This window comes from Alexandromys fortis, unplaced genomic scaffold, assembly GCF_014885135.2.
Source record: "Alexandromys fortis isolate MF-2015 unplaced genomic scaffold, M_Fortis_MF-2015_v1.1 scaffold_22, whole genome shotgun sequence".
NCBI lineage: Eukaryota > Metazoa > Chordata > Mammalia > Rodentia > Cricetidae > Alexandromys > Alexandromys fortis.
Genome location: NW_026067900.1, coordinates 6,451,244 through 6,595,422, shown reverse-complemented (window position 1 = coordinate 6,595,422; position 144,179 = coordinate 6,451,244). Strand labels below are relative to the sequence as shown.

The 144,179-nt window shown below is 45.2% G+C and overlaps 1 protein-coding gene across 1 annotated transcript; it reads right to left on the bottom strand.

The window, feature by feature from the left end:
- Window positions 1–33,061: 33,061 nt before the first annotated feature.
- Window positions 33,062–123,238, bottom strand: Nedd4 (NEDD4 E3 ubiquitin protein ligase). Its single transcript, XM_050125603.1, is given in 31 exon segments — window positions 33,062–35,812; window positions 36,266–36,338; window positions 39,427–39,523; window positions 40,549–40,656; window positions 41,427–41,486; window positions 42,106–42,166; window positions 42,437–42,510; window positions 42,793–42,888; window positions 45,722–45,792; window positions 45,880–46,001; window positions 47,498–47,727; window positions 50,640–50,705; window positions 51,690–51,748; window positions 51,840–51,894; window positions 52,147–52,227; window positions 54,224–54,364; window positions 54,366–54,425; window positions 56,108–56,227; window positions 58,334–58,399; window positions 61,709–61,873; window positions 61,964–62,081; window positions 63,942–64,108; window positions 69,308–69,410; window positions 71,311–71,372; window positions 72,631–72,681; window positions 100,338–100,391; window positions 109,498–109,536; window positions 109,633–109,711; window positions 114,598–114,671; window positions 115,589–115,754; window positions 123,083–123,238. Coding segments are annotated over 31 exon segments (2,865 nt in total). The 5' UTR covers window positions 123,127–123,238; the 3' UTR covers window positions 33,062–35,709.
- Between the last annotated feature and the right edge of the window lie 20,941 nt (window positions 123,239–144,179).

Genomic DNA, 144,179 nt, shown 5'->3' with positions numbered 1-144,179 from the left:
AGCAGAGAGTTTAAGATTAATCTTTGTTCCCTATATTAAGAAAAAAAAACATGTATTCCATTCTTTTTAAACTCTGTGTGTGTGTGTGTGTGTAAGTTCAGGGACCACAGAGGTCAAAAGAGGCCACCAGATTATCCCAGTTTGGTTCCATGCACCCTTGCTGGAGAGCTCACAACCACCTGCAGCCCTACTTCCAAAGGGTTCAATAGCCTATTCTTGTTTCTGTAATCATACACACACACACACACACACACACACACACACACACACACACACACACACATTAAAAATAAGGGCCAGACTGATAGCTCAGTGGTTAAGAGCATTGGCTGCTCTTCTAGAGGACCTGGGTTTGATTCTCAGCACCCACGTGACGACTCACAATGATCTGCTGTCAATTACCTTGGGTGGGTTACTCAGTCTAGGGGTTGTAACCCGCCTGGCAGTCAGTTATTCCAGGGTCACAGAGAGTTGCTATCTGGAAGAGAATGGGCTAGAAAAGAAGGAGGAGGCCATGCTAAGTTTGTCACAGCCTCCATTTATTAGAGTCCTGGTTGCTGCTTATATAGCCCCTGGATGAGGGCTTGGGGGGCAGGGGCACGGATCTCGCCGCATGGTCCCGGTCACGTAGGCCAGGAGGTTAAGTTCGGTCAGGTCATGTAGGCCAAGGAGTCACTGAGTTGCCACACCTAGTTCCCTGGATAGCTGGAATGTGAGGCAGGTTCCAGCTAACAGATAGTTCTCCATTAACAGCTAAATTGGGTGTGGGGCAGGTTCTGTCAATAGAACGATTCTTAACATAATTATGGGTGTGGGGTTCTCTGCAGATTCCCCAGGGTGATGGTTCCTGTAATAGTTTTTAGGAGGGAAAGGGCTCCTGACAATCTGTAACTCTAGGAACCCAGTGCCTTTTTCAGGACTTCAAAGATACCAGACACCTTTGTGGCACACTGAAATATGTACAGGCAAAACATTGATATACAGGGCTGAAGAGATGGCTCAGTGGTTAAGAGCATTGTCTGCTCTTCCAAAGGTCCTGAGTTCAATTCCCAGCAACCACATGGTGGCTCACAACCATCTGTAATAAGGTCTGGTGCCCTCTTCTGGCCTTCGGCATACACACAGATAGACTATTGTATACATAATAAGTAATAAATAAATATTTAAAAAAAACATTGATATACATAAAAATAAAATTAAGTTAAAATGTTAAGTGCTAGGTGGCTTAGCAGTTAAGAGCACTGCCTGCTCTTGCAGAGTTACTGAGTTCAACTCCCAGCAATCACATGGTGGCTCACAACCATCTGTAATGGGATCTGATGCCTTGTTTTGGCATGTAGGTGTACATGAAGACAGAGTATTCATATACATACATAAATAAATCTCTAAAAAATTTAAAGTCAGGTAATGGTGACCCACGCCTTTAATTCCAGAACTCAAGAGGCAGAGGTAGGTGGATCTCTATGAGTTCGAGGTCAAACCTGTCTACAAGAGCTAGTTCCAGGACAGGCTTCAAAGCTACAGTAACATTCTTTCTCAAAAAAAAAAAAAAAAATTAAAAACCAAATAAATAAAAAGAAAATAAGCAGGGTGGTAGTGGTACCTTTAATCCCAGCACTTGAGAATCAGAGGCAGGTGGATCTCTAGTCTACAGAACAACCAGGCTTATATAGAAAAACCCTGTCTCAAAATAAACAAACAAATAAACAAGCCAAAAAAAAAGAAAAAGAAAAAAAGAAATCTCAAGAAAATCCTTGTTACTTCTGCACAAATGGGTGCATATCACTGTATTTATATTACATACATAACATGTAATATATATAATATACATACATTTATAATTTTTATTCTTCTTCCTCTGTGTGTGTATGTGTGAACACATGTTTGTGTAAGCTTATGTGTGTAGACAAACACAGAGGCCAAAAGAGGTCATTGATCCCCTGAAGCTGGAGTTATAGATGGTTCTGAGCCACCATGTGGGTTTTGGGAACTGAATTCAAGTCCTTAAAGAGCAACAAGTGCTTTTAGCCACTGAGCCATCTCTCCAGCCCCTGGAAATGTTCTCTAAAGTCAATTCAGGGCTACGTGTTACTTCTGCAGATTGCATGTGTTGGAAGTTGTTAATATCTGTTGCTTGGAACATGTAATTACCTCTCAGAATAATTATTTGGGGATTTTTTTTGTTTTTATTGCTGCTATTGATAAAAAATATTTTTCTTTCAGCTTGAAAGATGGTTTGGTTGGTAAAATAGATCCACAGCACCCATGTGGAAGCCAGGATGGTGGTGTGTGCCTGTCAGTCATGTTAGCATTGGAGAAGTAGCAACAGGAGGATTCCCCAGAGCTCACTGCAGGCAGCCTGAATCATTGAATTCCAGGTTTATTGAGAGAAACTGTCTCAAACAATAAGGTAGTGGGTTGGGCATGGTGGTGTGTGTGGTGGTGGTTTGGGTATGGTGGCATATACCTTTAATCCCAGTATGTGAAGACAAAGACTGTGACCTTGAGGTCAGCCTGATGTAGACCTAGACTTAGGGTCTAAACCATCCAAGGTTACATAGTAAAACCTTGTTGTAAGGGCTGGAGAGATGGCTCAGTGGTTAAGAGCATTGCCTGCTCTTCCAAAGGTCCTGAGTTCAATTCCCAGCAACCACATGGTGGCTCACAACCATCTGGAATGAGGTCTGGTGCCCTCTTCTGGACTGCAGACATACACGCAGACAGAATATTGATAATAAATAAATAGTTTAAAAAAAAAGGAAAAGAAAAACAAAAAAAAAGAGCTAGAACAGGCTTCAAAGCTACAGAGAAACCTTGTCTCGAAAAAAAATTAATAAAATTATTAATCTCAGGACTCAGAAGGCAGGAGCAACCAATCTGTAATGAGGTCTGGTGCCCTCTTCTGGCCTTCAGGCATACACATGGAAAGAATATTGTATACATAATAAGTATTTTTTTTATATTTATTTATTATGTATATAATATTCTGTCAGTGTGTATGCCAGCAGGCCAGAAGAGGGCACCAGACCCCATTACAGATGGCTGTGAGCCACCATGCGGTTGCCGGGAATTGAACTCAGGACCTTTGGAAGAGCAAGCAATGCTCTTAACCTCTGAGCCATCTCTCCAGCCCCCATAAGTAAGTATTTTTTAAAAATAAATAAATAAAACCTTGTTGTAAACAGAGATTATTCATTCCTTTCCCAGTTGCCCAGACCCAAAAATCACACAGAAACTATATTAATTACAAAACTGTTTGGCCTATTAGCTCAGGCTTCTTATTAGCTAACTCTTACATCTTAAATTTACCCAGTTCTATTAATCTATGTATCACCACTAGGCTGTAGCCTACTGGTAAGGTTCCGGTGGTTACATAGTATCTCCTGGACTCCACCTACTCTATCTCTATATCTCTTCCAGCCTGGCTATACTCTGCCCTGCCTTAGGCCAAAGCAGCTTCTTTATTAACCAATGGTAATAAAACACATTCATAGCATACAGAGAGGAATCCCACATCATCCTGTCAAAGAAAGAAAAAAGAAAAGAAAAAAATTGGATTAACAGAGGAAAAACCTGGCATTGACCTCTGACCTCCACATACATGTGGGCACACACAGACACATGCACATACACCCATACATGAACACACACATATACCACACATGAACTAAAAAATTTTAAATTAGCCAGTCAATGATGGCACACACCTTTAGTTCCAGCACTTGGGAGGCAGAGGCAGGCAAATCTCTGTGAGTTTGAGGTCAGCCTGGTCTACAGAGTTTCAGTACACCCAGGGCTATGCAGAGAAACCCTGTCTCAATAAAAACAATTTAAATTAAATAAACAATGGTGGTAACAATAAGGACACTTTTATAGTATACTTTCATTTCTGCAGGATGCTTAAGTGTTTTGTGCTGCTTGAGGGTTAGCTTGGCCCTGTTCAGTATCCACTGCCATCCTTAGATTACTGACCATGAAAGCGAGGCTTGAAAAACTCAGTGAATCCTCTAGAACCTTCTGCGGGCACAGGGAGCAGTGTCTAATACGCTGGTCCATTCTCCGCCCTCTGAACACCGCACTCAGGTGTTTATTAAGGATCACCTGGAGGGCTGGAGAGATGGCTCAGAGGTTAAGAGCATTGCCTGCTCTTCCAAAGGTCCTGAGTTCAATTCCCAGCAACCACATGGTGGCTCACAACCATCTGTAATGAGGTCTGGTGCCCTCTTCTGGCCTGCAGGCATACACACAGACAGAATATTGTATACATAATAAATAAATAATAAATAAATATTAAAAAAAAAAAAGGATCACCTGGAGCAACAAGAAATCGAGGAGAGTCCAAGAGAAACCAAGAGTCCAGGGAGAGAAGGAAGCGGCGAAGGTCCCTCCGGGAGAAGAGTCACAGTGGAAAATTTAAGTTCACACTGGGCAGGATCATGGAATCAGAGGGATGGAGAGGGCCATGGGCGGGTCAAACGCTTCAGCAATGTCAAGAAGAATGAAGATGGAGAAATAATGCCACTGCCTGGAAATGAGTGGTTCAGTCTATCTGTGACCTCTTAAAGGTTTCAAGAGAGCAGAGAAGGAAACAGGGGGCGGGAGCGGGGGGGTGGGCGGGGGCTGAGGAAATGGGAGAGTGAGTGGCTCCATTTTTCATTCAGAAAGTTTGGCAGGGCAAAGGAAGAGAGCACAGGATGGTAGCTGGAGGGCACAGCAGGACCCAGCAAAGGTTTTTCCAAGGGAGGGGGAGGTGGGAGAGCGGTGCGTGTCTGGAATACATCGGATTTCAGGGCTAGCCTCTGTTTCCAGATGTGCGGTGGTCAGTGATGAATACAACGTCTCCATCTGTCAGCGCAGCCAGAGTCTCTCGCAAGACCTCCGTGTTTGTCAACACATGTTACTAATTCTGTTTGCATTGTCTTGGACGGTGTATTGCCCGACACTTGTCAGAGAAGCCCCTAGCTACATTTAAATGCATCCCGCCACATTGCAACATTGATTTCCCAGGGATATAAGCTCGGATTTGAAGGCAGAAGGACCAAGAGGAAACCTCTGACCAGTTAAGATGCTGTAACTTTACTTTCCTCATCAGAATTTAGGATGGGAGGGGCAGTGCCTACTACAGCCTGTTGCCATGGGAGGAAACTAACCCAGCCCAATGCCGGGCACACTCAAATGCCCAGTACGCTACTTTAGGTACTTTAGGGTGCGGCTGCGAGAACGATGCCTCTACTGTCCTGTCCTTAAAGTAGACCTGGAGCCTTGTCTGACTTCTCGGCCTCCTCTCCGTGTGGAGAGTGTGCAGTCTCTCCCTATTAGAATATTAGAATTTTCTTTAGATCAGAGACCCCTGGTGCAGAAAGCGCTGCACCTCATCCCAGAGCGGACCCCTCCCCCACTCATTCCTCCACTATCAGCCCAGTCTGTGTGTGGGAAAAAAAAGATCTGAGCTCTTTGCAAACAGATCTGGGATGGGGGTTGGGGAGGAAGAGGAGGGAAGGACAGACACCAAATGAAACCCTTTGATCTAAAAAAAAAAATGCTCCTCAACACGCGCGCACACACACACACACACACACACACACACATTTGGTTTCTCCCTAGTATGAGCCTTCCTTTTTGAGGCCTAAGAGACAAAGACAAGAACACTGTTAAGAAGTTTTGCTTTTATAGATAATCAAAATGGTGAAATCATATAGAATCATCTCAGCTCTTTCCTCGGTTCACAAAAGTATACTGGATATGTTCCTGAGTCATAACCCAGAATTTTATATATACATATATACACATATACATGTAGATCCTTAATATAATCTTCACACGCACATGCACACGTGCACACACAGGCATGCATACTTGAGCACACACACATATTCCTTAGCATTTAGAGAAGCTACACACTCAGAAGGTGGACGGGGGGGGGGGGGGGGGGGGGGGGGGGGGGGGGGGGGGGGGGACGGGAGAGAAGGCAGACTGCCTCAGGGACCTGACAAATAAAAACAAATAACCAGGCCCACTGGTTTGATTTTCTCTCAAGTTTTCTCAGCTCTTCACAAATACCCGTTCCCCTTTGATCAGCTTCTTCTGAAGACTGGGGGGCACCGATGGAAGCGGCTTCCCGCTGCTCTCGCCCATTTTCTCTCACTAGACCCTCTGCTCATCAGGAGAAGGCCACTTGGCCAGGGGAACCCCTTTCTCCCTCCTGGAATGTGCTCCCTACAGTACCGCTGTCACGGAAGACTGATGGCCTCTCTGGAGTGTGAAGATAAACAGGTTTCTCCTGTCTACAGGGCTTGTTCCCAGTGCCACCCATCCACTCCTGCTCTGGAGGGATCCTCCCTGCATTAAAAACACTCCCCCCCCAATATGATAATCCTGCAGAGGGATTTCCTCTAGGGCTCCATATAACTGGCATTCCAGCACTCCTGAAGCAATGAATATGAAGCAGGATCTTAAGGGGACACACCAAGACAAGACAAGACAACTCCACATTCAGGGAGCTAACACGGAGAGCACGCGGCCATTCTCTGAGGATCCAATGGCCACAGAAGTCTGGATCTGCCACCACATCTACAGACACACACACACACACATAAAAACATAGACACACACATGCATATAAACACACATGTACACTCACATGCAGACACAAACCTATGCACACTCAGAGACACAGACAGAAATACACAGACCTACCCAGACACACACATACGTCTCCTTTGAAAAACACTCGTGCACACAAACACAGACACCCATAGACACACTCACACTCTTCTTGCCAAACATCCCTGGGAATATCTGATTCCAGGCTCTTGCACGGGGCCCTCCGGCCCTCCATCCTCGTTCTCGCTCACAGAGGGGCATCTTCTGGATTTACTTGCTCCTGTGATCCAGAGGTGGTTCTGGTGCCGGTTAGAGAGTGATGACCCGGAAGGGGCTTAAAGGATCCTAACTGTGCTGTATTACAGTTCAACGCAGACACAGTAGTGTGAGGTGGTCCTGACCTCAAAACCTCTTCTTTTTCGGGACAGAATTGATGCTGTTTTAGGATGACGACAGTTTCCCCTTAGTGTGACGTGAGGCCTCGATTTGACTTTGCAAAATGAGGGTCCCTCTAAATAAATCTCACGCCTGGAGGGGGCTGATGCCGGACAGAGCCCAGCCTTCAGGCCAGGTAGGAATTTTAAACTGATTTTCAATTTTAAACCTCAAAATAGGCAGTTGGGTTGATAATCCCCCTGGCGGCAGGTGACAAAGGCTGCTTGATGCCTTTCAGACCCGGATCCCTTGCCAGGGCCCCTGATGGATTCCCTGGTGTCTCCATGCTCCTGCTCTAGAAAAACCTCCGAGGCTCAGTGGGTTCTCTTCTGGCGCCAACAATCTCAGGCCCGCGGGGGTGGGGGGGTGGGGGTGGGGGAGGGTAAGGGGTGGGAGGACTCAGGAGGTCAAGGAAGGGCTTGCTTCTTCCCTAGCACAGGCCGAAGGAAGGAGAGGCCAGGGAGAGGGCAGCTTCTGATTCCATCCCTGGTTTCAGAGCTAAAGAAGGCAAAGAAGTTGGTCCTCCAGGCTTGCCCGCCCGGGAGGGCTGGCATCTGCTTTCTTGAGCCTTCTAGAAAGGGACTGATTTCCAAGTGAGCCCCAGCAAGGGAGGAGAGGTGTGAACTTCACCCCTCTTCAAAAGTCAGAGTGGGGGGGGAGTGCACTCACACCCCTTGCTGCCTTCCTCCAGCGCTTTGACTCCCGTGGTCCTCCTGCCCCAGTCTCAGCTGGGATTCCTCAGGTTCCCTGCCCCCTCCCCTGCATTTTCTCCCGTGATTTGTCTGTATCCTTGTCTCCCTCCGACCTTAAGACTCTTGAGGTGCAGGTGATGTGGTGTCTGAACTGTTTTGTACCCACCAGGGATGCAGAGTGAATAATCATGATAAGTATATGATATAATGAATAGTCATGCTGATGGAGGGACCACTCCCTGGATCTCTCTCCAGAGCATCCTGCGTTATTCTGTATTCTAGAATGCTTCCATCCTCTTCAGTTAATGTTAGATGGGAGATACTGAGAGGTCTTTTAAAAAAGAACCTTTTGTGTGTGTGCATGCGTGTAGACAGACATACGTGCACACAAGTGAGTGTCGTGGTGCATATATGGAGGTCAGAGGACAACCTCCTCGACTCCATCTTGTTTCAGACAGGTTCTCGTTTGCTGCTGCACAGAGCAGGCTAGCTGTCCGGCGAACCTCCATGGATTCTCCCCTCTCTGCCTCCGTGCTGGGATTACAGCGATGTCCTGCTGGATCTGGCTTTACTCCATTTCTGGGGATCTGAACTCTGGTCTTCACACTTGCAGGGCTAGCAATGTACCCAACTGAGCCATCACCCCAGCCCCAACATGGGCCGGTCGTAAGGTCCTGGGCTGATAGAGGACGGGAGAAGGAAAGCAACATTCAGCATGCTAGCGGTACGCCAGAACCATTCTCAGCACCTCCCACATCTCATTTTGGTCTTTGGGTTTGAAACAGAGTCTCCTGTGAGCCCAGGCTGGCCTAGAACTCACTATGTAGTCCAGAAGAAGGCATAAAGCCCTCTGGAGCTTGAGTAACAGGTGGCTGTGAGTTACCCAAGATGGGTGCCGAGAACTGAACTCAGGTCCTCTTCAAGAACAGTATTTAGAGCCTTCTCTCCAGCCCCATGATGTATCTTTTTTTTTTTTTTTTGAGGGGCGGGGATTGAGTCCTGGCTTTGTAGACACCTGGTATTTGGGTTTGTAGAAATGAATCTCGGTGTCTTATTGTGCCAGGGCCCCCTTGCTAAATGCTGGGAGAAAGCACCTTGCTCCCTGGCCGCCCACAGGCCCAGTCAAGTTAGGCGTGACAAAACGGGCATCCACTGTGGCTGCAGAGAAGAGATGTCTCACATGTGGAGACACACGTCACTGAGGTGACAGACTGGATCAGCACAGAGAGAAAGTGGACTGGGCCGGAACAACAAGACCGCAGTGGCATCAGCTTCTTGGAGGACTTCAGTGCCAGGTTCAGAAACCATCACTGGGCAGAGCGCTGGATTTCTCATTTTCCTTGTTCTTCAGGCTGCAGGCGGGTGATGAGCGCCACTGCGTATGTCTCTGCTGGGTGTCCCTCACACATGACAGGCTCCTGCAGACAGATGCTGCACAGTGGCCAAGAAACTGATTCGTGATTTCTCTTCAGTAGTGCTGAGATTTAGGTTTAGAGGAACTTGTCACAGTCAGAGACAGTCAGGACTAAAAAAACCAGGTCTTGTTGATGTGGCAAGCGTCTACTCTTAGTCATACCTGCTTGCCCCCCACCTAGATTTTAAAGAGAGCAGCATCCACAGTTTGCAACGTGTAGACTAGATGCTAGGCTGCGTCTGCGGGTAATGCCGCAAACTAGAGAGACACATCCAGACAACTCAGAAGGTCTTCTTCCCTTCCCCCGTCTCCTGTCCTCCCTCCTGCCCTTCTTACCTTCCTTTTTGTGCTAACAAGGTCTGACTGTATAACCCAGACTGACCTCAGACAGTCCTGCCTCAGCCTCCAACATGCTGAGATCACAGGTGTACGCAATCATGCCCTGCTATTAACTATCTATTTCTTTTTTAAAAAAATCTTTATTTTATATGAATGGGTGTTTTCCCTTCATGCATAGTTGTACGCCACATGCATGCAGTGCACACACAGGCCAGAAGGGGGCATCACATCCCCTAGGACTGGAGTTACAAATGGTTGCAAATGGCCATGTAGGTGCTGGGATTTAAACTCTGGTCCCACAAATAAAGGGCCAGTGCTTTTACCTGCAAAGCCATCCTTCCAGCCCCTCCTAAAGCTTCCTGAAGCCACTCTCATCACTGCAACCTCGGGATTTGTCCTTGGCCCCTCACAGTTCTAGAACACACAGCTGCTACTCAATGAGTACTGTTTCACTCGGTGCTCGTTCTTTGTGTGCTGCATGTGGTGGTTTTATTTCTGAATTGTTTTTCTCTTCTGTCTTTGAATGACGAAAGCTTCTGCATGTGTATCTGACTGTCCCAGGAAGACTGTAAGCTAGGTCTCTGTAATCAGGGTTACCCACTGTCCTAACCTCCCTGCAGAACCCAGGCTGGCACACTGTAGGGCTTCTCTAAGCATACCAGGAATGAAAGAGCCTGTCCTAAAACTCTCAATAGCAGGGTCTCCATGGTTACCCAGGCCACCCCCTCTTCCAGCATTAGTTCTTGCAGCTGGTCCACTACGTGATAGAGCCTGAGGGCCGACAGGCGGATGAGCAAAGAAAGCCTGGCTTTTGCCCTCAGAGGGTGGTCAGTAGCACAGACACGGGTATAAATTATCCTAACTCAAAATAGGAAGAAGTCGCTCCCTTGGAGAATCAGAGACAAGACTAGCAAACACATCAGAGGAGGAGGATTACTTCCAGCTGCTGAGACTAGGCAGGCCTCCGGGACACTCCTGCCTTCTGCCACTCACCCCCATCGAGGAGGACTGACCTCCCAACACTTCAAAGGACCCTGGAACTAAGCAGATAACAGAGACCGGAGAGTCTCTCCCTGTCTGTGTTCCTTGGAACACTTCAGCACTGACTGTGTGTAGGGAATAGGATCGCATTCTCTGGCTCCCTGTGTGTGTGTGTGTGTGTCTGTGTGACTCTGTCTGCCTGTCTCTGTCTCTCTCTGTCTCTGTGTGTGTGCGCGCGCACACACATACTGCTGATAAGGTGGTCACTTTGGCACTATGAATTCTGCCAACCCCTGAGCATGGGAGTCTTTCCATCTTGGGTCTCTTCAATACCTTTCTTCATTGTTTTCAAATTTTTACTGTAGGGGTCTTTCAGCTCCTTGGTTAGTTTTCTTTCTTCCTGTTTGTTTTTGTTCTTGTTTTTCAAGGCAGGGTTTCTCTGTGTAACAGCCCTGGCAGTCCTGGAACTCAGTCTTCAGAGCAGGCTGACCTGGAACTCCCAAAGATCCATCTGCCTCTGCCTTCCAAGGCCTGGGGTCTAAGGTGTGAGCCCCCACCAACCAGCTGTTTTATTTCTTACGTATTCATTTTTCGTTTGCGGTATTGTGAATGGTTTATTTTGTTTGTCTGAGGCATGGTCTCACTATGCACCTATGAGAGGCCTGGAACTCACTGTAGAGACCAGGCTGGCCAATTGCCTCTGCCTCCTGAATGCTGAGATTGAAAGTGTACACCTGGCTTCCTGATTTTTTTTTATCAGCAAGTTTGCTACTGACACACAGGAAATCTACCTGTTTTTGTATGTTGGTTTGGTCCTCACTGCTTTGCTGAATGTATTGATCGGTTTGTGAGATTTCTGGTGGAGTTTAAGAACCATGTCACCTACACATCTGGATCATTTGATCTTTTCCTTTCCTGTTTGTATCCCCCTTTGTTGCTTCAAACACTATAGTTAGTTGTGTGGATAAGAATAAAGATGAAAAAGAATGGAGCAGGCATCTTGTCTTGATCCTGATTTTAGAGAAGATGCTTTCAAAGTTTCATCATTTTCTTCAAAAATATTGGCTGTAAGTTTGTCATATATAATTAGTAGTATGTTGAGATATGCTCCTCTGTTTTAAAAATATTTTTATTCTTTGAAAACTTCATACATCTATATATATTTGATCATATCCATCTGCCACTACCTTCCTTCAATATGCCCTAGAGCCCCAACCCTATCCCGCTCCCAGCTTCCTGGCCTCCTCTGTCATTAATGCCCCGGAGTCCAGTGCTGCTGCACGCACAAAGGTGTGGAGCCATTCACTGGGGCACAGGCACCCAGCAGGGGCTCCATCTCCAGAGAGTGAGCCTCCTTCTCTTAGCAGCCCTTAACTGCCAGTACTTACTCAGCTAGGGTCAGGGTCTCAGAACCCCTCCCCACTCCATGTTAGAAGGTTTTTTTGTTTTGTTTTGTTTTGTTTTTTTTTTTTTTTGTCTTTTGAGATGGGGTTTCTCTGTGAAACAGTCCTGGCTATCCTGGAACTCCCTTTAGGCCAGCCTCGAACACACAGAGATCCGCCTGCCTCTGCCTCCTGAGTGCTGGGATTAAAGGCGTGCGCCACCATGCCTGGCTTCCATGCTGGAATTTCTAACTGGCTCGATCTTGTATAGGTAACCGCAGCTGCTATGAGTTCACGTGTGTGACAGCCACACCACGTCCAGAAATCAGCGGTTCACAGCACACCCTCCTCCACCTGCCAGCTCTTATGTTCTCTCCGCCTCCTTTCCCACAGTGCTCCCTGAGCCACCCGTGGGTGGGAGCAGGTTGACTCTAGAGATCCACAGTTGAGCACTCGAGTTTGCTCCTCCTATTCCTACTTTCTTCAAAGTTTTTATCATGAAGGGATACTTTACTTTGTAGCTGCTAAGATGATCACATGATTTTCACTTTTTTTTAATACGATATGCCTTAGTGACTTCTGTGTTGCTGTGACAACTGAAGGAGCATCTTGAGGGAGGGAAGGCTTACTTTGGCTCATGGTTTCAGAGGGAGTGGTCCATCCTGTGCTAGACTCCTGACGTCATGGCTGACCAGGAGGGGAAGGAGAGGAAGGTATAATGGACAAAAGTCCATCTATAATGCCCCACCCCCATCACTGAGCCCCACCTTCTAAAGGGGCCACGGTTTCACAGCAGCACCACCAATTAAGCAGTAAGCGTGATCCCCTTTAGGGCATTTCAGATTCAAACTGCATGCAAGATAAAGGGGTCTGGGGGCGGGTAGAGGGAGGGAGGGCTTAAAAATGGCAGGGAACTGGGGCTGGGGAGTAGGCTCAGCAGTTAAGAGCATTTGCCAGGTGTGGTGGTACACACGGTTAATCCCAGCGCTCAGGAGGCAGAGGCAGGAGGATCTCTGTGAGTTCAAGGCCAGCCTGGTCTACAGAGAGAGTTCTAGGACAGCCAAAGCTACACAGAGAAATCCTGATCAACAACTACAACAACAACAAAGATCACTTGCTGTTCTTGCAGGTGAACTAGCTCCCTCAATTGGCAGCTTACAACCAAACCTAACTCTATCTCCAAAGGACCCAATGCCCTCTTCTGACCTCTGTGGGTACCTGGACATACATGTACACAACACACACAAACTCATGCAGACACACACATATACACACCACACACAAAATAATAAATGGATCTTTTAAAATGTCAGGGAGAACAAGTCAATCCAGGGGCAGGAGAGATGGCTCAGTGTTAAGAGCCCTGGCTGCTCTTCCAGTGGTCTTAAATTCAATTCCCTGCAACCACATAGTACACAACCATCTATAATGAGATCTGACGCCTTCTTCTGGCATCATGAAGACAGAACTCTGTGTGCATCATAAATAAAATAAATTCTTTTTAAAAAGGTGTAAAATCCAAAGAAAACACGTAGACTGCCCAAGCCACACCAGCCGTGGGCTAGACACACCTTTTCAACAATCTCACGCCTTCTTTACAAACGTTAGATACAACAGTTCTTGTTAGTGGTGAGCACACGGAGAAACAAGGTCCCAAGGCAACTAGGAAGAAACAGATGTGATGCGTGGACCTGAAATGGAAGCTACACTCTTGAGCACTACCCTGTGTGAAGGGAGCGTGGCCAGAAGACACCCACGGCCTCTCAGAGCTGGTATCGGGGAGTGCTGTACAGTTCAGGAGGGCACCCATCATCCCCAGAGATGCCCTGAGTCCATCGACAGCAATGTTCTGGTGCAGATCTGAGGGACCAACCCTGCTAGCTGCTTCCTTGCCATGGACCCAAGGCAGTTCACCTGAAATAATTCTGTTGCTTCCCCGGCCCACTTCCAACGCCTGTTTTCCCATCTCCGTCTAGATGTAGCAGTACTCCCTCTTCAGCACCCAAGACGGGGCCTTCTGGACTTAGCACAGTGCACAGCGGGAAGCCAGCGTTTTTATGTTTATTTGTGCATATGCCACACCTGTGCAGCTGCTTGGAATTACAGATGGTTGTGAGCCGCCAGAGCTGGGCACTAAGAATTGAATTCTGGGCACTGTCCAACTCCCTCAGATATATTTCAATAAAGCAATTCTAGTTCTCCGGTCTCAGGACTAGCCTCTTGGCTCCTCCTCCAACTCTGTTGGGAAGTCTTAACCCCTTCCTCTTGTTCAGAGACCCAACAAATAAGAATCACTTTACATCATTTTACTAACTGACTTTACACCATCGTTGTCGCAATCATACAGCGTCAGATGGGGTTTCTCCAGCAACCTGGAATAACAGGGCCAGCTTTGACCCATAGGACCAGGGAGGAACCTCTTTGCCTACTCTACTTCCTTCCCCCAACAAGCCTTTCTCTGACTTTTTTTTTCAGGTGATTAAAAAAACTTGCAAGGAGCTGGAGAGATGACTCAGTCGTGAAGAGCACTGACTGTTCTTCCAGAGGTCCTGAGTTCAAGTCCCAGCAACCACATGGTGGCTTACAACTATCTAGACTGGGATCTGATGCCCCCTTCTGGCATAAAGTCTTACATGCAGATAGAGCACTCATATACATAAAATAAATAAATAAATCTTTAGAAAGAAACTTTTTCTCTCAAAAACTAATAGTGTGTGTGTGTGTACAAGTGCACTCACACAAACACATATAGAGGCTGGTATCTTTCTCTATTGCTCTTTACCTTATTTTTTGAGACAGGGTCTCTCACTGAACCTGGAAGGAGCTGTTTGGACTACACTAAGTGGCCACTAAACCCCACACTAACCTGTCAGGAAGCCCCCAGGATCTTCTTGTCTCTACCTCCCAGCCCAGTTTAGCCATGGGTGCTGGGGCGCTTTGAACGCAGGTCCTCCTGGCCACCAGGAGGCACTCTATCCGCTGAGTCATACCAGTCCCCAAACAGATACACCGCAAAGGTTTTGCTGGGCTGCTCCCAGAGAACAAAGTTTTGACAACCAAGCATCCACAAGGCCACAATCTGTCCACAGGATAATCTGATTTCCCAGCCCGACAACCAGGAAGTGCCTGCGCTTGCACACACCACAGCAGTATTCTTGAAGCAAAGGTCAAATGACACCTTTGTATCTTCTGTTTGAATCTTGCTTTTTATGAAAGAAAAGCTAGATGATGTATTTGAATCGGAACGATTTCACGGATCCACATTTCATGCCTTGATCTCGTTTTTTCTTCTCTTCCGTCTCGGCCTTCTTCTCACCCCCTCACCTCCCCTTCTCTTTCCTGTGCTTACGAGAGGGGTCACTAGAAACCAGAAGACAGCCTTAGGATTGTTTCCCAGGAGCTGTCCACCTTGTGTTGGAGACAGGGATCCCTCTGTCCCTGCCTCCCCAGCAGAAGGATCAGGAGAGCCACCATGTCCGGCTGGGGATTGAACTCGGGTCCCTCACTCACTCAGCTGTCCTCCAGCCGTTACCCACCCCACCCCTGCCACACCTTCTCCTCCTTCCATGTGAGAGAGAGAAAAAAAAAAAAAAATCAAAGCTTAGAATACTGTTGGGGAATTTTTACTTTAAATTCCCTTTATATTTTCTGGTAGCAGCAAGGACGTGGCCCTGCTGGCCTAACGCCTTTTTTTTTTTTTTTTTGTCCTTATCCCTCCTCACAATACTGACCCGGCTCACAGTAACCTGAGCCAACAAGAAAACCACATTTTCTGGGCCTCTCTGGCTTAGCTGCTGTCAGAGATCTGAAGTTGCAAAATTGTATCTGTGCTCAACCGGCAGCAATTAGGCAATTGCCAAGCTCAGGGGCCATTTGTACCTTCTGGACAGCATGCAAATAGCCGAGAGCGGGTGCACTCAATAGCGCATGCATAAGCCCCAGCTCGTCCTTAGCGCTCTCCAGAAGCCAGATGATCGTCCAAAGGAAGACCACGTTGATGTACTTGAAGTAAGCAAGGGAACAGACAGTGCGGCCGCACCCTGGAAGCATGAGCACCATTGTTTTGAAGATTAATCTGTTGGCAGCTGGTGAGTAGGTGAGACTCCTGCGGCCTTTGAAAGCAGAGGGCCTTCCTGAACGGGCTGCCCACAGTTCTGCTGGAAACGTGGGTCAGTGGCGCCACCTTCTGGCAGAAATGACCTCAAGCGAAACTGAGGAAAACAACACATTTTGTTGGGGGCTCTAGAAGATTCTGAGCTGGGAGAAATCACAGGACTGGTTTTTGATCTGCTCCATTCTTCTCATTTCACGGGAAAGCGGATGGGAGCCTGGAGCAGGGGGTTGACAGGAATCACGGTAGAGCGGAGATGAGGAACTCCATGAGCGGATTCCTACCGGTTGACTCTTGCCTCAGGGCTGAGCAAGGCACAAGTATATCCCCACACCCTCCATGTGAAAAGTGAGATGGGAGTGGCTTAGAGATGGCTGATTGCACGTCCCAGTGGCTTTTCTTACACACAATGTCACGTGCAACAGAAACTCAACCTAGGCTCCAGAGTGTCTGGGAAAATGTTGCTCCCCTACTCGGCTAGCCTCCAGAGCTCCTGAGAGGACACAGCCCCCGTCTTTGGCTAGAGGAGTGGAGGGGGCCTCCGGGAAGCAGTGGTGTGATGTCCTAAGAAGGCAAGGGGCTCCTGAAGAGTCAGTCAGTAAATGACACTCACCAGACACCTTGCTCTCTGTGAGACTTCACAAACACCCGACGTGTCTTTTTTATATTTTGGTTTTTCAAGACAGGGTTTCTCTGTGTAGCCTTAGTTGTCCTGAAACTTGCTCTGTAGACCAGGCTGGCCTTGAGCTCACAGAGATCCACCTGCTTCTGCCTTCCACGCGTTGGAATTAAAGGTGTGTGCCTCCGTTGCCCAGCCAGACCAGCGTCTTGTTAGGAAAAATTAGTTCCTATGTTGTATGCCCAGTGGAAACTCAGGAGACACATTAACTACAATAGATTAGGTTAGCGGGACAGCTCAGAGGGTAAGGGCGCTCGGCTCCAAGAATGGTGACCTGAAGTCGATCCTTGTGAACCGCATGAGAGAGCAGACTCCTCAGAGCTGCCCTCCAACTCCTACATATATGCATGGCACACACTTGTGTGTGTGCACACACAGAGAGAAATGAATAAAATACATACACACATAACATATCAAATTATCCACAAAGGGGGATGTGGGCATCGTCTCCACACTCACTTCCCTCTTGCTCACACACACGCGCACACACACGCACACACACGCACACACACACGCACACACACACGCCCACCCCACAAACATTATCTCCCCAGTTCCTAACTCAGTTGGACTAGCTCGAGAAATCTTGCTCGTCTCCGAGCCCGCCTATCTTTAAAATGGTCCTATAATTAAAGTTATACCTTTGTTGGCTCAGTTGTTGAGACAACCGCAGTCCCTGGTCCTAACGGTTACTCCTGAAGGTCTGTTTTCTACAGTGAGGTGGCCATGTCCTCCTCTGTTCTTTCCTTAACTTGCCTGGGTTTCTTCCACAGTCCTTCCTGGGACTTACTTCTCTTCCCACCATGCAGCTCCCACCCCTGGTGGCAGGTGACCCTGCTGAGCAGGTCAGCTAGGGAGGGTGTTCTCTTTCATGGCCAGGCCCTGCCGGGCTCAGCCTCGCCTCCATCAGACACCAGACAGCAGACCTGAAGAGAGGTCTGACCGGGGCTTTATACTAGACTGCTTCTACTGGGCCCAGGGGCCCGGTTTCACCTATTCTTCAGGGAATACAGTAATGTCTGCCATTCTTGGGTAACTATTTGTTGGCTCTGCCCTGCTATCCAGCATTCATAAAACGAGGGATTACTTACTTCAGTGTTTACTTCAGTGGCCCTTTGAGTCTCTGATGCAAGCCCTCTTGGCCACACCACAGTGGTTCTGAGCACCTACGCTGCCCTCTCCATGGAGAACAGAGGCATGTTTCAGGCACGTCTGTGCCTCGTCTGCATGCTAACCTTTTCCTTCCTAGAAATTTCATAATGGCGACAGATTACTACTTGGCAGAATCTTTTCTGCCTGAGTTGAAGAATCGTTTCTATATCTCCCCTCCCCTCTTGGCTTTCCTCAGGGTTCTCAGTGCAGCCTGAGGACTCCTTTAGGCTGTGTGGTCATTTGTGGTAGTGATACACATGCCTGGCCTGCACTATGGCAGCTCTGACACGTCACAACAGGGGCTTCACTTACATGTGTGTGCAGGTGTGCTTTTGAGTGTTGAGGACGGCATGGGAGCATGGGAACCTCGGTTGCTGTTTCTCAGGCAACCGCCATCTTTGAGATAAGGCTTCTGGAACTTGCGAACAGGCTGGACTGTGTGGCCGGTGAGGCCCCAGTATCCATCCATCTCTGGTTTACAAGTGCGTGTCATCACACAGGGATTGTTTTTTGTGTGGGTTCTGGGGATTGCACGCGGGTCCTTTTAAGACCCCAGTCAGTGAGGGTCTCACACTGAAGAGGATGCTGTCCACATCCGGACCAATCTCAAGATGATGACAGCCCCTCTTCCCGTATCATGATTACCTCTGCGGCCAGCGTTAACGTATTATTGCTCAGTACAACCCAGAGCTAGACTGTGGGAGACACAGCTCTTCTCTGAACACCCCCAGGGGGCCAGAACACACATTATTTGGGCAAACACTTTCTTTATCACCAGGTGGGATGCACAGAATTTTCAAGCATAAAATTCTTTCCCCACAAGAAGCATTTATCTTCCTGACGGGAAGATATTCCCCAGCGAAGTCAGTAATGGCTGCCTGCTGTGCGCTCTGACCACACTTTTCCTGACCTTTCTTTTCAGCCTGTAAAGCAGAGAAGCTGTAACTCCAACTCAGAGTCTAGGCTGGTGTGGTGGGATGCTGTCCCTGGAGTCCGCGGTCCCTGCTAGGTAGTAGGGACAGCAAGGGCTTTGCCGTAGCCACCACAGGGGAATAATCATCTTAAGAGAGAAGAGACAAAAATATTTTAATTGCCTCGTAACTCTCCTTAGCTGTGAAGCGAGGTGGCCTTTACAGCTGCCCCCCAGAGAGACTAAACACTGGCCAGGCCTATTTTGAATGGAGAGCCATAAAGTGCCAGCAGTTAACAAGAGGCAAATCTGTAATCAGGGCTATTTATAGCGCCGGCCCCACAGGCGCAAGGCCCAGAGCTGCTGGAACAGAGCGGGCCGCTGCAGCCGGCTGTGCCCGAGCTGAAGCCAGCAGCCAGCAGAAGCTCGGGTTGGAGGAGGCCTCGACTGTGGGACTACAGTCACACACACAGTGTCCCCGAGGCTGAGGCTGGAGGACAGGCCAGAGTCTCCCTCAGCTAGGCTGTGAGGAAGGAAGCTGGGAGGATCTGCTGATCCGCCATCCTTTCTCCTTTCTTACCCACAAATGCTTGGAAGCTAGTGTCTATACCATTGGAAAAATTTAAGCACGTAATTTATTTTTTGTAGCTTTTCCCTACCAAAATTAACCCTCCGTAGAACTAGTATTGCCTGGGATGACTGTGCCTAGCAGCAGACCCACACGCCTCTCTCCCCACCACCCCCTGCTTCTCTCCCCCTCTCCCTTCCCCTCTCCATCCTTCCCCTCCTTCCCCTTTCCTTCTGCTCTTCTGAGACAGGGTCTCACCCCGCAGCCCTGACTAGCCTGGGACTCACTATGGAGAGCAGGCAGGTCTCAGATCCTTGCCTGTCTTCCTGACTCGGTGCTCGGGTTACTAGTGTGCACCACCTCGCCATAGCTCTTCCTATAAACACAGAGAGTAATCTAAGCAGCACGCACAGACTAGCTAGAGTGATGGACTCATCCCAGGGGGAAATAAAATTAAATCAGGGAATGAGAGACTTAAAATGAGAGTCCATAAATATCGCCAGAGGGTATCGTGTCCATGAAACAAGACAGGATACTATAAAACAGAGCTGTCCACATGGCTCAGTCAGGTAAAGGGGTTCTCACCCCACCCCTGACAACCTGGGTTTAATCCCTGGGGTCCACAAAGCAGAGAGAGAAAACCAGCTCCCACAGGTGTTCCTCTGATCTCCACAAGGATGCCTTGGGCTGTACATGTGAGCGCACGTATGTGCCCGCAAACATACACACAACACGAATAAATCTTTGTGAGAACATAAAAACAAAAATAAGAACAAAAAAAAAGCTGAGTGGTGATGGCCCACACCTTTAATTCCAGCACTCGGAAGACAGAGGCAGGCAGATCTCCGTGAGTTTGAGGCCAACCTGGTCTATAGAGTGAGTTCCAGGACAGCCAGGGCTACACAGAGAAACCCTGTCTGGAAAAAAAAAAAACAAAAAAAAAAACAAACAAAAGACAGAGGCAGGCAGATCTCCGTGAGTTTGAGGCCAACCTGGTCTATAGAGTGAGTTCCAGGACAGCCAGGGCTACACAGAGAAACCCTGTCTGGAAAAAAAAAAAAACAAAAAAACAAACAAACAAAAAAAAACAGCAATAAAGATTGCTGAAAGGGAAATTCAATCAAAGAAGAAGGAAAACTCCCAGATGGTAAAATTAAGACCCATGGAAACTGGGAACGGTGGTGTGCACACCTTTAATCTCAACATCCTCTGGGGCAGGCAGAGGATCTTTGTGAGTTTGAAGCCAGTTCGGTCTACATAACAAGTTCCAAGACAGCCAGGACGAAAACCCTGTCTCAAAAACTCCAAAGTAAAATACATAAACAAAACACAATAATGGAGAGATAGGAGACCAATTAAGCCCAAGGTTAGAATGTCGAGTTCCAGAAAGAGCCACAAATAGGCAGGAGAGAAAACTATGGAAGGAAAAACAATTCTAAAGTTGAATTGCATTATGGTAACGAATGACATAACAGTTCCCAGGACCCACTAGTGCTAAGGGTGTCATTTCCTTGCCTCAAGAGGCTCCAGAGTCAATCCCCAGCAGTTCACACTTGCACACAGAATGCCTTGCACAATAAATCTAGAAAATGCACCAGGTGTGGTGGCCATGCCTTCAATCGCAGCACTCAGGAGGCAAAACAGGCAGATCTCCGTGAGTCTGAAGTCAGCCAGTCTCTACATAGTGAGTTCCAGGTCAGCCAGGGTCAGCCAGGGCTACATTACATAGTAAGAACCTACCTCTAAATGAGTAGATTCATACATACATACATACATACATACATATATAATGAACCCTCCTGAAACTGAACGTGAAGGTCGTCAGTGGTTAAAGGGAGAAGAAAGCTGGTATGCTTCTGGGTGCTGGTCACAGCCATCCATGGCAGAATACAATGGGACAAATGCCAAAGACCATGACAATAAATGATGGTTAGCTAGAAGTCTGTACTCAGTGCAACGATCACCTGAACAAAGACTTAATAAACTATATGCAGTCTGTGTTTTAGGAATTTACCCTGAGACGCGTCGGAAGCAGACTGGACCTGAGCTCAGTTCCCAGCAACCACATAGCGGCTCACAACCAATCTACAAGGGAATCTGATTCCCTCTTCTGTCGTGGCACACGTGCAAATAGAGCACTTATATCCGTAAACAAACAAATCTTTTTTAAAAAGGGACCCATGACTGAGCCCAGTGTAGGAGAGTCTCAGGACGCAGCGGGGCTGGGAGATAGATCTACAGGGAACATAACCACTCCAATGGACATGTAGTTACAAAGAGTTTGAAAATAAATGGAAACGTGGTAAAGACCATTGTGGATTAAATACACAAGAAAGCTATTAAGGATTCCAGGAGAGGGCTTAGAGAGAGATTCTCAGCAGTGAACATGCAGGTCGCCCAAGCCTAGCGACCTGAGTTTGATTTTCGGGTCCTGTGGTGGAAGGAGAAACTGACTCTGGGAAGCTGTCCTCTGATTGCCCACATGATTTGAGGCGGAAGTAAATCATGCATTTTTCAAATGTATTTATTTTGTGCTTATATTGGTGCCCTGAGCCACCAGAGGGTGTGAGCGCGGGGAGTGTGAGCTCTCTGCAGAAGCAGGTGTGAGCATGCGCTGGTGTGAGCGTGGAGGTCAGGGAACAATCCTTAGGCTTTCAGTTCTCTCCTTCTGCGATGTGTGTTCCAAGGGTTGAATTCATCCATGGGACTGGGTGGCAGGGGGCTTTACCCACTGCACCATCTTGCTGACCATCATAATACTGATCTCCAGGGACTGGATTTAGTCAGCAAGCAATGTAAGCAAAACCACATTCTGTTTTGGAACCCACATGTTAGCTCCTTGAATCTTGAAAATATAGAAGGAAATATTAGATGAACAGGTAGGAAGAGAAGCGGGAACCAGTTGGAAGATAAAATATGGGGGTTACTAAAAATTTAGTAAAAGGAATGCCACCCACAGCATGTGGCGGGGGAGAGATGAAGGTGTTATTTAAACATTTTCAACTTTGTGCGTGTTTGTGTGTCTGTGTGAGTGTGTGTGTGTGTGTGTGTGTGTTAGCCTGCTTGTCTGTAGTGTACCATGTGCATGAAGTGCCTGCTAGGGTCAGAAGAGGGCCTCAGACCCCAGAACTGTGGTTATAGATGACTGTGGGCCCCCTGAGGCTGTGGTGCTAGGACGGGAACTTCAGTCCTCTGCAGAAACAGCGCATGCTCTTGTTTTGTTTTCTGAGACAAGGGTTCTCTGTGTAGCCCTAGCTGTCATGACTTTGCTCTGTAGGCCAGGCCGGCCTCGAACTTAGAGATCTACCTGCCTCTGCCTCCTGAGCACTGGGATTAAAGACAGGCGCCACCACCAACCAGCAACAGTGTGCACTCTTATCCATTTCTTCAGTCTCAGTATTGGCATTCTTTAAAGGGCCAGTCTTTGCTCTATGATTTGAGACATCACTTTTAAAAATTGATGAATTTTTTTCCCTATGTATTCAGTCATTTCCTAACTTTCCTTTGCTTTTCACTAGTGTTTGGGTGTTACACCATCATGCCTTTAATGATAGATTAGCACTGCATTTTGATGTGGGATTGGCCTAGTCACATCTAGTAGGGTTTTTTTTTCAGTGTTTTCCTAGCTTTCTCCAAATTTCTGCTTCTTGTATGTGAACGTTAATATCAATTTGTCTTTTTAACGGTTGCTAGTATCACACTAGATTTTTAAAAATATTTAATTTTTAAATTTGTGTTGTGTGTCTGCACAAGTGAGTGCAGGTGTGCATAGAGGCCAGAAGAGGGCGTCAGATCCCCTGGATCTGGAGCTACAATGGTTTTGTAATGTTGAATCATTCCCTGCAAGAATAGGGGCATCTTCCATTTGTTTGCGTACTCCTGAGTTCTCCAGGAGTGTCAAATTACATTTCAAAATATACTTGCTTTCAACTCATTTCGAGGCTGTGTTGAGTGAGGTTTTAGGAATGTGATAGCCAACAAGATGGAGACAACATATGTTGTATTCTCTGTAGAAAAAAAGATCTGCATCTTAAATAGGATTCTGCCTCACACACTAAGTGATGTTTTCAAAGCCCACAGTGAGGCCGATTCCTTTGATGAGCTTTTTATCAATGTCAGCTGTGGGAGGGAGGCGGTGGGCAACCAGGAAATGCCAGGGACACAGGATTGCTTTCTTACTTGGGTCTGCCTCTCAGTGCTCTGCAGGAAGCCAGATCTTACCACCTACACCATAAAATTTCTTGAGAAACATAAACAGCTTCTCTCTTCTTGAGGAGAGAAGGCTGATGTAACCCACAGCCAATAATCTGAGACAGATCCTTTCAGGATAGAGTTCAGGGGGAAGGAGTGTAGGAATGAGTGGCCTGGCCATGATTTGTAATAACCAGGAACCAGCTGTGCTGCAGAGAACTGTAGACAGATGTTCACATATGGGCGTGAACATACAGAACCCATGCACACATGTGTATACACACGCACACACACATATGTGTGTACAGACACAATATACGGACCTATGCATACACATAGTGTACACAAACATATATATGCAAACATGCACATACATGTGTACTATACAAAGTGCATGGACAAACGTGCTCACACATGAATGCATGTGTGCGTGTGTGTGCATGCACACACACACGGACTGAAGGAGAGATATGACAGAAAAAAAAATTGATCTGTGCACAGAGAATAAAGAACCAAGGGGACAGAGTGAGGTCCCTCCCTCAGCAGCCTGCACTAGAGAATCATTAGCAAATTGAGAATCACATTTGGGGATCCGAGGCCACAGCATCCCAACACACTAGGTTTCTAATGAGTCATGCTTCCTTATGATGTATGTTATCGTTTTAGGACTCACTAAGGCTGTATAAAATGTAAATCCAGTAAGGTCTAGCTGTCCTTAGCTTATCTGTGCCCTTCCCATGTGGAGCAGAGGAAGGGGCCCTGACAGAGACTCCAGATTGAAGGGTGGTCTCCGGCCTCACCTACAGGTCAAGCACGGGAGATTAAGGTGCACGCATTAGGCCTCCACAGAGGTGAAATCTGTCGAAAGCCGGAGTCCAGAGACCACCCAAAGAGACTGACCTCACTTCTAGACCTGCTTCTCATTTACTCAGTGGGTGAGCAACGGCGAGCCCCGACGGCGCCTAGCTTACCTTTCTAACTCCCAGATGAGAGTGAGGGTGTGCGCTTTTACCAACTTCTTTGGCACTCAGTGGTCAATGAGACAATAAAAGGCGAAACGTGTTAAAGAGAATTAAAAGCACCATCTAAAATGGCTGTGCTGCATGCTAGCGCTCTTCGGGGCCGCTCTCCAGGAAGAATGGTCCACAGTTGGGGCTCTCACAAATGATTGTCCCAGGGTTTGAAGCCATCCACTCTCTTGGGGGCCGAGTCACCCTTTCAATCCAAGTACATAGACGGGTCATTGTGCGCATGCACGCGGCCAATTTAAAGTGCGAACAGACCTGGATCCCACCAGTCGAAAACACTTCCAAGCCCCATAGCTTTGGCAAACAGGCTTCCGAATGAGGCTGCCCCACACAGCTGGCAGGGCACACCGAAGCTGAGTCAAAGGAAAATGGTTATTGTCACCCTGGCAGGGATTCTGTAGCCTCCAAGAGACAACATTTCTTATATTCAATTAGGTAACCAACATCGTTTCGAACCTCACATTAGCGGCTGCCCGTTTCGGTGCCCTCGCATTTGCTCTCTGCACCCGTGCCCGCGAACACTAAGCATCTTTGGGGTAATTCAATATTCAGGAGCGTTTTGTGGTGTTGAATTGTGAAATACTTCTCCCACTCAGAAGCCCTAGGGGAAAGCTCAGGCAGATGGCACAGTTGGGGGCCTGTGCTGTGTGGAGAACACACTGCTCGCCCGAACCTCTGTTCTGGCTGTCCCTCCCGGCCCAAGGTCAGCTTCAGGAGCCAAGACAGGGTGGCTGAGGTAGAGTATGGCTCCCACAGACCTTGGGGGCTCTTTTCCAACTTGGGCAAGTGTCTCTCTTCTAAGTAACCAACTCTGGAACAATAGTTGACTATGGGTACATTTGGGGCCAGGAAATCTGTTTTCCTTTGGCTTCTAATTTCTTTCCTTTTGCTCTCTGACAGGGTCTCACATAGTCCAAACGGATATGAATTCAACAGGCAGCCAAAGACGACCTGACCACTCCCGCCCCCCACCAGAATGCCGAAATAAGAGGTGCATATTGCCACGCCCAGTTTACGTAGTGCTGGGGATGGAAGCCAGGGAGGGCCTGGTGCATTCTAGGTGGGCTCCCTACCAGCTGAGCCGCATCCTCAGTCAGCCCTGGCGCGTGATTTCAGTGTGGAATTGAAAGACCTTTTCTATTCAGGTCAGCTAGCAGTAAATAGGTGGGAGTGTATACCCTAGCTCTCAGATCTCACCCTTCGGAGGCCTTTGCGTTTGTACGGTTACCATAACTCTTTTCCGGGCTCGACTTCTCTTCTGCAAGACTTCCTAAAGGCTCCGAGAGCATCTCATTGTTCTTCCTGCCTGGGCCACCTGGCCTGGTTGATTTCTCTATCTGCCCAGTCACCTCATGGAGGTAATATGGCTGTGCCTGTGTGCCCTCCCCAAGTCCTCTGCAGGTGCCGTGTCCACAGACCCACCCCAAGCCCTCTGCAGGTGCTGTATCCATGTCCACGGACCCTCCCTAAGTCCTCTGCAGGTGCCGTGTCCACGGACCCTCCCCAAGTCCTCTGCAGGTGCCGTGTCCACAGACCCTCCCTAAGTCCTCTGCAGGTGCTGTATCCATGTCCACAGACCCTCCCTAAGTCCTCCTGCAGGTACAGGCTGGGCTCCCCACAGCAGCGACCTCCTAGCCTTAGACGCTAAACAAGACTGTCTTTATCTGGGATGCTCAGGCCCAGAAGTTGGGGGGTGACGCGGCGGAGGTGGGGAGTCTCAGGTCTGGGTAGGGGGCTCAGACACCCTTAGAGGGGGGTGAAGGTGCACAGGAGACCATGAACACTGGCAGTCAGTGGACATCAGGCTGCCCAGGTGTTAAGGTGTGTGCACAGAGGACGTCTTACCGGCCTAGCGGGAAATTCTGACTTCGTACCTGCTGCCCTTAGGTAGCGGCAGAGTCACCTAAGAGGTGAACAAATTGCCCACACGCTAGCTCTCACCCGGGGCCGTCGCCCATAGGACACAGATCGGCTGTTTCCATAATCGTCTGCTTCTATTTTTCTTTCCCTAGACAATCTCTGCTCTTCCCCCGCTGGGAGGAGCTCAGAATTATCTGTGAGGAGCCCCGCGCCTTACTTCACAGGCCACACGCGCCGCTGAGAATGACTGAGCGGTTCCAGTTCAAAGCCTCCAGCTGGACCCAGCTCCCAGCCAGCGCTCCATCTGCACCCCATTAGCCCTCCTGGGCTGGTCGCATCTTGTTATTATCCTCAGACCCAAAAAAACAAACAGATGTCTCTCCCACAGCCTCTGCCTTCCCCTGCATGTCAGAGGTTTGCTCCCGGGTGACCCCTGCCACCCCAGTCTCCAGGAGCTCAGGCCTCAAACAGTTGTTTTCACCAGGCATTCCGGGTCACTGCCCTCTGTCTCTTGCTCCTACAGACAAACCATCTCATTCCTGGACACCTCTTTCCCTGAGGCCTGTTTCTACCCACCATGCCCACATGCCCACTGCCCTAAGCATGGCTACTGAGGACAACCACAGCTCAGCATCTCTCTCTCTCTCTCTCTCTCTCTCTCTCTCTCTCTCTCTCTCTCTCTCTCTGAATCGCGTGTATCCCAGAACACGCTTGCTATATAGCCAGGGATGATCTTCAACCTTGGATGCTCCTGTGTCTGCCTCTCGAGTGTCAGGATGGCGGCAGCGGTGCCCACCACACCCAGTTGGCACTGAGGAGCAAACCCAGACTTCCCTGTGTGATAGGTAAGCACCCCATCAATTGAGCCGCACCCTCAGCCCTAGAAGGGTTTCTCCCCACACCCCTTTTCCTCTCCAGCATGCACTCCGGCAGATGTTGGCATGAGCTGAGGGTTCAAACTCTCTTCCCACTGTGGTGGTTTGAGTAAGAATGGCCCCTACAGGCTCATATATTTGGAGGCTTAGTTACCGGGGATTGGAATCATTCGGAAAGAATAGAAAGACTAGGAGGTGCGGCCCTGTTGGAGGAAGTGTGTCACTGGGGTGGGCTTTGAAGCTTCAAATCCCAAGCCAGGCCCACTCTTAGTCTCTCCCTCTCTGCCTCCCTCTCTGCTCACAGATCAGGTTGTAGCTCTCAGTTACTTCTCCAGAGCCATATCTGTCTGCTGCTGTGACGATAAGGGACTGAGCCCCTGAAACTGTAAGCAAGCCCCCAATTAAATGTTTGTGGTCATGGTGTCTCTCCACAGCCATGGCACGTGACTGACAGGCCCTCATACCCCGATTAGCCTCTCGTCCAAGTTGCCCTTTGTAAACACACGTATCAGTGAAGAGGAACCTGGCTTCTGGGGAAACACGAACCGCTTCTAACCAGATAGCCACTCTGAGCCCTCTGAGTGTAAATGCTGAAACTGCAGAAAGTGACAACCGGTTGAGCTTGGCTTAGTTCTCAGCATTTGGTTTTCCTGGGGCTAAGGGAGAAAGTGGGTCCAGTATATCAGCTTCTCGTTGTCTCTCCCTACACAGTTCCGCCTTCTTCATCAGTGCCAGGGCTGTTTGATCCACAGCACCGGGCACGCGTGGCTATTTGGAACGTGGCCAGTCTGAACTGAGATGTGGTTTGGTGTGAGGCCATACTGAATTTTGAAGGCCTAGTACCTCAAGGTGAAAAACCAGCTAGCTCATTACCAACTGTATATGGATTACATATTGAAATATACAGTATGCAGTGGCTTCGATAAACATTGCAAATGACTTCCCATTCTGTTTTTCACTTGCTTGAATGTGGCTATGAGGAAATATAAAATTATACATCGCATATACGCCCATGGGTTAGGGCTGCAGTTTGGGACCCTCACACAGGTCTCGGTAAAGCTTCCTTCCCAAGCCCGTGTTATTTCTCTTTCCTCCCTAAGGTCCCTCCCTACCTTGGCAATGCCTACATGACTAATCACAAGTCTTTTTCTATTGGTTTTGAGACAGGGTCTTATGTAGTAGTTCAGGCTGCCCTAGAACTCCTTATCAGTTAAAGGTGAGCTTGAACTCCTGATCTTCCAGCATCCACCTCCCCAGTGCTGGGATTACATATGTGCACGCTCATGCCTGCTTTCCGACTAGAGGTTTTGACACTAACCCGCACATTCCTTTCCACACTGTCGCCAGAGAGCAATGCAACAAGCAAGCAAACAGAGCTCCTGGGTAACCATAGACGATCCTAGAATCCCGGTAGTGACTGTCTTCCTAGAATTTTCTTTTTTTTTTCTCTTCTCACAATTCTTTTGAAGAGGCAGATGAGGTGACAATGTCTCTGAATCCCCCTGGCTCTAAAAACCACATATCAGCAACACCAAATCGCAAGCACTTCAAGCAACAGCAACACTAAGGAAGCAAACGCAGCGGGTGGTTAGCCATTCGTCACCAAGAATGTGGTTATCCCATCAGAGGCTAAACATAAGATATCACACTGTCATCAGCCGGGAAGAATATTTATGCTGCTCTTGGACTGGTGCCCAGGGACAGAGTACTGACAAAGTCCTTCATCTGGGCTGTGCTTTCAAGTCTAGCATCAGTGGAAACCCTGTTTGTTTAAATGGAGATTAGCTGTGGTTTGCTGTGCTTACTGCCCTTAGTAGTTTGAGTGGCTATTCTTGACTTTCTCCCGTGTAAAATGTACTTGTTTGGGGACTGGAGGGATGGCTCAGCAGCAAAGAGCACTGACTGCTCTTGCAGAGGACCCAGGTTTGGCTCTCAGAACCCATGTAATACAGCTCATAGCCACCTGTAACTTCAAGAATCTGATGCCCTCTTCTGGCCTCTGTGGGTACTGCACACAGGTGGTGCACATACACAGACTCTAGACACACACACACACACACACACACACACACACACGTTTAAAAATATTCTTGTTAAAAAGAAACTATGTCCAGGAACACAGATGACTTACCTTGACAATTATTTTCCACTGAACTTAAGGGACTGGATGGTGCTGATGTACCTACAGTTATGCATTTAGCCTCTGGCTAACTGGACTAGGAGGAAGATGTCTGCTCCAGAGCCACTTGGCTGCATGGATGGTCCAGCCATGCCAAGGCTGGAAGTCCACCACTGCCCTTCTCCCTCATGCTTTCCTCCTTTCTGGACTCTTGTTTTGACTGGGACCCACCAACCAATCCTGCACAGAATACCAATCTCCAAATAAAAAAGGGACATCTCTGGCTTTTCCTTTCACTACATAACAAGGAAGCACCCGAGAGTTAAGTTGAACCTCAGGTCAACTTACCCTCCGTGGTACTGAGAGCAAGCGTCAGGGGCTTCCTTGGGAGGAGTGAGTTGAGCATGCAGTGTTGAGTCCCACTTGTTGCTGTTGGAGACAGTTCATGCAGCCTTGAGTTGACAGTGGATGGGATGCCCTGGTTAGGGTTTCTTTTGCTGGGACAAAACACTATAATCAAAGGTAACTTGGAGAGAAAGGGTTGATCTGGCTTACTCTTTCTCATCACTGTTCATCATCAAAGGAAGTCAGGGCAGGAACTGAAGCAGGGCAGGGACCTGGGGGTGGGACTGATGGGAGGGTGCGGCTTATTGGTTTGCTCAGTTTACTTTCTTACAGACCCCAGGACAACAAGTCAAGGGTTTCCCCACCTATAATGGATGGGGCCTGCATGTATTACTCTCTAATTTAAGAAAATGCTCTACCGACTTGTCTACAGCCTGATTCTTTTTGTTTATTTGTTTGGTTTCGGTTTTTTTCAAGACAGGGTTTCTCTGTAGCTTTAGAGCCTGTCTTGGAACTCACTCTGTAGATCAGGCTGTTCGTGAACTCCACCTGCCTCTGCTCCCGAGGGCTGGGATTGAAGGCGTGTGCCATCACCCGGTTTACAGCTGGATTTTATAGAGGCATTTTCTCAGTTGAGGCTCCCTCCTCTCCAATGACTCTAGCTTGTGTCAAGTTGACATAAAACTAGCTAACCAACTGCATATTACAGAATTAGACAGCTTAGCATTTTTATAGTTTGGATTGTGAGCCTAGCTAATGGCTGACCCATCATCTTTCCAGTCCGATCTCTGTATTTCTAAAGGAAAATCTTCAATCCTTCCCTTCCCTTTTTTTTTTTTTTTAATTGTGGGGAGGCAGGTTTTCCTAAGAACAGTCTAGTAAAGTGTCGCAGTCAGGCATACCCATGGTTTGCGATGAAGGGTCTTACTTCTGACCATGCTATGCAGATGGCTTGGCTAATCTGCAAATGCAGAGTGCCCAGCCAGGTGGGCCACATCTGGTCAAGCCCTGAGGGAGGGGACTTTCCCCACTTGTGGCAGAGAACAAAGCAGAGACTAGAAGGTTGAGATGCATCCTCTTCTCGAACAGAGACGGACCAGTGATGCAGGTTGAGAGTCCCTCCCCCAGCTAACTGCAACCACAAAAGAGGGAATCCAGACCCAAAGCCCCTAGAGGGATCCTGGAGAAGGAAAAGCCTGGCTGCCTGACACCTGGGTTTTGATGCCAGCAGAATCCATGGAGACTTCTGAACGACAGAGCTGAGTTCAGGGCGGGTCTGGTTTTTGGTGCTAAGTTGGCTGCAGCTTGTGTAAAACAAGCGCAGCACACTACTTTGTGCTAGGGTGTCCTCACAAATGCCGTTATTACCAATGGTAATGTGTTCTTTAATCATCAATGCCAGCTTCTTCACCAGGCACAGCTGACAGGGAAAAGTTCCTGCCTGCTTCTTGGGAAAACAAAAACACAATAGGTTGTGAAAAAAAGATTTCAACTATCACTTATCAATATATCTGAAAAAACTAGGGAATGGAGAGATGGCTCGGTGGTTAAGAGCACTGCCTGCTTTCTCAGAGGACCTGAGTTTGCTTCCCAGCACCTAAACAGTAACTCACAACCATCCGCTAACTCCATTTCGGGTCAGCTGACCTGAGCTTGTGGGAGCTCCTGGATTCGAGACCAACAGTTAGGGATCCTCCCTGGTACCAACCTAGGCCCTTTGCATGTGTGAGACAGTTGTGTAGCTTGGTCTCTCTGTTAAGGCTCCCAGCAGTGAGGTCAGGACTGTCCCAGGCGTTTAGTAGGATTTTGGGAACCTGTTCCCCATGCTGGGAACAGACACCTTGCCCAGACACGGGGAGGAGCTCGGTTCAGCTTGAACTTGATGCCCCATGCTTTGCTCAAGCCCATGGGAGTCCTGCCCCTTTCTGAGCGGAGACAGAGGAAGAGTAGAAGGACAGGAGGGAGGGGAAACTGCGGCTTTATGTAAAATAAATGAAAAAAAAGTGTTATTTAAATAAAATAAAAAACTAGTACAATCAAAATAATATAGACTAAAACCTAGCCATAGTTTTCCTTTTTAAAATAAAATTTACATTTAAAATTTTTTAACAAACTATTGATTTCAACAGAGTAGCTTTTTTTTGGAGATGAGAGGCTATTTCCTGGAGCATGGTCAACACATCCGTGCCTACACCACCTCCTCCCCAGCAGTAACTATCAGGAACACTCGTTTTTGCAGAGGACCTGGATTGAGTTTTCAGCACTTATACCTGGCAGTTCCCAACTGTAACTCCAGGGCCAAGGGATTTGATGGCTCCTTCTGGTCTCTGAGGGCACTTGCTATCAGGTGTGTTCTACATAAATAAAAACAATTTAACTGGCCCAAATGTTAGCAAAAATTATGTAAATAAATGTTAATTGGGTTACTGGTACTAGTGTATACCAATGCTGAGCTCACTGAGCCCAAAGAAGTGATGGAAGAAAATAGGAGGTGAGTGTCCCAGGAAACCCAAGCACTGAGGAGCTTCTGTGATTGGGGTGGAGCATGCCCAAGTGAGGTCTGATATCATTTTCAGTGATTTTTTTTTTCTTATGAGCAAAGACAGTACTGTGAAGATTGACAGGGGGGGCCACATGAGCCAGAACAATTAAGGGCCCAGGCCTCAGTCTGAGGTCTTTTTTTTTAAATTGGATCTAAAGGAAGGAGGGGCTGGCAACTAAAATCTGTAGTTTGGGTGGGTCCCTACTTTGATGGACAGATTAGGTCATATATTCATTTTCTCACTGTGGTATCCCATCCCATAATGCATCTGACTTTAGTCATATCATATGCACACCAATATATATAGACATAGAAGGTAAATAGGACATTCTCCCCAAAGTTTACTAGAAGACAGTTTTGCCTTCCTTACTGCATGTGCACCCCCCAACTTGAGCATGTTGGGTGTACGTGAGGATATGGACTAAATCTGACTGTTACCAGGAACAGCTTACCCTTTCGTTCAGAGAAGGGAGAACTCAGTGTGCAGCCCGGTGCAGGTGAGGCTCCAAGGGGGTCCTTGGGTAGCTGGGGGCATCCTTTGGAGAGTGGTTTGCACACACAGTACATGCAGAAGGAACTAGGCTGCCAAGCTCATTATTAAAGGCAGCTGTGTATACCCCTAAACCAAATGGGGAACCCTAAACTAAACCGCCTCCTACACTTGGCTGCCTAGCGGTCAGAGGGCAGCTCTGGACAGTGGAGATAGGCTGTATATCAGAGGGTCAGCAACTGCAGGCGGTGTTCACACATCAAGTCTGTCTTGAGAACCTGAAGCCACCGCTAAGCAAACCAATCTGAAGACATTTCCAGGTTAAAAACGAGCCACAGCTTTGACTTTAAAATTAGAATAGAACTTTATTTGTGGAATTGAGATTTTGAAAATGATTTTATAGTTTATGCAATAAATTTTGATACATTAATCTGGATATACATTTACCATATAAGAAAGAATTTAAAAACAATGTCAAATAGCTTATCATCAAAACCAATTGTGTTTAACTTGATATTAGGAATAATTTGGGCGTTATAAATAAAAAGCTAAAACAATTATCATTGGGTTTGCATCTGTAATGCAATTTTGTGTTTCATTTCTTGGGGGGAGGGGAATTAGAGAAAAACGAAGGCTAAAATGCTTTTCTAGAAAAGCACAAAGCCTTCGCCTCGTGGTGAAAGTCACTCCACAGCCCCCCCGGCAGCAGAATGTCACAGATATCTTCATGCGAACTGACCTGAGGGCTGTGGTGCTCTCCAGACCACCGGGCCACCCCCAAGGACAGCGGCCTGACCAAAGGACAGCTTGTGTTTTCTAAGCCCTGCTGTGCTGACTTCTCAGAGGTGGGACCGAATGACCACGCACAACTCTATTTCACGTGAAGTTTCACCCTTGGTTCCATACAATGGGGACATTCCAGGTAAGACACCAGCCCGTGTTAGTGTTACTTTGTACTGTGGAGGAAGCGAACTCGGATGCTACAGTCCATGCCTGAATCCGTATCTATGCCAGCACACTGGGGATCAGCAGGGTTCTCCATCCTCACCTACTCTAAATCACTCTACTTTAGGGTGAGCACACTCACTGGGAGGAGAGCAGCTTGGGTGCCTGACTCAGACCCTGGTGGTTGGCAGGAGAGCCTAATCTCTCCGCATTTCAGAACTTATGATAGCCTCGAAAGACAAAAGGGTGGGCACAGCGATTCATACCTGACAGATGGAGAGACTGGAGCCTGGCAGTGCAGGTTCACAGATGGCCAATAATAAAATCAGGACCGCACAGGCGCTCGTGCCCGGCTGACTCAGGAAAGACACTTGGGAAGGATGCTCTGGCCTGGGGTTACTTTCCCTGACCCAAGTGATGATGTGGCCTATGGAACTGTTTTTGCTACTCTCACAGAAATCTCTTCCACGGGCTGACAGGCACTTGTCTTGTCAGAGCCAACAAGCTAAAGCCAATGGCCCCATACAGTTCTGACAGCTCCCACAGGGCATTTATATGTATCTCAGAAGGTTTATAACATATGCTTACATCAATTTATAATAGCACATTGAAAAGCAGGCTTAGTTTTTTTCCATAGATAGGTGTGTGTATATATATATAATGGGCATTTTTTGTATAATCACACCAATGTCGGGATGAATAAAAGGAGTCTTGGCACACATGCTCTCTGCAGGCGGAGTGGGACCTCGCTTCCCTTTCCTTCTGCCTTGGTCTGCTCACCCTTCCTTTCCACTGTTTACTTAAGTCATCAACATAGCTCTAGGTTCCTCGAGGATGAAGACAGAACTGGATCTCACTGCTGACAATTTTACCCCAGGAAGCGGTACATAGCCGGCACTGTCTGCATGTGCCAGTTCACGCATGGCTCTCTTCCTAGACTTACTTCCGTGTGGTTTTGGTGGGATTCCACCTGTAGCATCGGCCTCAAGGAGTTTTGACTTTTAATAAAACATAATTTTCATAGTAAACAGTATTTTTTAGAAAGCATAAGAAACCTGGTAACAAATTTATACAAATTATGCACTGAACTACTCTTTGGTTATTTTAAACAAATTCTTTTATACTAACGTGGTACTAAAAATATAAAAATGCAACTACAGCAATTCGCTTAACCTGTAAACATAATGAACTCCGTAAACACGTATGTACTACGTGACTGCAAGCGTGAAGAGAGGCTGGTAAGGGCAAGTCATACACGTAACTTGGTTCTTCACGGCATGCTTAGAAACACTGCTTTGTGGAGCTTGTTTTGTCTGAAGGAATTCTACACACACTAACACAAAGTAACTGTAGCCTGTGATAAGCCTTGAGGATGCACAGGCGAGAGGGAGGCCTAACACTCTACATATTGCAAAGAAAAGCTCACTCCACTCGTCTTCTGAATCGCGGGACTACGCGGCATGCTAACAAACGCGAGATACGAGATACAACCCGAGTGAAGGGGAACTTTTTTTTTCTTTTTTTTTTTTTTTTTGCAAGTGACTCAAGTGACTAAAAACATAGGTGACACATTTTCCAAAGTTGTTCCAAAGATCTAGGCAAGAAGGTACACTAGGCAAGTTCTACAGAATATGTAGCGACAAGTAGGGCTAGACTGTCGCGGCTTACTCAATAGTAAAGACTTTCTTTGTCCAAATTTCATCTCAAAAAAGCATCAAATTTTCCCCACCAGATACTCATTACAGATATTTCACAGTTGGAATCTCAGTAGTTTCAGAAAGATGTGCCTAGCAAGATGAGATGTGGTCGGCATTCAGACACTCGGGACTCAAACGCCCTGTCGTGTGAACCCCAACGACGGGACGAAGTAACGGGACAAATGAACACTTCAGGATGGTGGTGGCTGAAACCATGGATAAACCGCCCTCTGGTCTCCCGGGAAGAGCCAGTGACTATCTTTTAGAAGTACTCTGGAAAATGTTAAGATGCAATTTTGCTTTTGCTTAAAAGCTGTGGTGTTTAAGACGCCACAGCTTGTTCCTAGTAATCTAATCGACCCCATCAAAGCCCTGAGTGTTTTCAATCGCCATCTGAAGTTTATCCCAGAGTTCTTCAAATGATTCATAGGGTGGCAGGTCCAGGCGATTAAAGCTGAAAGGACAGAGGATCAGGTTAAAACCGACAGCGATGCAGGAGGTGTACCGTTACTACTTGTCAGGAATATGTTCCCTCATTGTTACCAGAGGCCACAACAGGCAGGGAGCTCACCGGACTCCCTGTGCAGTCTTATCCTCACACCCCACCCCTCCAGGTAAGTGGGTTTCTTGACTGTGTTAGCAAGATGCAATGTTCCAGCATGTTTTGGGGTAGAGGCCATCACCCGTGGAAAGGGAGTAATATATACAGCCAACAGTTCAGTTGGGCGTCTCTGTCCTTAGCTACCTGGATTTTGAGTTCAAGCAGCATGGGTTTCTGGGTTTGTGTTGAGTGTCTCTTCCTCTCCTCTAAGGCTGGCCCACACCCATCCCAAGAAGGCCTGGCAGGGGTGCTCCTAGGCCAACAGGGAAGGGAACCCCGCCCATCAAGGATAAAACAGCTACTCACCATGTATGCGCTCTTGGCAGCTTATCAGGGGTGCCCCACTGTTCGACTGTGAAGGACTGTGGTCCATTCGAGCCTACGGGAAACACAAGTTTCTGTGGTTTAATGTATTTACCCACAAGACCCTAAACACTGCAAAGGCACTTTTCCTATATGCAGAGCCTGCACACACAGAGCCTGCCCTGTGCCTGGATTCACTGCCTGTCATCTGACCTGTGAGTGCCATGCCCCTGTCCCACCATGGCACACCTGCCATCTGCTAACCCTGACCCAGATGCATCTCCAATTAGGATTTTCTTCACAGGTGCACAGAGGAAGTGAGGACTCTCTTTCTGCTTCTGATTCCTATGGAAAAGTTTTTTTTTTCCCTTTTCTGATTACATCACTGTAAAACTTGAAAATAACAGAATAAAATGGATCTGAAGAATATAAATCATTCATATCCTAGCTCATAAGTTTGAAGTGTTTTTTTTTTTTTTTTTTTTTTTTTGAGACAGGGTTTCTGTGTAACTTTGGACCTTGTCCTGGAATTAACTCTTGTAGACAAGGCTGGTCTTGAACTCACAGATATCCTCCTGCCTCTGCCTCCTGGGTGCTGGGATTAAAGGCACGTGCCACCACCCGTCTGGGTGGTTTATTTTCTTTTGTTGTTTTCCAGTACTGAATTTAGGTTTCACACTACTTAGCCAAGTCTCAGTCTTGAGCTTTAAAACACTTTCAATTAGATTTACTCATCATTTTCTGGTGTATCTTAGCGTACATGTGTTAAGTAAGGCGCGCATATGGAGGTCAGGGAAGAACGGTGGGAATTCTCTCTTTACCCCTGGCGATTCTGGGGGCTGAACCGAGGCCATCTAAGCTTGGTGGCCAGTGCTCTGATTGCAGCGTCAGGGGCCCTGATTCTTTGTCTGTTGGTTTCACTCTTAGTCCAGGCTGGGCTTGGACACATAATATAGCTGAGGCCAGCTTTAAACGTCTGTCAACCCTGGTGCTTCAGATTCCCAAGTACTGGATTACAAGTGTGATTTTTCTGAGCATGTGCACACTCATACAGAGCTGTGGTTCTCAACCTTCCTACTGCTGCAGCCCTTTAATACAGTTCCTCATACTGTAGTGACCCCCAGCCATAAAATTATTTTGTTGCTCCTTCATAACTATAATTTTGCTACTGTTATGATCATAATGTAAATGTCTGATATTCAGGATATCTGATATTCCACCCCCAAAGGAATCAAGCCCACAGGTTGAGAACCGCTGGCGTCGAGCATTTTATGTACACATGATCCTGTTACATATCTACAATTGTTCTCGTTATGGACATTTTAGAAACTGCCTTTCTTTTTCTTTCAGAGTTTCCACTGAGCTCTCTCCAGTCCTCAATACCCCAGCCGCCAGCTAATGAGGCTCACATCCTCATCTGTGACTTTCCATTCTCCTCACAGCGCATAATCTCTTCCAAATGTGCGCGCAGCTGCCAGGGGCAGGGAGAGAACATTTAATATTCTCAGAGTAAGTTTCTTAACTCCAGATCTCACCCACCACAGCCAGATTCACAGCTTAACGTTTCAGTACCGGGCCGGGGAGAGTTCAGCTGGAAAGAGCCCACACTGCTTTTGCAGAGGACCTGAATTTGGTTCCCAGCACCCACACTGGGTAGCTCTAACGCTGGGGGATCTGACACTCCCTTCTGGTCTCCATGGACACCTGGCAAACATGTGATGCGCAGACATATATGAAGCGAACACACTACTACACATAAAATAACATGAAAAATTAAAAGAGAGGGAGTTGTGTGTGGTCTTCTCTGGGGCCCTGCCATGTCCCACAAGAATGAAAAACCCACTGAGAGCCTCTACCCCACAGCTCACATCAAACCACACAAGGAAAAAATAAGATTCCAAGATTAAGAAAGCTTTGGAAAACCTGCCCCCCCCCCTTTTTAAAACAAGTTGCAAAGAAATCCTTTGAGTTCCTCTTTATCTGTAGAGAAAATGCTTCAAGTCTGTGGATGCCTGGAATAGTGGGTACTACTGAACCCCATAGTTGCTGTGTTCCACAGATATACCCATCTCACACTAAAAACGAACAAAGAGAACAATGTAACAAATTAGGGTAACCAAAGGCCTGAGACTGCTATCCCTGCTTTTTTCATTGCTGTTGTTATTTGAGACAGGGTTTCTCTGTGTATAGCCCTTGCTATCCTGGAACTTGCTCTGTAGACCTGGCCTCAAACTCACAGAGCTCTGCCTGCCTCTGCCTCCCGAGTGCTGGGATTAAATGTGGGCGCTACCACCTCCTTGCTGTCCCCTCAGCTCTTGATTGAAATATCTTATTTTTGAAGTGATGGCTGTGGCTGAAATAGCAGGAAGTTAATCCTTGGACAAGAGGGATAATTTAACTTCTTATCCTCTGAGGCCACTATTCATTGCTTAGATGTCGGCTAACACTCTATCTTACCCTAGAGCAGCGGTTCTCAACCTGTGGGTCAAAACTCTTGGGGACCAAACTCCCCTTTCACAGGGGTCACCCAAGACCATCAGAAAACACAGATATTTACAATTCCTAACAGTAACAACACTACAGTTATGAAATAGTAAAGCAAGGGTGACCAAAACACGAGGAACTATAATAAGAGGTCCCATTGTTAAGAGTCGAAAACCACGGCCCTAGAGGCACTACTATTTCTGAGACCACAGAGAGAAGAGAGCTCAGTGCACAAGAATGGAAGGTAACTCAACCGGTTCCCAGTGTCTCCTTCGCTCAGTTCTCCGTGTGTGCATATTTGCATGTGTGCACTGGAGGACAGCCACAGGGGCTGCTCTACGACATCCACTTCTTCCTTCAGGGTCCCGGTCTCTTATCTGGCATCTTGCCAAGCAGTCTGAGCTGGCCAGCCAGTGAACTCCAGGGACCATTGCCTCTGCCCCAGGACTGGGATCACAAGTGTGTGCCTCCAAACCAACGTTTTAACATTAGTTCTGGGACAGACTCAAGTGCTTGCCAGGTATGCACGTTACCAACCAAGTTGTTTTCCAAGTCCTCAACTTAAAATTTTTTAAAATTAAGCAAAACATCTTGAAAATGGCAGAAGCTTGAAGACCCTACCACCCACGAAAACGACAGTCAGTATCTGCATTTCTGAGAGAACTATGCAGAATCCTTACCATAGAGTTCGGCAAATCCGTTCATAGGCACGCGGGAGGTGCCAGTAACAAACTGAAGCAAACGGATTCTTTTTTCTGAATCCATCATTAAAACGGCCTGAAAAACAGAAGACTTCTCTTAGAGTAGAAATAACAGACAATTATCCCGGAAAAAAGCGACTAGAATGCAGAACATCAATCATCACTAAGGTTTTGTTCTTTTTTTTTTTTGGTTTTTCGAGACAGGGTTTCTCTGTGGCTTTGGAGCCTGTCCTGGAACTAGCTCTGTAGACCAGGCTGGTCTCGAACTCACAGAGATCCACCTGCCTCTGCCTCCCGAGTGCTGGGATTAAAGGCGTGCGCCACCACCTCCCGGCTGGTTTTGTTCTTCTTATTCTCAAAAAACTTGTTTCCAAAACTTTTCTCTTGGAGCCGGAGAGATGGCTCAGTAGTTAAAAAGGCTTACTGCTTTTGTACACAACCTGGAATCAGTTCCCAGCACCCACATGTTGGCTCACAACTGTCTGTAACTGAAGTTCAAGGGAATCTGATGCCTTCTTCTGATTTCTGTAGGCACCACATACATGTGATGCACACACACACACACCTTTAACAATCATATTTACTGGTATTACGGAATGGCATATGTGTACGAGTTTTGTTTTTTTGGTGGTTGAGGGATTTTATTGGAGACATGAGGAAGAGCACAGGCAGAGACAAGAGACATCTGGAAGAGTCGGGAGCAGGGAGGGAAAGGAGCAGACTAAACAAGGCCAGCAGACTGAACTGGGCCATCAGAGGAGGAGGAGAGGGAAAGAGAGGACCAAGATAGAGGGGTCTGAAGAGAAGGGGTGGCCAAGGACATGTAAGAGAATTTAAGGAGCCACGTTGAGGGTTACTACAAGCTCTTACAAGCTCTTACAATATCACAATTGTTATGGTGGTGGAAAGCTAATGTTCCTACTTCGGCTCCTTTACCGAATGCTTTCCCTACCTATCTCTGAGTATCTGGGAGGGTGGAACCAAACTCAAAGGCACATCACACATCGCTGGTGTGCTTTTCTGGGTTACCCCTGTGCCATGCACTCCGAAAGTTATTCTAGAGGTATAATTGAATCTACCGAAAAGCAGGTTTCAGATTACCTTCCAGAACCACTGGATGACCTGGTGGTTGACACTGTAGCCATTTTTGTACTTTGTGTGTTCCTTCCAGTCGCTCACATCCACATCTCCCAGACCACACATGAGAAGCTGCAGACAAGATGTACAATTAGAACTTTAAGCAGGAAAAGCCGGGTACAAAGCTCTGTTTTTTTTTTTTTTTTGTTTGTTTTTGTTTTTTTTCTTCTGAGACAGGGTATCACACATTATGTAGCTCTGGCTGTTCTGGAACTCCTTAAATAGATCAGACTGGCCTCAAACTCACAGAGATCTGCCTGCCTCCCCCCAAGTGCTAGGATTAAAGGTGTGCACCACTACGCCCAGCCAAAACTCTATTTTAACATAAAATATTTCTCTTTGCTAATCTTTTTATTCCACCTGTTTATTTAGCTGGTTGTGTGGGTGTGGCATGTGTGGGAGTCGTCTCCCTCAGGGTCACTCAGGCTGTCAGGCTCAGCAGTAAATGCTTTCCCCACTGAGCGGCTTGTTGGCCCTTCAGTTCTCCTTTTAAAGACAGGGTCGCCCATAGTCCCAGGTTAGCTTCGAACTTATAACGTAGCCGAGGAAAATAATGAAGTATTGATCTTGATTCCACCTCTCAAGAGCTGGCTAATAGGTGTGCGTCACCACACTGGCTTAGGCTGTGCTGAGGGCGGACCCAGGGCCTCAGGCATGCTCAGCAGCACTCTCCTTCCTCCCCACCTCCTCTCCATAAACTACCACTCCACCAACTGAGTTGTATCCTCGCCTCCCCTTCCCTTTCCACTCCTCTGCCCTCTTTCTCATCCCCACCCCCACCCTGTGGTGCTGAGGACTGAACTCAGGGCCTGGAGTTCTTGCCACACACAAATACTTCTTACCTCTAATTCATTTTCATCGAATATCTTGATGAGATCCTGTGGTATCAGCTCAAAAAATCCCTGGAAGGAAAGGAAGGTGTCGAGCAGGTTAGCAGGCTTGGCTCGTGCGCCTGAGCACCTTGAAGCATGGGCGCACCCTCGGGTCTACAGATGCTACTTCACACTCACGAGCGGTTCACCGTGGTCCCAATGTGAGAAAATGGACGGCCCTAGTCTGCTCTCTGTCTTTATTTCTCAAAGTGTTTGCATTAAAACATTCCATTACTTCTCAAGCCCTCATCATTCCTTCTTCACAGTACTGAGAAGGAAGACTGAGACACACAAAGCCCATTTATCTACCCCAGCAATATTTTGTTAATTTAAATATATGCTTAAGGGGGCTGGAACGATGGCTCGGTGGCTAGAGTAAACACTCTTCTCGCAGAGGGCCTTGAGTCTGGCTCCTAGCATCATGTCGGGCATCTCACAGCTGCCGGTAACTCTAGCTCCAAGGGACCCTTTACTGGTCTCCACGGGCATGCACGTGCACATTATTTTAAAAACATAAAATTAAACTAACACATAACTGTATAAACATACTGAGAATGGCTTTACACAGCCCACCACATCTTATCTGTCTCAGACACAAGGAGGCCCAGGGCTTGAAAGTTATGGGCAGCAAGTGGAAGACCACGCGTACCTCTTTAAAAGCAGCCATTTGCTTCTGGATTCGGTTCACAAATCGCCATTGTATTACAAGGCTAAAAGAGAACAAATAAAACATTTTCTCTCCACACACAAACCAAGAAACGATTTTAAGACATGTTTATTTCAGTTAGGAACCGACAGACTAGCTGGGACTATGGCAAAAGCTGAAGAGAAACAGGGAGGGCTGAGGTATACTTTTTCTAAGAAAACTGAGATTCTGGCCACGGGGAACAAGGAACAAATTAAGGAAAATCTCAAAACAAACAAAGAAAACAAAAACGAAGACGCACAGACTGTTTGTAGGAAGTAAATGAAGCACTCACTAAATGTACTCCTTCTTGTTCTTATTGGTGACAACGATCTCTGTCCCACCAGTCTTCAGCTCATGCTGATGTGTCTAAATTAAAGAGGATATGTTGTTTTAGTGAGGAAAATACCAGAAGTCTGGCGCTTTAATTTAAATCTATTCAAAAGGGAAAAACTAGGAAAACTTAAATATTAGTCCTACTAAAATAAACACTGAATGAGTCAAACGTCAAAGCAAGCGCAGATGCCGGCTGAGCAGCCGTTGCTTCCAGAGTAAACAGAAAGCAGAGCGCAGAAGTCTCTGTGCGCTATGGCGCCTACACTTAGGGGACAGCGCCGGCTTTGATGATGTGTTAGCTGAGAGTCCACAGACCTGTCCAAAAAGCTCCTCATCTATGATGAACCTGAGGTCCAGCTCCGTCGGGTCATTTTCAAGAATCCATCGCAGTGAACTGTAATATTCACTGTCCTAGAAGGGAAATGATGTTTTAATTAACTCATTTTGCAGTGCTGGGAATTGAACTCAGGACCTTGTACATCCTAGGCAAGTGCTCTACCACAGAGCTACATGTAAAAGTTGCACTTTGAAAAAAAAAATCTGTATACAGAGTTACTTGAACATGGCAGTGCTTGCTTCACAGGCTCGAGGACCTGAGTTTGGGCCCCTGGCACCCATATGAAAAGCCGGGCACAGGGCATAGACCTGAGATGCCAGCCTAAGGGAGGCAGAGACAGGGGGGTGTCCCAAGAGCTCAACGGTCAGCTGGCCTGGCCAATCAGTGAGTTCCAGGTTCAGTGAATGAGTGCCCCTCTCTAAACAAATAAGGTGGAGAAAAATGGAAAGAGACACTGACATTGGCCTCTGCCCTCAAGAAGTGCACACCATATGCAAACGCACACACGCGCACACACACGCGCACACACACACACACACACGCACACACACGCGCACACACACGCATGCGAGCCAGTGAGCACGCAGACATGCACACACGGCACCAAGGATCTAGCGAGTTGGGGAAAGGATAAAGTGCTACTTGCACATCGTTTCCACTCACATCTAAGCACATTTCAAGGGACGGATGGAGCTAAGCTGCACAAGGAAAAACAACGCCAGCTGCTAGCATGGTGCCCACTTCTCTGTGTGCAAGCAGTGGTTGTAGTAGAGATTTTATTGTCTAATCATAGGCTAAGTAAAACATCTTCCAAAGAAATCTAATTTTCCTGGATTTCCAGACACCTCCCTCCTAGGGCTGTGAGACTGCATTTGAAATGTCTAGTTCACTGCTGGCTCACGCTAAAGAAAAGTTTTGAATTGAATCATGCTGGAGTTGGGGCTCAGGGGGTGGAGTACTTCCTAGCATGTGCAAAGTTGATCCTGAGTTTGATCCCTAGGAAAGCACAAACCCGGCGTGGTGGCACACACCGTGATCCCAGCATCCAGAAGACAGAGGCGGGAGCCTCAGAAGTCACCCCTGGCTGGGTACATATGGAGTTTGAGGCCAGCCTATGCTCCATGAGGCACCGTCTCAAACAACAAAAAACACAACAAAGAATCAGCTGGGACCTGGAGAGGTGGTTCAGTGGCTAAGAGCTCTGGCTACACTTGCAGAGGCCTGAGGTTTGATCTCCAGTATCTACACTGCAGCTCACAACCATCTGTTACTCCAGTTTCAGGGGACCCAATATCTTTTTCTTGCCATTGAGGTCACCAGGCATGCACATAGCACACATACACACATGCAGGTAAAACACTCATATGCATAAAGTAAAAATAAATACATATTTAAAAAACCATACTGTTTTTTTAAAAATATATATATCAAGAAGGAGCAACAATGGACATAGTGCTAATGCACTGACATTGGAGCCCATGTGTACCCACAATGCACGGGGCCACCAACAGCTTCTGTTTTTTTTTTAGAAGATTTATTTATTTATTATGTATACAACATTCCTTCCATGTATGTTTGTATGCTAGAAGAGGGCACCAGATCTCATTATAGATGGTTGTGAGCCACCATGTGGTTGCTGGGAATTGAACTCAGGACCTTTGGAGGAGCAGGCAACACTCTTAACCACTGAGCCATCTCTCCAGCCCCCTCGGCTTCTGTTTTTTAAAGGAGCCCACCACAACACCCTGTCTTTGGAGTGCCAGCTTTAAACTTTTGACATTCATCACAAATAATTATAACTCAAAATCTGAAGTAAAAGATAAACAACTATTGTACGGTGCAAAGAACTAGTGGAAATCTGGCAAGACGCCCCAGTGGGTACAGATGACTGTCCCCAAGCAGGACTTGACTTCAATTGCTGGGCCCAGAACAGAACGAGCAAACTCTCCTTTGACCTACACAGGTATCTCATGGTACAAGCAATGTTCCCCTCCTCCAAATAAATAAATGTAATAAAAATAAATATACATAAATTAAAAAAAATTTAGCAGCAAGCCGGCTACGGAGATGGTTCTCATTAGGTAAGCCTGATGAGCAGAGTTCAAGCCCTAGAATCCGCATGATGGAAGCACAGGACTGACTCTTTATATGTGGGTGCCTAAACACACACAGAAACTAAAAACATGTAGATGTGAGAGATAAATATGAAATAACTCAGCAGAAGGTGTAACTAATATTTGCAGTGCGTGAGAAATCTAAGATGTACCGATGGGCACAGGCACAGGGATAAAGTCAGTGTGTGGCAGGCACAGGTCTGAGCTAGGAAAAGGCCATCGCAGAAAAGGTGCAATCGATACACAAGCACTCACTACAAAGGTCTTCCCACTAGACTGCACGCTGGGAAATGTTCATTTGTACATTTCTGTGTGTAAATGACGGCGTACATATGTGTGTGCGTGGAGCAGGCATCCACTGAGCACACGTGTCCAGTGTCCTGCTCTGCCATTCTCCACTGTATCCCAATGACAGAGACTCTGGCCAATCTTAGAACTGAGCTCATTTGTGGGCAGCAAATTTCAGAAATCCTCCAACCTCTGCCTCCCACAGTGCTGAGGTTACAGATACACACACAGCCATGGTCAACTTTCTGTGTGCAAAGAAGATGTAAACAAAGCCCCTTATCCATTGGGCCATCTCCTCAGTCCCCGTTTGCATCTTGAAACATTAAAATTTATTAATTTCTGTTTTAAAAACAACGTATCTGGGCTGTGTGAGTAGCTTAGTGGAACAGCACTAACTCAGCATGGGCCTAACCCCAGCACTGGAACAGCCACCACCCCCAAGCCCCAGTCCGCCAAGCCTATTAAGCCGTACATCTTGTAGTACGCGCGCGTGCACAAGACCTACCACGGACTCCATGTCATGCAGCGTTATCAGTTTCTGAAGCATCATCTTGTAAAAGGGGCGGATGAAAAAGCCTTGTAAGAAACAAAATATATGTAAGATGGATATCAATTAAAAACCAACAAAACCCACATCAGAAAAGTTTGCTACTCGATGCTAACCATCCAGCAGCTTGCCATGGTAAACTGCCATCCCAGCCACACGACCGATGAACTTGAAGTACGAGAGGTGATCTTCGTTACACAAGCCCGAGTTTGGATTTATCTGGAGGGTGTAATTATCCCTGTGAAGACAAACCACATTTGTGATCCTCTTGCTATTTCATAGAAAAATAATTTACCTAGGCAAGTGATTATGAAAATTTTCTCTAATAATGGATCTAATAATGGTCTTAAAAATCTCCACTTTTGTCAAAAGATGGACATAACCCCAGAGGACAGGCAAATGAATAGGTAAAATGTATCCATATTTATGTTCAAAAGACATGGCTTGGTATTAACACGGCTGGACTCTGAAGACAGGCTGTTGCACAACAATTTCCTCTCAAGTGAATTAAAATATTCCCTCTGGAAGGAGGGCAGGGCTCATAAGACTCAGGAAGTGGGGCTGCGGAGATGGCTCAGCAATGAAGAGTAGAACCCACATGATAGCTCACAACCACCTGTAACTCCAGTTCTAGGGATCTGACGCCCTCTTCTGGCCTGTGAGGGTACTGCATGCATGTGGTGCATAGTCACACACACACACACACACACACACACACACACACACACACACACACACACGCAGGCACCTATACACATTAAATGAAATGAAAAACAAAGAAAGGCCCAGGAAGTTATCAAAGCTTGCAAGATCCACAAAGCCCTCTCCTGGGCTAGATAAAGCAGCAACAACTGTGGGGACAAGAACACCGATCAACTGGGCTACCTGAAGTCATGCAGGGAGCTCCAGCAGCATAGCCTTTGTGGATCTTCACTCATGCTAGGGTGGCCTTCTGTTACCCAGCTGCCTTTGAGTCATCCCTGCTGCCAGGAGACTCCCCTCCTGCTTCTGAGAGTAATCCAAATAATTTAATTGGTTTGCCTAACTTTGTCTGTTCTTGGCCCCCTATCTGGAGTGAACAGAGTTTGCTCATGTTTCCCAGGGAAATGTCACTTAACATATACTAAGTGAAATATCGCATAATGAGGCCAAATGCTGTATCGAATGGTCCCCTGTATCTAATGTAATGACAGTAGTCAGACTCACAGAGAGCAGACTGGTGGCTGCCAGGAGGTGGAGCAACAGGTATTTAATGGGTGGAGACTTATTTCAGGAGACTGGGAAAGGCACAGAGTTCAGTGATTCAGAGTGTACCTAAAATGCCAGCCAAGTAGCCATGTGCATGCTTACAGAGGGCTGGGGTGGGAGCTCTGGAGGGCCTGCCAGTCATGTGCAAATCATAGTGTACACACACACACACATACACACAAAGTTAACATGGTAATTTTTATGTTATATACATTTAAACACAATTGTAAAAAGTCATCTCTGACAAACCAGTTAAGAGTCTCTCTGTGACGCCGATCACTTAGCCCACGCTTTCCAACATCAACCTGATTTTGGAGACTGTGATTTCCCCCATCTTCTCTACACAGTTGTTTAGAGTGCTCATGCCAGGTGTGCTGGCACGTGGCTAGGATTAGCTAATCGGGAGGTGAGGAGGCTGATTGCCTAAGGTCACGAACTCAAGGCTAGCCTGGGCAACACATTGAGACCTGATAATAAGGAACTTACGTTGCAGAATACTCGAACAGCCCGTAATAAGGGTTAAACATTTCCTTTGAAATGAGGAAGAACCATTCCCGAGCAACTCCTCCATAATCAAGTCCCTTTTCACCATCGAACTCAATCCAGAGTCGAGCCTTGAGGACGTCGGCTCTCTTCACACCCATAATTCTCCGGTAAGAATCCTCCAGAACATTTGCGCGGCGGAGTTTCATCTCAAATTTGTTTGGAATGTCATTCTGCAGAGCCAGGGAGAGAGAGCCATGGTGTAAGTCAGCCCAGTGTGCTCACCACACTCCACTCTGTGCCCACAGCCCTTTCCTTTAGTAAAACCGTCAGGAAAAGCCCCACCCTCCCTGCTCAAGAAACAGGGTCCATTCCTGTCACCCAGGTTAGTCCTGCACTTGTTCAGGCTAGCCTAGGACTCAAGATTGACTCAACAGCATCCTCCTCCTGGACTTAAAGGTGTGCACCCCCACATCTAGCCTGAGTGTATGGTCTTAACATTTTTCTACAGGGGCAGAATGTAGGCTTTCTCGGAATTACTTCTGATTTTTATGTCCACTAGAAGCTACAGCCAGCGAGAATAAACCCTAGAAAGTATTTTGCCAGTAGTGCATTCCATGTTGATATAGGTTTGACCATACTGCACCAACACCCCACCTACTGCTGGCCACCGGCCTACTGCCAGCTCCTCCACCGCCCTAGGCTCTGTCCTCCACATGTGATGGGTTCAATCACCCACTCTTCACAACAACACTACGATAGACGACCATCTCCGCTTTAACAGGAAGAAACTGCAGACAACAGAAGAGGAAAGTCTAGCTTTTCAGCCTCTCTCTTCCTGTAGGAACACTTGGCTCCTTCATCTCTCGTACGTCCTGTGCTGCAGAGATACGTGCAGGTAACTATGCCTCAGCTCCCCCTGTAAATGCTATAATGTATCTGAGTGTTTTATCCCTGAGTACACAACTGTCCAGTGGGTACATTCTCAGTACTCTGTGAGCTCAGAAAAAGACAGACAAGCGCTTAGGAGAATACATCACCCTGCTAGTGTATTTAGGGAAAACAGAAACTTCATATAAACAGCGCACAGAAAGCCACACAGGCACCGTACTGGTCTCTCCTGCTGCTTGTGCAAGTTCAACAGTGTTAGGACTGGAGAAAAGTGGTTTTTAAAGACTAATTACCAGGGGCCTGGAGAGATGGCTTAGTAGTTAAGAACACAGCTGCTCATCCAGAGGACCTGGGTTCAATTCCTAACACCCACATGGCAGCTCACACCTGTGTGCAACTCCAAGCTCTAACACCCTCACACAGATACACACATACAGGCAAAACACCAATGCACATTAAATAAAAATAAAAAATTAGTTAAAAAAAAAAAGACTAATTACCAGGGAACTGGTGCAAGTAAGTACCCTGTTCTGGGACAGGCCCCATAGTTGGGCTAGGGATGGGAAACAAGAACTAAATTTGGGGTGTCAGATGTACGTCCTCAAGGACGGTGCAGTACTGTGTACGCGCATGTGCAGCTGAAGTCAGTACTCAATGCCTTCCTCATTGCGCTCCACCTTATTTATTGTTTGTTTTTCCTTTTGAGACATAGTCTTACTATGTAGCCCTGGCTGGCCTGGAATTCTCTATCTAGACCAGGCTGGTTTCAAAATCAGAGACCTGCCTGTTTCTGCCTCCTAGGTCTTAGGATTAAAGATGTGCACCACCAGGCTCAAGTTCCCATCTTTTAAGGATATTTTTTTTTTTTTCTTTTTTGAGATACAGATTCTCTGTATAGTTCTAACTATCTTGGAACTCTCTATATAGACCAGTCTAGCCTTGAACTCAAGAGATCCGCCTGCCACTGCCTCCTGAGTGCCCAGCAAGCACTTTAACAACTGGACTATATACCACCTTTCCTGTCAAATGCTTTAAAATCAGAACAGGTACCTAAAATACAAAACGATTTTTAAAATAATTAAACACGAATTAACACAAAGCTATTGTTTATCACCAAAGTTCTGGAGAATTTAAAAGTCCTTTTCTCTTTTAAAAATTCTATTGGAAAACATAATATTTACACTAAAAATTTTTGTTAAATTCGTGAAAAACTCTGGTATCCAACCCACCATTTTGAATCACTTGAGGTCACCAGCTTGGAACCCTAGAAAGTACAACACAACATTGCCACCTAGTGGCCATGCTCCTGAACTGCAGGAAAAGGAAGAGGGTACCAGCAAATAAGGGATTTAAAATATTACACCAAAGGATGGGCAGATGGGTTAAATTGTAAACATAATTGAAGTCTGATAGTGGAAAAAAAAAAGTGTAATGAACGCATTTGACAAACATAATAAAATAAGTAGCAATACCACCATTTTCACCTCTGTTCACTGTTAATTTTTATCTGATGTCTCAGGTCACCTCAGGACCCCCCACAATTAAAAACTTAATTTTTTTTTTGAGACAAAGTCTCACTATGTACACTTAGCTGCTCTGGAACTCTCTCTATAGACCAGGCTGGCCTTGAATTCAGAGATCTACCCACCTCTGCTTCCTGGGTGCTAGGATGAAAGACTTTGCACCACCATATCCAGTCTTTAAAATAATAATATTTGAAAATCATGAGACTATGACCCGAAGAGATGGCTCAGAGGTTAAGAGCACTCACTCACTATTCTTCCAGAGGACTCAGGTTCAATTCCCAGCCCCTACACAGCAGCTCACAACTGTCTACAACTCCAAGATCTGATACTGTCATATAGACTTACAGGCAAGGAAAACACCAATGCACATAATTTTTTTTTAAAAAAGGAAATAGGCACCAGATCAGGCACATATGTGCATGCATGCATGTTATATAGGCAAAACACTCACAGATACAGAATAAATCAATCTTCAAAACAATAATTTAAAACTTCTTTAAAACACATACACCCCTTTTCCCTATGAGAAAGTGACCACTGAGTCCTCAAACATAGCAACTCTATCTGTGACTGTGTGTCCCGTGTGGTCCCCCATTAGAGAACAGCAACTGTATCTGTGACTGCATACCATACTTCTCCCCTCACTCCCCCCTCCTTAGAGAAGAGCTCCCTCTCCTCCCCCAGAACACCCCTACCCCCAGTTGAGTGACAGTTACAATGTCACTAACCTGCTTCTTCAGCTTTCTTCGGAAGAACTCGTACTTCCTTTTGTAATCCCTGGAGTAGGGCACTGCCTTTAGTTGAAACATTTGGAAAAACAAAGTTTAGATTGGTTTTATTCTGGAACAGTGTTATTAGCTCCCTCTGGATAACTTATGAACACATACAAAGGAAAAATTATTTGGAAATTAAAAGTTTAATTTGAAGAAGAGCACACAGCAGACTTATTATTATTTTAAATTCTCTTTAAGATAAAACTGAAGTCAGCAGTCATTGTGGCAATTTTCTTCATGCATTTTTTTTTTTTTTAAAGAGTCGCTCTATGTATCAATGGCTGGCCCCAAACTCTATGTAGACCAGGTTGGCCGCGGCTCAGAGATCCGCCTGCCTCTGCCTCCCAAGTGCTGAGATTAAAGGCGTGTGCCACCATTTCCAGCTCATACAATATTCTTAAAATGCGACATGCCAGAGGCAAAATAAGTCTTTCAGGTAGAGATAATTTAGAAACAAAATTTTCTACTTCTGAAAAGGCTTTGAAAGTGCTTTCTCCATTAAAGGAACCAATTGGAAAATGCGTTTTCCCTTGGACTTCCAGGCGTTCCCTTTCTTCCTCATTATTTTAAAAGACTACATGCCGAGATAATGGACACTGATCTAAAAAACCTTACATTCATTTTTATTAATTTTGTGAATTAACCAAGTCTAAAGTCCTTTTTCTGTAGTTAACCCGATTCAAGGGCAGTGTAACTATGGTACAGTATAATATTTCTATAAAATAGGAGTAAGGCTTAAATAGTGGCTCTTTGCAATGACTGACAAAAAACCATCCATCTTGACTCTGGCTGGCCCTTCTGTGCTTTGCACTGCTTTAGATGGGCAGGTGTCAACCCAGGCTGAGCGGCTTACTGCCCCAGATTCTGATTGCATCTCACTGCCCAAGCTGGTGGTGTGCAGTAAAACGGCGAGAGCAGGCACAGTGAGGAGGGAGGGGAGGCCTGCAGAGGCTGTTCCTTTGAGCTCCACCTTTGACCTAGAGCACCAGGATGCCGGGGACTTACTGGTCCAGTTGTTGCCACGTTCTGGGTCCGAGGATCTTCCCACTGTGTCTTTTTTGTATCTAGGAAGGAAAAGAGAAAAGATGTTCCTCTTCCTCATGTCTACAACTCAACACCACGAGAACTGCAATAGAGAAGTCACAAGGCACGTACTGTGGTTTATATAGAAGACTCGTCCGTCTGTGTGGGTTCTCTCTTCCCATCCTGGCTGTAATGAAACATTTGTTGCAATTATTTTATTTTAGCACCAGACCTTAGATGATTATTAAAAAAAAAAAGAACCAGAAAAGAAAAACTAACCCCCAATACAAACAAAAAATCCCCCCAAAATAGCATTAGTTATATGCTTAACTTTCACATATTTTTAGCAGAAAGAATCAATAGTTTAATAACAATGTTAGTTATAGTTAAATAACTCCAATATTTGAAGGTATCAGGTTAGCTCAGCAATAGAACTTACAGGTAAAGGTCCCAGGTCATTAGATGAGTCGACTGGAGTCTTTGCTTTCAGATGAGCAGGGATTTTCGATCTTGGGTCATCCTTTATTTGGTTAAGCCACAAATAAAACAACACACATACTTTAAAATAATGACAGCCATTGTGTTATAATTGCTTTGTAAAGTTGACATATATTTAAAATACTCTTTTTGGAGTGGGAGAGACAGCTGAGTGGGTAAAGCATTTGCCAAGAGAGAGTGAGGAACGGAGTCTGGATCCCCTGAACCCACACAGATGCCAGGACAGCACCATGGCCTGTTGTAATTGTAGCCTTGGATGGAGGAGACGGGATCCCCATGGCAAGCTTGCTAGGCAGACCATTGGCACAGACGAGCTGTGGGCTTGAGTGAGAGAGCCTGCCTCACCTAGTTATTAGAAGAGCAATGCAGGATGATTTCTGGCATCAGTCAGCCTCCACATGCACACGCAAACACACACACACACACACTGTTTCTCACACATACATGCACACAGGCAGCAAGTACATGTGTGGACACACACACACACAAAACATGCACGCACACACATCCATGAAAACGGAAAAATAATGAAATTAAGTATTATATGTTTTTGGCTTTTTGAGGCAGAACTCAAACAGCCCAGACTGGCCCTGGAGCCCTGACCCTCCTACCTCAGTCTCAAGGGTGCTAGGATTACAGACACATGCCATCTTACCCACTTAGCCTTAATTCCTTCGCCTGTGACTTACTTCTCCTCCTAGCAAATAACGCGGTGAGGTTGTCCCATTGAGAGGTAGATAAGGTCACTTCCCAGGGGATCAGCACTGATGTCTTGCACTGAGACCACTTTACCCCACTGAACCACATCTGGGCCAGTGAGATAGCTCAGCGGGCCTGACAACTGTGCTCAATACCTCTGCAAGTTACCCTCTGACCTCCACACACATACATGTACACATACAGGATAGAGAAATGCATGGGTATAATCAAACAAAGAAATGAATAAGTAAATAGAACCACATGTTGTGTTATCTGTTTGGGTACTGGTTATTATTATTTTTTTTTTGTTGCAAGATCAGAGGGTAGCTTAAAAAAAGTAACTAAGATCAACTCACATCTTAAAGAAGAGAACAAAGTTCAATTTACTTGGATTAATGAATGTATAATTACTTCAATATTATTATATTAGTCAAGTTCTTTTAAATTTGCTTAAGCTTTGCTGACCTTTTGAAATAGTTACTAAGTCTCAAGTGTTATGTTTGGAGAACTTTTCGTTGGTTATAAGCTAAATACCAAACAATTTTAAGGCTTAAACTAAACTGATGAGGGCTCCGAATTAAAAGCACTGGCTGTTCATTCAGAGGACCAGGGTTTGGCTCCCAGCACCCATGTGGTGGCCCACAACCATCTGTAACTCAGATTCCAGGGAATATGACACTCTTCTGGCCTCCATGGGTGCACAAGCATATATGTAGGCAGTCATACATAAAAGAATGTAACTAAATTCTACCAACGACAACAACAAAATGCCTGTCTTCATGGAGTCTTTCTGAAAATATTAATAAATGAGATAGAAACTTGAAAGTGCTTTGAAAATAGAAAATATAAAGGTAAAAACCTATTACTAAAAATCTTTCTAAGCCTTTGTGACTAGTGAGCCAGAAACTAGAAACAGAAAATAAATACGAACACCTTCATAAAATCCAATATAATCTCAAAAAGAAGCATAAATGTACATTGAGCACAAATAATATTATTAAGGCTCCCTGGAGCTGGGCGAGTGGCTCAGTTGGGGAGCACTCACCTATGTGCACAAAGCCCTGGCTTCCATTCCCAGAAGAATGGGATTCCCACAGAGCCTCGTGTGTGGGACTTCGGAGGTGGAGGCAGGAAGATCGGGAGTGCAAGTTCTAGGGCAGCCTGGACTACATAAGACCCTACCTCAAACAGAAAAACAAACCCAACCGAGACTTTTACAGGTAACTCACGGACTATTAGGAAAGCACACTACACTAACACATGTGACAGATGCAGAAGCAGCTCTTGCTATGATGTAAACTGAGGTGCGTGGAAGTTACCCAGGTGGTGGTTTTGGTGTTGTGGTCAATAAAGAAAAGCCTCCCATTTGGTGCACGCCGGACTTCCCAACCTTTAGGAAGGAATCCTTGCCCAGTGTCAGACGCTGAACTCGCCTGCTGAGCTGGGTCACTGGGGGGGGAGCTGTGGCAGAAGGCCTGCCGAACTCTGGCTCGACGGCAGCTGACTGGTCTCCGCTGTGGCCTGGCACATTAATTAAGTCATACTGTAAAACTATAGAGACCTCATAAATAAAGAATATAATTAAAATAGCTAGTTTAACCTGTGAAGAGAACTGTTCGTACACTTGCAAACCAGTGCCAAACATATGAGACTAACTCTTAAAGACTTGTTTCTATTATGTGGAGGGTATGTGTGTATGAGTGCAGGGACCTGAAGAGAGAGGCGAGAGGTATCGGATTCCCTTGCTGGAGTTACAGACGGTGGCGAGGCCCTGATGTGGGTGCTGAGAGTGAACTTGAGTCCTCTGGAAGAACAGCAAGTGTTCTGAAATCACTGAGCCATTTCTCCAGGCCCAAATCACCAACATTTTAATTTTTCCCCTGAATTTTAAATAAACTTTTCTATAAAACTGTTTCTTATAATAACTTAGCCAACTAATTTATAATAATTTTCTCAGCTAATTAACACACAGTAAAATGACTGCCCCAGGAGCTACAGGGCAAGGAGGGCACAGAGCAGACAGCAAGCACTGCTCACGAAGACTCAGTGGGAACATCCCCCAGCGCAGGAGTGGCTAAAGGGCCAGCCAGACAGCTGCATGGGCAAAGGTGCTTGCTGCCAAGCCTGAGGACCTGAGTTCGATTCCCCAGAACCCACATGGCAGAAGATGATCAAGTCCTTTAAGTTGTCCTCTGACACACACACACACACACACACACACACACACACACACACACCCTGTGGTGTCCATCTTCCATAAAAAAGGAAAAAAATTCAGTGAAAGAAATGGAAATAAGATAAAATAAACATATTATCAGTCTGCTACATGGAAGAGGTCACAATTATAAACTTCTTTTAAAGGTTTATTTATTTTATTTTATATGTGGGTTTTGCTTGCATGTATGGCTATGCACCAAGTGCATGTAGTGTCCATGGAGGTGAAAAGAAGGCATCGAGGCCTTAGAACTGGAGTTACGATGGTTGTGAGCCTTCATGTAGGTGCTAAGTACTGAACCTGTGTCCTCTGCAAGAGCAGCCAGTGCTCTGAACCACCGAGCCAAGTCCCCAGTCCATAATTACAAATTTCACAGACACCCATCACCAAGACCACCCATTAACAAACTATCTGAACAAGGGCTCAGGGAGACAGCTCTATGGATAGAGTGCTTGCCATGGCTGTGCAGACCAGAGTTCAGATCCACAGCACACAAAAAAGCCAGGAGGACATGGTGGCCAGCTTACAATCCCAGTGTCTGAGAGATGGAGACCAGATCCCAGAAAAAAACTCCAAATTCAGCAAAAGAGCCTGACTCAGTAAATAAAAGGGAGAGCAACTGAGGAACAGACATGGTGTCCTTTAGTCTTCCACACACGCATGCACTCTCAAATTCTCTCTCTCTCTCTCTCTCTCTCTCTCTCTCTCTCTCTCTCTCTCTCACACACACACACACACACACACACACACACACACACACACACCCCACGCGCATGCATGCACACCAAATGAAACAGCAGTCACTGAAAGTAGCAATCATCCAATGGACTAGATTATGATTTTGCTCTCCTAGCCCCGATTAGATGTGCCTCATGTAATAACACACACTGGAGTCCACAGGAGACGGCAGAACAAACACAAGACACCAAGTGTGCAGTCCGAGCTCACCCGGGAAGCTGTAAGAAGACAAGCTAACAGCGCAGAGTACCTGCATGGTGGGCTTGGCCCACGTGGTTGTTCTAGAATTGTGGTCTACATAGTATGACCGTCCTCTTTCATCTTGTTTTTCTTCCCAACCTGGCGGCAATCCAGATGAAGTAGGCAAAAGCTAACGCATAACAGAAAAACTCCATGTTAACCGGGGAGAGCTCCTGACGGAAGCTCGGGGCCTTTCCTCACTGCCAGTGCTCTAAAAGGACCCGTAATTTATTTTGAACTAAAACCACTCGTCACAACAGAAAATGGGCAGATGATACATTGTAAATTTAGAACAATGAACTTCATTTTAAATCATCTTTTAAAATATATACAAAACAGAAATTCATTTGGAAAGAAGGAAAAGAGACACTGAGCATGACAAAACATGTCAACACCAGAAGCCATATGCTTAGGGACACACGCGTGCACACACACACAAACCGAGGAGATTACTGCTAACGCTGGCCACTCTGCAGACGGTAAAGTGAGATTTTGGAAATGGTTCCTAAGAGAAGCAGCTGATGTCTGAACTGAAGCACACTACCCCAGAAACCACATTTAAGCACAGAGGCAGGGATCTCGGTGAGTCTGAGGCCAGTCCGACCGACCATGTGAGTTCCAGGCAAGCCAGGGGCTCCACAGTGAGACCTCGTCTCTGCTAACATATGTTCTGGCATAATCAGACAAGAGAGGACGTGGATCCCAAAACAGGGTAACAGGGTAGTCCCCTGTGCCCTCTATGATTTGGTGTCAAGTGACCAGGCCAGTGGGCTTCAAAGTCACGTGGGCCCTTATCCTCAGCATAGGCTGGAAGGAATCTATCGTAAAGATATGTCTCTGCCTAAGGAGCCTTTTGATTGGTTTTAAAACGAGCTAAACAGCCAATAGCTAGGCAGGAGAGAATAGGTGGAACTTCTGGGGAGAGAGAGGAACTTAGGAAGTATCCAAGCACGCGGGAGATGCCAGTGAGACATGGAATAAGTTGGATATACAGAATGGAAGAAAGGTAAAAGCCATGTGGCAGAAGACAGATTAAGAGAAACAGGTTACATAGATGAACAGAAATGGGTTAATTTATGTTATAAAAGATAGCTGCGAACAAGTCTAAGGTAAAAGCCAAGCTTTCATAATTAATTAATAAGTCTTCATGTCATTTGTGTGCTGGTGGTCCCAAAAGAAAGTCTGCCTACAGGAATCTTTTTCAGTAGGGAGCCATTTTTTTTTAAGACAGATGAGCCAGTTCTCTAGGCAACTCTCGAGCTGATGATGCTGGAGACTCAGCATCCCCACGATGTCATCCTCCCACGAAGGCACAAAGCTCTTTTCTCCTAACTGATATACAGACTCAGCATCCCCATGATGTCATCCCGTGAACGCACTAACCTTGTTTCTCGTAACTGATACACAGACTGCTATTCAAAGATGGGATGACGGGTGGGAAAGCGAGGTCCTCCCAAGAGGAGAAATGAAATGTGCACACAGATGAGAGAGGAAGAGAATTAGGGTTTTGAGAACAGCTAGGCATTTGGAAGAAGGCAGACAGGAGCCAAAGAGGCAGGCAAGGGGAAGGGAGGGCTGAAAAGGCAGGCACCTCAGAGTTTAATTGTATTTGAAAAGACAAGTGAGGCTGGGGATATAGCTCATTGTAGAGTACTGATCTAGCAAGCACTCTGTGCCTGTAGTTCTAGCACGTGGGAGGTGGAGGCAGGAGGACACATGAGATCCTGTCACAAACAAAACAAAAGTGACTATGCAAGGCAGTGAGAACTTGGCACAATGAAAGAGGAGCCAGAAAGAAGATGCAGTGAGAGATCACTGTTCATCAGCACGGGTCTCTGCTGAGTGTGGACTGAGACCAACGGGAAAGGAGGTGCCAGGAGATGAACCCTCACCACTGGTACACACACTGGACTGACGTCCCTCATGGGCCAACACACACAGGCAGGTCTCGCTGTTGGGTGCAAGGTCGGGACACAGCTGGTGCTATGGATCATGTGTGCAGTAGCAGGGGCCCAGCACCTCCCAGCAGCACAGAGAAGCCAAATTCCACCCACCATCATCAGCATCGGCCCGCTTTCCATGAGAGGCCAAAGCCGTTCTCCTCAGGTTGTACCCCGCGTCTCCTCAGTCCCCTGCTGGGCAGTCACTCACACTCAGGGTTGTGATATGCAATAATTAAAAAACAACTGAGCTTTCTATCTTTCGTTCTTGGCTAACGGGAGAGGAGAAAACTCACCACAGGAAGTGCAGGCTGTTCCTCAAAGATACAGGCTTGCGAGCTGCCTCTCTGGTTGGAATGATTCTTGAGGGGAGGAAACAGTAAGGCTTTTAGGTCTCCCCTCAGAGTGCAGACAAGGAGCAGGGTGAGGGTGATGCTGGGAAGGGTGAGGCTAAGAAACAAGGGAAGACCCATGGGGGATGCCTCCTCTCTCCTCCCTCCACCCCCAAAAGGGCCAGTTCTGTGTGCATGTTCTCTGATCCCTGGCTGTCCACAGATGGGCTTGGATTCTGTGTACATCCATGCTAACTCATCCTTCATCCTAGTTGGTCTTTCTAACTAGTGCTCAATATATTCACCTTTCCTGATGGTTACAGTGTGGCTCTTGTTCTCCCTAAATCAAATTCTCACCATTTGCCACCTTAATTACTCCAGCAGTGACAAGGGCTTCCTACTGCAGCCAGAGGGCTAGATCGAGTCCCCTGGTTCTCTGGCTGAAGCCTTCAACGGAGCTTCAACTACCACTCTGACATACAGCACCAAACACAGTGCTTCCGCCCTGGGCCCGCCTCTTCCTCAGCTCCAGTCACTTCCGGCCTCACAGTCCACCACTGGGCATTCCACTTCAATGACTTATTTCCTGGAAATCCCATAGTCTCTCTTTCCCTTTCTCTTGATATACAAGCTCTTACCACTGACTGAAATATCTTGTTTTTGTTATTAAATGACATCAAAACTTATAAACACACATACACAAAATCAGAATATCCCAAATTGTATTGTTTATGGTAACAAGATGGCTAGACAACCTAAGTTCATCACAACAGGAAAACGGTGGATACTTTCAGGACAACTTGTACGTAAGCCATGCCAAAATCTGAAGATTGGCTTTGGTGACTTTAAGAGAAGTACATTGGTATTCATGGAAACAGTCCAATTAACAAGTGAAAAAAAGTTACCAAAAAGAATATATAAGACGACAGCAAGGGGACAAGAATGTGGCTCAGAGTGAGACACATGCTCTGTATGCAGAAGACTGAGTTTGACTCTCACATCCCAAACCAACCAACACATCAACACAAATGAGAAACACACACACAAATAAACCATTTACAGTTACGTCCAGAGGACCAGATTTGGGGATTCAGCACCCATCCAGTGGTTCACAACAACCTGTAACTACAGTTTCAAGGGATCTGGTGCTCTCCTGGCCTCTATGGGTATGACACTCATGTGCACAAACACGTATACAGATACATACAGACATATACACATATACATTATTAAAAATAAATCTATAAAAATCTTAAAAGTATATATGTGTATACATTTATGTTTATGAATATATATATATATAATATTTAGGACACTATATCCTGAGCCAGTAATAGTCACTGAGGAAACATAATTTATTGTTCTGTAGGCCTCAGTATTGTCTCAGGTTTAAATACAAGATGAGAATACTCTTAACTGGTGACACCTATACATGGCCTAAGCATGACACATGTATGTCATCACACCTGGTTTTTTATTTTACATTAGTTCTGAGCATCATACTCAGGGACTCCTAGTTGCACGGCAAACACTTCACTGACTCATCTCCCCATACCTAATCTGTAAACCTGATGAATCCTTGACTAGTTAATTAATTAAATCAACAGCAAACAGAGCAGGCTGCTGGAAGAGGGAAAGGGAAGGAGGCGGCAGGTGAACTGACGGATATTCATATATGCAGGTACATCTAACTGTGGGGTGAAGTGTCTAGAATAAGGTGCTGGAAGTCTCCAAACACTGTCCACTGGGGGCCAACACTGAAGCCAGTTCCTCTAACCGCTCGACTCTGAGATGTGGTGTGAACGTGGCTACGGACAAGTAGGAATGGCTGCGTTCCAATGACACCTTATTTATGGCAACAGGCAGCTGCAGATTTGGCCCACAGGACGCAGCGATGACCCCTGCACTAGAATGGAAGTCTTGTGAAAGCAAGGGGTTCTGTCGCTTTATTACAGAGGGACTCCCAGTGAGTGATTAGTTATGGTGCCTTCTTTTGGTCAGCCCGCAGGAAACAGTCACTCACTGAATAAAGCGGAGAGTGACTAGAGCAGCCACGGAGAGTAAACCGCCTTCTACTGAACCTGCCTCATGGTACAGATTAGAAAAAGCCAGGCAGAGTTCTCACAAGGGTGGTGTACGCTGGGATGCTTTGCTCTTGAACCCTGCTGCAGACAGCAAGAGAAACCATCACCTCTCTTTAACATGGCTCTTACTGACACATGTACCTCAACAGCTATGACGTAAGGGTAAAACCTCACAGAGGGGATGGAGAGACGGCTCCGTGGTCCAAAGGACCTGGAGTTCCCAACTCCCATATGGTATTTCTCAACTGTATCTAACTCTAGTTCTTGGGGATCTGTTACTTCTGGTTTCTGAGGATGCCAGGCATGTACGTGGTACACATATATGCAGTCAAAACACTCATACACATAAAAATAAATTAGAAAACAAAACAAAACAAAATTCCTTATATAATCAAGAAAGACAGCTGGGCGATGGCCTTTAATCCCAGCATTCGGGAGGCAGAGGCAGGCGGATCTCTTTGAGTTCGAGGCCAGCCTGGTCTACAAGAGCTAGTTCCAGGACAGGCTCCAAAACTACAGAGAAACTGTGTCTCAAAAAAGAAAAAAAAGAAAAAGAAAAAGAAAGACAAGTAGCCTCTGTCACCCAGGAACCGGCCTGGCACACATAGGTAGGGTCATGGCAAACTCAAGATGTCTTCTAATTTGTACCTGAACCAGGCAAAATAAAATAACACTAGCTAAGCTACAAAACGACAAGCAGCTGCCATATCCTGGCAAGTAAGTAACCGCTCTTCTCCGCTACTGAGTTAGTGTCACGCCAGATGAGAGGAGATACCCAGCCACACAGGTCTCTCCTCTTCCTGACAGCATCCAGATGAGAGGAGATACCCAGCCACACAGGTCTCTCCTCTTCCTGACAGCATCCAGACTGAAGTCCTGTCTCTCTGGGCTCTCCTTAACAGTTACCCAACAAGAAGCCCAAATCCACTGTCCTGACACCCTCTTACCGACCATGTGTGTTTTCTCTTGCTGAAATGTTTAAGAAACTTGGCTTCTGGCTTCCACGTTTTTGGTGGGTTTGCCAGGATAGTAAGGGACCCTGTGACTACAGCCAACACTGGGGTTATCCATACCCTGCTCCATACGGTTAGTGGGATGTTAAGTTAAAAAATAAAATAAAATAAAATAAAACAAAAAACGGCCAGACGATAAAGACCCAAAATATTGTCATTACATGTGACTTAAGACAAAAGTTTACATAAAGCATATTTATGACATGAAATCACAAACCATGACAAAATCTAAGACATCTTACCGAGCTGGTGACTGGCTGGCCGGTGGCCGGATTTCCATACACAGCAAGTCTGGTATCTAACTCTTCTGCGAGGTGAGCCTGCGAATCTACATGACCCGACGAAGGTGACTGGAAGGCCTGACCGCTATACACAGTGTTTTCTTCATCTCGTATGATTTCCCAATTCTAAAAAGATCAGAATCCACGTGAGCCACAAGTACACTCATCCACTGCTTTAGGATGTGCTGGAAACAGGAACAAAAGAAGGGTTCATACCTCGGGGGACTCCCGGTTGTCAGCACTGTCCACCTCTTCCGAAATCTGCCGCCTGGTGGTGAATGCTCGCTGCGCCTGCAGCTGAATATTACCGTTCTCAGCATCTGAGAGGTCATCCCTAGAGAGAAGCAGAAGAGGGTTTCACTCCTGCCTCATCACAGTTAGAACCATAATCAAAGAGTCTGCGGTTAGTAAATACTTCGATTGAATTTATTGGCTTTGGTCAAAAGCTATTTCAATATGCTGACCATATTGTTAGGAACCGGGGCAGGGGGAGAAAAAGTCTCCTGCAAATGTGTAACTAATGGCTGATATATACTACATCACTGTGCCTAGGACAGTGTCCTAGTAAGCTTCCTGTGCTGTGACCAAAGGTAACTCAGGGAGGAAAGGGGGAAAGCCTATCTCAAAAAACCAAAATAAGTAAATAAAATTATTATTATTATTATTTTTATTATGTTTTTTTTTTTGAGACAGGGTCTGACTATGTAGCCCTGGCTATCCTGGAATTCACTGTGGGCTCGAATTCAGAGATCCACCTGCCTCTGCCTCTCAAGTGCTGCGATTAAAGGCGTGTGCTACTATGCCCGACTCCTAAATATAATTATTTTAGTTGACACATAAATAAATGCCTATCCTGGGGCTCGAGAGACAATTCAGTGGTTAAGAGCACTGCTTCTCTTTCAGACGGCCCAGGTTCAGTTCCCAGCACCCTCAGAGTGCTCACAGCTGTCTATAATGCCAGCCACAGGAAATCTCATAGTCTTATGCACAGACACACATGTAGGCAAAACAGCCACATGCACAAAGTAAGATAAAAATTACGAAGAACACGACACTGGGCAGTTTGGGATACCGTGTGATTCACGGGTGCACACAGTACATGACCGCGTAACGAGCAGAGCGCTTGGTGTGTTTTCAATTCATTCGCCTGTCTCTTCTGGGTGGCCTGAACATGGGGGAGCTTCAATATTCAATACAGTCATATCAACCACAGCCACCTTACTGGTCCACAGAGCACAGTCACTGTGCCTAGCTGTCCCTCTGCCCACAGTCGTTGCCTCCCTAACCTGCTCATTTGTTTCGGTGCTGGGGATTGAACCTAGGACCCTGAGCTTTCTAGTCAAGCACTTTATTAGTGAGCTAAACCTTTAACCCCAAATGAAATCATTGCACAATTCTGTACCATTCCATCCTTGCTCTCCGCATGACCAAATCAGAGAAGGGTCTTTAACATGGGATCCTTATTAGTGGTTCCTCTAGGACTTAAAAATAAATTTATATTTTAAAAATGAAGTACTGGGGTTATAGTTCAGTGGTAGAAAGCCTGCTTAGCATGACCGAGGTACTTGCTCAATCTCTAGCAGCACAAAAACATTGCAGAGAATACAAATCGTATATTTTAATAGCCCACCACAAAAATTTCCGTGATAGGTGGATAAACTTGTTGCACAGACATACAGTTGCAGGCAAAACACCCATACACATAAAATACCTAAGCCCAGGCTGCTCTCAACCTTGCTGTAGTTATGAACTCCTAATCCTCCTGCCTCTACCCCTCAAGTGCTGAGGGTACAGGTGTGCACCACCATACTCCATTTTATGTGGTGCTGGGGGTGGAACTCAGGGCCTCCTGTATGGCAGGCAAGTATTCTAGCAACTGAGCCACAGCTGAACGCTCAAGTAACTTTTGTGTGTGTCTATAGGCGAGAGCATGGCATGGTAGATTTGTGGCGGTCGGAAGACAGCTTTTGGAATTTGATTCCCTCTTTCCACTATGTGCGCTGTCAGGCTTGCTTGCCCTCAGATAATTTTAAATACTATCATTTTTTTTTTTAAATAAAAACCTCAGCCAAGATGGCAGTTTTTCAGGGACAGTTATCTTACAGCTTAGGGATCCCTGTGCCACTATGAACCAGCTCGAGACATGGCATCAACATGCAAAGTGGCGGCAAAATATATCCAGATGGGCACATACTCAGGGCTTGGTCTCTTCCACTGTGTTCTTCTAGACTCATGGTTTACATAGTAGGTCCTTCCAAGGATATCCTGCCTCTCTTCCCATCCTGGAGGTAGGGGAGAAGGTTCTGGTGGACGCTGCAAGTGGCTAGCAGCATCTGGTTGGTCCAAAACAACCCAGCCAGGCTGAAAAACAGAATGGAAGCAATTAAGTTACATTTGACATTTTTTAAAAAGCTTTATAAATTATAAATAAAGGAAACAAAAGAAGGATTTCACATGTTCAGTTCCAGAAATTATGCATACACAGAAGTAGTACATGTTCAACTCTCGTGGCCAGAATGTGAATATTTTGTAACCAGGGCTTTCCTGCAAAATGATAAGCATTTAAACTGAGGATGCTTTAAAACCTGTCAAAAGGTTTAAAATACAAAACAGAAATAAAAAGAACAAAACAATAACAACCCCCATCCTGAAAAAAAAAAAAAAGAACCAATAACAAAAAACAAACCCCAAACCTCTTAAATCACTAAACAAGGATGGTGATGTTGGAAGGTACTGAGGAAATGAGAAACGACTAAAACCAGCTTGACCCTGGCTGCTCTCTAAGGCACAAGCAACTGAACAAGGCATCATCTCTCCCACAGAGAACGTGCCTTGCTCATGGTGGAAATCAGCAAACACCACAGACATGAAAAGAGCTGTCAACTGAGGTCAGATTCTGAGAGGCCCAACAGAGACGAGACAGTCACTGAGAAACACTCACCACACAGGGGTGTGTGGTGACAGATACAGCGCTCTGATGCTCATGTCTGCATTTTCTATTTCTCCCCTGGGCCCAGTACAGGCACTGTGGTCAGGTTGTAAAACAGTCAAATAAGGGATTTTAAAAAGAAATGCACAGATTTGGTTAAGACTAAAAAGAGACAAAATGCACACATCCCTAGGGTAGTTAAAGAATTAAGTGAAAAATATTAAGTATTAATGGCATACTTTGTAATAAAAACCTGGTAACAGAGCCTAGAGAGATTGCTCAGTGATTAGGAGCATACTGTTCTTGAAGCAGGCCTGAATTCGTTTCCCAGAATCCCCATCAGGTTGTTAAAAACTGTCTGTAACTCCAGTTCTAATACCTTGGAGCTCCGTATGCATGTGTACTCAAGTACTTATACCGACACACTGACACACACCCCTAATGATAAAAATAATTTCTCTTGCTAGTCGGTGGTGGTGCACACCTTTAATCCCAGCATTCAAAAGGTAGAGGCAGGTGGATCTCTATGAGTTTGAGGTTAGCCTGGTCTACAAGAGCTAATTCCAGGACAGGCTCCAAAGCTACATAGAAACCCTGTCTCAAAAATCAAATAAAAACAAAACAACAAACAAACAAACAGAACTCCCAATCCTCAACAGGAGCTGGGGCATATAGCTCAGTTAGCAAACCTGTGTCTACCACACATATCAGGTACGATGGAACACCTCTGCTAGCCAAATTTGTCAAAATTCTGATAAAAAAAAATGATTGTATGTTTTAGACTTTTAAAAATAGTGAGAGTCAATTCTCGAGTTCAAACAGAAATACACATAAGACATAACCAGTATCAGTCTAAGGAAGGAGAGAGGCGTGGAGACGAGCTGTAAGAGAAAACACTCTAGGCTGCGGTCGCTGCGCCAAGAGAGGTGGTACAGATAGCTCAGAGCAACAGACTAGGAAACCCAGAACGAACAAAGCTCAGAGGAATTCAGCACATAACAAACACATTTTCAATCGCGGGGGAAATAGGAAAGTTATTTAGATAATGGGTACCTGTTGGGGGAAAAAATTAATCTGGATCCCTATCTTCTACCAGGATACACTACAGACCGAGTAATATAATAATAACAGACACTGGGCTTTTATTCTCGGTCCTAAAGACCCTGGGGGCATGCATGTGCAGGCAGATGCAGGCTGGGAAAGGGACACGGCACCGGCACTGTTGGAAGACTGCACTGGACGAAAGGGGCTTAAGAAAAGATGTGGGAGGAGGAAGAGGAGAGAAGGGTTGGGGGGGGGGGGGCAGGGGAATTACTTGGTGGAGGACTTTACCTGGAAAGCTAAAGTAAGTCCCTTCTAGCTTACTCCTCTGTTTTTCTTTTTACTTCTATGGAAGCTGATGCTTCATTTTTTTCCCTGTTGCTCAAATTCCATTCTCTTCTTTTCCTCTCTCACTTCAACTTCATTTTTCCTGTTTCTTTTCTGCATGTGATCATAACATTGAGCCTGATAAAGAAAATCTCGGGGCTGGAGAGATGGCTGAGGGGTTAAGAGCATTGACTGCTCTTCCAAAGGTCCTGAGTTCAATTCCCAGCAACCACATGATGGCTCACAACCATCTGTAATGGAGTCTGGTGCCCTCTGCTGGCCTGCAGGCATACACACAGACAGAATATTGTATACATAATAAATAAATATTTAAAAAAAACTATTTAGAGGTAGGAAATAGTACAAATTTTTCTCTTTATTTCATGAGTGTGGCGGCAGCGCTTGCATGCCATGCATGTGGAGATCAGAAGGCATGGCTTTGGAGTTGGTTCTCTCCTTCTACCTCACTGTGCAGGGTCTTTCTTGCTATTTCTGCCACTGAGGTGCACACACTGGCTGGCTGGCCCTGGGGCTTCCAGGCTAGTCTCCGGTTTTTCCCATCCTGCTGTAGAAACACTATTGCGTGTATTCTGAGGATGGAGCTTCAATTCGGGTCTCTAAGCTTCACAGCCAGTGCTTCTACCCACTGAGCCATCTCCCTGGCCCCAGAATGTTTCCTTGAAAATGTGTATTTCTCTTCTTAAAGATCTGCTTTAGTGTTGTCCACGTAAATTCAGTAAGAATAATGAAAAAAAAAATGTAACTTAATTTAGGGCTTTAAAAAATGAAATGGTTTCAAGTTTGAGAAAGTACAATTGTACCCCAAATACTACTGGGAAAGATAATGTTTTCAGTTTTTGGGTAGGATTCCTAAGAAACATGGATTATCTATTTTTCTCATAAAATAATTTTCTACAAGTCAAGGAATCCTAATTACTAGTCGGAAAGCCAATATGCAAATACCTACAATTTAATGCAGTCAGCGGGGCCGGAAAGCAAACACAGAGTGCTGAGACAAACATTTTACCCTAATCATGTAAAACCCGTACAGCTAGCTCTCCCTAAGGCGCAAAGAGCACAAAGGAAATGCGTTACATAACTGCTCCTCAGAGCCACTCTGCCCAGAAAGCGGCTCCTCCAGCACTACAACCGTTTTCTTCAAATGCAGAATTTTAAATATTTAGTCACAAACTAGATGTCAAAGAAGTAGGCAAGACTTCTCTGGTCTTTGGCTGCCCAGAAGATAAACAAGCACATTTGTGTGTCTGAATTCCTTGGCCTTTCCGTAAACAAACGACACGCTCCCATCTCCTGAAATTATAAGGTGGACTCTGAAGGAATCCAAACATTGCGATGGGAGGCCACAGCATGGAGCAGAGCCAGTCTACACCACAGGAGCGAACCGTGCATGAGCTGCCTGTGAGCCCTGTGCAGGTTCCCCAGGAATGAAAGCTGCGAAGTGTTTCAAGTCTCTAGGAGAGTCTTTTCTGTCTCCATAGCAGACACCCTTCCTTTCAAACAGAATTATACAATGCAAGATACCCTCTGCACTACTATGCCACGTACAGACTTAGATACCTCACCCCCATCTCTTGAAAGCTTAAGATCTGGGCCAGTGAGGTGGTTCCAGAGATAAAGAATCTAGCTGCCAAGTTTATGTCTAAGTTCAGTCCCCGGGACCTTCACAGGGGAGGAGAGAGAATGGACTCCTGTCAGCTGTCCTCTGACTTCTACCAGTATACCATGGAACACGAACACACACACACACACACACACACACACACACACACACACACACACACGGAGGGAGTAAGGGAGAGAGGGAGGGAAGGAAAATGAATGAACAGGGGCTCGAAAGATGGCTCAGCAGTTAAGTGCACTGGCTACTCTTCCAGAGAACCCGGTTTAATTCCCAACACCCACATGGCAGCTCACAGTTACTGTAGCTCCAGTCCCAAGGGATCTCAAACACCTCTGACCTCATGAGCACCAGGCATACACATATAGCATGTGTACATCCATGCAAGCCAAACAATCACACACAATAAACACAACAAACAAAATATTTAAAAAGTGTACATCTAAAAAATTATTAGAAGGAAAAAAGAGACAAACAGATGAGAAGCAAGGTTAATCAAAGAGGTGGATGCATATTTCAGAGAGGGTTTGTAACAAGGTTCAGTTACCAACTTAGGGGTCACCTGTGTTTTGTGACTAGAAAAACAGCTATTTTCAGACATCCCCCCACAAAACAAAATTTCATTATTGCACTTGGTATTTATTATACCAAAAGCTCTGCTAATTCACTCCCTGCTCCAGAACGTTCTTCACAAGGCATCCAGGCACATGAGCTGGAGTCCAGGCCTCAGGGAGGTCCTGGTTTCATTGCTCTTGTGGCATTCAGAGCCAAACAAAGACACGACTGAGGAAGAAAGCACACACAACCAAGAACCTTCTTGAACAGTTAGGCAACACACACACACACACACTACGTGTGGCTGAATAGATGGTGCTCCCTTCAGATGAGCTCTGCCTTCTAGGGGACCCCAGGAAGGCGGTACTTTGTCTTTTCAAACCTAGGGAAGAAGCCCTACGGCCAAGCCAGTGCAGCCCCGCTTCCCCACAGAAGAGCAATCTCACAGGGGTCAGCGCCTCAGGCTCACAGGTCACAGCTCGCTCCTGGGGCTCAGTGGTCAAAGCCCACTGTACCCCAATACTCTCTTCCTCCACACACCCAAGGGTGTGGAGCTCTATCCAGGCTTGGACTTTCTGTTATTCTTGCCATCCATGAAAATCACGAACTTATACTTATTTCAAATAAACACAAGAAAAGCAACAAGAATTACATATCCCAAGAGTTTCTTTTATAATATGACAATTCAATAATAACATATTATAGCAATTTTAATATAGTAATATGTCTACATATTTAGCTTTACAAAAACTAAATTATTTTCTTATTCTTAAGGAGACTAAGATATGGTTTTGAAAAACTAAAAATAGTTAATGATATAATTATAATAAACACTTACATTGTTAGCCATTGCATTTCCTATTTTCTAACCTTTAAGACCAACAACAGCCACTCTACAGAAATATCTCCAGCGGGAAAACTGTTTAAGGAACATTTGGTGAAATCAACATCCCAGTGACTTTTACTGCATGTGTTGGTTTCTCTGAACAACATTATTTTTCTACCAAGTATGTAGAAAGACAGCAGACAGCTCCTTTGGCAGTGTAAGCAAACATCTCTGGACTCTCACCTCTAGTTCCTCAGCCTGATCTGCATTGTCATCTTCTGAGCCGTTGGATTTAGGTAAATAAGTCATCTTCAGTCTCAGATACCCTTTAACTCTTGATTTGTGGCTGTGGAAAAGAAATAATTATTCATGGAACTTGAATACCAAGAAGAAAGTATTTGTTTGGGGATATACTAGTTGGGGCTCAAGTTCTGTGAAGAGGATATTCGTCAAAGAGAACAGGGGTGGAGAAAGGAAAGGGGTGGGGTGGGAAGGCGGGGAAGAGGGAAGGAGGAGAAAGGGAGGCCACTACATTACAGGTAAGGGGCTTGGGATGGTTAGAGGTAGGATCAGAGACAATCCAGGACCTTCAGTTGGGCTCTAAGCTGCAGGGGTTGGGGGTAAGATGACATGGACATGATCCGTGATCAGGGACATAGCGGAAGCCCAGGTGGCTTTGCAGCATAGTCAATGCAGACAGGAGACAGAATTTTTGTTGCTGTTGTTTTGTTTTTTAAGAAAAAGGTAGTATAAAGAGTTTCTAGCAGTTGAAAGGCCAGCTATCAGGGCAAGCAAACAAGGAGGAAAATATTTCCTTAGCTATTCCCGGTATGCATACATTGCAATCAGTCCAAAATTAAAGGAAGAAAAGAGACTGAACCCCAAGATTTCTACAGGAATTACATGCAGGACTGTTCGCAAAGAGAATAAACAGCAACACAACCATAAAGCAAGGGCTCCTTTATTTTAATATTTGTATTATAAATAATAAGTTTAAGCAGTCATTTTAAATAATTTTTTTTCAAGTGCCCATAACACAATGCTCAAATGCATTTCTTATTTTGAAACAAAAATAAAGCAAATGCTATGGTTTTCCCAGATGTCCTCGATCTGCTATTTGGACTCATGATGGTAAATCACACATTCTAAATCGATTTTACTTGGGCTATGTGGCACAAAAGACCAGAAGGAATTTCATTTACAACCCAAAATTTAAATTTTGGAAGACTGGAGAGACAGCTCAGTGGTTAAGAGCACTTTCTGCTCTTGCAGAGAAACCAGGTTCAGTTCCCAGCACCCACATGGCAGCTCACAGCTGGCTGTAACTCAAGTCTCAGGGGATCTGACGCCCTCTTCTGGCCTGCCTGAGCATTGTATGGATGTGGGGCACACACACATAAATAAATCTTTTAAAAATATTACACTTGACTAGGTGGGGGTGGTGGCGTGTTCCTTTAATCCTAGCACTTGGGAGGCAGAGGCAGGCTGATCTCTGTGAGTTCGAGGCCAGCCTGGTCTACAGAGCGAGTTCCAGGACAGGCTCCAAAGCTACAGAAAAACCCTGTCTTGAAAAATCAACAACAAAAAGATTAAATTTTTTGTTAAAAAAAATAAGAAAGGAACCATGTAAACCATGTAATCTAGTTCAGAAAAAAATGGAATAATTATTATGTTATTTGGGTTTTAAAATCTATGCTCTCTTCATGCTGTTGTCTCTGAATATGAGTCTTCTAAAATATTTTTAATTAATATTTGAACAATGTAGTTAGATTTTGCCTTAATTTGCATTTGTAATATCAAGTTGGACGTTTGTTTTACAGGAATTACAGTTATCTATGTGATAAAGATGGGGGGCTTTTCCTTCCTACTTTCTATATCTATTTTAGAATTTTATTTGCAATGTGAACCAAGTACTTTACATTTTGTAAAGAATTATTTTCCTTTTATTTAGATGCACATATCTGTGTAGGTGTGTGCTTTGTATGTATGTGTGTGTGTATCACCACAAACACCAGAGGAGGGAATCAGATCCTTTGAGACTCATTGGTTCAATTCCCAGCAGCCACATGGCAGCTCACAACAGTCTGTAATTCCAGCCCCAAGGGCTACAACATCCTGTTCTGGCCTCCTTGGGCACTGCACACATGTAGTACACATTAAGGTAGACATGCATATATATAAAATAAAAAATAAATAAAATCTCAAAAATATTATGCTTAATATGCTATAATTATATATTTACTGACCTTCTTGGATGAAGAACGAAATCCTTAAATGTATATGGTCTCTCCATTCTTGGGTTCTCTGTCTAAAATGAGAAAAGGGAGTCAGGTACTTTTCAAGAGTATTTCTGAGCCATAATGAGAGACATAACTGAAGAATGAGAAAAGGCAGTTTGAACTTGTTAAGAGGGTTAGCTGGTAACCACATGGTTTTGCTTCCTGCACAAGAACTGCAGCAACACCAGGACGAGGCTGCGACCCAGCAGAGCAGGTAGATGATGGGTGGTAGTCAGGAGAGCAACAGGGCAGTGTGGGCAGAGCCCTGGCATCAGAGAAACACGTGATATGCAGAATGCCAGCCCAGAAAGTCAGAGTAGGTCAAACGTAGTCACGAACACTTATGAGCACTAAACACTGCGCGGAGGAGCTACGAGTCTCCCTTCTCTTACTTAAAAGTTCATCAGTCCTTTGCGTTTTATTACGTCTCTGCGTCTTTGCATTAACTACTCTCTATGCCTTGTAACTTATTTATAGGAAAGTTCTCATTATGAAGTCAGTTGTAATCCTCTGGCCTCAAATGTCACAATTACAAGGACGGGCTACTACACATACTATGAAACTATTTCTTTTCTTTGGTTCTGTACCCCCCTACCTTCTGACTTACCTTTGACCCACCCATGCTGACTAAGGTTTTCCATCTGGTTCTTTATTTTGCTTATTTGGACGGTGAGAACAGAACCCTGCCCGTTTCTTTCCCTACACAATTTACTTGTGTACTGCTACTAACTGCCTCTTTAAACGTTCATTCCTCTTTAAATGTGCACCACACATGTGCAGGATCCATCAGAAGCCAGACGAGGGCACTGGATCCCATGGACCTGTGGTTTCTGGCTGTACCAGAGGAGTGCTAGGAACTGAACTCAGGTCTTCTGTAACAGTCCTCTCAACTACGGAGCCACCTCTCCAGCGCCCCAGAGACGTCTGGCTCTAAAAGGCTTCCTAAGCCCTTCCTCCGGCTGTACTTCCAACTCAGTTCTTAGGGTTCCACATTTGCACTGTGGCGCAGTCTCTTGCTTCCCTTCTGTGAGCCTAGGCTCTTGCTGCTCTATTTAATAAGGTAATTCCACACACACCCTCCCCCAGCTTTAAACCCTGTTTCCATCTTCCTAACCAATCCCAGCAGTTCTGTTTCTTGTTGGAGCTCATGTAAGGAAATCTTATAGACAAGTGAATAGAAAATTGAGATGAATTTCTGGAAAGAGCTCATATATTTAAGACTCATGTTGGTCATTATAATTAAAAATTATAAACACAAAACCCAAAATTATAAACACCTATACTAACCGGTAAGGGATAGAGTGGGACATCCACTTGACCAAGGAAATCATCTCTTGTCTGTAAAAGGAAGGAGAAACAGCATTACAGATACATTCAATTTCATTATTATGCTTTGAAGAGAAACTCATCATCCCCCCTACAATAAAGTAAGATGTTGTTTAATCCACTGCAGCATCGAGAGAAAGTCAATGAAAAAAATTCAAGTAATGCGGCGCAGCGTCTGGTGATGACGGGGCAGCAGCAACGAAGCAGCCCTTCTGCAGAGAAGGACTACGTACTTAGACAAAGCAACACACACAAATGCAGAACAGAATGGCAGCGGCAGCAGGAGGGGCCACAGTCACACAACTACACAGGACCACGTGGAACCGTTTAGTCCTAAAGCGCACATCTGCAACGTTCTGGCGTGAGGGCTGGGAAACCCGAGTGTAGAGCTAGCAATGTTACTGCAAAGTGAGTGAGGATGTCTCAGAAAAAGACAACGACTCTCCAAATCTCTACAGAAAGTCTACCCGACCCTCGCTGATCCCTGGATGGCCGCAATTAAAGGACCGAGCACAGGTAGCAGGCAACGCTCGTCTGAGCGGAGGCAGCGTCTGTAATCCAGCTGGGTTCCGCTGCTAGCGTGACAGTGAGCACAGTGCACTCTCTCCATGAACAATCACAGCAGTGAAGTTTACCAGGCGTGAAACAAAGGGGAGGAACAAGGCAGGAAATCATTTGTAAAACTAAGAAAAGGCAAAGTTTCTCCATGCTTGGGAAAACAGAAGCTTAAGTTTCAATAAACTCAGCAAACCTACACCTGGTAAGTATGAAGATGGGATGAAAACGCACATCTTTATTAAATGCTTGGAGATATGGGGAAAGATCTTGAAAGTTGCTAAAATAAAACAAAAAACACTGTACACAGGGAATGAAAACATACATGGTGGGGCTGAAGAGGTGCTTGGTGGTTAAGAGTGCTTGCTACTTCTCCAGAGGACCCAAGTTTGGTACCCAGCTCCTATACTAGGTGGCTTACAACTGCCTATAACTCTAGTTTCACGATATCTGATGCCTTCTTCTGGTCTGCATGGCCACCTGCACTTACAGTATATACTTCCCTACACACACACACACACACACACACAATTTTAAAAAATTATTTCATTTTAAGCATATGGCTGTTTAGCTAGCGTGTATGTAGCGCACTGTGTGTATGCAGTGCCTAGGGATACCAGAAGAGGGCGTCTATTCTCTTGGAACTGGAATTGCAGACAGTTGTTGGTTGCCATGACGGCCATGGGAACCAAATCTGAATCCTCAGGAGAAGCAGACAGTGCTCTTAACCATTTGAACCATCTCTCCAGCCCCCACACACATAATTTAAAAAATATAAAATATAAAAAAATATAAATGATGGCAGCCCCCTGAACTTGGGGCTGACTCGGCCTAGGCCAGCCAACATATTCTGGGGCTCTTCCTGTCTCTGACCCCTCAGTGCAGGGATGACAGGTGCACGCTGACATACCCAGCTTTTTATGTGGGTTCTGGGTTTCCAACTCAGGTCCTCCTGCTAGTACCCCAGGCAGGCACTTTACTGATGGAGCCATCTCCCCAGCCCCATGATCCTCCTTCTTTAAAACAAGTAATCAGGACTGAGTTTCCTTTGTCTGAGCAGGCGTACATATGTGCACCCTCAAGTTTCTCCAGAGCTGTCTGCCTCGTTTTTTCGGTCAGCCTTTCATCGGTAGGTCTGGAGCTCCCTGGCTCACACGCCTAAGGAACCCACCTGTCTCCAGCTCCCCTGTGTTAGGGCTGTAAACCTGTGCCGGTTTTTCGCTGGGGTTCTGAGGACCAAACGCAACTCCATGATTTCATAGCAAGTGCTTTCACGACTGAGCCGTTTGCCCAGCCCGAATTGAGGTCTTAAGTTTTTAAAACTATTATTGTACGTATGTATATGTATGTATATGACTGGAATGGAGTGAGCACATGCGGGTACATGCACACCACCGCACACAGTGTGGAGAACAACTCTGTGGAGCGGGTTCTAGAGACTGAACCGGGGTTTCCCAGCTTATGCCGCAAGCGTCTTTAACCCGAGCCATCTCTCTGGCCTCTGAACAGTTTCTTGAACTTCTATATAAAATAAAATAGTTGCAAAGAACTGGACTTCCGATACCAGAAGAATGAACAATTTCCCGAAACTAACGATCTGTTTGGTGGTCTGAGAAGGAGGATATGAAACAGAGGCCTCCCCTGGAAAGTACAGGCACATGGCTGCTATAAATACAGGGCAATCCGAGGTGTTTTTTCCATTTACAAAGGAAAAATAACTGTTCCTATGAGGGCCAATGCATCTGTGATCTTCATTACCGTATCCCTGGCCAAGCAATTGTTCCACACCCTGAGTATCAAGTATGTCTCTGTGGCAGTCATTTCCGACATTTGAGGGGCAAGCGGCTTGCTTCAGGAGCAAGCGCACACTCGGGCAAATGTATGTTATTTGGGAAGACTGAAAACATGAGCAAGAATCCAGGACGCAGGTGACCCTGAAGAGTGTCATTGGTAGTGGGTACAGTCTGGTCACCAAATAACACTCAAAGATGATTCCAATTTCATGTTCCCAAAAATACTTTTTAGGACATAAAAAAAGGGAGAAATCCAAATTCATTTTTAAAAGCAAATTTCTATTATAATTATAAATGCTTTTCTCTTTCTGTGTAACTGTGGCATATGTGTACATAGTTTATGTGTGTCTGTGGCATTTTGCTATATGTATAAAACACTCTCCACTTTATTCCTTTGAGGAGGTTTCTTGCTGGACCTAGGCTAACTGTGGTAAAATGAACAGAAGGTGAATGCCCTTGTTTCAAGAGTATCCAGTATAATTTTTTTTCAAAAATCAGAATTTTAAAAGTTGTTAAGTTGAAGTGTCACAGTTTTGAAGAAAGCTTAACTTGAAGAACCTGTATGCAGGTGTGGGAGCACAGGCCTGGAATCCCCATACTTGGGAGACAGAGTGTGAGGATTATGAACTAGATCTTAGCCTAGTTCAAAAACACATCAAGTTCAAAATCAGTCCAAGGCGCACAGTGAGACAGTCTCAAAACTCAAGGGCTAGGAACCTAGCTCAGCATTGTAGTGCTGGCCTAGCACACACACAACTCTGGGTTTGAATTTCAGGACAGAAAAAAAGTTTCTAATAAACCTCAGTTACCCATAAGTTTCTGCACTAAATGAATTCTACAGAGTGGAGGCTCATGGGAGCATGGGAGTAATCAGTTCTCACAAGGCCAGCAGCACTCCCTGTGCCTCCTGATAAGACACTACACTTTGTTGTGATAACTGGTAAAAATTAAAGACAGGATAGTATGTTGGGTTTTCAAATGTCAGTACTTTATAAATCAAAATTTTTAAAAAGAAAATTAAAAACACAAGTAACAAGAAGAACATAGATGGATGGTTCAGCAGTTAGGAGAACTCGCTGCCCTCACAGAGGACCTGGGTTTAGTTCCCAGAACCCACATGGTGGCTCACAACCAACCACCTGTAACTCCAATTCAGGGGCTCTAAACGCCATCTTCTGGCCTCTGTGGGCACTACACACATGTGGTGCACATACAGATAAGCAGGGACACATTTATATATGTAAATTAAAAAAATTTTTTTTAAAGCAACTTAGAGGAAGGTGGGTTTCTTTAGCCTCATGGTTTGACAGGACACGGTCCATTGTGGCACAGAAGAAAGGGAGGCAGATGGCTGGGACTCACACATCCTGACAGTGTGGCAGAACACGGAGAGAGGCCCCACGCAGGGCCTGGCTATAAACCTCAAAGTCCGAACCCAGTGACTCACTTTCGCTAACTAGGCTCCACTTGTTAACGGTTCTACAGTCCTCCTAACCAAGGCCACCAGCTGGGGACCATATGTGCTCGTGAGGGCACGGGACATGACACATTCCAAAAACCATAAAATCAAGGAAAAGTAACTTATTCTTTTGCCTTTCCTTTATACTCAATTCTTAGAGATAAACAACAAATTATCAAGTAATTTTGCTTTGTTTTTTGAGACAGTGTTTTTCTGTGTAGTCCTCTTGCTATCCTGGAACTAGCTCTTGCAGATCAGGATGGCCTCCAACTCATGGAGATCTGCCTGCCTCTGCTGGGATTAAAGGTGTGCACCACCACTGCCTGGCTTAGTTTTGTTTTTGTTTTTTTTTTAGAGACAGGATCTTACTGTCTATCCCTCCAATGGGTAGCCTCAAAATCACAGAAATTCAGCTGCCTTCACCTCCCTAGAGCTAGGATTAAGGGTACCATGCCTGGTTTAAATAGTTTTTAAAAACTTAAAGGGCGGGACACTTAATAAAATCTGTCTCAATGTAGCCCCTCCCTTGCTAAAACTAGCTACTTTGTCCCAAATGAGGCATTTTTCATTATGGACAGAAGGCACCAACAAGGAACCAGTGATCTGAGATTGTAAAGTCAAATCAGCACTTATGACAGCATGTGAGACCAGGCACACAGGAGGCACTGGGTCTCCCTGAGGTCTTAGGTGCTTTCTGCCTAAGCCCTACTTGCCCAGTCCAAAGTGTCAGAATGTTCAGTAGGGCTGGATCATCTAGCCTCACATGGCCTGCTCCATTCTGGACATGAACGAGGACCTGAGATGATCAGATTCACTTACCAAGCCTGGCCATGCTCCTCACACTGCCTGACAATGGGTTATGCTTTGGGATCGTTTTCTGGTTTTTGCACTTCAGGGTCGGAACTGGGTTTCATCTTTATAAAGTGGTCTATGTGTTTCCTAGACACACCCATCTGTTAGAAGCTAGTGACCGTGAGCCACGCTTCTATACTAACACATAGAATCCACCACACGGAATCTGCATATTGTTGGTGAAGCTGGACAGATTAGAAGGTTATATGTGAAATTATACATAAAGTTGATATATAATACACTGAATATCAAGTATGCTGAAATTATAACCCTGACCTCCTACTGATAAGACCTCCAACTAAAAAGTACATCTCGGTCAGGTAAAATCTACAGCTCAAGAGATCTTACACTGAGATAAAACATGTAACAGTTAAATGTCATCTAAGAAGACTTAAATCATATTTTTCAAAAAGGCTGAAACAATTATTTAGACTTGAGAGATAGCTGAGTTGGCCTCCAAATGCATATGCACCCTACAAACAGGAGCTCACTCATGAACACTCCACATACAAAAAGTAAAACAAAGAAACAATCTGTCAGCCTCTCTGCACTGTACATGGTATGACCTCATTGTTTAACTGTGGAGCTAACTACACTTTCATCCGCAGTTTACAGGAAAACAAATTTGAAATCCATAAACCACTGCGCTACAGTTCACACTAGCAGTCTACACGATGCTGTTAATTTAAGAGCTTGCTATGTGGCCTGGTTCAGCCTTCTGAGGGCTGAGGTTACAAGTGACCATGTCTTGCCAATCTACAGTTTCATGAAGGAAATGAAGGAATTCCCTTCAACTCAACCTTCCCTGGTTTGGTAACATTCAATGTTTAATATATATATTATATACAATATTAATATATATTAAACACTACATGTCAGCAAACCAAGAATGAATACACACATATACACACACGCACGCGCACACGCACAACTAAGCAACCATACATTTAAAATAATAAATCTTAAAAAAACCAAACAAGATGCCTTTTTTTTAAAAATGCAGTCTGTCCTATCAAAGTATTCTATAACAAATATATTAAGAAGCACAATTTGTGTTTGGATTTGGTAAGGTTTTCCCTAATCACCAACAAAGAGAAGAAGGATATGGGGGAGCTATAAAACAAAATAAAATAAGAAAGGAAGACATGAGATGGGACAAAATGACTGAAGATGTTAACAGTGTCTGAAACTGAGAGGCAGCCACTCACTACATTATCCCCTTTGCCTTTTCTGTGTATGTCTGAAAATTTCCAAAATAAAAGGTTTTACATAGCGGTGGAAAATGGTTTTTAATGACACAGGAAGCTTTTATGAGGCACTAAGGGGCATGAGGATGATAGGAGGTGAATCACACTGGGTGGATTACAAGGCCAATAGGGTAATCGGAGGGCTGGGAAGGCAGCTCGGCGGCTGGAACGCTGGCCTGCAAATGTGAGCCCATAGTTCCAGTCTCCAGAACCCACCTGGAGTTCCAGCCTCCTCCAACACTCCCCCCCACCCAAAATGGCTTGTAAAACTAGCCATGTCAGCAAACTCCAGGCTTGACTGAGGAACCCCCATCTCCAAGAGTAGAGTGGGGAACCACTGAGGATGATCCCTGACACCAACCTCAGCCCTCACAAGCATGTGCACACGTGTGTACCCACAGAAAAGTAATCATAGAAAACAAAGAAATTCCACACCTTTGACCACAAGTTGGGGAAAGAGAGACAGGTAAAAGGGAAACCGACTCTCCAGGAATGCCAGGTAATCCTCTCCAGCCTTAGCTGTCACTCAACAATGGCAGCCCGAATGGACGCTACTCGGCCGGGAACATTATTCATCAGGCTGGAGTCATCCTGATGGAATTTTCCCTCCAGACACTTGTTTTTTCCTTCTGGTGTGATTTTTACCAAAATAACCTTTTCTAAGCAGCTTTCCCCAGTTGGGTTTTCCTACTGCAGGGTGACAGTCCTGTCAGCCTGCGGTAGGGCAAGGGCACGTTAGAACACAGCGGCGCTGAGCTTCAGTCCTTCTGTCTCATGCATCTGGCCGGTTTTTATGGCATATGAAATCTATTCACTGATTAACTCTGTAGAAGAACACACTAAGCTTTCCTTCAAGTTAAAAGTCCTAGTTGAGGCTTTTTTTAGACATAACGATGAGCATCCCACACCAAATTCCACCAGGAGGCCATTGTGATATCTTCTCCACCTAGCCCTCCTCTTGTACACACTTTGGGGGATGCACATGTATGCACAAGCGTGTGGTGCATGTTTCATGTGTGCAACTATGTAGAGACCATCGGACAGCATCGGTGTCATTCCTCAGGTACTGCCCATCTCTGGTTTTTCTTTTCTCTGCAGGCAGTATCTCTCGTGGCAATCCAGGACCACCATTCGACTAGGGGAGCTGACCTGTCTGTCTCTGCCTCTCATCCATCATGAGCCACCATGGCCAGCATATTACATGGGTGCTGGGAGTCGAACTCAGGTCCTCATGCCTGCTCAACAAGTATTTTACTGACTGAGCCATGTTGCTCCTCTCTTAAACGCATACCCTTTCCTCCTGAGACAGGGTTTCTCTGTGTAGTCCTGGCTGTCCTGGAACTCTCTGCAGACCAGCCTGGCCTGGAACTCAGAAACCTGCCTGCCTCTGCCTCCCAAGTGCTAGAATTAAAGGTGTGTGCCACCAATGCCCAGCTCTAATGCATTTTGAATAGGATGCTTCTATGTCTGTGAGAGACAGGAATGCATGCTTAGAGTTAGTGTATTGTCAAGAATGTGCACACTTAAGTCCTAGGACAGCCAGGGCTAAACAGAAAAACTCTAATCTCAACCCTCCCCAAAAGAATGTTAAAAGGTCACTGCATGTGTTAAGGAAATAACATTTTATATTATGACATATGTTTGAATTAGTTGCTGCCGGAGCAGATATGCTTCCAAAATGTGCCTAGGTATATCAGACAATAAATGTGAAGGCCAGGCAATCTTATTTATTGCAAATTAATCCCACCAATCAGAATTAAGCAAATATCACTTTTAAGATTCTGTTTACCCTGAGTTAATAGTTATAATCTCCCAGAAAGAAGGCACCTTTCTGTGTCTATCACTGTGTGTATAACACGGGATAACAATATGAGATCTCTTCTCTGAAGAAAGAAAGTGACCAGAGCGACAAGAGGCAGATCTGCAGAGATTACTTCCTGAAGAAGTGCTCCCCTCCCGCCCAATTTGAAAAACACCACATTACAGAACCTAGGAGCAACTTCAGACTGATTATCTTTCAAAAGTAAATAACAGCCTGTCCTGGTAACACAGGTTTTTCATCCAGTACTCAAGAACCACTCTGTTAGTTCGAGTCCAGCCAGGTCTACACACAGTGCATTCCAGGACAGCCAGGGCTACATAAAGGAACAAACAAATAAACAAAGAACAATAGGCACATGGTGAACAGTGCCCAATAAAGAACTAACTGCAGTGAGCGTAAAGAAACAATGTAGTACCTCAAGCAAAACCAAACAAAGATTCTTGAACTGAAAGATTCTCAGGGATAGAAGCGATTGTACAAGCAGTAAGTGAAGTATCAGAAAATAAGAAAGACAAACACCTGCACCCCCAGGCTTGAGAGGCAAAGGCAAGAGGACCGCTCTAAGTTTGCAGCTAGCTTTGTGTACATAGTGAATTCTAAGCCAGCCTGGGCTAGAGAGTGAGGCTCTGCTTCTAAAAGGAGAACCGGGAAGGAGGATGTAGCTCAGTTGGTACACTCACTGTCTGACTAGTGAGCAGGGAGCCTAAATTTGACCAGCAGCAGCACAGCAGAAACAGGTGTGCTGGTACACGGCTGGTTAAAACCAACGCTCAAGAGGTGGAGGCAGCAGAATCCAGCTCAAGGCCATTCCTGGCTACACAATGTCATGCAGGCCAGCTTTGAATACGAGACCCTGTCTCAAAACAAACAAGAAGAAACACCAACCACCTTGAAACTTTAATAATTAAAAATAAAAATGAAATCATGAAAATTTTGGAATTAAAAGGAAAACGGGAAATTTTCTGGAAAATAGAATAAGAAATAAATAAATTTTAAAAAAATGAGAGAAAAGTCAATTATATGATCAATCTAAAAAGTGCCAATTTCAGTCAGGAGGAATTCTAGAAACACAACAGAAAATTCTTAAGTAACATTTAACTTTTCAATTAAGCATGTTGTAATGTGATTAAAACTCAATTTAAAGTCAAAGGGCCACCACACGGTCAGCTGTTTGAATTAGGCATTTGGAGTTTACTCTATATTATAGCATTTACCCCCTTCTGGTGGTTTTCTGTATATTTTGTTGTCCTCCCAACTCTCTTCAAACCCTAGAATAATTTTTGCTATTTACGTCAGGCTCATATTCTGTTTCTGGTAAATATTTTAGTTAAATTCATTTGCCGTGGACTTGAATGTCCACTAAGCTCCATGACCCTGTAAGAGGGCTGAGCCTTGGCCGTGAGGAAAGGCCACTCTTAGCTAAAGCAGTCACTCGAAGCCCCAGTCAAAATGAGGAGGATCCCAACTTCAGGCTCAGGAGGAACTCATGCTATTAAACAATGCTAACTGTAGGCTAGCATGATGACCGTTTGCAATGCCCTTTAAAGTCTTTCTCCATTCAGTTTTCCTTGCAGAGAACTTGATCTGTGCCTTTTGCTCAGACACGGAGCGCTAGGGTACCAGTTGGTGGAATGTGTAGGCTATGAATCACAGTCTACTGCGGAAACTAATCCTTGAGTCAGGATCACAATATTCCACTGGCACTCACCCCGGGACGAGATATTCATTTAGGAGGACCGTTCAGTCATCACGAATAGCCTAGTTTGGTTATCTGTCCCTGCCAGGCGGTCAGGTCACCCTCAGCCAGCAAGATCCTCTCTACCTCATCCCAAAGGGGCCACGGCTTTATTCATTAAAGTCAATTGCGAACTACCTGTTGTGAGCTGCCTGGTGTTGGACCAAATGTGTCCTCTGCAAGGGCAGCAAGCACTCTTAACCCATGAGCCACCTCTCCAAGCCCTGGATAAAGTTACTTAAGCTGCACAAAGGAAAAAAACAATCCTAAGATTTTTTTTTTTAAAATGTCGATTTATGCTTGAAAAGTAATATGCAGCTTTTGGGAGCACTATGAAGGTATGATGCGGGACAATGGTCTGTATTCTGTCAATTATATTGTAAATAAATGCTGATTGGCCAGTAGCCAGACAGAAAGTACAGGCAGGACAACCAGACAGGAAGTAGAGGCAGGGAGACAAGAACAGGAGAATTCTGGGAAGAGGATTCTGCTTTTTGCAGTCCTGACCTGGCCACAGAGCAAGCAAGATGTAACTGCCTTACCAAAAAAGGTACCAAGCCACATTGCTAACTAACATAGACAAGAATAATGGGCTAATATAAGTTATAAGAGTTAATAAGAAGCCCGAGCTAATGGGCCAATCAGTTTATAGTTAATGTAGACCTCTGTGTGATTTCTTTGGGAAATCTTAATGACTGGGCAGGGCAGAAAACTCAGTCAACAAAGGTATAGAAAAATGACTTTCAAACTTTCTCCTTTAAGGTAGCAAAAGAAGTCACAGCACATAATGTCTCAGTTAATCACACTGTGCAGGTGAAGAGTCCAACAGTCTCAACAGTGTAACTGGCATGCCAGAAGAAGTATGTCCTGAGGATTCGAGAGTTGCCAGAAGAGGTAAGGACAACCGATGACAGCTGTGTGGGAAAACTTAACATAAGAACCATTTAAAGTGACACAAATAGAGGTGGTTCAGCGGACACCAGGCATGGACATGGTGCACTTATATACACGTAGGCAAATCACTCATGCATATAAAATAAAAACAAATATTTTAAAAATAACACCAATGTTTCTGAATGGCAGATTTTGGTTAATGACCAATTATTTCCATGAACCAAAGCTGTGTGTATAATACTGTTCAACACCATTTGGTAAGAACTCACATCACCACCTAGGAATGTATAAAGCTTGAATGCCATTATTTCCATTATACACAGCATACTAAACACAAAGGCAGCCCCTCTGTGGTGTGTCCACTTTTCATGATTGAACTCAGGGGTCTAAACATCTAGGTATAAACTGGGTGTCAATTATTTTACACATAGTATCAGGAAACCAATCTAAACCATGTCTGATTTCCCACAGGAAATAATAAAATTCAAAAAGTTACAAAGGTTCTTTCCTTTCAAATTCTAGCTCTGGAATCACCATTGACTCCCATGTCTTAACAGATTTGAACAGTAACAATCCATTCTTTAAATCTAGTTTCTCTCTTCTGTGAAATTGTTTTGTGTTCGATAATGAATTCTAGCCTCCCACATCCTAACATCTGTAATGTAGCCAGTACTCATGTTGACAGAAACAGTAGATTCACTCCATCCTGGTGAGCCGAAGCAGAAGTTAAGCACTAAGAGATTATCTTTTTTTTTTTTTTTTTTTTTTTTTTTTTTTTTGAGATGGGGTCTCTCTCTATAGCCCTAGCTGTCCTGGACTGATCCACCAGCTTCTGCCCCAAGTGTGATGATTAAAGGTATATCTCTTCTATTCTTCGGTCAAGAGGCATTTAGGTTGTTCAGAACCTAGAAACAGTTTAAATGCCCCTTGGCTGAAGAATGGATCAGGAAAATGTGGTACATTTACACAACGGAGCACTATGGGGGGTGGGAGGAGATAATGACATCTTGAAATTTGCAGGTAAATGGATGGGATTTAGAAAACATCATATTGAGTGAGGTAACCCAGACCTACAAAGAAAAATATAATAAGTGGCTTTTAGACATAAAGCCAAGAAAAAACAGCCTACAGTTCATAATCCCAGAGACCCTAGACAACAAAGAGCTCCCCAAGAGAGACATACATAGATCTAATCTACATGGGAAGTAGAAAAAGACAAGATCTCCTGAGTAAATTGGGAGCATGGGAATCATGGGAGAGGGTAGACGGGGAGCGGAGAAAAATATATAGTTCAATAAAAACAATAAAAATAAATAAAACTCATTTCTATTAGAAAAAAAAAAGGTATGTCTCATCACACCTGGCCTTGAGGAACATCTTTTTCAAGAGATGTGCATGGTACCATCTGCCAAGCCTGGCTCCTTCCAGCTCTTCCCACCTCACCCCTACCCTAAACCTTTCCAGGCCAGGGGCTGGGGCTTCCCTTCCCCCAGCTTCCGATTCCCTAATTTACACATTCTGAGTTTGGCTCTTTCTTGGTCCTCTTTCGCTCTGCCTCCTCCCTTCCCGTACTGGCCCAGTTCAGTCTGGACCCTTTCAGTTGCCTCTGGCTGCGCTCTCCCTTCTCCTCAACTATACCTACGTAGGGCCATGTCCTCATTTTCATTGGCCACTAATAGTCTTTGCTTGGTAAGATTTTTTTTTTTCTAGAAAGCACCATGGCTCATGGCTTTGCAGTATCCCTAAGTCCCAAGAAGGCCTGGTCCTTTCTTCCTCCCACAGACATCCAATACCCAATGTAGAAAAGCCGTGGGTTCACTTGGTCAGGGTGTTCTCTGGAGCTGGTGAGCTGAGCTACAGGGTTCAATGCCACACAGGCACCTTCCTTTTCACGTTCAGACCTGCTGCTGGGGTTACGTCCCAGTGGTCCCAGTGAGTTTTTACATCTTAGCAATGGTGAGACTGTTGTCAAAAACCGCCCCTGCACTGACCGACCCCCTCTCCAACCAGATGGGTCACAGATCCGCTCCTCTGCCGTTCTGGACATTTTTCTTTGATCTCTAAGCCCCTATCACCAGAGCCTGAAGCAGACACCAGCAATGCTTCGGATATTCTGGGGATATGCTAAGACACCTGCTTCCCCTTCTCCAGTCTTCCCTTCCGCTAATCACCTTTCCAACTCCAGCACGTGGCCTGGCCACGCCCAGCAACTCTGCCAAGCCTCTGCTTGGCCCTGCTCCCAGGACGGGCCTCTCCAGATCTAATCTTGTCTTGTCACCCCTCCTGATCCAGAAGGGTTTACAACAGCTAGCTCAAGCAGGCTCCCTATCTTACAAGAAACTGACACAGCTGCCTATTCTCCACACAGTTTCTAGGAAGTAGCCTTAAAAACCTTGGCTCACTTTCTACAGAGAGACTCTACTTTGTTCTATTTTCCACAAATGTTTTATTATATTTATCTATGTGCATGATTGTGTGCAGACGTGTGTGCCACAGTCCATATGTGGAGGTCAGAGGACACTTGTGGGAGCTGATTCTCTTCTTCTACCATGTGGGTCCCAGGGATTAACTTCAGGTCATCAGGCTTAGCAACAAGCGACTTCACCTGCTGAGCCACCTTGATGTCAGGCAAGAGGCTGAGAACGGCAGGACAATGCTGTCGACCCACACCCATTGCCATCAGTGGGTTATTAAAAAATAAAAAAGACACAAAGTTATGGGGGGGAGGGGTAAGGGTGGGTCTGGGAGGATTTAGAGGAAGTAGCAAGGGATGAATATGATCAGAGTACATTTTATGAACGCATGAAAATTTCAAAATAGTAATAAAATACTATATTCTTAAAGATTGACTGTGGCTATGCGCAGCAGCTCCGAGCTCCCACTGGAAGTTTTCTGTTCCCTCACACGACATTGCTACAGCATCCAGTCTGGATTTTACCAGCCACACTCTCTTATCTAATTCCAAGGTGAAAGAACAGAGAGCCCTCCTATTCCTGGAAGAGAGAGAGCACTTTCTTTGTATTTCATTTTAAAATCACCCCAAACTGAGTCTTCTAGGTAACAAACAGTAAACCACACCCCGTCTACATTACATCACCCTCAGCCTATAGCATCTAGTTGGCTCCTACGCTTGCTGTTCTTAGCTCTTTGATTATTTCAACTTGGGCTTTAACCCTGGGGTTTTCCTCGCTGTCTCTTGCTCCTAACTACTCCATGGAATGGACAGTTGACTTCTCTGTTGGAAGTGCATGCCATCTTCTGGCCCTTCCCTTGATTCTAGTTCACCAACTTTTCCTGGCCTGTCTACTGACTCACTGAGTCTCCCTTTTACTTTCATTCACCCTCTCCTCAAAATCAGCAGTCCTCAGGACCCCATCTTGTCTCACGTGATGCATGGCCTAGCTGCGTTGATCCTTACCTGAAGCTCTGTGAGCACACTCCTACCTATCAGTCTAGGTTGCTGGCTCCTCTCCAGGAACAGCTCCTGTTACTCCAGGAGTCCTAGCCAACAGCAGGACTGTCTCTGTGTACCGGTAACACTTCCTTTCACGTCCAGTCTGGTCCCCCAGCTCCTGAACCCCCTATCACGTGACAGTTCATACCAGTGTTTACCCAAACACACATGGTAAGAAAAGTTAAGATTCACTTAAAATCCATGGTGCCACAAATAATTATCTTTTAAAAACACAAGAGTGAACACTTTTGAATAAAGATGCCTATCGATGGGGCTGGAGAGATGGCTCAGTAGTCAAGAAACAAACTGCTCTTACAGAAGATCTGAGATGGGTTCCCAGCACCCACATCAGTCGGCTCACATTCACCTCTAACTCCAGCTCCAGGGGAGTTGAGATCACTGGTCTCTCAGAACACAGGCACTCACATCCACACATCAGACACACACACACACACAATTATTTAAATAAAACAAATATGTCTACTGCCAATGCACTGTTAACAGGATACAAAGGACTCTAAACTCCTATGCTAACCCAAGCATCACCTCCTCCCATGCCCTCTGTGCTTCTCATTTGAGTCCTACTGAGCAACAGGCACATCTCTGGCCTTCATGCATCGAGGCTTCTGCCTAAAGCACCATTTCTTACTAGAAGGCATTTCCTGTGGCAACGCCTGAGACATTTTCAGCCGGTACTCTGACATCTAGTGTGTGATAGGCCCACTGCAGTACACAAGACAGCCCCACCCCCAACAAGAGAATGATCTGGCCCCACACATAAACAGTACTGAGATGAGAATCCCTGCCCTGGAATAACGGTCTGGACTTTCCTGGTAAACTTCAACTCAGTTGTCAAGACCCAGCTCTTGTGTTACGCACCTCCTCTGTGCAGACCCCTAACAGGTCCCTTTAATGCCATGCTTCCTTGTCACACACCCTCTATCTCAGCATGTCACACATTCATCAGTGACATACTTATATTTTACTGTTCGTCTCTGTTACTATAACGTTGCTGTCCCCTTAAACAAAGATCATACTTTATTCACCTTTTATTGTCAATGCCCAATATTTAAATGTGTGCTAAATGAATGCGAAATGATATATCTTCAGAGAATACATAGTATCTCCAAGCAAAGACTCCAGGCCCAAATACCTCTCAAGTCATTATTATAACTCTTCAGTTCTAAGAAACATTTTTTGACCAAATTCCTTTGTTGCATCATAGTTCCAGCATTGATATTTATTTATACTCCCCCCCACCCCACACACACACCAGAGTTTCTCTGTAGCTTTGGTTCCTGTCCTGGAAACTAGCTCTTGTAGACTGTGCTGGCCACGAACTCACAGAGATCTGCCTGCCTCTATCTCCTGAGTGCTGGAATTAAAGGTGTGCACCACCAACTCCAGGCTATGTCATTTTATGGGAAAGATTAAGTGTTTTTTAAACTAGACTTAATGTCCATGAAATTATGTAAAATATGAAATACTGCAAAACAATGGATGCTAAAATATGCAAATCTTTAAAACATTGATCTTAAGAGTAATTGTTAAAGAAATTACTGAATTGTATCATCTTGAGATTAATAATGATAAAAGTTAAGACATAAAAATATTTTAAGATCTACTCCTTTAGGCTTAAGCGATATATTTATCTAGGGTACTTAAGTACTAGACAACAAGTAGAAAACCTTTATTTAAAAAAAAAAAAAAAGAAAAACAATAAAGTTTCTAACAGAAACATGAACACAGACGGACAACGGAATGCACAGCCAAGCCAGGGTTGAGTTCAAGGTTCACTAAACAGGGCAATGGAGCCTTTGGGCATCCTAACAACACAACAACAGAGATTCAGAACATAACACACAGGGAAAGGGAACTAAAAACAAACTAACTCCAGATTTTAGAATCAAAACTAAGTTCAGAACTGTCCTTTAGCTCCTCAATCTATTTCTTGATTAAGCTGACAGACTACTATAGTCATCAATGAAACACCAAACCTCTCTTGGTGGGTCACGGGCCATCATTATTGCCTTTACCTACCTAAGACTGTATTTCAAATGCACTCAGAAAACACAAGAGCCATCATGATGAGGTTTCAAGAGCCCATCTCTAGTCTTAGCTGTAAGGACAAAGGATAGCCTGTGTCTTAGACACAGGTTACAAGTCTTCCCTGGACAGTAAACATTAGTCATTTACGAGCTGGGATTCTAAGAGACCTATAAACTCCACACTAGGGTGCTGGAAACTGGTAGCTGAACACACGAGAGGAGAAACTGGAGGCCTCTCTACCTAAGGCACCAGGGTCTCTGACCAAAGCAGTTATTTGATTTCACTGCTGCTCAGGACGGAGAGCTGACATTACCAAGAGCGGTTCCAGTATCAACTTGTTAAATGTGAATGCAGACTCAGCATCTCTGAACATGAACCCAGACTAAGTGGAGACATGAGAAATATTTTGGGAGCTGTTTATTTATAAGCGAGTTACAATAAACCACTATAATTAGATTAATATATCATTATTGATAAACACAGTATTACTTCCATGTTTAGAAAAGGAATTAGTATAAGCCCTCAATTTGCCATTTATCAGTGAGATCAAATTAGACACAGTTGACAACTGTTAAACTGCTTTTAGGATTTTCATGAGGAAATTGTCCAGTGCATGTTGAAGAACAATTTAAAGTTCTCAGACACATGATACTTTCTGGACTCTCACAACCAGCAGAGTTTGGGCAAAGCTAGGCATAAGGTGTCACAAAGCAGTATTTGTTAGTTTGCTAGAAAGTCTAAAGGTCCATGAAAATATACACTCTCAGCAATGCAACAGCACTTAATGCTTCAATGGCTGTATTTAAAGCGCCCTTTGGAAAGCGTCCTTGACAAATGGTAACGTTTCCATAAGGACAATTGTCTTAGGGTTAGTTCTATAATTTTTTCCAGGTTCATGACTTCTTCAGGTTGCTTTTAAATAAGTTTGTAACACTGATTGAGTCAACAGATTATAATGTCGCTTCAAGCCTCCAGTTCTCCTCTTTCTGGTGTGGTGGTGGGGAATTAAACTTGACTATAATGCCCTAAAAACTGCTTTAGAAGAATCTGTAACACAGGTCAGAATTTGGAATGTAACCCCTCTTTACCACAGAAAAGTAGCTGCAGAGATTAACCTTGGGAACAGTGATTGGACTTAACAGATTCCCAAAGAGAAAAACCAATTACCTAATTCTCTAACTCTACTTGTCTAGTAGTTATCTGAATTCCCCCCTAACATTTAATATAGATATTGGGTATCAGGAAAACAGATAAGGTGCTGTCCCCCACCTTCAAAAAAATAAATAAAAAAGAATTAAAAAAAAAAAAACCTACGTGCTGTCTGTCAATCTACAGTTAATGTAGTCAGAAAAAAAAACAATTAAATTTCCTGGAATTTAGCAAGACCTTCCAAATACAGAAATTTTAAAGGCAACTTTAGTTCAAAACACTTTAAATGCTTTGGAAAGGCCAAGTTACATAGAGAGCCAATCTGGCTCCGATCTGTTAAATTACTAATAAAATAAAGCAACACTGTCAAAACAACAAACTAGTGTAGTAAATAGGAAATTATAGGAATGACCTAGTAAGTTTAAACCAATTCAAACTCATAAAACTTAGGAATCAATAGTGTTGAAAAAGTGAGTTACATTTGGGTGGCGGCACTAACCGGGAACTCAAAAAAAAAAAAAAAAACAGGGTGGAACAACGTTCCTGTGGTTAGGGTATATATAAACGCAAAGCCCAGTTATTTTTCCTCTTCTAAAACACGCAGTATAACAGACTTTTTATCATCGATCTCACAAATACATACATTTTAAAGGCATTTATTTCTTCTGCGTTCGTGTATAAGCAGGCAGTCACATTTTTGTGTTTGGGGCTTACATGTTTTTGAGGGAACTCTATCGTGGCTTTATTTCACAATGATTATGGAGGGGAGAGAAGGAAATGGCCATTTCTTAAGGTTGGAAGAGCACATGGGGCTGTGCATGAAAAAAAAAAAACAAAACACCAGAATCGAGTGTTATAAGACCCAGCCAGTTCTAGAAGAATTTCATGATTTAAATCAGCAAGGAAAGGTATTTTTTTTTAGTAGTTTATCCACTGGTTAAAAAAAAAAAAAAAAGAGTGGAAAACAACGGAGAGTTCTTCAGATTTACAAATAGAAAATTGATACTTTCCACATACTCCCACGATAAGGGCCAGAAGGTAAGAACAGACACTGTTATAACCAGTTATAACCAACAGTTTCAGTAATTCACACGAACGAAATCAGTGGTTAGCAAGACCGAAAGACACTTACCTTGCCAGACAGCTCGTTTGCCGAGTGTCCCTTTCTCCACAAACTATCAACTTTACCGTCATTCCCAGACGCAAACTTTATGAGTAACTGAGATGGTCCCCCCTTGGAACAATTGTGCTTCAGGCTGGACAGACAGGAAACATTCGGGTACGTCCCTCCCAGTGAAACACTTCTTTGTAAGGCAGCATGGCTTTTGCTTATCTGTGCATTTGGTCTTTCCAACTCTCCACGGCTATTTCTATGGCAATCCACGTCTGGTGTGTCTGGTGAGCAAGGGGATGCCCTCTGCGTGAGTATGGCATGGTCCGAATCGGGCTGGAGCTGGAGCTCTGACCTCTCAGATATGCAGCCACCACGTGAGTTTTCACAGCCTGACACGGTTGGTTTTTGCTGGGTCCAGTGCACCGACACACAGGAAAATCCCTCAGGCAGCTTCTCACACACAGTCTGTTTGGGCCTATTGTTCGAAATGACAATTTTATTTTGCAGTGAGCTCTTGATGTGGAGAGGCCGTACATCTCTGGCTTCTCCAGCAGTACAGACCATTTTAGACAATCGAACCCCATTGACAGCTGTCGACAGAAAGCCTTTGGTGCCAGTGCCATCTTCATGATGTGCAGTTTCAGTAGGAGACACAACCAACTGGTGTGAGGTCTGGTAGGCACCCCTGTTTGTCGGGGATGCTGGCGGGGTGTTTGAAGGACTCCTGGGGAAAATGACCAAGGACGTGCAGCGTTTCAGTGGGACTTTGGGATTCCTGCTCACCGGCAGTTTCATAATCTCTGCTCCACGATCCAGGTCCTCCTGGGTGAAGGGAAGGCCACTGGGACTTCTGCACAGAACTTCACGGGGAACAGAGCTGACGGGCACGCCGCTGCTGGAGGTGCTGTCAGAAGGTAAATTTCCACTACAAAGGGTCTCATAGCCGCTGCTGTCACTGGCAACACTGCCGGTGTAGGAGCCCCCACTTGTGATGCTCGCACATGACCCATAGTCACTGCCACTGCTGCTGTAAGACCCACTGTCGCTGGCTGAGGAGTGACTGACGCTGCCGCTGCACACAGCAGAAGCACCTGAGAGGCTGCCATCACTGGCGCCGGGCAGTTCCCCATCAACCCCGGTGCTGCTGCAAATACCATCCTTCAAAACACAGGTAAAGGAAGCGTCATCCCTGTCGGCCACGGCAGTGCTGGATGGAAGATCCCCTCCGTACCTGGGCTGCAGCGAGATCTGCAGGCAGCTGCTTTTTTTGCCACTGCTTTCAGAGGACCTCTGCTCTATCCACGGAGCCGGTGGTGTCTGTCTGGGGGTCAGCCTCATTTGAACGACGCTGGCCACTGAGATTCGGGGCGGTCTCTCCAGATCATCTCCGGAGGGCTCCGACAGAGGGTAAGTCTTGCTTCTCCTGGCTGCGAAGTGCAATCGTAAACTCTGTGCCATTTGTTCTCATTTCCAAGCATGTTCAGGGCTGAGAGTCAAAACAAAGGTCTCTGTCTGTAGACGTGTTAGCCAGCAGCTGTGCTGCACCCAGAGGAAAAACCATCGGTGGCGTGAGAAAAGCTGGTCAGGAGGCGTCTTGAACCTTAGGACAACGTGAGACACCCGATTTCATAGAAAAGGACGACCCATGCCGGGGACTGACATTCCCCAAGTGTCTAGAACCGCCCGTAGTCAGAACGCCTTCACTGACAAAGCACTTGATTTCCAGCGACCTTTAAGCTGAGCTCAGCTGCAGCCCTGACTCAAACACAGCCAACCTTGTTTCAATTATACCTTCGCCAATTTGCATGAATGAGTAACGCAAGAACAACAAGCTTCTTGCATTTCAACTTGAAACCGTGTTTTTCACCCCAGCCCTACAAAACGAACATTTAACTCCAGAAATCTCAGTGCCTGTGCTTTCCCCAGCGATCCTGACCACTAATATTTTCACCCAAAGGTATAGGATTACAGGAAGTGGGTAGGAATAAAACCCGTGTGATTGAGTATCAAATTGAAGATTGAATTTCCAAATAGTAGCCATACTGAGGGATTTAGTCAGGTTAGTTAATGCTGGGAATGTGAACTGTAATTTTTTTTTTAAAGAGTAAGTGCAAACAGTTAAATACATTTGGAAATATGAAAACTTTGGGGGAAGGAACCTTAGTGTTAAATTAAACAGATAAATATTTTAGCAAAACACAATTATGAAAGTGAAAGTTGACAGGCTAAACTACAAAATGAGCCTCGTAACACTGCCGTAAACACTGAACAACCTCCTCAAGGGGGAAATTTTTAAAAAAGGCCAAAGAGAAGCTGTCACCAACCATTTTGTCCTGTAATTTTTAAGGCTTTTTGCAGCCAAGTAGTACAGTCTTTAAATGATGCCGTTTATATTTTGACTATTAAAATCCTGCCAAGAAATGGCCTAGGCAAACATTCCATTAAAAATATATGCAGATTAGACAGAAAAGCTATACCCCAATATAGTTTGAACACATTGGATATTTTATTCCTCTGTGTGCAATTCATTCACTTAAAGAGAGAGTGTTGTGGTAAAGAAGTCTAAAGAGGATTTAACACGTCAAATAAACATATCTCAATGCCAATTCTGTTCTGAAGGAGTTCTCTGCTGGCCCCTACCGGTGCTTTGAAACAAGCCATGCAGCTGTTAGATACCTATAAAGAAATACAAACCACGCCACATATTTCATTACATAAACAAAGCGGGCACTTGTTTACATTTTTGCCTGCTGCTAGCACTGCCTTTGAGGTAGAATTACAAGCGCTGATAAAACTCTCACAGCAGCGAACAGTAGATGGCCTGTCCTCCAGAGGTTGTGATTCTGTGTATATATAGACATATATTTCTGATCTGTGTTTACATAACCTTTACTGTATTTTCAGCTTGCTCGGCAATAAAAGCTGAATATTTTAATCTCTCTCCCAAATGTCAGAGACCAAGGTTGGTATTCTATTTGAAAGAAACAAATTTATTTTTAAATAATACTCTAGGGCATATTTAAACCCCTTACCTGGATTTTATAGCAAGAACTCCAGCAATAAATATATACTGGCTCATTCATAGGAAAAGTAAAAGGAAAATGGTTCGGTTGTTTACACCACATGGTACTACACCCAAGTTGTATTTTTCTAAGTAAGTTTTTTTTCCTAAGTAAAAGCAAATATGTAAAACATATACTCATACTTTGTTTGAAAAAGAAAACTGCTTAAGTTAGATCTGTTTTTAATCCAAATTTTCTAAGAGTATTTTTAACCAGTTAAGACATAACAAACTAGAATTTGTTAAATTTTATTTGACTGGAATAACACACCACACTTTAGAAGGTGCATAATAGTTTAATAATACAATAATTATGCTGTAGTTTAATACAAGCCATTATGCCTTACAGACTTCAGTAAATACTCCTTTATTATTATTCTTTCTGTAACAAAGGAAAAGTCCTAACCTTGCTTCTTCCTTCTAACTTTCTTTTTTGGATTAAATTAGCAGTTTGCCATCTTAAATGGGTCACTTGTAATTGGATAATCAGTACGATCGAAGTACACAGGCCTCGGGACAGTTATCAAGAAAAAAGTCTGATTATTAATATAAAACAATTCCAGATGTTTTCTCCTTGACAAACAGCTTAGCAATGAGATCTTGAGCTTCTAGACCATAACCAGGTTCCCCCTGCCCCTTCTGATCCTATTGAGGATAAAACAGTCACCAAGTTACTCCAGTTGGGGTGGAGGGTGATGGGTAGATACTGTTACGCTAGCCACCTTGAATACCCATTTTTTTTTTCTCTTTTACTTTGGTGGGTTTTTGTTTGTTTATGTTGATCCAAGCCTCAGTTGGTAGAGTGCTTATCTAACATGCGTGAAGCCCTAGATGCGATTCCTAGTGCCCTATAAACCTGGTATGGTGGCAAACAAAGTAATCCCAGCACTCAGGAAGTGGAGAGAGAAGGATGAGGAGTTCAAGATCCTCCTCCAGTACATGGTTAGTTTGAGGACAACCTGGGCTACATGAGATGTTGTCTCAACAACAAAAAGACAACCCAGCTGCAACTTCTAAAGCTCTACAGGCAGATGAGAAGCAATAATGACTGACACGTGACGAATCCAGAGAGAAGTTAGCCAAAGAAGAGTCGGGGAGCTCAGGTCTAAAGCAGAGGGAGCCACACAGCACAGTTAGCAGAGCCAGTGTCAACTCTGACCTCAAGCCAGGGAACAGGATGTGCTGGCAGCCTCATCTGGGAGGACCCTGAGCTGGTCTTGTCGAAATCCAGTCTGGAAAGAAATGGATGGTGCCTGAGGTCTGGAGCTCAGATCCTCACTTGGAGCTGTTTGATCACTGACAGGTGGGCAGTGCCGAGGCTGGCCCCGCCTCTGAGCTGTTTGGTCACTGACAGGTGGGCAGTGCCGAGGCTGGTCCCGCCTCTGAGCTGTTTGGTCACTGATTATTTCCACATAGAATAAAGTTATCATGTACGCTGTGTGGACGGGCACTAGCGAGGTGACGCTAACTGTAGATGAACCTTGAGGACTGGGATCTACTGTGGCAAGTAACTATACCTATCAATTTGACCACATTCTGACACTTGGCTGTTTGGTTAAATTCCAGTCTACACACTGCTGAAGATGTGCAGTTGAAGACCAGCAGCCTTTTAGTAAAGCAGACGACCTTCCAGTGTGAGCAAGCCTTATCCATCAGCTGAAGGCCTCAACACAGAAGGCAGGTTTCTCAAAGAGGCAATTTTGTTTGTTTGTTTTTAATCTTTTTGTTTTGTTTTGTTTTTGTTTATGGAGACAGGGTTTCTCTGTGTAGCCCTGGCTGTCCTGAAATTCACTCTCTAGACCAGGCTGGCCTTGAACTCACAGAGATCCATCAGCCTCTGCCTTCCGAGTGCTGAATTAAAGGCTTGTGCCAGCACTAGCTGGCTTGTTTGGGTTTTTAAAGACTTATTTTTAATATTTTAAACTCGGCATGTGTGTGTGCGCGTCTGTGCATATGAATGTAAGTGTAGTATCCTCAGAGGCCTAGGAGTCCCCTGGAGCTGGAGGGACAGGCAGTTGTGTGTCGCCTGACATGGGTACTAAGAGCTGAACTCAGATCCTCTCTGCATCTACTCCAAACCATTAAGCCGTTTCTCCAGCCTCCAAAAGGATCTACTTCTGCCTTCAATAGAAAAATTCTATCTACATTCAGCTCCCCTTGTCAGTTTGTACAAGCCTGTAAACTAGTCCCTCAAAATCTCCCCCTCTCTCAGACCTCAGTGAGAATAACCACTAAGGTCTTAGCGCAGGTGTGCTTTTGAGACTGCTGACACACAGGTTCCCGCGCACTGGATTATTTTTGTTCCCTGTGTTGTCTTCAGGCACATCATCCTGAAGGCATATCGCCCCTCCAGATATCACTAAGAACATGAACCGCCATGACCACCATCACCCCAAGCCTTAAAACCAGCTATATACATTCATTCACACACACACACACACACACACACACACACACACACACACACACACACGAATATATAGCCCTATTTTTTTCTCAAAAGCAAGTGTCATGTATGACTGACATTTACAGTGGTGGTCCGTTGCTGGATGCCCAGCCTGGTGGTTATGGCTTCCACCGCACTGTAGGTGACATCTGGGCTTCAGTTGTGTGCTGAGGAGGGGGTGGTGCTCAGCACAACTCTAGTTTTTTCCTGGCCCTGACAGATGCTCACATTTACTTCTCGAGAAATATCTATTTCCAGCCAGCACACATGAGGATTGACACCACAGATACACAACACAAAAGCAGGTACCATGCTAAATGTTAAATGACATTTTAAATCTGTACTTTCGTGAAGAAATTTCTGAGGCTGGGGATGAGACTCAGCTGGTGGATTGCTTGTGTAACATGCTAGAAGCCCAGAATTTGATCTGCAACTCCACAAATGCCACCTATAATCCCAGCTCTGGGAAGGTGGAGACTGGAGGAGTAGAAGTTTAAGATCATCCTCAGATACCAAAGGAGTCTGAAGTCAGCCTGGGATAGATACATGAAACCCTGCCTCAGTAAGTAAATTAAATTAAACTGCAACAGCTGGGACTATTAATTCATGTCTTTAATCCCAACACTTGTTGGGGAGGCAGAGACAGGCAGATGTCTGAGTTTGAGGCTAGTCTGGCTTACATAATGACTTCCAAGACAGCAAGAGCTATATAGTGAGATCTTGTCTAGGGGGAAAAGGAGATTTTTCTGAGTGTTTTTCGAGCCATTATCTTATGTGAGACAGGCAGGGCAAATACTGACATCTGCATTTTTATTTTAAATAATTCTGAAATTTTGATTTTTTTGGAGGCAGGATCTCCTATGGGCCCAACCTCGCTCCATGGCTCCTTATGTAGCTGAGGATAATCTTGAAATTTGTATCCTCCTGCCTCTGCTTCCCAAAGGTTGGGATGACAGGCATGCACTTCCATATCCTGTTTCTGGATCTTAATTTTCCAAAGGGAACACTTTCTGATTTGTCTGGGGTTACCACTAATGTGCCAATCAGAGTCAAGACTCTAACGGTACTCCAAAGTTCTTGGAGTGGATCCATTTCATCCTCATTAATACATGGCTTTGGTTTTACCTTCAATTTTTAAAAGATTTATTATGTGTATTATGTATACAGTGTTCAGTCCACAAGAAGGCACCAGATCTCACTACAGATGGCTGTGAGCCACCATATGGTTGCTGGGAATTGAATTCAGGACCTCTGGAAAAACAGCCAGTGCTCTTAACCTCTGAGCCAACTCTCCGGCCCCTTACCTTAAATTTATTAATTATTTGGAGCTGCCTGGAGAGATAATGCTAAGACTGTACACTGTTTTTGCAGAGAACCAGGGTTCAGTTCCCAGTTCCCAGCACCCATGCTGGGCAGCTCACAACTGACTGTAACTCCTGCCTCAGGGGATCTGATGCCCTCTTCTGCCGTCTGAGGGCACTGCACACAGCTGTGCAAACGCACATAATTAAAAGAATAAAAACATTTTTTTTTAAAGTGCCACATTTATCACCTAGAAGTGTTTAACCACTAATACCAAAGGCAGTTTCTCCTCCCAGTTCTGCACGGCACACAGTAGAGCACCAAACACAAAGCGTTTGACAAACAGTGATGCTGGGAGTGAAGAAACAGTCACACCCTGTGACAGTCCCTGGAAGAAGGACTAGACAACCAGGCAAAGGGGAAAGCAGGCGCTGTCCTTCCTTATGGACGACATCCAAATAACTTAATAAAGTAGTACATACCCAAGGACCAGGGAGAGCCACTTCACCATGAACACCAGCAGGGAAAGGAACAGTGATGTCAAAGTAACCAGAAATTCAGCTCCCAAATCCCCAACCTAGAGACTCACTCAGATCTGAGCGCGAGAAGACACCAAGGACGCCTATCAATCAGTGACAAGGGAAAGCAAATCGAAACAAGACTCAATTCTCATTTCTTGAAAAGAAAAAAAAAGTTACACCATATAACAATAGCTTATTTTTTAAAAAGCAGTTTCGTTTAAAAATTATTTATTTGTATACGTGTGTCTATGTGAGTTAATGATACATGTATGTGCAGATATACACAGAAGAGTGATGTCCTCTATCATCCTCCACTTATTCCTGTAAGGAGAGTCTCCTCCCTAGTCCAGGTCTTGTGGCTTTGCTGGCAGACTGGAAGTCAGCCATCGGCAGCAATCCTCCTGTCTCCACTCCCCTCTGAGTAGGGTACTGGCCTCTGCACGGCATCTGCAGGACCCTGGTCTGCTCTCTCGGTACTGAGATCCACACTCTGGCTCTCATGACTCTACAGCCCGCTCTTTTAACACTATGCCATTTCTCACGTCCTTTGTTGTTAGTTAAAAAAGTGAGTCAGATTATTTAATTCCTCTTTCGGTGTTTATATAATAACCAAAACAGACTGACTACTTGACCCTACTTTTATGTGTGTTAAGGTTCGTACCTGAAGTGTATCGAAAGCTCATGTGCAAAAGATGGATCTTCTGCACCAGTGTTCAGGGCCGGGATGTGACCAGAGCACGCGCACCAGTGCTCAAAGCCGGGATGTGAGGGGCATCACAAGAGCACTGACCTTATCAATGGATTCATTTCCACATTCACAGCTGGGTTCGGAGGTAGGGACTCCATTAGGAAAGTAACCCTGCCCCCACCCCTCATCTCACGCCCACGAAAGCAAGCCGTTCTGTTCTAGCAGACTTTCTCCCATGATGCTCCCTCTCATCACAGGCCCCCAAGCTGTCCTAAGAGCCCATGGACTAAAACCCCTAAAAGCATGAGCCGAATAAGCCTGTCCTTCTTTTGGTAGATTTTCTCAGATATTCTGTCAATGAGCTGGAAAGCTAACTAACACAATCCACATGTTCAGACCTTACAGGTATAAAATATAAATGTAAGCCACCCGGGTGAAAAGGCGTCCTAAAGAGTGAAAAAGAGGAAAGTTACAGAGCTTCCAGATGTTTTCTCTGGAAGGCAGGAGGCAGAGTGATCATTTTACAAAAATGAAACCAGGCTAAGCACGGAGATTCAGGCCTATAATCCAGCACTTAGAAGGCACAAATAGGAGAGTCATTGCAAATTCATGGCTCGCCTAATCTACAGAGTGAGTTCCAGGACAGCCAGGGATACTTAGGGCGGAGTCAGGGTGAAGACATGTAGCCCCACTGGACACAGACGCCGGAACTTTAGCCAGTAAGCCACAGTCACCTGGCGAGACACAGATTACTAGAAATGGGTTAAATTAAGATGTAAGAGTTAGCCAATAAGAAGTTAGAGCTAATCTTGTAAATAATATAGTTTCTGTGTGGTTATTTCAGGGCTGAGCTGCTGAGCAGCTGGGAACCAACAAGCAGCCTTCTTACAACAGGTAAACTCCAGAAAAGCTACCATCGGAGCTGCGTTTTAGTCCCAGTGCCTGTATAAAAGGATGGGTGTAGTGGTGTACACTTATAAATCCAGCACTGGAAGATAGGAGGTGGAACTGGGCAAGTTCCAGGACACTCAGAAGTATAGCTACTCTTGTCTACCTAGCAAAGCTCCAAGCCAACAGGACCCTGTCTCAAAATAAAAAAGTTGTGTGGCCCCTAAGGACTGACTTCGGAGGCTGTTCTCTGACCTCCACTGAAACTGGCGGGGACACACACTCACTCACACACACACAGGGAGGTGGGAGGAGAGAGCACTGTAACACTGCACAGATGTACAACTGGCGGAGAGTGCAGGAGTCAGCAGACGTGACATGGGAAACAGAAGAGGGGCTTCCCCTTCTCCGTCTTCTGCCACACAGACTTTCAGCGAAACTTTACCGTCTAGACAGCCAAGAGAGCAGCTTAGAACACAATGGAATGGGAGGATCAACTCCAGGAAAGAGGAGAGAAAAACACCGCACCTCCATAAGCAGCCCTCCCGTCTCTCCGTTTCTCCGTTCACAGGCTCCTGAACCCTCCTCCCCCACCACTCTCCTGCATCCTTCACACTCATGCGGCGTGACTCGACTTACCAACCGATTTTCATCAAACACTTCGAAAAGAAGCCGGTGCTGCTGTGGAAGGACCTAAGTGAGAGAAACAGCCTTTCATTAACACCACGGACATCGAGCCCCAGAGGCCAAGCAACATCTTCAAAAGTGGCAGCTTGGTGACCCAGTCATGCAGTTAAATTACACAGACAGGCCAGACTCACATCACCCACGGTCTCCTAAGTTCAAACACGTTTGTTGTTGCAACAATATGTAGAATTTTTCAAAGCTAATGTCTTCCATTTTTGCTGAAATATTCCAATAGTAAAAATCTACTTAACATCAAACATAAACAAAAGTATTTTTTTAAATAAACCAGAGGTGATGTTATATAAAAATACATTTAGGCAGGGCATGATGGTGTATACCTCTAATCCCAACACTCTGGAGCAGAGGCACACAAATCTTTATGAGTTATGGGCTGGCCTGGCATACAAGGTAAGTCCCGGGCCAACCAGGACTACACAGTGAGACTCTGTTTCAAAAAGCAAACAAAAAATGTATTTAGGAAGGAGTTCAGTGGATACAGTACTGGCTACACAAGCATGAAGTCCTGGACACTATACTTACACAGACTAAGATCCCTTCATAGGACACGATGACATTCACAGTGGGATGAATCTTCCTGAATCAATTAATCATCAAGACAATCTCCCACAAACATGCCCACAAGCCAGCTCAATCTAGATAATCTCTCATTGAGACACCCTTCCCAAGTGACTTTACATTGTATTGGGGGGGGGGGAGTGCTTAGAGAGAGAGTTTCTCTGTGTATCCTTGGCTATTTTAGAACTCACTCCACAGGCCAGTCTGGCCTCAAACTCAGTTGATCCTCCTGACTCTGCCTCCCGAGTGCTGGGATTAAAGAAAGGTGTGTGCCACCACTGTGCAGCAGACTTTACGTTGTATTAAGTTGACAAAGATAACAATCACATCAGTCAAAGAACGAAATGTTAAAAATGAAGGGGGCCCCTTCTACAAATGAGAGAGCATTTCATGTAATATCCTTACCTCTGGATGGTCACACAGCTGCACATACACACGTGCACACACACACACACACGCACATGCACACACGCACACACACACACCATGACTTGAGATCTCTTTGTATCTGATTTCAGGAAGGTAGTCAGCTCAGGATACACAAAATATAAACAGCAACCAAAACTGTAAAATGTAATCTTTGAATGTATATGCACTTTATATACAGAAGCAATGTGAAGTTTTTCATTTTATAACTGCTAAGTATGATTAGATCATCAGAAATCATAGCTGTTAGGGGCTGGAAAGTGGTTCCGTGGTTGAGAGCACTCAATGCTCTGCCAGAGGATTCCAGTTCACTTTCCAGCATACACGTGGCAACTTAAAACTGCCATAACTCCAGTTCCAAGGATACAACACCCTCTTCTGGCCTTGCAGGCTCCTGCATGGTACAACGAACGTACACAGGCTCACCCACATACACGTAAGTAAAATAATAAAAGTAAACCTAAACCATAGATGCTTCCCAAAGGGAAGGAAGTAGCTAACATACCAAAAGAAAACTATAAGCAGCATTCTTAAGAGATGCTTAGGACACTCACAAGCATAAAACAAATGCAAACCAGTACACTACAGAATGAGTTTCCAGAAAGCAAGGGCTGTTGGGCTCAAATAGAAATGGTTTAAGGTGAATTTGTGGTGGTCTCTCAAAATACAGAAGAAAATAAAAGGCTGAAGAAGAAAAAAAAATAAAGGAGTTGGGGATTTAGCTTGGGCAAGGCCCTGGGTTTTGTCCTAAGCTGGGGGTATAGGGTGGGGGAGAAAAAAAATAACAAGTCTGGCCATGGTGGCACAAACCTTTAATCCCAGCACTCGGGCAGAAGCAGGCAGATCGCTGTGAGTTTGAAGCCAGCTTGGTCTTCAGAGCAAGTTCCAGGGTAGTGAAGGCTATAGAGGAAAAACCCTGTCTCAAAAAAAAGGAAAGAAAAACAAAAAAGAAAGGAAGGAAGGAAGAGAAAGACTTTCTGAATAGATTCTAATCAAAGAAGTAAGTCTTACTGATCTAAAACAAGGGCTAGGCAAAATATAACGTGTGTATCTGTGCTGTATGCATGTGTGCGTGAGTATGCAAATATGCTTACCTATACCAAGTCTGTGGAGGTCAGAAGTGGATGTCAGGTACCTTCTTCAAACTTTTTTTTTTTTTCTGGATTTTTCGAGACAGGGTTTCTCCATGGCTTTTTGGTTCCTGTCCTGGAACTAGCTCTTGTAGACCAGGCTGGCCTCGAACTCACAGAGATCCGCCTGCCACTGCCTCCCGAGTGCTGGGCAAACATTTTTTGAGAAAGGATCTCTCGCTGAATCTGCAACTTCCCATTTTAGCCAGGCTGATCAAGCTGTTTATGCCCCTAGCACTGGGGTTCCAGGGATATGTCATTGTACGTGGCAATAATTATATTTTTTAATGGTCTTATTGTGTCTATTTACATGTTTGAAACGTGGCTCTGCTATGTTGGACCGACTAATCTCAAAATCCTAGGTTCATGTGATCCTGCTGCCTTAGCTCCTGAATAGCTGATTGTAAGTGTACCATCACATTCCAGCCCAAGCTGGTCTTGAACTTCTGATCCTACTGGCTACACCTTATACCTCCTCCTCTACCTAACACCATCAAACCAGGTTTATACTTACATTGTATATGTATATACAAGTAACTACACTAGAGCCTTGACTTTCTCTCCCAGCCCCAAGAACCTACATATTTATATTCCAGACCTTTAGGAAAAGTTTTCTAGATTGCAGAAAGAGCTCAGTCAGTAAAATGCTTGAGAACCTAGAATCAATCCCTAGAAGTAAGAGAGCCAGTCTGGTAAGGTGTGCTTCCAATTCCAGCACAGGGCAAAGGAAACAGGCAGATCCCTGGGACTCAGTGACCAGCCAACCTAGCCTAACTGTACACTGTAAGCCAGGGACAGATCCTTTCCCAATGAAAAAGGGTGGATGCCTAAGAAACAATACCCAAGATTGTCCTCTGGTCTTTGTGTGCACATGTACTAACACACAAAGTGGTGGGGGAAAGCAAAATCTGTTGACCCACCAAGGGACAATAGCTTCAGGGATCTAGTAAGTTCTCTCCTACCTATCCAGATGGTACTGGTATCTATAAAAGATATGAGAAATCACATTTAAGTGACATTTTCTGATTTTGTGGATCCACGAAGATGTCAGACTCAAGACTTGAAATCATTTGGGACAGATTGGCAATAAGACTGGACATAAACTCAGTGGTACAGTGCTTGCCTAGCATTTTCAAAACTGAAGATTCAATCCCCAGCAACACACCCACCCACCAGCACCACCACCAGTCCACTGTGGGCAGTACCATTCCCTAGGCTGGGTACCTGAACTACAGAAAGCTGTAGAAAGTTAGATGAGAGCAAACAGCATGGCTACTTCATTTCTCTCAGCTCTTGAACACGGATTTTATGTGAACAGTTATTCGAGGTGTAAGCCAAATTACCCCCCACCCCCTTAAGCTACTTTTGGTCAGGATAGTTGATTGCAGCAACGGAAATGAAACTAGAATACTAACAATACTCAGTTCTATTCTCTCATCGTCCACATCTGGTTTTGGTAACAGAGCACTGCTGGCCTCATGTATGAACAAACTGCAGGACGTTCCTTCCTCTTCAATTTTTAACCAGATACTGGTTGAATGTGTGACAGAAGTTAACAGTGGAACTACTGGGATTGAACTCTTCGTTGAATGCTTTTAACTTAAAGTTCAGTTTCTTTAAGAGATACACGGCTATCTGGACAACTTACTTCTCTGTTAAGTTTTGATAGTTTGTATCTTAAAGTAACTGGCCCACTTCATCTAAATTAACAAATATACGGGCAGAGAACCACCAGCTGGCATCCCACATCATCTACTTTTACACTGGTGAAGAAATAAGGACATTTCTGTACAAGCAATTCACAATCATCAAGCCAGTGTTACAGAAGATGCTTCAAGGAACATCTTCCATAAGAGGTGGAAAGAGCATAGGAAAAGCTGGGCAGTGGTGGTACATGCCTATAATCCCAGCACTTGGGAGTCCGAGGCAGGTAGATCTCTGTAAGTTCGAAGCCAGCCTGGTCTACAGAGCTAGTTCCAGGGCAGCTAGGGCTACTAGACAGAGAAACCCTGTCTCAAGAGCACAGGAAAGAATATTGTCAAGGGAGAACTAGATGAACAAAGGAGAGCTAGGAAGGAATCCATCATGTCTAACACAGTAACCAGGGAGATCTGATACGAACAGGAAAAGAAAAGAACAAACAGGACTCAGTACAGGTCACTCTATTATGACCTTAAATGTAACTGGCTTCAATTCAACAATAATGAGACACAGACTGGCTGAGTGGTTTTAAAAACTAGATCTAGGGCTGGAAAGAGGGCTCAGAGGTTAAGAGCATTGATTGGTCTTCCAGAGGGCCTGAGATCAATTCCCAGTGACCACATGGTGACTCACAACCATCTATAATAAAATCTGATGCCCTCTTCTGGCGTGCAGGCAAACATGCAAACAGAACACTCAACACTATACATAATAAGTAAATCTTAAAAAAAAAAACATAATAAATAAATAAATCTAAAAAAAAAAAAACCAACCTAAATCTAATGATCTGTTTCTTAAACAAACAAACAAATGCCCACGTCCTTCGTGAAACCAAGGATGGGGCACAGTCTACTGAGTGAAATGAAACAGACCGGAAGCTGGCAGTTCTTCCAGTGTCTGACAAGGTAGACTTCGCACCAAAATTAGTCAGCTTTTTTCTAAGATGACTACATACTAAAAAAGGGAACAATTCATCAAGGAGATGTAATACTTGTAAAAGACCAAGGTTCCCAATTCTACAAAACAAACACAAAGGATATAAACTGTCAGACAGTAATAGTGGGTGATTTGGTCAGTACTGAACCCTCACCTCTGGAAACACTGTCCAGACTAAAAATCAACACAGATAGCTCAGAGTTAAACTCTACCACTGATCAAATTGACTTAGCTGATATCTACTGGATATTCCGTCCAAAAGATACAGGATACACATTCTTCTCAGCAGCCCATGGAACCATTTCTAAAATAGATCACTTTCTAGTCCACGAATCCAGACTTACCAAATACAAAAGAATCAATATAACCTCTTGCATCTTATCAGCCATAGTGCAATTAAACTAGAAATCAGCAGCAAAAACACACAGAGCAATTACACGAACACTCGGAGGGACTCTTGAATAACCACTGTATCACTGAAGAAATCGGAAAGCTTCTGGAGTCAAGTGAAATTGAAAGCCCACCTTATTAGAACCTCTGGGGTGCAACTCAGGCAGGTCTAAGAGGAAAGTTTACAGGTATGAGTGCTTACATTAAAGAGTGGGGCTGGGGGGGGGGGACCCTCACTTGGCTCAGTGGCTAAGAGCACTTGCTGCTCTTCCAGGACCCGAGCTCAGTTCCTAGCACCCACATCAGGTGGCTCACATGTGGTTGTTACTCCAGCTCCAGGGAATCCTCTGGCCCATTCAATTTCCCATATATACCTATACATAATTTAAAATAATAAAAATAAATCTTTTCTTGAAACTCAGAAAGAGGCTGGTGAGATGGGCAGCTCAGCAGATAGAAGGGCTTGCATGTGGGTCTGACAACATGCAAAAACCAGTAGATTTTCTAGATACCAGCAGAAAAATTAAAAAAAAAAAAAGAATAAAAAGAAAAAAAAAAAAGCCTGTGGAGCTAGAGAGAGCTGACTCAGCAGTTAAGAGCATGTGTTGCTCTTGCAGAACCCTGGTCCAGTTCCCAGTATCTCCATGGTGGGTCAAAATGAGTTCCAGAGGATTCCAGTGCCTTCTTTTGACCTAGGGGCACCAGGCACACATGTGCTTTACATGCATACATGCAAGGAAAACACTTGAACATATAAATTGAAATAAATAGATCTAACCAAAAAAATTTAAATACCTATGAGATAAAAGGCCTCTACAATGAAAAGTTTAAGACACTGAAGACACTAGAAAATGGAAAAAAATCCCCCATATTCAAAGACCAGAGACGTAATGTTGTGAAAACAGCTGTTACTAAAAGCAATCTTCAAAAATCAACCCCAGCCCCACCAAATGAAATTCTTCACAGAAAAAAAAAAAAAAAAATCCTAAAATCCATGTGGAAATAAAAAGACTTCACACAGCTAAATCAACCCTACACCGAAGGAATACTGTTACATAACAAATTGCCATGGTACCGGCACCGAAGCAGGTATGCAGGCCAAGGGAATGGATCAGACGACTAAACCCACACAAAGAGCCACCCGATGTTTGACTAGAGTTGAAAACATCCTCTGGAGAGAGCAGTTCTTTAATCCTGGGTGGACTCCCAAAGCAGAACAATAAAACAGGCCCTTATCTCTTGTCTTGTGCAAAAATCAATTCAAAAATCTATTACAGACCTAATGCAAATTCTGAAGTGTTAAAACTGCCCAGGGAACATACTTCAAGGTGCAGGCCAGGATCTTCTGGTGCTGATAAAGATGCTAAGTATGTAAGAAATAATCAAAAAAATTGACAAATGGGAGCCTATGATGTTAAAAAGCTTCTGCACAGCAAAGAACACCATTGCCAGAGTGAAGAAATCCTGCAGAGCGGGTAGAATGTGTGTCAGGCACACGTCAGATGACACCAATAACTCACACACGGAGCCCCGGAAAATTAAACTCCAAAGAATCAACCCGTCCAGCCAGGAAGTAGGAAGAGATCTTAAGGGGAGTGGGAAATGGAAAAGGCACTAGAAACCCTGAATTCAGAAAGCAGAAAGGGAAAAGGGAGAGTAACTGGGGAAAGGAAGAGTGCCAGCTGGGCATAGGGGCAGGGAGAGCCACGGAAGGCCGTGGGGGATAAAAGAAAACACGGAACAATGACTCGTGTTTGAACATACCACTATGGAATGATTTATTTTGTATGCTAACCTAAAACATTAATTTAAAAAAAGATTGTCCTATATGCTGAAGTCCTCAAGGATATTTTTATAGTCAATTTTCACATTTTCTTGTGCTTAAAAAGAATAACAAATAATCTCAAGACAAGTAGAGATGAAGATGAACAGAAGAATTTTAGTTTTTAGTTCATTCCTTTCTGTAACATCTTTATGTTAGCGTTTTCATGGAAATAAATGAATCAAAAATAAATTGCTTTTAATCTACACAGTAAAGCACTGTATCTAAAAATCAAAATAAGGGGTTGGAGAGGTGGCTCAGAGGTTAAGAGCATTGCCTGCTCTTCCAAAGGTCCTGAGTTCAATTCCCAGCAACCACATGGTGGCTCACAACCATCTGTAATGAGGTCTGGTGCCCTCTTCTGGCCTGCAGGCATACAGACAGAATATTGTATTCATAATAAATAAATAAATAAATAAATAAATAAATAAATAAAATATTTAAAAAAAACCTACAAAAAAGACAAATCAGCATTCATCAAAACCATGACTGCCATTATGAGGCCAATGAGAAGTTAATAGTACAGAAGGGCAGAGCAAGGCATGGTGACACACACCCTAATCCCAGAACTCAGGAGGTAGAGACAGGCGGCTCTCTAGGGGCGGAGCCTGAGTGGCATCCTCTCTCAAAAAAAAGGAGAAAAGCAACGTACAAAGAAAATTTCTGCACATTGAAAAATGCACAAACTTCTGAGCAAAATACAGTAAGGAAAATAATAATAAATTTTAAATAAGTAACTGAGCCACTTGGGACAACTTTGAACATTCCTGAGCCATACACATGCCAAGGAACCCGTCCAAGGCAGCCTCTGGCTGAAAGAGGAAAACCAAAAGTTAGTTTCACTTTTCTCCAAATGGCTCTAACCAAGTCTGTGCCACTTCTTAAAGAATCCAAAATCTGAGACCAGTTTCAAATGCTGGTCCTGCAATGCTGAGTGGAAGAAGAGCTGTCTCTCACCATGGACACCAGAAGCACTTTGCTGGTGCAAGGCCTTCAGAGATGCTCCCGTGGCCATCCTCAGCAAGTTCTTCCCTTCCGTCTCCCATCATGGGAACTGAAGAAACTGCACAAACCTCGGCCTGTCCAATGCAGACAGGAGGCTTCTTGTCCCTGACTGAAACCGTGTGTTCCACAGCTGCAGCCACATATATTTTTTTTTCTTGTTTTAATAAAACAAAACAAGTATTTACCCAGAAGAGCACTGCACCAAGGGGAAGAGATCAGAGGAGCCTGGCAGATGAGAGCCACAGTGACCCTGGGTGTGAGCTAGGTCAGACCAGGTGAAGAGCACATTGGAGAAGCAGAAAGAAAATGGGAAAATGTTTTTTTAAGAACACCGGCCAGGCGGTGGTGGCACGTGGCTTTAATCCCAGCATTTGGGAGGCAGAGTTTAAGGCCAGCCTGGTCTACAGAGTGAATTCAGAGTGAGTTCCAGGAGAGCCAGGGGTGTTACACAAGAGAGACCGTCTTGAAAAACCATTTGAAAAACAAATAAATACTCGGGAGGCAGAGGCAGGCGGATCTCTGTGAGTTCGAGGCCAGCATGGTCTAGTGCCAGGAGAGGCTCTAAAACCTACACTGAGAAACCCTGTCTCAAAAAAACAAACAAACAAACAAAAAAAAAAAACAAAAAAAAATTTGCTGGGTATCTGGGCATGGCCACACACACCTTTAATCCCAGCACTCAGAGAGCAGAGGTAGATAGATCGCTGTGAGTTCAAAGCCAGTCTGATCTGTATAGCTAGTCCCAGGCCAGCCACAGTTCACAGGGAGACCCTGTCTCAGAAAAAAAACCTTAAAATTTTCTTTTAAAAATTTTGGGCCCAGTGAAATGTCTTGGCAGGTTAAAAAAAATTTTTTTTATGCAAGCATGGAGCTTGAGTTTGATCCTGGGGACCCATAAAAAGGGGGAAGGAGAGAGCCAAGTTCAGGATTGTTTTCTGACCCCCACCCGTGTACTGCATCAAGTGCACGTCCTCACTCACACACACATCACACACACACACGAATAATAAACAAAATTCAAAAGTCTAGGCAAACTCCAAGACGTATTTTAGAATATTGTAAATGAGTATTTAATGTGGAGAAAAAATATTTTCTTCTTTTATAATAAAATAAAATGCATACTTACTCTGAATAGTATTTCTTCATTCCACTTTGGATTCAAAGACTAAAAGACAATAAACATAGTGTAATTTATTTTTTAATACTTTGTCATTTAAAAACAAAGTTTATTAAAAACTTGTGGAAGCTGGCTAAATCTAACCTTTTTGATGGTTTTCGTCTGAACGCTGGTGAGGACTCCACTCATCGGGTCGTACAGCGTCACTCTCACGTAAGGGTCACTGTTAAAAACAAAGGCGTTAGCAGCGGCGGCTCGGCCCAACCGTTCACGTCATCAGATTTCCAGAGTGCTCCTTGTTAACAGCTGCTACTATTTTATTATTTCTATTACTTCGTATCCTTAAAATTCAGGGATCTGTACACAGGCTAAGTATTTGCAGAAACTTACGTTTTGTTAAAAAGTTTACATACCAAGTCAGTAAAACAGGCAGGAATTTAGAATGCAGATCTCTTACCCACAGTTCTGGTGTCTTACAAACTTTTTAGATATTTTAAAAATGTCTTGGTCCTTACTGTCCCTTTTGAATGCAGGTGGCTAATTGAGGGGTTGTAAAACTAGCTTTTCAAGACCACAGCTGTTTCCAAATCATCTCACAGTATAAACCTTGTTACATAGGAAAGACCTGCACACACGCGGTACACGTCAGCGCACACAAACATGCACAAATACACATAACTGAAAATAAATAAATCTTAAAATTTTAAGTCTTCACAAACTAAGTTAAATCTTTAATTATGTTAAAATAAGATGAACTGCAGTTAAAAATTATTACACTTTTCCAAGCAGGGTGGGATATACCTGTGTGTGTGTGTGTGTGTGTGTGTGTGTGTGTGTGTGTGTGTGTGATGTATGTAGGTCCCTTAGAGCTAGAGTTACAAAGTTCCCTGACAAGGTACTGAGAACCAAACTGAGGTTCTCTGCAAGAGAAGCAAGTGCTCTTTACTGCTGAGCCATCTCTCCAGGCCCGAACCCTACTAAAGGAAGACATGGAAGAGGACATCTTGTGACACATGGGCTTTGCAGAGCAGAGACCGAGTAAGGACATCTTAGCCGGCCACAGTCAAATCTCCCTTTCTCTCTGAGTATCAGAGCTAGTGCTGACTCTTCTCATCACTTACTTCCCCCCCCCCCCCCCCCCCCCGGGTCCTCATAAACCTTCTCATCTTGATTCACAAAGCCCACTCCCAACACTGGCACTAATTAGAACCCACCTCCTTCCGGTCCTCCTACTGTGTGGGGCGGATTCACTTGTCCAGCGCCCTCTACCAACTCCTTTATCCTCCAGTTTTCCCTTTGACCTAGTTTTTCGAGGTACATCAATTGTTTTGACACTCCCCCATTCCTGACTCCCCCTCCTTCCTCTAGCATAGTGGAACATGTTTTTTCTTCCTTTCTCAGCTAAACTTTACAAGAGAATGTTTGGTAATAACACTTAGACAGCAGTTACTCCGCATCAAACACTGTTCAAAACAGCCTTTGTGGATCACGGTCAGCTATTATTCTTCTCTCCAAGTTGTGCAGACTACACGGCAGGGGGATGACCGGGGCTGAGACTGCAGGACCTGCTCCACAGAAAACCAGTCTCAACCAACACAGTGACCTCCCCCTTCCTCCCTTCATGCCCATGGCTCTCTAGAACCACAAGGTCTAGATTCTGTCTCTGTCCTCAGATCTATTCTGAAAATGCTCTGAAACACTCATCTCTCGGTTCTTACACCATTTTTCCCAACTTAGGTGTGTCACTCTTTGTATATCTTTCTTTAGAGTCGTTTCATTATTTATATGTACGCGCACGCAGTGCCTGCAGAAGCCAGAGAGGGCAGTGGATCGATCTCCTGGAGCTGGAGTTATACATAGTTGTGCGTCAGCTGATGTAGGTGCTGGAAACCAAATTCCAGTCCTCTAGAGCTCTTACCCTGAGCCATCTCTTTAGCCCCTCAAGTTCTCCAACACACCCTCTACTTTATGGCAGGACCTTCTGCACTCCCTGCCCCCATTCATCCCTCACTACCAGGGATTCAACACAGACCATGCCAGCCCTGGATTTCTGAAGTTGTCACTATATAGCATAGGCTGCCTAGACCTCACAATCCCACTGAATGCTGGAATTATAAGAATAGGACACCATGTCTAATGAGTCTTTCTAATTTATTGCAATAACCTCTACTTTGTGTTTATTTCTTTCCACTAATGTTTCATGTAATTATTGGCATGACTGGATACAAGTCTGCAACTCCTTATGTCTTCCTTTCCTTGTCCTGCCTCCTTTATATATATATATAAAAAAAAAAAGATTTGTTTTGTATTGGCTTTTTAATTTTTTCAAGAATTTTATTTTTAAATTTTTGCTTTTACAGCCAGGCACAATAGAGCACACCACCTTTAACTCCAACACTCAGGAAGCAGAGGCAGGCAGATGTCTTGAGTTTGAGGATAGCCTGGTCTACAGAGCAAGTTCCAGGACAGTCAGGACTACAATTAGAGACCCTGTCTCAAAACAAACAAACAAACAAAAAAAAGAAACAAAATTTCTGCTTTTGAAAAACCTTTAGTTCTTTGCATTACTGCAGATGGTTTATGTCTTCTATTATATGCCCTTAAAGACTCTCTTTACCTATGCATTCTATCACAACATTCTTCCATACAGGTTCACAGCAGACACACGTACAATGTACAGCCCAGTAGTATAAGCTGTAATTGCCATGAGCATTCCTTTAATCTATAATACAAATCCTTAAGATAAGGTTGTGAACCATGATTCCAATGGGCCCAGTATAAGGTCTTACAAGGAACCCAGATTTGATTCCAGCACAAACATGGCAGCTCAAAACCATCTGTAACTGTGATTCAACACCTGTGGTGACCTCTGTGGACATCAGGCACATACACGTATATACACAAGACAAAACACCCACACACATAGATCAAAATTTTAATTAAAAAAAAAGTGTGGTTCTAGATATTTATTGTTTCTGATGCTCTTTTCCTTCCTGAGAATCTGAGTTTCCATCTGGCATCAAATCTCTTTACCAGGAGCAAGATGCTTTAACATTTCTTCCTAGAAAGACTTAAGTTGTGCATGTGCATGTGGGTGCAGTGCCTGTGGAGACCAGATGAGGGCGTCAAATCTCCTGGAGTTGGTCACAGGCAGTACACTGGAAATGGTCTTCTGCTGAGCCATCTCTCCAGCCCGATATTTTCGATAATAAAAAATTATGTGTATCACTGATTTCACTTATTCTTTTTGTTTGTTTCTTTTTCCAGTGTTTCACTGAGTAGCCCTGGCTGTCCTGGAACTCACTCTGTAGACTAGAACTCAGAGACCCACCTGCCTCTGCCTCCCAAGTGCTGGGTTAAAGGCATGCACCCCCACTGTCTGGCTTGAACACTTACTCTTCAAAAATGTTTTACTTCATTATTTAGCTCTCCATCCTTTCTGAATCTTAGTATGACAGATTGTTCCTTTATATCTACCATCTTCTAGTTGGCAAAGACTCCTCTTGATGTAAGCTCAGTTCATCTTTGCTCCACATTCTGCTACCACAACCATCTGAGCATTTTAATTTCAGATACTGTACTTTAGCTGCAGAATTTTCCTTTTATTTCATTATTTAGTTATTTAGGCCTCTACTTCATTCCTGAGACTTGTAATATTTTGACTAACAATGGGCATACATTCTTTCTTTCTTTCCTTTTTTTTTTCCTGAGACAGTGTCTCTCTATCTAGCCCTGGCTGTCCTGGAACTCATTCTGTAGACCAGGCAGGTCTCAAATTCAGAGATCCACCTGCCTCTGCCTCCCGAGTACTGGGAACAAAGGTGTGCGCCACTACCTCCTGTTCACACATTCTTTATCAACTCAGTGTGTTCCACTTCCCTGGCTCTTTACAGATCAGGTGATTATATGCTGTACCATGGACACTGTAAATTGAGCTACAGAGACTCTGGGTTCTGTGATTTTCCTGTTTGTCTATCTTATTTGGACAAGGGTCACAAACTCTGTTGGGCAATGACTCTCTGCTCAGATCTTTTGACATGAGCTAAGAGTCCAGCTTCTTTTCTTGCAGAATCCTCACCACTGCCACGATTACTTCAAATTGCCATTTCTCCACCACAGGCCCCACTGCTCCAGATCTTCAGGCTATGAAGACGACAACCACTGCTCCAGTTTGTGATTCTATGCAGCTTCAGAGTCTTTTTTTTTTTCTTTTCTTTTCTTTTTTTTTTTTTTCTTGCCAGACAGGGTTTCTCTGTGTAACTCTGGCTGTCCTGGAACTCCCTCTGTAGACCAGGCTGGCCTCAAACTCACAGAGATCCACCTGCCTCTGCCTTCCAAGTGCTGGGATTAAAGGTGTTCACTACCACCGCCCGGCTCAGACTAATTTCCACAATGGGGAAGGACTCTCAACTTCTTTTCTGCAGGTGTGGATCCCCACTAGCATTGCCCTGCTCAGTTCAGTCTATGCTCAGAGAACTACTTTTTATATTGTATCCAGAGTGTAGGGCCCGGGTCTACCCTTGTTCCTGGGGTTCATCTTGAGGACAGTTTCTGGTCAGCTAACTAAAGCATTGTTTGTTCCTGTGCTCCCCCCTGCCCTGCCTGATTAGCTGTAGGGCACTGACTCCATCGTTGGTATGGTAATTTCCTACCTGCCTGGGCAGAAATCCTTGTGCAGCAGCTAGGTATATAAGGATTTCCCCAAGTTTGAATAAATGGCATTTGGCTGATCTCCTTTCGAATGACCCAGGTCTCTTTGTGTGTTCTTTCAATCTCCAGGCCCTTGCCCAACTCGCGTAAGGTACAGTGGCATGCGAACTGTACTGAGGGTGTAACACAAAATCGGGTGTTACACCAGAGATTATGGTTGCTATCGGCTAAAGGATTTGGAGAAACAGAATCTTATAAATTTCTGGAAGCAGAACTCAATAATAAATTCATATTTATCACTGTCTTTAATTTGACAAATTCAGTAATTCAGATACCAAGAAATATAACTTCACTGTGCATCAAAATTTGCTAATATCATTCAAATTTTCATTTAATCAAAGTTCAAGAAAAAAACTAAGAAATGTCAAATTAAAATCTCAACTCATATACTATACTTACCTGGCCCCCAGGATGTCCTTCTTGGCCAGGCCTATGCCAGCTATAACCTTCACTCTCACAACTCGCGTGTTATCCTAAAACACACAACGTTCTGTTTTAGTTTTAGATAATTATGAGTTATCAAATACAAAATGATCTAATACAATAATAATATTAAAATTAGAGAACTCTTTTAAAATAACCTGATTAAAAGCACATAAAAGAAAATAAAAACAGAAATTGCTATTTTTAGCTATAGTTGATCACATACAAAAGAGCTAGTTATTACATTCAGTAAGAATTTGACATTTTTACAAGAAAATCTAACGACAAACTATAATGAAGTTACCACGGTTGCTGTGTTCATAACATAAAATCAAAACTCACAGTCATTTGTAATAATACCAAGGAAAGGTAATTATTCTTAAAGTCTCATCAAATTGGTATAAATAATAGCATAGCAAACACACTGTAATATGTCAAATACCAATTACTTTGTATATCATAGTGGAATGAGATCTTATAGGAGAATGTCTTCATCTTAAGAAGGACATATCATCTGAGGGAAGCTAGGGGGAGGAGTTGGTGGGGTAAATGTGATCCAAAGATAATACAAATATATAGCTGGGTGTGGTGGTATACCACTTTAATCCCTGGGAGGGAGCACTAGGCAGATCTCTTTGAAATCTGAGACCAGCTAATCAGGCTAGCCAGGATTATACAGTGAGATCATATCCCCAAAATTATAAATAAGGGAAGAAACAAAAAGAAAACTATGGGGCTGGAGAAATGACTGAGCAGTTAAGCTCAGAAGTTAAGAGCATTAATTGCTCTTCCAGAGGACCTGAATTCAATTCCCAGCACCTTCAGGATGGCTCACAACCATCTATAACTTCAACTCCAGAATCTGAAGTCCTCTTCTGGTCTCTATGGACACTAGGAACACACACGGTATACAGACATACATACACACAAAACACCCATACACATAAATAAAAATTTAAAAACATACATTGTGGGGCTGGAGATATGGCTCGTCGGATAGGAGCAAGTGATCCTCTTCCAGAGAACCTGGATTCAACTCCCAGCACCCACATGGTGGCTCACAACCGTCTGTAGCTTCACTTCCAGGAGATCCGACACCGTCTTCTGTCTTATCCAGGCAAAACTCCCATACCCATAAAAATAAAATAAAAAGATTGCATGAAATTCTCAATCAATTAATAAAAATGTTATACTTTCTAAAGAGTACATATCAAAATATTTAGGAAGAAACAATACAAATTCTGTAACTTATTCTCAAATGGTTTATCAAATAAAAAGTTGGATGTGAGTCTGTCCATGTGTAAATAAAAAGGAATGAACACAATGTTACCATGCTGTGGCCTGAGTTCATGGCTATAGAAACATGTGTCACACCCCTTGTAACTGTCCTACAGGTTAGAAATAGTTCAAATCTAAAGAGGGTAGATATGGATTCACTTTGGCTACTGGGGAAAAATACCCAAACCAAAAGCAACTTAGGGAATTTACTTGGCTTACAAATTCCTCAGCCCATTGTGGAGGGGAAATCAAGGCAGAATTCAAGCAGCTATTCAATACATCACATCCAGAGTCAAGATCAGAGACTAGGTAAACATGGCCCTGCATGCCCTGGGCCACCTTTCCCACTATCACACTGTTTGGGACCCCTGCCCAAGGAATCTGCAGGACAGTTTGGTATAACACATACTTCCATAAACTCGGTGCACAGCCTGGTAACACTGTGTTCATTCTCTTTTATTTATATACACACAGACATCCACATCTAACTTTTTTATTTGCTATGTATGCTGGCTAGTTTTATGTCAACTTAACACAAGATACAGTCATCTGAGAGGGAACCTCAATAGAAAAATGTCTCCTTAAGATCGGGCTGTAGGGCCAGGCAGTGGTGGCATCTGGGCAGTGGTGGCTCACATCTTTAATCCCAGCACTTGGGAGGCAGAGGCAGGTGAGTCTCTGTGAGTTCGAAACCAGCCTGGTCTACAAAGTGAGTTAGTTACAGGATAGCCAGAGCTGTAACACAGAAACCCTGTCTTGGTAAGGGGGGTTGTCGGGCTGTAGAGAAGCCTTTAAGGCATTTTCTTAATTGGTGATCGATGTGGGAGGGTCCAGCCCACTGAGCGTGGGGCCAACCCTCGGCTGCTATAAGGTGGTCCTGGGTGCTGTAAGAAGGCAGGTTGAGCAAGCCATGAAGAACAAAGGCAGTAAGTGGCCTCTACAGCTCCTGCCTCCAGGTCCCTACCCTGTTTATGTTCCTGCCCTACATCCTTCACTGATGGACTGTGATGTGGAATTGTAAGCCAAATAAACACTTTTCCTGCCCAGCTTGCTTTTGGTCATAGTGTCTCTTCACAGCAGTAAGACACTAAGCTGTTTGAGAGTAAGTTATTAGAGATGTGAGCCACCAACAATGGACTGGGTCTTCTTACAATAACTAACAGTCAAGACAACCCCTACAGACCTGTCCACAGGCCAACCTGATCTAGATCATTCCTCATGAAGAGCCTTCCCCGTGTTAGTGCATGGCTTTAATACCAGCACTCAAAAGGTAGAAGCAGGTAGAACTCTGTTCAAGGCCAGCCGGGCTACCCAGTAAAATCTTGCCTCCCCACCCCAAAAGTACAGAAATAAAATTAATAAAAATGCACAGACTTTAATAAGGTTACACATACTGTTGAAGGACACAAGGGATATAATAAATGGAGATATTCTCTCTGCTTGTGGGTTCAAGTATTTAATAATAAGTAGTCTATTTTCTCCAAAATAATATAGAAACCCAATTTCAATCCCCAACACCTTGAATTTTTTGTGGTCTTAACAAATGATTTGAGAGAAAACAAGAAGTTAAAGATGGCACCTGTTCACTATCTCACACAACATGCATAAGAAACAAAATTCACTGGTCAGTGGTGGCACATTCTTTTAATCCTAGCACAGAGGCAGAGACAGGCAGATCTGAGTTCTGAGTTCAAAGTCAGCCTGGTCTACAGAGTGTGTGCCAAGACAGTCAGGACTGTTACACTGAGAAACCCTGTCTTGAAAAGAAAAAAGAGGGGGGGGGGAGAGGGTGAGGGAAAGGAAGAGAGGGAGAGAGAAAGAGGGAGGGAAGAAGGAAGGGAGGCGGAGGGAGGAAAGGAAGTAGGGAGAAAGGGAGGGAGGAAGGAAGGGAAAGAAAAAACAAAATTCACTGGTCAATGGTGGCACACCTTTGATCCCAGCACTCAGGAGGCAAAGGCAGGAGGATCTCTGAGTTCGATGTGAGCATGATCTACAGAGTGAATTTCAAGACAGTCAGGGCTACACACAGAAACCCTGTCTCAAAAAAAAAACAAAAAAGAAAATAAACAGGGGCTGGAGAGATGGCTTAGCGGTTAAGAGCATTGCCTGCTCTTCCAAAGGTCCTGAGTTCAATTCCCAGCAACCACATGGTGACTCACAACCATCTGTAATGAGGTCTGGTGCCCTCTTCTGGTCTTCAGGCATACACGCAGAAAGAATATTATATACATAATTAATAAATAAATTTTTTTGCAAAAAAGAAAATAAACAAAATTTCAGTTAAGACTAAAGTGAAAAAGAAAACGTTAAAAAGTTCGCAAGAGCTGGCAAAATGGCTCCATGGTACTGCTGCCAAGCCTCCTGACTTGAGTTCACACCCTGGGTGGGAACCACACTGTGGGAGAAGAGAACTGACTCCCCCCATAAGTTGTCTTCTAACTTCCATGCGTGCACCATGACACACGAACACACACACACACACACGTTTAATTTCTAAAATGTCAGAAAAAATTACGAGGGTTTTATAATATTTCTATGAAGTTGAGTGGGAAAGAAGCAGGGCTGGAGACACAGCTACGCTGGTAGAGTGCATGCGGAAATATAGAATGCAACCCAACACATCCTGAGCTTTAATCTCCTTGCCTCCACTCCCAGACTACAGGTGTGCACCATCACCCCCATAAACCAGGCAGGCACATAGCCAATAAACCAATAAACCTCTATCTCCAGCCTCAGACACTGGCATTCTTTTTTGCTATGGTCTACTTTTATTACTTTTAATTATATGTGTATGTCTGTGTGTGGGTCCCCGTGAGGGTCAAAAAGGGTGGTATGGGGGTCCCCTGGAGCTCAAGTTACGGGCAACTGTGAGCTGCCCTATGAGAGTGCTGGGAACTGAACTCAGGTCTTCTACAAGAGCAGCAAGGATCTTACTGCTGAGCCTTCTCCTCAGCCCTCAACACTGGAATTCTTTTGTAGGAAAATTCAATACTCACACATGGATGCCTGTTAGCAGAAAAAGCCAAGAAACAAAGTGGTGACCTTTTTGATTCCATCTCCATCCATATCTGCAGTAAGTACATCTAAAAAACCTACTGCTGAGGAATAATCCTTTTGTACACTGTAAAGATTTGTCACTCAAATTTAATAAAAAGCTGATTGGCCAATACGATTTTTTGGGATAGAGGGAATGCTGGGAGGAAGAAGGGTGGAGTCAGAGGAGTAACCAGCCATCACAGAGAGAAGATGGACATGCCATACTGAAAAAAGGTGCCAAGCCATGTGGCAAAGCATAGATAAGAAATATGGGTTAATTAAAAATGTAAGAGTTAGCTAGAAACAAGCCTGAGCTATTGGCCGAACATTTTTAATTAATATTAAGCCTTTGAGTGGTTACTTGGAGCTGCTGAGGTACAGAAACTTCCCTACAACCTACTTCTCAAAAACACTAACTAATGAGGAAACAGTTACCAACTTCAAAAGACCTGGCAGAGCCCCTCTGGAAGAAGGCTGGAAGGACACCAGGTAACAATCCCCAGGTCCTCTTCCTTTCTCTCCTACCAAAGACTGGTGAGAACTGCCTGGCACCTTTAATCCCAGCATTCTCATGGGAAGCAGAGACAGGCAGCTCTCTAAGTTCAAGGCCAGCCTGGTCTACAAAGAGTTCCAGGTTACACAGTGAGACCCTGTTCAAAAATGAAAAGGGTGATGAGAGTTGTTTTCCACTGCTGTTAATTCCAAGTGACCATCGGAGCAAGCCATGCAAATTACACTTCTTCATGTAGGCTAATGCTCCAATGGTAAAATGTCTGCAAATAGGACCTCTTTCCACAGGACATACATGGAAGACCTAAAACTCATCATAAAGTGGAAGAGGAATTGGATCCAACTTCAGCATGCTTTAATAATCACTGGCCAGTGTGAGTCAGTGCCTAATCGCTGTGGAAGATTAAACTACAATTCTCTACATTCCATGCCATTTCTATTCATTTTTCTCCTTGGTTCAAATTGGTTCAAATCCATTTCCTTTTTTTTTTAAGATTTATTTATTTATTATGCATACAATGTCCTGATTGCATGTATGCATGCGGGCCAGAAGAGGGTATCAGGTTTCATCACAGATGGTTATGAGCCACCATGTGGTTGCTGGGAATTGAACTCAGGACCTCTGGAAGAGCAGCCGTGCTCTTAACTCTGAGCCATGCGGAGATGGCTCACAGTATAGCTCTGGTTGGTCTCACAGTCAGGTGATTGGCTCTCAGCTTCCCAAGTGCTGCAATTACAGATGTGAGAGCTACGATGGCACACTAGATGACCTTAGACTGCCCCCCCCCCCACAAGGTCTCTCTATGAAGCCCAGGCTGTCCTGGGCCTTGCTATATAGACCATACTGGTCTCAAAATCCACAGAACTCTTCGTGCCTGTCTCCTTGGTACTGGGATTAAAAGCACGGGCTACCACATCTAGTATATGCAGTATATCCATGGCTTCGGGCACACTAAGCAAACACTCCACCAACTAAGCCCAACCACTTTTAATAAACAGCAGAGGGCTGCCTACTCCCAGACTTGTCTATGAGTTCAAAAGGTAACCCAGCTGCCATGTTTCCATCCTTAAATAAAGTGGGGGTGGGGAGGGGGGTGTGGTATGTGTTCCAAGCCCCCATTTAGTTTTGTGATAAACCAGAAAATCACTGCCAAATGACATCAATGAGCTGCCAATTACAACCAGAAAGCAAGCCGTCTTCTGTCTTCTCCACCAGACAGTAAACTCCTTGGAGGCCAGCAGTCTTTTATTCCCTCAGACTCCCTGGTGCTTGGCACAATGCACACAGAACACTTAATGAACGTCTGCTGAGTAAATATTAATAACCCAATTACCACCGCAAAGGAGGATGCTCACCACCATGTCCGTCTCTATCCTCCTGCCTCACTCTCTTCCTTAATGTGCACAAAGTAGACCCAAAAAGACGGAAGGAAATCTGAGTCACGGGGTGCACATCTAGACCTTCATCGTGGGGCTATCAGAGTCCTTACTGACAAAGTGGAGTTCTCAGCCCCAGTTGCTGCTAAGCAACTAGAGCTGCCGCCCCGATCTTTAGTTCAGCTGGGCAGATGAACGTGATAATGAGGAATACAGATACTGGGCCAAGAGGGAGGAAAGAGATGGCGAGGATAACTTAAGCAGTATTTAGTCTGTGATCAGCTGGCTCTGCTGGAAGGAGGTGAGAAAAGCAATCTGGGAGAGCCAGCCTCCAGGAAGCAACAGAAAGCCCCCAAGGATAGGGTGGGATGCCAGCTTGAGGTCCTCCAGACTGGATGGTTAGGCAGCAATGCGTGATCTTCTCCTTCTAACTCCTTCGACACAACAATGGGGACTAGTCAGACTGTCACACCTAGCTAGAGCAGGCTGAGCACTGCTTCGGGGACTACGGAGCTAGTAGAACCATCCGTCTGCCCGCCATCCCCTGAGAATTGAACTTTCTTCTAAAGGTTTACTTATTTGAGTGTATCCACATGCATCATGTCCATGCCTGACGTCCACAGAAGTCAGAAGGGCATCATTTCAGATGGCTGGAAACCACCATGTGAGTACTGGGAACCAAACCCAGGTCCTCTGCAAGAGTAGCAACTGCTCCTAACCACTGAGCCATCTCTACAGCCCTTCCTGGAACATTCTGAAGAATACATTCAACCCAGCATGCATTTAACAGTCCGGCAGAACTAACTGTTCCCAACTATGACTCAATACCCACTATTTTGCCTTTGCCTGCCTCTCTCCCCCCACTGCTCTTCTGGGTCTCTGGTAATCACCAATCTACTCTCCACTTTTTAAATAGAGAACTATTCGTGTGTGTGTGTGTGTGTGTGTGTGTGTGTGTCCGTGCTCTTGCACAGGTGCCACAGAGACTGGAAGAAGGTATCAGATATCCTGGGGCTGGCATTACTGAGGTGCCCCATGAAAGTGCTGAGTACTGAACTCCGGTCCTTTGTAAGCGCTCTTAACCACTGAGCCATGTCTCCAGCCCCCCTACTCACAATTTCTACGACAGAAACTTTTTAGATTTCACGGGAGTGAAATCTTAAGCATCCATCTCTCTAAGATGGCTTATTTCACTCAATATGGCTTCCATGCCACCCATGTTTTAAAAAAAAAAAAAAAAACACAATCCTCGTCTAAGAAATCAAATTCTAACTGCAGCACAAAAAAAAGGTTCTCAAAATACCCTGCAATAATTATTAGACATTAATAAAGTGCTCTCTGTTTATAAACAAAAAGCTTTCGGGGAAGTGGGGGGAATTGGAGGGCGCCGACCATTACAATGGTGTTTGGAGGTACCTGAGAAAGGAACAGAAATTAGGGGGTTGGGGGTTTCCAGCTAATCGGGTTCAATCTTGATAAAAAACTACATGTGATCGCTAGATTAAGTAACAGGAATTCGCAGATTTGATTCACATACGCCACACACACACACGCACACGCACGCACGCACAATCTGAAAGGGTCACTGTTAAACACACGAAGCCTTTAATGCCCCACCCATTTGAGACAACCGCCAGCTCCATCGAAGCACTCCCCAAGAGGGCCTCACTTTTAGCAAGCGCGAGGCAAAGTCGCGATTAAGTTGTTCGACTGTAACAGACTGCTTTGCCTGCTTCAAATCCTGGGGCTGCAGTTTTCAAAGCCAACAGCTGTGGGGGGTTCTTTCAAGTATTTCTACTTCTTTTGCCTTCATTTTTTGAAAAAAACCCTAACAAAGGCCTGGAACAAAGTGTGAACTCCCCACATCTGACACTTGCGGCGGAGTCGAAGGAATCCCACCTCCCCGCGTTCCCACCCGGGCCTCTGGGAAGCCATCGTAGGAAAGTCGCTAAGTTCCATCGGTTCCCGCTGCAGCAGGAGCGGGATGCTGGGCCCCGGGATGTCGCCCCACCCAAGCCCTCGCCCTCCCCGAAAGGCTGCGCGCGCCCAGGCCGCAGCCAGGGCCCCCGGAGGCCGCCAGGGAGGGCGATGGCCCTGATCAGCGGGGACCTGCTCCCCGCAGCCGCCTCGTGCGCGCCTCTCCCCACCTCTCCCTCCCCGCGTGTCCCGCTCCAGAGCGAGCGGTCGAGCCCGGGCCCGGATCACCGGCCTCCCACGCCTCGATGGGGGACCCCCGAGCGGCCCGCAGCCGCCCCGCACCTCGTCCTCCGGGAGCCCCGGCGCCTCCGCCTCTTCGGCTGCCATGTCCGAGCTCACGCTGGACGCACCGCCCCTCCCAGGCTGCAGCGGCGGGAGAGGAAGGGGAGGAGGCGGCCTTGCGGCTGAGGCCCACCCCGAGAACGCGCGGGGGTGCAGGGGCGCGCGGCGGGAAGGGGCGGGGCGCCCTCCGCGGCTGCGCGCGTGGCTGGGCTCGGGCGCGGGGGGCTGGGTTGGAGCAGGCGTGGCGGGACTCCAGACACAAGGAGCTCGGCTGGCGCGCGCGCGCGCGCGTGGCAGGGCTGCGGCGGGGGCGCGCGCGGGCTGGAATGGTTGGTGGCTGAAACCCGCAGCCCCCGCCTCTGCAGGCGCGGGGGCGGGGGGGGGGGGGGGGCCGGGGATGGGGGACGTCGCTCTTCCGCAGAGAAACTACCTTGCGGTTTTGCTCAACAACAGGTCTCCCTGGGAGCCCGCCGCCACTCGGGCCTGTGTTTAGAGCCTGGAGATTAGGCGCATTTAAGTCCCATCCTAAATCCACGTCTGAAAGCGTGCTCTTGCGGATCAAAAGCCACTTTAGGACCCGGGAGAGAATGCGCAGGCCTAAATGTGGGGGTGGGAGTGGGGGTGGGGTGGGGGAAGTCTGCTCCAAGTCCGGCCGCCAGGCTTAGTTAGCCATCCAAACGTGCTTAGCTGAGCCTCTGCACCGCCGAAAGGCCCTGAAGAAAGAAAGGGTGGGGGTGGGAAGGGAGCCGCTATGTTTTGCGACGGGCCTTGGTGTGTCTCCCAGGCGAGCCTCCAACTCAGTTTCCTTCTGACTCACCCTCCTGATCCTAGATTACAGGCCCAAATGATATCTTGTATTTCTATAGTTGCAAAATGTTGCGGAAATATAGACTCTCAAATCTGATTTCAGGGACCGCGAGATAGCTCAGGAGGTAAAAGCCCTTCGTCACCGAGCTTGACAACAAGGGAGCCCGAGGCCCCACACCCACATGGAGGAAGGAGAGAACTGACTCCAGCCAGCAAGTTGTTTTTTAACCAACACGCGTGCCCACAAAATAAATAAAATAAATGCTTTTTTACAGATCCCAAAGAGAATTAAACTAATCCTGAATTACTAGTCGCTGTTTAAAATGTTGACGGGGTGAGCGATTGATTGTTTATATAATATTTCATTGAACTTTGACAGAATCCATTTCATTCATATTAGCTGTCAGAATTCTGTTAATATGTAACCCACACTTTATCATTTGTGTTAGGACAGATGTGACAGGTAAATATGGGCGCAGTATTAGTGAATACTCAAATTGTTGGCTTACTTAAATCTAAACGCTATCGTGGGGCTAGCGATGTACATTCCTGGGAGAATGATGCCTAGCATGGGCAAGGCCGACGTTGGAGCCCCAGTCTTACAAATAAGTAAACAAATAGGCACTTGCAGAATCAATTCTTTCCCTTTATCAACTCACCTATCTGTGTCCTTAGGTGTTAGGAATAAAATAAGCAATAAATGATAAATAAATAAGAATAAAATAATCTCAGTGGTCAATGCACTCAAGAGGCCAGCTTGATCTATATAGTGAGTTCCAGAACACCCAGAGCTACTTCGTGAGACCTGTCTCAAAAGAAGGAGGGAGAAATATATTCTATATGTCTGTTATTTTGAGAGTAATAATTCCTCCTAATATCTCATTGTGTTATTTTGTTTTTTAAAATTAAGCAGGGTCTCACGGTGTAACACTGGCCTGGAATTCACTACACAGACTGAGAATCCCCTCATAGAGATCATAGAGATCCGCCTGCCACTGCCCTGAGTGCTGGCATTAAAGACACGCACCATCATGTGTACATGTACATGGCACTGTGTACATTTTTATAATGAATGTTAAGCAGGTCATTCAAGTTATTTCAAACAAGATGAGAAATAATTCCATTACTGGTGTTAACATGTAATGATGGAAGAATCGACAGCTTGGAATTGGCGATGGGATCATTGAGAACTCCACATGAGATTCGGAGCTGCAGCGTTTGGTAATGCTAACTCCAAATCCCAGTTTTTAAATCATGGTTCTTTTCTTTCCATCCAATGAAAATCACGAGGAAGAGTTAACCTGGCAGGTGCTTCCTTATGATGAACAGGAGTGATTACTATTGCCTCCCCACAGAAAGCTGGGAGGGGCCCTGTGAAGCCGGCTCCTGAAAGAGAGAAGTTCTTACCTGGTGGCCCAATAACTACACTGAGAACCCCTTTCTCGATGTAGTCTTCCTCAGCTCTATGGGCTATTCATGGAAGTGGTGAAGGGTGTATATGTTCATGCTTGGGGTGCTACAGAGAGAATGTGGAAGTCAGACTCAACTTTGTGGAGTTGCTTCTCTCCTGCCATCTTTATGTGGGTTCTAGGGATTGAACATGGGCCTCCGGAGTCTCCATAATAGTCCCTTTTACATACCCATATACTCTCTGAAGAACCCTAATGTATGTGGTGATCGGTTATGGTAATTGTTAACAGAGTGATGTAGATACTCTAGACTCGGGTTTTTCAGATTTTTAACTCAAATCATTCTTTTTTTATTCACTTAGAAGTGCATTGAAATCAGTACTTGAAAAGCTCCAGCTCCTTGCCTTTCTAGGAAGCAAACTGCAGCCCACTGGAACCTGGGGGATAGAACCTCAGCTTACCTGACTGGAAACCAAGCAATCTCCACATAGGTATTCCCATGTAATCATTCCTGTCTAGTGGCAGGGATGGATTCCCAGCTTCACACTGTCACCTGCAGCTGCTTGAGGTCTTTTCAGAGACCTGGCTTCAGGCAAAACCAGATCCTCGGCCATACCACAGAAAATAGTTTCAGGATTAACCTGTATGAAGCAGAACTTGCATTTATTAAAAATAGAAGAGAGAATAAAGCATTCTCGAGAGCATGGGTGTGGGCTTCTCAAGGAAAGGACTGCCTAAGTGTCTGAGCTGTAGACAGATCATGCTGGTGGTCTCAAGTTACATCTCACAGGGTGGGTAAGAATTTTTTTTCCCTCTCTTTTTGTTAAGTGAGAGTCTAGGGTGGTTCCAGAGGTGCCCTGGATGGGATTCCGGTCAGGTAAGGTAAAATCAGGAGCCACTAAGGTTGCACAAGGAGTCAGGACATGTCCTTCCACTGCCTGTCCCTGGGGTTTCTGGTGAGAATCAGAACAAACTGCAGGGAGGTATGGGAAGGCCTCAAGCAAAGGTTAGTTGTGTTGGATTTGTGTGTGTGTGTGTGTGTGCAATGTGAGTGCTGGTGTACATGGTGTATGGAGACCATGTTCACCTTCGATGTACAATCCAACAGCTTGTCCTTCTCTTGTGTCCACCCCACTTCTTATCTTATTTTTTATTCTCACTGACCTGGAACTCGCTGGGTAGGTAAGAAAGTAAACTCCATGTGGAGTTTCTTTTATGTACATTATCTTCTCAGAAGTTTATGGAAATCAGATTGAGGTCCTCATGCTTGCAAAGCAACCACTTCAGACACTGAGCCCATGCTCTTGTACTAGAATTCTCCATTCTCGGCTGGTAAGTGGCTTCACTATTCCCATGTCCATAATCTTCCGTGTTTCTGTTCTGTCTCAGTTCCCACATAATGCAGACACCTAGCTGAAGTCAACTAAATCCTTTCTTTTGCCATGGATTGATTGATTGATGGATGGATTGAGCAGATGTGTGAATGTACACAGGCATGTAGCCATAGCGATCAGAGGACACGTGTGCACAGGCATATAGCAGTAGTGGTCAGAGGACAACTCACAGCATCAGTTCTCTCCTTCCACTGTGTGGGACCAGGGATCAAATTCGGAACGTCAGGCTAGGTGGCAAGAGCTGCCTGTGGAGCCCTCCTGATGGGGTCATTGCTGGCTCTTAGTCCTCAAAATCCAGGCTATTAAAATAAAATGAAAATAAATAAATGGAAGGAAGGAAGGAAGGAAGGAAGGAAGGAAGGAAGGAAGGAAGAGGAGGAGGAGGAGGAGGAGGAGGAGGAAGAAGAAGAGCCTTCTCCTGAACTTACTTTACCAGGAACTTCAAAGGTTCTTATCTAAACTGACAAAGGGAGCCACCATTCTCTTCTTTGCCCAGAGGGCAGTAATTCAGGAAGCCCTGCTGCCTGGTGGGAGGGGAAAGCTGGCAGGGTATTCCCAGAATACTAAATCATTGTCAAAAAACTTTTACCATACTTGATGGCGCATGCTTTCAATCCCAGCACTGGAAGGCAGAGACAGGCATATCTCTGTGTGTTCAAGACCCGCCTGGTCTACATAGTGAGTTCCAGGACAGCCTGGGCTATATAGAGAGACTCTGTCTCAAAAGATTAAAAATAAATAAATTAAATAAACAAAATAAATAAATGAAATTTACAGCAAGACTCAGGAGATGGCTTGCTGCTAAAGCATTGGGACCTGAGTTCATACACACATTCCTGAGTTCATACACACAAGCAAGTTAGGGATTGTATCTAGTGCTGGAGAGGTGGAGATGGCAGATCCCTGGGCTTGCTGGCAGGCCACCTCAGTCTACTCAGTGGACAAATGAGAGGCTTGTCTCAGAAAACAAGATTGATCACTCCTGAGGAACAACAGCTGGGGCTGTCTTCTGGCCTCCATATGTGCACCTACACACACATGTTCACGCACGCGCGCGCACACACACACAGAGGTTTTCACATTAATATCTTGCCTCCCCATTTTTAATGTATTTCTTAAGTCCCAGGGCTGTGTTTCATACTAGCTAGCTCTATCAGAATCCCATGAAGAACCCTCAAACCCAGTGCATCTGAAAATTCCATCAGCCTTCTCCCTGTCTCTGGAGAGGGTATTCTTTTTGCTTGTTTGTTTTGTTTTTGTTTTTCGATACAGAATTTCTCTATGTAACAGCCCTAGCTGTACCAGGACAAGCTCTTGTAGATCAGGGCTGGCCTTGAATTCACAGAGATTCGCTTGCCTCTGCCTTCCGAGTACTGGGATTAAAGGCATGTGCCTTTAACCTACTGGAGATGGTGTTCTTACCTATTACATTCCCAAAGATGAGTAACCTTCAATTCATTCTCCCTGCCCTCCCTCTCCTCTGCCCTCCACCAGTTTACTGTACAATAGAAAATGAACCAGAGCATCTCTCTCTAGCCTCCCCCTCGCTTCTACCTCCATCTTGCTGAGTTCCATAGTTAATGTCAGTTTGTTACTGGTTCTATTTTGTTTTTTATTTTTTTTTAAGTATTTGTATGTGTGTGTGCGTGCCCATGTACATGCATACCTGTATACCTGTGCCCGTAGAGGCCAGAAGAGGCCGTCAGATCCCCTTCAGCCTGAGTTACAGGCTGTTTTAGATGCCAATATGACTTGTAGAAACTAAACTTGAGTACTCTGCAAGAGCAGCAAGGACTCTTAGCCCCGGAGCCATCACCCCAGACTGCCAGTGCTTTGTTTGTTTGTTTGTTGAAATAGGGCTTCTCTGTGTGGCCCTGGCTGTCCTGAAACTTGCCCTGTAGACCAGGCTGACCTCAAATTTACAGATATCCAACTGCCTCTTCCTCCAAATGTTGGGATTCTGGGAGTGCACCACCACTGCTTGGCTTTTGCTCTCATGGGCGAACACAAAAGTTACAATGTCTCAGTTTTCTCTGTGACACCGTTCCCACCAGTGAGACACTGAATCTACTCGCAGTGACTTCCAAGGGCAAGGGCCAGCTGCGCATCTTTGCTCTCCAAGTTGCAGATGTGGTAGAAGCCTGTAATCTAAAGTTCATGCTGTGAGTGTGCTTGCAGCAATAGGTAGACCCTGCAAACCATGACAGTGTCCCCACAGAGTATCAGTAACTAAACCATTACCAGCATGTTTTGGTGCAAGCTCCAGTAGAGGACTGGGATGAGTAGAGCAGGGCAGAGAGCCACCCTGGTGCAAAGGTTCTGTGATATGGAGCTTGTATTCTTGAGCAGAGTTGAGATTTTTCAATTAGGTCTAGAGCATATCTCTGATTAGGTCTAGAGCGTATCTCCGAACCGTCCTTTCCAGGAAGAATGTTTGCTGGTTACTTTCCATCTCTGCTGGACTAGGGTGTGAACTCCCTAATATTTCCAATGTTGCTTGTGTGTAGAATGGCTGAGCAGGCAACTGCAGGCATCTTGAATGGCAGAGGCAAAGAGGCCCAAGGGCAAAAAGGAAAAGGAGCTGGGCTGAGCAGTGCAAGTGAGTGGCTTCCAGATTCATCTGCCACATAGCCGATGTCCTCAACAAGGGCCTCAGGAAGTTTACTGAGGGGACACAGCAGAGTGACAGAGGAATCTGATACACCCAGTCCTGCTCTGACTTAGTCCAGCCGATCACACAGCCTGTGTCCTAATGGACTCAATAGGCTACGGTTCAGGGGATGAGCTGCCGTATCCCCCACATAAACTGGTCTCAGGGCAGCACTGATACGCTTCATCTCCCTTCTATTCCACCCATTCCAAGCGTCCCCACCCTTGGCCAGCATTCAGCAGATCTGGGCTGCTGCCTATTGGTGACTCAAATTTTCATCCCCAGGGGGTATGAATCATTAATTGTGCTTGCTGCCATCCGTGTTCGTTTACAGTTAGCACTGGACATGCAGGTACTGAGATATGCCCGCAGAGCGCATCCTTCTCCCACCCCTTCCACTACCACCCCCCAAACACACACCCCGAGTTCAGCACCTCCTCTGCTGGTCTTCTTTAAGGGCCCAACCATTACCCGTCATTGTAGCCAGCATCAGCTCTTTATCTGTATACAAATGCCTGCAATAAATGTAAAGGGAAAAGCTTCACGGTGTTGATGGCTCCATCCAGGACTGGATGGGCCTGTGGTTTGGGCTGTGTTAAAGAAGCACATGCGGTAGGAAAGCATGGTGGAGCGAATCTACTCAACTCATGGTCAGAAAGGGAAAAGAGAGCCGGGCGGTGGTGGCGCACGCCTTTAATCCCAGCACTTGGGAGGCAGAGGCAGGCAGATCTCTGTGAGTTCAAGACCAGCCTGGTCTACAAGAGCTAGTTCCAGGACAGGCTCCAAAACCTCAGAGAAACCCGGTCTCGAAAAACCACAGTCCCGCCCCCCCCCCAGCTCATCCCTAGAGCTCTAAAGACCCCCACTAGACCCCACCTCCCAAAAGCTCCTCCACGTCCTAGTAATTGTATCCTTGTGCCTTTACAATGGCACAAGACTGAGGATAGAGACCCAGCCTGACCATAGTCCTGTGGGAGATGCTTAAGACCCAAAGTACAGTATAGCACTGGCAACATGGTAACGTTTTGTGTTTTCCCTGAGACAAGGTCTCATGTTTCCCAGACTGGCCCACAGCTCCCTGTATAGCTGAAGCCAACTTTGAACTTGTAATCCCCCTGTCTCCACCATTGAGGGCTAAGATTACAGGTATGTACCATTATACCCACTTTATACTGAAGAATGGAACCCAAGGCTTCATGCATGTTGGACAAGCGTCCTACCAATTGAGCTATGTCCCCGATCCAGTAATTCTTTGTGTGCTAACACACAATATGGGAAAACGTTTGGGTAAATGGTCATAGCTTTTAGCACAACAGAACCCTCTCATGCGTCTCCCGGGAGACACGCCTTCTCTATTCCACACCAGGAGGCAAGATTCCTAACCCAGCAAGCAGTACCTGACAGTGTGAGAACAGAAAACCCAGTCTATGGGCGAGTCTATCGCCAACTTATCATGACGAGTCCCCCAAGTCTCTGCTCCTCCAGAATCTACCATTTTCTAAATCTTTTGGGGGGATGGGAGTTCAAGATAGGGTCTCTCTGTGTAGCCCCAGCTGTCCTGTAACTTGCTCTGTAGACCAGGCTGGCCTCTAACTCAGAGATTTGCCTACCTCTGCCTCCCAGAGTGCTGGGATTAAAGTTGTATGTGACTACCACCTGGCATTTTTTAATCTTTAAAGGATGTATTTAGTTATTATGGGGAGTGCACACTTGCCGTGGTACACCCGGGAGGACCAGAGTCTAACTTAGCCAGTTCTTCCCTGCTTGATGTAGATCCCAGGGGTCAGACCAGAACTTTTTATCAGCTGAACCATCTCAATGGCCAGAATCCTATCATTTTTAATAAATATGACTTCATGAAAATATTCACTATTGCTTTCTCGCCCTCAGGACAGTCAAGGAGCTGCTGTGGATGCTGCCTCCCCTTCCCCCCAGCCATGCTTTTTCTATTGCCTTTGTGAAGTGAGTATCATCTCTCTCTTAGGGAATAGAATTGGGGAGGGGGTTAGTTCTCTGTCCCATGTAACAAATCAATTCACCCCAGTCCTGTTTTTTTTTTTTTTCTTTAAGGACTACTGGTACAATCCAGACACCTCTGTCTCATTTGCTTTATGCCGTACTTCTGTCCAAAGACTTCTCAGCAGAGTGTTAAAACTGGATCTGGGGGGGCTGGAGAGATGGCTCAGAGGTTAAGAGCACTGCCTGCTCTTCCAAAGGTCCTGAGTTCAATTCCCAGCAACCACATGGTGGCTCACAACCATCTGTAATGAGGTCTGGTGCCCTCTTCTGGCCTGCAGGCATATACACAGACAGAATATTGTATGCATAATAAATAAATAAATATTTAAAAAAAAACTGGATCTAGGCCTTGCCTGATGTTCATTCCCCATCACTACCAAAAACAAAGACCAGAGCTAGGCATCCTTACCAGGATATTAAACCAACTCAGAGAGAATTGCCACTCACTCATTGCATTTCCCTGATTTAACATTGCTGGTTGGTTGTTGTCAATTTGACACAATGATGTGGGAGTGATTTCTTATTAATAAAGAAACTGCCTAGGCCCCTTGATAGGCCCACCCTTAGGTGGGTGGAGAAAACAGAAGAGGATTCTGGGAGAAAGAAGCTTAGTGAAAGAGTCGCCATGATTCTCCCGCTCCAGACAGACGCAGGTTAAGATCCTCCCTGGTAAGCCAGCTCGTGGGCTACATAGAATATTAAAAATGGGTTAAAACAATATATAAGAGCTAGCCAAAAAGAAGCTGGAACTAGCCGGGCCAGGCAGTGTTTGAAAGAATACAGTTTCCGTGTAATTATTTCGGGCATAAGCTAGCCACGCAGGCGGCCGGGTGCCGGGGACGCAGCCCCGCCGCTCCTATTTCAACAACACAAACTTAGAGGTATTTGAGAAGATGGATCTAAACCAAGAAATGAAGCCATAAAACTGGCCAGTAGGGAAGGCTGTGGAACATTTTCTTGATTAACGATTGATGTGGGGGAGCCTAGTTCAATGTGGGAGATACCACCCCGATCCAGAGTGGCTTAAGAAAGCAGCCTGCCAAAGCCGCAGAGGGCAAGCCAGTAAACACTCCTCCATGACTTGTGCTTCAGCTCCTGCCTCGGGATTTCTGCCCTGCCTGATTCCTGCCCTGACTTCTCTCGGAGCAGCAGTGGGACCTCAGAGCTGGGAGCTAAAATAAACCCTTTCTACCCTAGGTGACTTCTGGTCATGCTGTTTATCACAGAAATAGACCTCCCTAACAAGTAGGCTGGGCCCAGACCCTTGAGATCTATATATGACCACATAACATAAACTCGGTTTCTGTTGGAGTGATTCTGGGGTGTTTACAGTATCCCTCCCAAAACCAGAAGAATGGGTAAGAAAAATGTGCTTCACCAAGCATGGTGGTGCACGCCTTTGATCCCAGCACTCAGGAGGCAGAGAGAGGCAGATCTCAGTGAGTTTGAAGACAACCTGGCCTACAAAGTGAGTTCCAGGACGGCCAGGACTGTTACACAGAGAAACCCTATCTCACACACACACACACACACACACACACACACACACACACACACACACACAGAGAGAGAGAGAGAGAGAGAGAGAGAGAGAGAGAGAGAGAGAGAGAAATAAAAAGAAAGAAAAGAAAAAAGAAAAATGTGGTACACGGTGGAATATTACTCAGCTGTAAAGAAAAATGAAATAGTAAATTTGCAGATATGTAGGTGGAACTGGAAAAGTTATACTGATGAGGAAGACAAACACCACACATCCTCTCTCTTGTGCAGATCCTACCTTCAGAGCTTTTTGTTTGTTTGTTTGTTTGTTTTTCGAGACAGGGTTTCTCTGTGGTTTTGGAGCCTGTCCTGGAACTAGCTCTTGTAGACCAGGCTGGTCTCAAACTCACAGAGATCCGCCTGTCTCTGCCTCCCGAGTGCTGGGATTAAAGGCGCGCGCCACCACCGCCCGGCTCAGAGCTTTTGTCTGTTTAATTTGGAGCATAACTGACACTCAAGAAACCAGAAAGGGGCCATTGGCAGGGGGTTATGCTGAAGGAGGGGAAGCAGATTATACAAAAGTACTGGTAGTGAAAAGGCTTAAGTGGGGGGGTTGTGGAGGAGATTGGGATGGGAAGGGCTAACTCAGTGGGTTATGAAAAAGCCATACTGAAGGTTGCCATCTCAAACCCAATTAGAAAGATAATTGGTAGTAGAATATGTTCGATGTAAGAGAAGAAGGAATACTGGAAGCTAAAAGGCTAAGTGGGGCTGGGGTCTAGGGGAGGGGGAAGAGAGAGGGCTGACCTACTTGATCCAAAGATGTATGAGAAAAAGCCATATGGAAGCCCACTAGTTAGGAAACTAATTTTCAAAGAGTTCCAACAGGAGAGCCTCCCAGACGGCATAGGTGGTTAAACAGAAGTCACAGGAAGAAGCATGGGCCACTTGCCATTGAGTTATTACTCAGTAACCTCAGAAGCACCCAAACTGCACATATATTGCCTTTGCTTTGGCTGCCCACCATAACTACTTGGTAAGACTCCTTTGCTCAAATACCTTTCACTTTGGCTGCAGGACATAGAAAAATCAATCCAAACTGACCAGGAAATTTCCCCCTTGCTGGCTAGATTTTTACCTTGCCAGAGGGTGCTATGCTGGCTGCTGAGGGGGAAAGAAAGCATCAATGATTTTAGCCAGCAGTGGGCCTGCATGCCGCAATACTTACCTGAGAGGCAGGATGTGTAACAGTGGCATGACCCGACACAGGACAGTAACTACCTGCTTTCTAATTGAGTTTGAAGTTCACAGAAGGGAATTTCATGCCTGGTACCACACTTCTGATCAAAAGCCCATGGCTGGGAAAGTCTTAGGCCCTAGGATAGGGTCTTCTATTGCCATTTTGCTAAATGGTCACATTGCTAAACTGCCCTCTAAATATTTGAACTTACACTCACGGGCCTGGGCTGTGCTCAGCCTTGGTCAGAGAAACCTCTTCATGCAGCGGACAGTGATAAGGCAGAGATGCGTGACAGGACCAAGTGCCGAGAAGATGTGCAGTGCCCAGCTTGAATGGGACATCTTTGTCAACTCCCTGCCAAGGCTCAGGCACCATCACAGAAGAGAAGGCAGAAAGAATGTGAGATCTGGCTGGGCGGTGGCGCTTTTAATCCCAGCACTAGGGAGGCAGAGCCAGGCAGATCTCTGAGTTCGAGCCTGGTCTACAAGAGCTCGTTCCAGGACAGGCTCCAAAGCCACAAAGAAACCCTGTCTCGAAAAACAACAAACAGACAAAAAACGATGTGAGATCTGGAAGACAGGGAGGGACGCTGTGAAATGCCGTCTCCTAGATGTGACGCGCTATTGAACTCATGGACTCAGAGCAGCTGCGGTTACCTGTCCCAGACCTAGGGAAGATCAAGTCATCCCAAATTCCTACTAGATGGAGGAGATGCCCTCCAGCCCCATGCCTTACTGAGGAGCAACTGCAGTTGATAGTAGCAGAGGGAGGGAGAATCATTCTCCTTTGAGAGTGTGGCCGCTGGTAGCTTTTCCATGCTCCGGTGGACGGCCCCACACCATGAGGTATGAGCAGCACTGGCTGGACTTAGTGACCTATTAAAAATAAGGCATAAAGTCAGGAGGGGGTGGCAGGTGTTGCTGAGGGTAACAGGGGAGTTGGAGAGGGGAAATGGGAAGAGTATATGATCATCTTTCATTGCATACATGTATAAAATTATCAAAGAATAAATATAAAAATAAAATGAGCAGCAGTTAGGTCTAGTCTGTGAGTTATCTCTTGAAACATTAAGAAGTTAGGAACGAAACATTGGCAAGAGGCTGAAATCTGAGGCAGGAGGATTATTGTAAGTTTGAGACTATATATAGAGCTCCAGACCAACCTGAACTATAAAGAACCTGTCTTCATAAAAGAAATGAAGAAGGAAGGATGGAAGGGGGGAAGGAAGAGAAAGAAAAGCAATAATTCAAGAGGCAAAAATCCCTCATATTGTTCCCTAAAAGGGTAAAAGCTGCTGTGAGTGGGTTCTTTTTTCCCTGGCCGTTATTTTTATTCTTCTTCTTAATCTGGTATTACATGTTCATCTGTTTTACTAGTTTAAAATTAAGCATTTAAGATCCTTGCTTTTGCTGCGTTGTAACATAGAGCAAACACATGATAAAATGATTCCTCCTAATGTTCTTGTGTTTCCATGTTGTTATTTGAAGTAATTTAAAAGTGTCAATAAAAAAAACATTATCTCCAGATAAGGCTTTTGCCATTATTCTGTAGGAAATGTCTATGGAGTGTGCACGTGTGGTTCTCTCTCTCTTTCTTGGTGGGGAAAGGTCAAGACAGGGTCTCATTCTGTAGCGCTGGGTGGCCTAGAACTTACTAGGTAGAGCAGGCTGTCTTTGAACTAGTGGTGATCCTCCTGCCTCAGCCTCCTGAGTGCTGGGATGGCAGGTATTCGCCATTATCAATGGCTTCTTTCTGTGTATGTAGCTTTAGTGAAGATGAAGAGGACATTTTATTTTATTCTTTTTAATATATTTTTTAAAATGATCTTTTCTCATTTTAAATACCTATCCCAGTTCCACTCCTTCCTCTTCTGCTCCTCCCACCTTCTCCACCCCAGCCCCCATCCGGTCCTCAGAGAGGGTGAGGCTTCCCATGGGGAGTTAACAAAGCCTGGCACATCACTTTGAGGCGGGATCAAGGCCTGTCCCCCTATGTCTAGGCTGAGCAAGGTATCCCTCCAAAAAGAATGGGCTTCAAAAAGGCAGTTCAAGCAGTAGGGATAGATCTTGGTCCCGCTGCCAGTGGCCCCACAGGCTGCCCAAGCCACGTAACTGTTACCACATTCAGAGGGTCTAGTTTGGTCCTATGCAGGTTTCCCCCACTATCAGTCCAGAGTCAGAGAGCTCCCACTAGCTCAGGTCTGTTTCTGTGGGTTTCTCCATCATGATCTTGACCCCTTTGTTCATATATTGCTCCTCCCTCTCTTGGACTGGTTTCCAGAAGCTTGGCCCAGTGCTTAGCTGTGGATCTCTGTATCTGCTTCCATCAGTTGCTGGATGAAGGTTCTCTGACAATTAAGGTAGTCATCGGTCTGATTACAGGGGACGGCTTATTGTTTAGGTTCTTAGCTGGGTTCATCCTTGTGGATTCCTGGGAATTTCCCTGGTGCCAGGTTTTACACTAGCCCATAATGGCTCCTTCTATCAAGATATCTCTTCCTTATTCTCCCTCTCTGTCATTTTCCCATCTCAATCATCCTGTTCCCTCAAGTTCTCCTTCTCCCTCCCCTCCTCCCCTTCCCCTCCCCCTTTGCCCTGCCTTCTTCCACCCCACCGCACCCCCACGCTCCCAATTTTCTCAGGAGATCTTGTCTATTTCTCCTTCCCAGGGGGATCCATGTATGTCTCTCTTAGGGTTCTCCTTGTTAGAAGAGGACATTTTAAAGTTTCATAAGCTTCTAACGTCTAAAAAACATTAGAAAACTGTCTTCGAGATTTTTTTTTTTAACCAAACATAGATTAAATTCCAGTTTGCTTTTTGAGAGGCGTTTTGTGATCAAACTGTGTTAGGGTTTTACAGGAAATCACAAACTCAGCTGAACACCCTATCTAGATGCTCAAACTTGGTTGACGTTTGGTGGGAGAGACAGGAATAGATAAACGCTTCACAAGCTGCTTGTTAAATTTGTTGTGCGTGAATTCTTACTCCTCTTGACTCATTTTTGAGACCCAAAATAAGGTTACTTGTAAGTAGAAGCAGTTATGACCTTGTACCTGACTTGCATCCCTGGAGAAATTACAGAGTGTTAGACGGGGAAAGACGCCCCTTGTAGTCTGTGTCTCTGTGGTGGGATCCCCCAGAAGAGGGGCACAGTTGCCTTCAGTCTTCTTTCTGAAAACCATCCTAAAAATCACGTTTATTTTATTTTGTTCGCATGTATGCACGTCTGTGTGCCTGTGTACACCATGGTGCATTTGTGAAGGTCACGTCAAGACTTGTGAGAACACGTTCTCTCCTTTCACCACGTGGTCCAGGGGCTCCAACTTGGGTCATCGGGCTTGCCAGTAAGCACCTTTGCCTGCCGAGCCACCTCAGTAGCCTTACCAAAATTTCGTTATCAAGGAAAGACCAAAATACATCATTAAGAAGGACAAGTCAGGCCAGGCATGAGGACACACGCTGTTAATCCCAGCACTCAGGAAGCAGAGGCAGGCAGATCTCTGAGTTCAAGGCCATAATGAGTTCCGTGGTGGCAACAGAGCTACGTCAGGGCCTGTCTCTAACTAACTAAATAGACAGTAAATAAATAAACAAACAAACAAACAAAAAGAGAGGCGGGGAGGGAAAAGTCTGGGGGCTGGAGAGATAGCTTGGCTGTTAAGCACGCTTGCTGCTCTTTCAAAGGACCTGGACTCAGTTCTCAGCACCTACAAGGCTGCTCTTTCAAAGGACCTGGACTCAGTTCTCAGCACCTACAAGGCTCAAACTGCCTGTAACTCCAGCTCCAGGGGCTCCAGTGCCCTCTTGGGCTTCCAGGGACACTGCAGGCACACAGTACACATATACGTTAAATAAATATAGAAGAGAGAGAGAAGGCGGGGCAGAAAGAGAGACAGGCCTGTCAATGCCCACCACACTCTTTCCTTTTCCACTTTGGTTTCGTTCCGTATTCCAGAGAAGATTATTTATAAAACCACTATCTGTTCCATGAGCTAAACGGACCTTTTAGATGGATATTCTCCAAAGTGCTCGCATTCCTCTGAAAAAAGTCATTCCCTAGCCCCCTAAAAATCGCTTATGCTGGGCAAGAAAAGGAGTAAGGAAGATAAAAAAAATGCAGCCACCCATTCTAAACAAACACATATATTTTATTTTTTTCTCCCTGTCAAAAACATCCATGCCTGTTTATATAGAAATGTTATATATATAATTGTTTCATAATTCAAAAGGCTACTACTTTCCCAGTGAATGTGGTTTTGCAGGACTCGGCAGTAGGGAAAAGGTCCATTAAACATCTCCGACATCCTGCCTGTACTCTTGAAGGAAAATAAAGAGGAAGAAGAAAGCTATAATATCGGCAATAATTTCAAAGCAAAGCTGTAGTCAAACTTGTTTCTAAAGATATCCTGGGATAGTGTTTGGAGATGTCGGAATTTTACATTTTTTAAATGTGTTACTATAATGTGTGCATGTCTGTTCAAGCACATAGTGTGTACACGAGGCAGGGGACTCACTGGCAGAGGCGGTTCTCTCCTCCTACCTTTATGTGGGTTTCCGGACAGAATTCAACCCGTCAGGCTTGCTTGGCAAGTGCTCTCTATCATCTGAGCCATCTCACGGGGCCCCTTAGAGAGGAATTTTTTTTTTTTTTGTCTCCTAAAATCATTGTGCATATTCCACCTACTCCACAATGGCACTCATTGTTTGGGGAGAGCAGACGCTGTCTACAAAGAAATCATTTCATTGGAAAGAAGGTCTGAGTGGATTTTTGTATTCACACCTGCCAAAGGAATCTCAAATCACAGCACTCTGGATTTGTATGAGTCAAGCCTTTGAAAGAAAAGAAAAATAAAAGATCTTATTTATAATTCAAAAAAGGCTTGGTTGCAAAGCTTAAATCATATTAGAGGATCGAACTTTTTTCAACTTTAGGAGAATTTACCGCAGAGTAAGGACAATGAAGTGACTCACAGACAGCTCCCCTGCCTACTTCTTGGGCAGGAAAACCACAGAAGCATTTCCTGGGTTGGGAGGGAGAAATCAGGAAGTCAAGGGAGCTGAAGCACCTAAGAGGGACTGTTTCCAAGGCCTCACTGGTCAAATCTGCGGTGATAGAGAGGGCTGATGGTTCAGCCGTCATCTGCCTGCTCTCTACACGAACTACCCAGGGCAGCACACTCTGAGGGGCATCTCAGAAGGTTAGGAATGGCGTCTAGTGTATCTTAGATTCGGAGACCCTGAATGAGTGTCCCTTGGTCTGTGTGACCCAGATGGATGAGACCCGTGGGTTCCTGGAGCAGCCCGGGGTGGGACAGAGCCGAGGAAATGCATAGCAGTGTGCCACGTGGGACAGACACCAGAAATCTTGCAGAAGAAGAACTTGGATTCTGAACAGCTGGAAGAGCTGAATCTTTCCAGAGAAAGTCATGGAAGCGCCAGGGAAAGTCAGAGAGTAACCTGGGCCACACAGCAGGAGGTTGTGGGGAGACTAGAAGGCTGGGTTTAGAGATAGACAGATGCTCCAGCGAGGTTTGAAGGAGCAGCCTTCATCCTTGAGAGGGCAGCTTGGGAGACTGGGTCATGGAGGAAAGAGGCCACATGAATGTTGGAGAAATGGGCTTAGTTGCCCATATCCTTTCTCTAGCCAGCAGGGAAGAGATTCAAGCCAAAGAGTCAGCCTTGAAGGGCTTCTTGTTGCTGTTAGAACAGGAAAGGCAGGGGCTGGGGAGATGGCACAAAGGGTAAAGTTTGCCGTGCAAGCATGAGGAGCTGACTTGGAATCCCCAGCACCCACCTAGAAACCCAAGCGTGGGTAGTGTGAGCCTCTAATTCTTTCACAGGAAGGCAGGGACGGGATTTCAGGAGGTAGCTAGCCAACGAGCCTAGCATGATGGCTGAGCTCCAGTCGCAGTGAGAGACACCACCTCAGAATAATATGGCAGAAAGCAGTTGAGGACACCGATGTCCAGCTCTGCCTTCGCATACATGCACAGGAATGTGTATCTATACACACATGCATTTGCACACAACTACACAATGGGAAAGACAGATGATAGCCTCTGCTTACTGCTGTTGATGTAAAAGTGAGGGCCGTGTTTACCAGGGAGGCCTCTGAAGGAACGTTTCATAAATGGAGCAAGAAACAAATGAAGGTCCTGCTACCATAGGTAAGGATCCAGCATGCACCTGCCTGAGGTCCTCCGAAAGCTGCACGGAGGCTATCCCCATCAGCAGAGGCTTTCTGTCCTGTGGTTGAGCTTCCTAAGGGCTCGTGGCAGCTGGAGCAGGAAAGTGAGCCACCAATGAGGCAATATGAGAATTTTACCGAATTCCAAGGCCTCTTCAGTGAACCTGCAGGGCTTGGGAAAAGAGACATAAAGGATTCTACACAGAGGCCTTCTGGGAAGTAGTCTAGATCAAATATCTTTGTGAGGCTAACGCAGTTTGGGATGACACTTAAAAATTTTAAACCAAAGCCGGGCGGTGGTGGCGCATGCCTTTAATCCCAGCACTCGGGAGGCAGAGACAGGCGGATCTCTGTGAGTTCGAGACCAGCCTGCTCTACAGAGCTAGTTCCAGGACAGGCTCCAAAGCCACAGAGAAACCCTGTCTCGAAAAACCAAAGGAAAAAAAAATTTAAGCCAAGATTTGGTTTTCTCCCCAAATGATATTGCTGCCCGGTGACTGTTGACCCATCAGAATGACATGCATCACCTAAGGGAAAGATTGATCTAAGAACAAAGGAGATCGAAGGGCTGAAAAGTGTGTGTGTGCACGTGCACATGCGTGCACGTGTGCTCACGTGTGTGTAAAGTTCTCTGTGTGTGCTTATTATGTGGGCACGTGTATGTTCATTGGGATTTTTGTTTCAGGTGGCATCTTACCATGTTGAGCAGGTTGGCTTTAAGTGAACTTTAGGAATATCTGGGACTAGACATGTGCACATTGACACAGCTGTGTGTGTGTTTAAATTCAGGACCTTGCTGGATGGCGGTGGTGCACACTTTAATCCCAGCACTCAGGAGGCAGAGGTGGGTGAATCTCTGAGTTCAAGAGTTTGAGGCCAGCCTGGTCTGTAGAGAGAGTTCCAGGACAGCCAGGGCTACACAGAGAAACCCTGTCTAAAAGAAAGAAAGAAAGGAGGGGGAGGGAAAGGGAAAGGGAGGGAGGGAGGAAGGAAGAAAAAAGAAAGGAAGAAAGATTAGGTTCAGGGCTAGCATACTTGCCCAAGGTGTACACACATATCGGGTTTAAAGTATATGGTTAAATGACCCATGCGCAGAGATATTTATTTTAACTTGGGTTTGTATGCCAGTAAAAACAGAGAGCCACCCCAATTCTATTTTATGGAAAGTTTCACTTTGTTCTTCTAAGGACACCTCTAGTTTAGACCTTTTCTCTTAGAAAAGCAGCCAGGACTCCTATTTAGACCGTTCAGATTTGTCTATCTTTAGGCACTCCTCGGTTGTTCTTTCTCTTTGCACCTCAGCCTGGGTGCAGGCAGCAGGCAGGTGGTACACGCCATCACCTGGTTCTGCACCGTAGAGAGGAAGGTCTGCTTCACCTTTTGCCCTCTACCCCTTGCAGGCAGAGGTGTTTTCTCTACTGTGGGTACCATTTGCTGCGAGACTGCTGTGTCCTGCTGTGGATGCCTCCTGTGCTGGCCTCGGCTTCTCGCTTAGGGTGTAGCCCTCCTGGACTGAATCCAGTCCCTTGGGTCTCACAGGTCCTCACAGTCGTTGGGGAGCCCTCTCAAGGACACCAGCCCTGTTGTAGCCAGCCTAGCAGGGATGACTGACATTCTAAAGAGACAACTGTGTCTTTCACTCTGGTCATCAGACTACTGGAAGAATGGGCCCCAATAAACTGGAATTCCCCCAGGAACCTCATGCCGGGAGAAGAGAAAAATCTAAAGCCTGGGCCAGGCAGAAGGAAAATTTCAGGAAAGAGATTAGCAATTTGTCAGCCAGGCAATAACAGGACCGTGGTTACAGAACCACAGCCTGCCCAGGACTGTTTAGCTTGGCTTCTACTTAAAACTCAGCCTTACTTCAAGACCCCAATGCAAACTTGAGTGGGTCACTAGATCCCTTTGTCTCTTTTTTCAACGTGGCCACATTAAGTAAAAATCTTTTCGCTCGGCTTTTATCATTCATTTGGCTGCTTTAACTGGCTTACTGAGGATAGGCAGCAGTCTGGTTTGCTGAGGCATAGGCTGGGATCTCAAACCCAGTAACATTGTGGGCCTTAGTTAGGATACTCGGGACCCTTAAAAGCTCACAAGCCCCAGCCACGCTCCTTTCTGCTCACCCAGCCCACTCTAGCCCTGCGGCTCTGTTTGCAACAACCCTACTTTGGTGTGGGGTGTTTCTTCCAAGTCCCGGAACAGAAAGAATGCCTGAGCTGCCTTTCTTCGAAGGTTCCCTTTCACCCAACTGGAGAATTCCACGCTGCTGGCCTTCTCTCTAGGCTCCTCCTCCCTAACCAGGAAGGGTTTTTTATTGCCTTTTTTTGTATGTGTGTGACAGGAAATTACCATGACCTCATGTCTTATGGTTTATATTAAAAACTATACTACTCTATGCCTCAGATATCTCCAGATATTTGAGGATATTTTGTACGTTTTAAACAGGACAAGTTGGCCCTTCTACTCAGCAAGCATGTTCCGAATCTGTGCGCTGCAGGCCAATGCTGCCCTTGCCCTATCCAGCTCTCTGCTCTGGGGCTTGATGTTTGCAAGTCACATGATTTGTAAGCTGTAACCCAGCCCTTGGAGACACCAGTGTGAGCAGGCTGGGAGAGGTCTGGGTATTCCCTGGAGCTGGAGCGGTACTTGTTGGACGCTGCTGCGGCTCCACCGTGGTGCACGTCCTCCTAGGATCACCTCCCCGCCCCTCTGATCTTGCCGCTGTGACCGCTTTCTAATAGAACTTCAGCAGCCACTCTGCTCTCTCCCTGCCTCCATTTCTCGTGCTTCTAATGCTCTGTTCACCATTGCCCTCCTCTGTAAGATTTCTGTTGTTGCTGTTTTGACACAGAGTCTTCTGTATCCAAGGCTGGTCTCCACCTCACTAAGGAGTTGATGGGGGACTGATCTGGTCTCCTGAGATTACAGGTATGCACCACCGCTGGTTTATACAGTGCTGGTGCTGGGGAATGAACCCAGGGCTTTGTACATACCGGGCAAGCAGTCTGTGAGCTGAGCTACATTCCCAAAAGTGTCTTCTTGGTTAGAATCTAATGGAGAGATCTGGCTTTGAAGATCTTTACTTTTGAAATGAGGTTCTAGAGGAAAAGAGTAAACCTTTGCATTCCTGTTGTAAAAATCCTAAACTTTTGAAGGCAGTGATGTTTAAACTAGGGGGAAAGACACAAGCAAGATGTACAAAAACAAAAAGCACATCAACGTATTTCAAAACCGCTATCAAAGCCCCCAAGGGTACCGTGTTCATCATGTTGCAGCCATTTTAATGGCCTATCTGCTCGTGTGCAGTGTTCTTAGCTATTATCATGTCTTGTACATGATAATATGTACATGATAAATGTATTAGGTCTTGTACACCTACACCAGATCCCAAGTAATCAGTTTTTAACCCATGTCCTAACAGGACATTTTATATTGCAGCAATATACATTAGATGCTCAGGTAATGCCATCTTTTCTTTTTTTTCTTTTCTTTCTTTTGATTTTTTGAGACAGGGTTTCTCTGTCAAACAGCCCTGACTGTCCCAGAACTCACTTTGTAGACCAGGTTTGTCTTGAACTCACAGAGATCCGCCTGCCTCTGCCTCCCGAGTGCTGGGATTAAAGGCGTGCGCCACCACCGCCCGGCCAGCAGTATTTTTTTTTTAATATTTATTATGTATACAAAATTCTGTCTGTGTGTATGCCTGCAGGCCAGAAGAGGGCATCAGACCCCATTACAGATGGTTGTGAGCCACCATGTGGTTGCTGGGAATTGAACTCAGGACCTTTGGAAGGGCAGGCAACACTCTTAACCTCTGAGTCATCTCTCCAGCCCCCCAGCAGTATTTTTTTAAGCATCTCCAATTAATAGTATGAATACCTTTTATGATAGAGAAAAGGTAGGGAAAAACAGT